The sequence below is a fragment of the Anguilla rostrata genome, chromosome 7 (assembly GCF_018555375.3).
Source record: "Anguilla rostrata isolate EN2019 chromosome 7, ASM1855537v3, whole genome shotgun sequence".
NCBI lineage: Eukaryota > Metazoa > Chordata > Actinopteri > Anguilliformes > Anguillidae > Anguilla > Anguilla rostrata.
The window spans coordinates 26815669-26923089 of record NC_057939.1 but is presented as its reverse complement, the minus strand read 5'-3'; the positions used below and the strand labels follow the sequence as shown (position 1 = coordinate 26923089).

Here is a 107421-nt window from a genome sequence, read left to right as displayed (position 1 = left end):
TAACTGAGACTATTACTGCAAAAATAGTTTTCGTTTGGGTTCCTTTTGCATTCTGTTCATTCTCCATCGCCGGTACAACTTGGCATGAAAAGTGCCATACAGATTTCATTTTCATCTGGAGACATGGCCAAAATATTAAAATAAACAAAATTGCCACAAAACACAAAATATAAATTCTCAACGTGTGGGAAACGCTGTATGATTTCATTAAACATGTTGGCTGGTAGTGGGGTCCAAACCTACACTGACCCAGAGTCACTAAGAAGCAGCATGGTGCTATTGGAAATCGTTTTGCATGTCCTGTATCGCTCTGTGCAGATAGAACCATGTGACACCCACCACTCAATAGGTGTGCAAATGTTAATGTACACTCAGTGGCCTCTTTTATTAGTTACGCCTGCTCGTTAGCGCAAATAGCCTGCTCCTCCAAAGAGCTAATTGTGTGGTGCCAGGCGTGGTGGTTCCAGCTTCCCTCCTGGGATTTTGATGCACTAAGGTCTATAGAGTTTATGAGAAATGGTGCGATTAAAAATAAACTTAAAAAAAACATCCAGTGCGCTGCAGTTCTGTGGGTGAAAACACCTTGTCAGAGAAGAATCGGAAGAGGGGCTGGAGCAGCAAAAGACCACGCCAGCTTCCACTCCTGTCTGCTAAGAACAGGAAGATGAGTCTACAGTGGGCACATGGTCCTCAAAACTGGACAATGGTAGATTTAAAAAAATGTTGCCTGGTCTGACGAGCCTCGATTTCTGCTGTTACATGCAAATGGTAGAGTCAGAATTTGGCACAAGTGGCATGGATCCATGGATCCATCCTGCCTTGTGTCAGTGTTGCAGGCTGATGGTGGTGGTGTAATCAGGTGGGGAATGTTTTCTTGGCACATTAGGCACCTTAATACCAACTGAACATCATTTGAATACCAACGCATGCCTAAGCATTGTTGCTGACTGTATGCATCCCTTCATGGCCTACCCTTCTTTAAATGGGTACTTCCAGCAGGATAATGTGCCGCATCACAAAGTATGCTTCATCTCAAGCTAGTCCCACAAACATGACAGTGACTTAGTTTACTTCAATGGCTTGCACAGTCATTAGATCTCAATAAAAAGTGCACCTTTGAGATTAGGTGGCATGGGAGGCTTGCAGCAAGAATGTGTGCCTGAAAAATCTGCAGGAACTGCATGAGGCTATCAAGTCATCATGGACCAATACTCTTAAGGAATGTTTCCAGCACCTTTCTGCGAAGAATTCTGCCAGTTCTGGAGGCTAATTGGGATCCTACCTAGTACCAGATGGTTGTACTTAGTAAAGTGGCTAATGTTTGTATATAGGCTACATACCATGTTACCATGGCTGGCATTTCATTTCCCACAGATCTCAGATTTTGTTTTTGCATTTTAAGAGCCTCAGATTTTGTTTTTGTGTTTCAAGAGCATTGTGAAAAATGTTTTCACTGTTCAGGCTTCAAAATTTTTTACTTGTATTTCTTGTTAGATGTCATTGCTTTAGCAGTTGGGTAAGTTATTTTGGCACTACAAGTGAATTAATTTTTTTTAAAAATTTTGAGATAATTTTTTTTGTAACAAAATTACATTGCAAGAGTTTGTGTTTTAAAACTATTTTGGCAAGAAATGAATTGGAAAATTGGGAGGAACAGCACTGCTGTTAACGGTCAACAGGGATATCTTGATGTTGCTAGTATTATTCAGGCTACACAAATACAGTGGGGTAAGCTCCTGAAATTACATACAAAAATGGATTACCAAAGTATCCATTTAATATTAGTTTTTATAGAGATGTTTTCTGTTCCTTTTTTTTTTGCTTTACTGCTCCATTTTGTGCTGTTTCTTTTCATCTCTTTAGTTTAATATCTTAGTACCTTTACGTTACAATGTCTTCTGAAAAATGCACACCTATTAAAATCTGTGCATTTAATCTACAGTGTTGAATTCATTATTATACTTGCACAGCCAATTTATAATTATGTACATTGGTCATCTTGGAACTTCAAATCAAGATTGAAGATTTAATAGTGGAACAGCTTTGTAGTTCAATTTTGTTTGATTTCCATTACTATTCAGTACTATTAGCCATATTTGTGTTAAATAAATGTATATATTTTTATCTAAGGCATCACCAAGATGAACATTCTAAGACAATTTTATCTACTTTTAGGGGTTATTTTAGTGGTGATTTTCACACAGATTTTCCCTGGGAAATTTCTTACAATTCTCACAATAATTTAAAGGTTAGTGAAACAATTTACAGATTTGTGAAGCCATTTGCAGGTTTGTGAATCAATTCTACACATTTGTGACTTTTGCTAAAAAATTATTATTAATAATAATAATAATAATAATAATAATCATCATCATCATCATCATCATCATCATCATCATCATCATCATCATAAATACCTCCACAGATTTCCTATTGAGTGAAAGATTCGTGTAGGTAGGCCTAGGAAACGTTTAAACCGGACCCTAGGAAGAAGCGTTTTATTTTTTAGCAGAACGAAAACGAGGTAGGTCTCCGCAGTGCGCAGAACAGACAGACAATGAGCGGCAAGCTTCGAAGCAGGATTAGGGCGCTCCTTGCCTAATCATTAGTGACTTCAACAACCGGTTTTCGTGTGGTAACAAAGCTATTTTAATCCAGATCTAGGCTCGGCGTTGCGTTAAAGTGTTGTGTTCTAATGGCGATATATTTGCATCATTATTATTTTAAAAATAATGTTGGACAAAACGGCATAAACATCTGAAGTTGATGTTTGTTGGTTCGCTGTTGCTAGGATTCTTTGTCCTCGCTCGTTAGAAGTGGCGCTGGGATGGTCTGTTGAAGCAACAGCCCACTCGCTGGTTGAAAGCGGAAACAAACTTTCGCATTGACTTTTGAGTGCACAATGCTGCACGGAGTGAGGCACTGACATATCACATTTCTTCGGAATAATTTTGTTTGTTTGCAACATGCCAGGTTTGAGAGAAGCTGGACTCGTGGGTGCTGCGATTGCTATCGCTGGCGGAGTTGTGTACGTAACGTGGAATTTTTTGTCTTCGAGGCAGAAACTCGAAGAGCCTGTTGAAAGAGAGACCGAGAAAGAACTCAGTAAAGAGACTCCGGTCGTACCAGAGGTAACCTTAATTTTGTCTGTTAATGTACTTTATTTGGTTTGCCAAGTCTATTTTGGGGGCACGCCTACCTTTATAAATGGCAATACCTGCTGCGCTTCCGTGCTGCTATCTGTGGCTAACTAATGCGATCACACTGTGTAGCTCCTTGCTAAACCGTGGCCGGCCATACTGTCTGCCATTTGACACAGCTTAAAGCTATATTTATATTTTTGGAGCAAACCTTATTCACATGTTTAGAAATATGCCTCGTTAATTGTAGTTTCGAGTGTAGTAGGCTAAATAGCTTACCCGCTGGAAACGTAAATAGTAGGTACTGGTTGGGTTCAATTTGAAAAATAAGAATAGGCTAATAGTTGAGTCGTAGGTTAAGTTTATATTGCAGAGACACTTCTGGTTCATTGCTTCTGCGCTTTTAAAATGTTATATTTTTAATTTGTAGATTTTATGCGTTTGTAAATAAACACGTAACTTGCTGGTTTAGGTCAGTGTTGCAGATAGCGGACGTTTAGCTGTTAAGTTGCAGCAGCATTCAGAATTCGCGCTGCGATGACTTGGGCTACATTTATAAACACAAAACCACTTGTTGCTGTGCCGATACATTTTGTCTGGTGACGGATCAGCTTTGCAGTATCTATTCACAAAAACACTTGTTACTATTCCGATACATTTTGTCTGTTGACTGATCAGCGCTGCAGTATATATTCAAAACGTAGCCTATTACTGTGTCAGAAATTCCCCGTTTGAAGCTTTTTTAGCTTCACTCACCCACAACCACTTTGGTGATGTGTCACAGGAACATCTGATTGGTATAAGCAAATGCAAACCCTGTAGCCGTAATTCAATGTATGTACATTATTTTCAGTATTTTACAATCATAATTGTTGAAAATGTGGGATAGTGTGTACATTTTATAAAACGAACTTGACAAGCAAGTAAACATATCCTTTCTGGTGTGTAAGTGTTCATCGGCTGTTTAAAACATTAATTTAAATGATGTCTTTCTTTTTCCATGTGACAATTTGTTTTGTATGTGATACTTTGATGTGGCACTTAAAAGTTTGAATGACCACAATGTGTCCAAATGGTAAGATGAAAAAACCCTGGGCCAAGTTACTTGAAATAATTTGGGAAACGTTGAGTAGCAGCATTGCTTTGAATACAGAATGTTTAATTTGTGTGAGCTAAGATAGCCAATATTTTTTCTTGTAACTTGGCCTAATTTTGATATTAGTACTTTTAGTCGCAAGCCTAGATTTTTTAAGTCCTAGTTTGTACATGAAAACTTGTTTTTTTCTTCTGGTATCATTTCTTTTTGTACTGTGTTTGTTATGAGTAACTGATAACAGTAATGCATGTAGGCTATGAGAGGCATGCATACATACATGCACGCACACATACGTTGTAGCCAGTCCCACATCTAGAGTGCTGTGATTGGGGAGGACGGGGGGCTGACAGACAGACAGATAGAGATAAAAAAAAATACGAACTAACCCTTTAAGGAACGCTTGTGGATTATGGTTATCCTTATGTGAGCTTTTACAGTATGATCAAAGTGGACCAATTTAAACTATAACAGGGTGGCACCATGAGAAACCGCAAAATTTGCAGTGGCCTAATTTGAACTATAACGGTGGCACCATGAGAAACCCAACACAGATCTCCTTGAAAAGCACTTATGCACTTACTCGTTTGACAGATGTCCGATGAGCCTTCATTTACAAAATTATCAGCAATCTCCTTCAGTTTCAGCTCCCGAGCTGGCAACTTGTTTACCCTTCTCCCCTGGTCCGTTTTCAGTTTTTTCTTCTGCAATCCACTTTTTGTGTTTATAAGACATAGCCTTAGTTGTAGCAAGGACTCCTCTTTGCTCTCTTCCTCAGCTGGCTGGCTGACCTTACAGTTTGACCGGCAAAACTACAGCTAACAGCTGTGCCAAATGGACACTTTACATTGGACAATAGCATGCACAGACATACTTCCCAGCAATCTTTGCATATCAGAAAATAACAGTAGTACCAAAGAAATTACCACATTATTTAATGGAATTAATTAAACAATGTGTTTTCTGCAGAATGGGTATGTAGGTTAAGTTTTACGTGATCACAGACTGTTGTATGAAGAAGGCATACTAACCGTGACCGAGATGAGTTTGCTTTTTGAACGATATATAAAACAGATGGCACCTGCATGCCTACCCAATTCTCTTATGGATGGTAAATAGTAAATGGACTGCATTTATATAGCGCTTTACAATTGATGCCTATCATTCCCCAGAGCAGTTAGGGGTTAGGTGCCTTGCTCAGGGACACTTCAACACGCCCAGGGCGGGGTTCGAACCGGCAACCCTCCGACTGCCAGACAACTGCTCTTACCTCCTGAGCTATGTCGCATGTTAAACGAGAGTCTCAAATACAATTAAAAGCTTGTGCGTGAGAGTGCTTTTTTCATGTAGACTACTGCTAGATATGAAAGTGTCATGTTTGGAATGGAATGGAAGTGTTTTTAATGTGGTGTTGTAGACACAACAGACATACTACTTGTTTTGTATGTTGGTAGAGAATATGGCTGGCTAACATTAATTTAGAAAGCTGCCGGTAACGTTAGCTACAGTAGCCTAGTAAAAAAAAGTCGTTAAACAGTAGCAATGCCACAGCATTGAGCTGTTGTCACTTTTTAATAAAACCAATAAATCTGCCGTCGTGAAATGCATATGGCTCCCCATTTGTGACTTTTGCTAAATATATGCATTGAACATTCTGATATAATTAAATGTCTGTATTGCATAAAGGAATTGTTATAAACACCTACTTAATTAAATGTCTGTGAATGGGTTTGCAATAAGAAGACGTCCTTTAATGCTGTCATTTGCTCGTGCTTTTAAAGAAGGTAGCCCAGTAAGCCCACGCCCAAATATAGATGGCATGCACATATCTAAAGGGGTGTAAATGTAGGTTGACATGTTTTGGCATGACTTACTAGGTTAGGTCACTTCAGCCCTAATTCAGCTCAGGTTTTACTTCCATTTGGTCTGCCTTCTAGCTGGCTAGAAAACTCCACGCAAATCAAACCGGTTAACCGAACTTCTAGATGGTATGACATAATACAGTCTATATGTTTGGTGAAAGACTGGCTAGATTTGGTTGAAATGTGATAGTTTTATGACCGGCTAGGACGTAGACAGGCTATATCAGGGTAAAACATGAGTGAATTAAATCAATGGTAAATACAGCTAACCTAGTGCATTTACGTCAAATCATTTTTCAAGCTATTTACATCCCTTCGGGCGTTTAGATTGCCTACCTTCTGTATTCGGTCTTGTGCTGACTGGTAGACAAACTATACTCATCCATAGACATGAAATGATACTATGTGGAGTTTGCATGTGAAATCATAGAGAATGGATTTCAGGAATATAAATGAGTTCCCACAAGCATTATAAAGTTGCAAAAGCAACAGTTTTAAAGTTACAGGCAATTATTAGCAAACAAATCAGCTTGCATAACAAATTAGAGAGTTGGCTGAGCCTTAGGTGGGATTCGATCCAGAGCGTCGACGGTCCACAGGCAAGCATGTTACCAGTGAGCCACCAGCGAAGTATTCGCAGCAGCAGCACACTTTTTTGGCTAAAAATACATATCTCTAATTGGCTAGTGTAGCTGAATGTCCAATGGGGAGATGTATTGTTTGTGGGCCTGGAGCATTTGTGATGATGTAATTAGGCAGGAAAAAGAAGAAGGAAAAAAGGCAAAATCCCATAAGTCTGGGGCTTTACTGTGTGGATGTGTGAAGTTGTTTGTGAATTCTGACTGTTGAAATGGGGTCAGAAGGTACAGAAATGAATGTTGTTAAGGGCTGAGAGTCTGTGGTCATTGTGGTTATTTTTGCAGAGAACCCTGAAAAGTTCTAAACTCTCGGTGCTCTATGGGTATGGGGCATGCCGCCCCACCAAGCCACAATTAGAGGAAAGCCGATAGATGCAGGGCTTGGTACTACATTAGGGTCCTCGTTGATTTTCAAATGGGGCATTTATGTGATGCTGATTTTTGTTATCTGAAGAGTTCAAATGTTGGTTACCACTCTATATCAGAATTATTGGAATACAGAATACTAAGATTGGACCCTCGTTTAGTAGTATGGTTGATTTTCATTCTTTAGGTGAGTGTAATCTCTCTGTTCAATCGGTGACATTCATTAATCAGTTAATTATTTCCGTGGCCATGTACAAACTTGAGTGAGGTGGCATCATGGCCTGTTTTGTTTGGGTACCAGTTCATGTGGGAGTGACAGGAAATGAGAAGGTGGATGCCTCTGGTACTTCCAAAGCCCGCAATGCCTGTTGAAATAGGGAGGGCGGAGGCAATGGCACTCATTCAGCAGGGCATCACACAACAGTGGCAGACTTTCTGGGACACAGAGAACAGAGGCCAACATCTGTATGGCACACAAAGGAGTGTGGGGTGTGCACTGCTTATGGGCAAAAGCCGAAGGGAGGAGGTGATGATAGCTTGCTTACGATTGTGTCATACATCTGTAAATCATAACCTGTGTCATGTTGGAAAGCATGCTACAGGCATCTGCAGTGGCAGGGTTCAGCTTGAGCGGGTCTCACCGTTCACCATCTGGCAAGTTTTTCTAGATGGGCGTGGGGGAGAGATATAGTGTATATCAGTGGTTCTCAAACTTGGTCTGACCCCTGTCGTGTGCATGCTGTTTTTTTCTCTGTGTGTTTTAAGTTCTTTATTCATTATTTTTCTTGAACTTGGTTTGACTCATTATTTTTGCCTTTGAATTCATTTCGTTTCTAGGCATCTTGGTTACTGTAATGCACTACTCTTTGGATTCCCCAAAAATATTTTGTTAAGATTCAGGCACAGTGAAATTTGGAACCAAGTATGAAAAAAAGTGTTCTACAACAAATGTACATGCTGCACCTTTAACGACTTCTTACCTTACAAACGGTGAAAATTCTCAATTAGCTATTCCAGTGCCATGTAAATTTCCAGAAAGCAAGCTACTCCCTGAAAAAGCTTCCAAAACTTGGTTACGGCTTCCTTCTAGCTGAAATAATCGCTGATATATTCCATTGTGTAACCAGCAACTTGCAGGAGGGATTTGCTGAATGCTCAAGCTACAGCTTTGTGTGTATGTACCATCTATTTTTTTATAAGGGCTTTGTTCATATACTGTTACTGTATGACCAAAAGTATCTGGGCCCCTCCTTGGTCTTGGGCTGTTTTTCATGGTTGGGCCTGGCCCCTTAGCTCCAGTGAAGGTCACAGATTTGATTCCTGGGTAGGACACTGCCATTGTACTCTTGAGCAAGGTACTTAACCTGCATTGCTTCAGTATGTATCCAGCTGGATGAATGGATGCAATGTAAATTTTATGTAAAAGTTGTGGAAGTCACTCTGGATAAGAGTGTCTGTTAAATGCCTGTAATGTAATGTAATGGTTTTGTCGAAACTGTGTGTAAGAACTTGACTAGCATGCACAGTCCTCCATCAAACTCTTTTGGGATCAATTGGAAAGCCAACTGTGAGCCAGGCCTAATTTCCCAATCTGTATTATTGATAATTCATTCTTTCTAAATTCCAATCTGTGAATTCCGATTTGTCAGAGCAGACTAAAAGTACCTCCCTCACACCTGCTGCTTTTTATGCTCCCTATCGCCTCCATGCCTGCCCTCGCATGAGTGGCCCTCACATTAGTGACACGTATAATTAAGCGTGACTCGGAACAGAGGCTGGAGTGATTAGGAGGTGAATTGGGACCGGGGGGGTAGTGTGCACTGGCCTGTAGGGCTGGTCTTGAAAGAAAGCAGTTGCCCCTGCGGGGAAAACCTGCACATGCTCGGATAGCGTCCTGTGTTCACAGCTGTCATTCTGAGACCTGCTGAGTAGCATCTGTGTTTTATTTCATTTCCAAAGTATTGTAAGCTTTCGTTCACCACACTGTCAGCGGCAGGTTAGCAAGTGGTCTGCTGATACCCCCGCTGTACTGGATCAAGCCATCGGAAAACAACCTGGCGATTGCTCAGGTTGATGGGAGAATGCACGATGCACTGTGGTAACCAGTAACCATGCCAGTCTGGGTGTTTCTCTTCTGTGAGCATCTGAAACTCTAAAATTAAACACTACCAATGCAAACAATCCAAACCAGTATTGGAAGTTTCTAAGTCTGAAAATTGCAGCCTTTTTACAAAAAATAGTGTGCGCGCTGCACTGGATTTAGCAGCATCTAATAACCATCTGTCTGGGATGAATAACCTATGTCAGAAATATCACTCAGAAGCAAAAACCCTTTCATATAAGATAGCTCAAAATGACTGTATTGCTCCTGTTGGAAAAAAGGTTGCATGTAACATGTGATATGATTCATTTTATTGCCCATCAGTGTCTAAAACAGAGTCACCGTAGGTTTCAGATTGATGGTGATAATGAAGTCATAGCATAAATACTGTGTAAGGTGTGAATTGAAACCACCTGACAATGCACCATATTGAAGGAATAGCAGTTGTTTGATCAGGCATCAGTCAATAAAGCCCTGTGGTCTGCCTTTAGAAGTAAAGGTCTCACACCCCTGCTGATGAAGATAGTGTGTCTTTGACCCCTTTAAAAGCCGAGCACATGCAACAGTGTTCCTGCATAGTATTTGAGCAGATTAGCATGCTGAGCTTTGGTGTGTTTTGAAAAAGACCAATCGGGACAGGAAATGCTTGATTATTTTTATTAGGGGTGGGGGGTGGGGGGGGGGGGTTGTTACACAGACTTCAGCGTAACTGTAAACGCACCATGTTGAAAATAGTATGGATAGACATGCTGTTCCAGTCATGGTGAGATAAGATGTACAGTATGAGAGGTTTTGCAGAATTAAGTGTTCTTTTCTCGTACCACACAGACAGTTCCCACTGTTGCTGAGGAGCCAGAGAGAAATGATGTGCAAACAGTAAGTTTCTATTTCCCTCTTTATCTCAGTTTCACCATGACTCTGTGCCTTGTATGTATATACGAAGGTCAATGAATCAATGCACTTGGATGCAATGGGAGTCGGTGACCCAATATGAGTGTCACATATATGCTAGTGGCATGAATACCTTTAAGAGATTTTTCCATATGTCCAGATAATCTCATTTAAAAATCACCAATATATATAATGCTCTCTAATGTAAACCACTCCAAGGATGTCTGTCTTTCACACCGGAGCCTGTGACATCACAGACTATATGTGGCTGCATCCCAGACATATTCCATAGTCTGTGACATCACACTTTATATGTGTCTGCATTCCAGAGCTTGATCTTGAACATTCTGTCTGCTGTTAAATCTGAAACATTCCGATTTGTTGCATCATACATCATTACTTTAGTTACTTATCCAGAGTGACTTACTGAAGTGGAGAACATCGGCGTTTGTCTGAGAAATGCAGAAGTGCAATATCAACAAGAAGGCACAGATGACCCACCAAGTGTAATGTTAACCTAACAAACCCACAGTTTGTATTGTACCGAAAGTAAATACCACCAGATAACCTGTCTTTGCACAGCTACACTCGGAACATTAGGATAGGTAATCCAAAGAAGGAAAGAGGATATCTAAAGGGTGCGAGAGGAGCCATGGTGCAATCTGAAGACGTGGGTGATCAGTCTACATTGGATATGCACATGTGAATGTTCATGAAGGAGTAAAGGACATTACTTGATATTTCTTTTTGAAGAGGGACCTGGCATAAACCCTCTGTAACAATCACACGGCAAGACAAATATGAAAGCAGCAAGATAAGAATTATTGCCGCTATAGATGCTTTCCCGTTTAGCACATCTCGTCATGAATATTCATGAACTGTAATTGAGCTCCGGAAACTCCTGCTACTGAGGAAGGAGGCTGTATTGCAGTAGATGCTAATAAGGCATGTGGCACACGACTGCAGAGTCTAACAGGGCCTGTGACATCACAGACTGTAGCGCCTAACATCACCTGTGGGTGGCAGTGTAGCATAATTGTTGGAGAAATTGGCCTGTAACTTGTGGGTTGTAGGTTCAGTTCTCAGGTCGGGTGCTGCTGTTGTTTTGAGACACTTCATTTTGTATGTACATGTAATCTGTACAGATTTCTCAGTATAAGAGATATTCCTAAAGCTTAAAAATAAATTGCCTATGGCATCTACTGTCCAGCCACAAGTCAAACTTGCTCCAAGGGGTATGGAAATTAAGAGATGCTGAAATCTTTGTTCCACTTTTCTCAACAGTGCGCATTTTAGTATTAGAATTTACAGTGTGTCCTTTCAAATGACTTTCCGATTTCTGTTCTCTTATCAAGCTGGTGTTTGGCCGATGTGTTCCTCTTCATCCCAGCTTAACAGTGCGTTTCTCTGTGTGGTAGGAGAAACCGTCCAGCAGGCAGGTTCTGGTTCTCGGGCTGGACGGTGCTGGGAAAACCAGCCTGCTGCACTGCCTGGCCACCGGCACCCTGGAGCAGAACATCACTCCCACCAAGGGCTTCAACGCCGTCTCCATCAATAAAGAGGATCTCAAGATCGAGTTCCTGGAAAGTAAGAGCAAGCCTTTCAATGTGTTAGCATAGTTACGTCACACAATTAATGCAGTACACACTGTATATATTTGATGTATATAGTGAGCTCCATAATGTTTTGGACAGAGACATTTTTACTTGATTGGGCTCTGTACACAGTTTAGATTTGTAATCAAGCCATTCTCATTTGTTTAAAGTGCAGATTCTCAGCTTTGGAGTCATGTTATGAAATACCTAAAAGAGCCTGCAGAGTTCTGGAAAAAAGTTTTGTAGACAGATGAGACCATTATTCAATGTTGTAGTTGTTCATTAAATCTGAGAATGCTCGCTTTATCCGTGTGTGAATTTATAAAAAAATTAAATTGTTACAGAGCCAAATCAAGACGCACACAGTAATCTTAACTCTTCCCTCTGTGGTAAAGTTGGAGGCAGTGAAGATGTAAGGGCCTATTGGAAGATGTACCTGAGCAAGGCGGAGGTGCTGGTTTTTGTGGTGGACTCATCAGACCCCGCCCGCTTCCCCCTGGCCAAAACGCACCTCCACGAGCTGATTGCCGAACACCCCCGCCTGTCTTTAGTGGTACTGGCCAACAAGCAGGTCAGTGAACTACATTTGGAGTTGGTTCATTCACGTAACATATTTAGATTTTTTTGGTGCGTGCACAATCCTATTTTATGTGGTCATGTCATGGTTGTCCAACTTTTTGTAGACTGAAGACAAGGTGCACACAGATAAATATGTATAATTTTTGTCATTTTTAAAAACGTACGTTTTAGGCTACACTACCCTTTATCAGGCAGAACGTTGTGATCTGGTGAAGGCAACATTGGTTGAAACATCATGTTCTTAATAATAACGGGAACATATACTGTATTTTGCAATGTCTGAGCCTCGCACCTTTCATTAAAACTAAAGATTTTTTTAGATGGCTTTGTGCTGGATAATACCTCAGTGAAAATGTTCCCATCCTAACTTATCTAACTTATTAAAACGAGTTGTGTATTTAAACTGTATTTCTTCCTGAGTAGCTGTACTTGGCTCCAACATTCTCCCGTTTGTGTTTTAAATGGACGCACAGGAGAGAGGGAGAGAGAGCTCTCTGGAGTGCACCTGCATTTATTTCACTGTCCCGTTGTGTTTGTTGTAAAAACGCTTTTTTTTTAGGATTTGGAAGGGGCGTGTGGCATCACAGACCTCCACGAGGCCCTGTCCCTGGGGGGCGTGGGGGACGAGCGGAAGCTGGTCCTCATCGGGACGCACGTGAGCAAGGACGATGCCGAGATCCCCTCCAGTGTCCAGGACGCACGGGACCTGATCGTTCAGATGGTGTCAGACGCTAATTAGGGGACCCTGTTTCCCCCCGACTGTACCCGTCACCTTCAGTGTGCATACTGTATGAGGGCCATTTAGGCCTGGGTAAAGTGTTTCGAACTCTTTACAATATTATTTGTGTACTCGTTTTCCACAACCCCTATATTTGGAGGACTTTGTCTCTTTGTCTTTTTCACATTAGCATCCACATCTAACCAGACAAAAAAATAATTTATTTGAAATAAACAGTCACGTTTAAATATTCAGTTTATGTCCGCCAACAGACAAATCAAGTGCTTGAATTAAAAAGGATGCTGCTTTTGAGAACACTTGCTGATCGCTGAGAATTTTCCAAATATTGGCGAAAGATTGATGTTGTCAGTAATGTTGAGGAATTAAATTGGTGTCACAAGGGTGAAAGTATTTCAGCTGAAGCATTTGAACTGGTACTGATTTCATTAGACAGATGCTGTTGACCAAAGACTACAGTACATGTGACTGTTTCAATCTCAGTAAGGAGTCCCGACCCTCGTCCTGGAGTGCCAGGTTTTCACCTTACTATCAGTCCTGTTTGGACCGAAGAAACCAGGTGAGGAGAGTTAATTGTGTACTCAACTGCTTTATTTGAGTACAGTGAAAACCAGCAGGCCCCGTGCCCCAGCAGGACCAGGTTTGCCGGTTTCAGGCCCTATACCGATTTCAGTACTGCAGTGGAATAATTCTAATATGGATCTTTTGGCTCTTTGTTAGCCTTGTTTTAGTGTTCACAAAATTGTTTCCAAATAGCAGTGTCATCACTTGGAAGTCACATATGCTTTCAGTTATTTATGTTTTGGCAAGACTGAAATGAAAAGATGTTTTTCTGTCTGTGTATGCTGAACATGCAATTGAGCCAGGTATCCATTTGACTCATTGAAACACTACCAGTTTAAGTTTGAATGGTTTGATAACAGACATTTTAGAATCTTCATCTTATTGTACAGATACACACTTAATCTAGGTTTTGATCATATCTGTTTGGAATTATTTTTATTTATACATATTTCCTATTGCATATTATATGCATTTATGTCAAGTATTACCCCTTACTTGATGTAAATGTAAAGCTTGGTACAAAATCCAGCCTAGGTACTTGGCTCCTTGCAATTGTGTTATACTTTATCACTCTCCTCTGTTGAAACTAATTAATAATTTTGTAATAAACAAAAAAAATGTTGAGTTCATACCAATAAAAACATGTAATAATTTACATATTGATGTATGTTTTAACATGGGAAAACAAAATGTTTGTTTTTTTTTCTTTCTTTTTTTTTCCTTTGCTACTGAGGATTGACAATTTAAAATGGAAATACATTTCTTCAGCAAATAAAAACTCAGTTTTTCCAACATGTGCATATTTGTCTTTGTGTCTGTGCAACAGTATTGATGAGCTTTGTTATTCATAACATTTTTCATTATGGTAAATGTAGAATAGAAATGGATCAAATATATTTAATATAATATAGAATATTTATTACCCATATAATATGTAGCCCTGTTTCCATTATTAGCAGCATCTGAGCCATTGCTAGTAGGTAAGTCTAAGGCTAGGCTTCAGCCAGTTTTTTCTCTGACTTTGGCTAAATTAAAAGCAGTATTTTTTTTTCTTAATTCACAATTTGGCAAGTTCATCGATCCCTAAAACTGAGTCATCAAACTGAGTTTGTGAAGAAAGAGTCACGCCTCCATGTACTTGTAAGGCAGATGTAAGGACAGATGTTGATTGAATACAGATCTACTTAGCTCACTGTTTTGCCATATGGTCTGAAATGCCAGGTTAGTGCGTACATGCATATGTTATACTTGGCCCCCAGGATTCGTATAGACCAAATGCAGGGCGTTGGGCAATCAACCCCCAGGCCATTTACAAGATTCCTCCATGTTTTAATAAAGCACTCAAAAAAAGAAAAAGGTCCATGATTAAGTCTGTAACTTCTTGTTCTGTGAATTGCAATATTAATTTAGTTATGTTTAAATAAATTCTTTCAAAACATGCTTTTCAAAATTAATGATCTAAGTTGTTTCTGTGAACAAGCACGGTTTTCAACCTGTGTTGTTTGACCTTTACGTTGTAAGTTTCACATATCAGACAGCAGTATTAGCAGATAATTATTTTTTTTAATTCTTAAGTATGGCTCAATATAAATGAGTTCCTGCTTTTTAATCAAAATTTCTTTTGACCTCTGGTGTCACATTTAATCTGATAGCTTGTACAGGAAGTCTGGGGGATGAAAGTGGAAGCACTTCCTATACAGACACACAACCGGGTCTGACAGTGTTCAGTCGTATTTCAGAGGTAACACTACAAAACTGGCAGAAATCCACGATGTATCAGCACATCATGCTACATTTATGTTAACACTTTTACCAGACAGTTGGCTGAAGTGATATAATCGTATTGGCTGGAACACTTCAGGTTAAGTATCTTGTTCAAGCATACAGCATTTCCCACCTGAAATTTAAACCTGCAATGCTGAAGAGTTTTAGAAGGAAAATACATTAAAGAAGGAAAGATTAATTACCTTCATTCTATTTTTTTTTTTTTTAAATGTTGGTGTCACTACACAGTTGAGTATGTTGACGTATCTGAAGCTGAATTGTGCGCCTTCTGTTCTCATTGGTCCACTTGCCTCTCACTCAGGTTTCAGCCACTCAGAGAGTCAGGGCATGTGATTAGTTGCTAGGTGCTCCAATGCCTTAGCAACACCAGTGTCTCTGTTGTCACCAAAGCAGAGAGGTTCTTTTTCTCCTGCGGTGGTATGGTATTTGCTGAAGTCTCTCCACTCTCATGGAAATACAATGGTCACTGAAAAAGCAGGTGAGTCCTCTTAATGGGAGGGATGTCATCCTTATTGCAATGATGATCCCAGTGAGGATGGCATTGCTTGTTGTGATAAACTTTTCCTTGCAGCAGATGAACATACTACAAATGAAAAGTGAAAAGTACCCATTTGTCTTCTTTCCGCAGGTTGTTGTTCCAGGCTGTGTCCATCTGCCAGGTGGGTATGAATACCTGAAGGATGAGCTTATTGTTTTAACAGCTTTATTGTGCCTTCCTTTAAAAAAAAAAAAAAATCTTTGTTTTCACATTCAGTCCAGCTGTAGTGCTCTGTTGTGTTGGGATGGAAGCTAGGCTTTAACATGAGCAGCATGTATACACACACACACAGTACACACACACACACACACACACTCAGTGTGTCTTTCAGTGTAAGACTATCACTGTACGCTGTAACAGTATCCAGTCCTATTGGCTTGCCGGGGTGTCAATGAAAGTGATTAAATCCTTTGTGTCTTTTCATACCCACAGAATCCTGCAACTGGCCCAGCATAAAGACTCCAAAACCGAGTGGGTCACCACACCTTGGTGAGCTGCCAATCATGGTTCTCTGATTTTTTTGACTATACTGTAGTGATGATAGATTTTTAATTTATTCAACATATTATTCAACATTGAATGTTCAGATGAGCTCAGATGTAATTTTTTTCCTTAACAGTTGACAGTTGAGTGTTGAATTATAATGGTAGTGTAATCTGTTGCATCACACACTATGAAACTTCTGAAGGAAAGAAAATGGCAAGATGTTTTTAGTATTCAATTACTTTTTGAATTTGACTGATTCGGTTTCAGTTCAGATGCTAAAGTAAAACTTGCTCACGATGCTGGTTTTGCAGGAAGCTAACATGGGGGAACCAGGATTCAATATGGCCGCTGTCACATGCTGCATTGAGTGCCGTGCCTACAGAGAGGACTCTGCACCTGGCAGAACACAAGAGACACTTCTCTGTGTGGGACGAACAGCCGAGGTAACCGCCTGGCCTCTCTCTGCTTCTGCTCAAAGTATCGCAGCGATACGATGTGGCAAAACTGGTCATTGCTTTGCCTAGCAAAATACTTAAAAACATCAGAGGTAGGGAGAAACATGAAAAGGTATTTATACTTTAAAGAATGCAAATGGAAACTGCTGTTTTCCACAGAATAGAGCTCAGCCTTGGTCCTCAGAGAACTGATTTTAATCCATCTCAATTGCAATCACGTGCAGCTGGCATTCTCAGCTTCAGACTATTAGCAGTGTATGGAATTATATAAGCAGGTTCAAAGTATAACAGAATGCGTTAAACAGAAGACATGTTCCCTTAAGACGTATGAAAACATTGTAATCATTAAACACTTTTACAGTAAGGTGGCCTTAATCTTCACTTTATGGCTGCGTCTTCAGATGCTGAATTTTCATACATATGTCCAGAGAGAAAATGATTTAGAATGTTGCATACTTCTCAGGATGGCTGTGGGACCGTCATTTATTTATTTATTTTTTGATTAATTATTTTTGCTGTGGAAAGAACAGCAAAAAAATGTCCTTTCTTTCAGTTCCTAGAATTCTATCACATACCCATAGTTCAGGAGTGGCCATATGGTAAAGTTTTCCCCACATTTTTAATATGAATAAAATAAGATTAGTCAGAAATGCTGATGTCCACATAGTTATTTGTAATCACTGGTCTGTTCTTTTTTTTTATACTGGCTGCTGTGAGAGCATGTGGCATTATTCTGAGTCATAACTCAATGAAAAGCCATAACCTAATTGCACAGTATTTCAGGAAGTCTGGCTAATGGAAGAGGAGAGGAAGCTGATTGAATGAGGCAGGAACAGAGCTGTGGAAATTTGAGCGCATCAGAAACGCGGTAGTAAGGCTGTAACCGCCCCTAGGAAAACTACCTCCTGCCGGTCCTGTGACGCAACAGAACCCCATTGTCCCGGAGAGAGGGGTGGACATGAGATATCTGGCAATCTCTAGATGGGCCCCTCGTGACTAGGCCAGAAAGTCACAAGTGAGACTGCAGGGCAGCTGAAGTCAGCTGTTTGAGGGCCGTGTAAGAGCTGTGGTTGAAGGAACCGAGGTGTGCTGTCTGAGTCTCCTTCACCGTGTCGACTGATTCAGTATGGTTGTGGTGGTCAATCCAAAATACCAAGGGGAGTAAAATAATCCCTACTGAAGAGACGGACCCAGCGTTCTGAGACAGATGAAAGGACCATTTAATTACTCAGCCGGCCGTGGAACATTAGCATGTTTAAAAATGTTCAACAGACACAAGGTGTGGTTCTCTTTTTTGTGGTTAACAAGGTGCGTTTGTATGAAAGCACCCTGGGGTGAGGTGTTGGCCCCCACCTGACTGGTCCTGACACGTTTGTTACAGGACCAAATCCACACATTAGAGGGCCATCTCTGCAGCCTTTTAATACAAACACATGCACACGCACACACACACACACACACACACACACACACACACATGGAGGCACGCACACACCCACAAACAAAAAAACATTATCTGTGTGTTCTCACAACAAATTTGTTATTTGGTCTGAGAACACATTTATTATAAATACTAAAAATTACTTCCTTAGTTCTTCCTGTTATTGACCAAAAGAAGCTGTGGGATTAAATAATCCCATCCATTCATTCTCTAAACCGCTTAATCCAGGTCAGGGTCACGGATTAAATAATATTCTTTATTATTAAAGAAAAGTGCTCTGTTAATTGGGGTGGCAGGTATGTTTATCCGCCAAGTTATGCCTTGGTGGGGCATGCCCCATACTGTACGATATAGCTTCGAGAGTTGAGAGTTCGAGAGTTGGACACTTTTCACGGTTTCCTACAGAAATAACCACAATGACCACAGATTCTCTACACCTTCTGGGCTCATGTAAACAGACAGAATTCACAAACAACTTAACATGTCCCCACAATAAAGCCCCACACTTGGGTTATTTTACATTTTGTCTTGCATTCCTTTTTTCCTGTCAGTTACATTGTCCCAAATGCTCTAGTTTCACAAGTCATTTTCCCCATTGGACATTTAGCTACATTCGCCAATAGCAACATCTGAGCTTGAAAAAAGCCAATTGCAGGACAGTCAATAGCAGGCAAAAGGATGTTGTAAAAACTCTGTGGTCACCATTTTGGTTTTGTGTAGAAGCTAGCTTGCCTGCTAAATAATAATAATTTAAAAAAAGGAAAATGGTGCTTTAACAGCTGTATAATCTTTGTGGGAAGCTAATTTATATTTACTCTATATGCATTCACCTCGGAACCAACATTACATCGGGGGAATATCCTCGGAACTACCGATGACTCCTAGAAACCGATGTCAGATAGATAACAGACATGCAAATTTATTACAAACTACCAGTAACTTTCTTCCATAAATTACCCAGACCTTAAATTGTCTGGTCAAGGACCACAAACTGGACATGTACAAATAATTTGAGAGCTAGACATTCCAGACGAAAGCTGTCTGGCAACTCTATTTGCTAATGACATTCGAGGAAACATTACTTCTCTACAAGCACCCAAAAGAAAAATGCTCACTTCAGGGGGTAATAATGGGAGAAAATACAATGTTTATGACGTTATCATTTTATTTGCCATCACCGATCATAAAAATCACCAACCTTAAAAATCACCAATCTAAGCTATTGTTTTAAGTTACGCAAACCCCAACTAACAACTATAGTCTACAGTTTAACTAATTAGAAGTAATTTTTGTTATTCAACACTTTGAGGTGACACAAAACTTTGAATAACCGCATTCTCTTCAGTTGGTAAGATGAAAGAACACAGTATCAAGTTACATTAATACTTTCGGAAACATTAGGGTAGCATTGCTTTGCATTTGGGTAGCATTGCTTTTAGCTTGTTTCATTTGTGTGAGCTAAGATAGTCAATATTGTTTGTTGTAACTTGGCCTTATTTTGATATCAATACGTTTAACGACAGACCTAGATTTTGCACATATTAATGAATGACTTATAGACTGGGATTTGCTTGCGTGAGTAACTTCATTTTTGTACTTTGAAAACATGTTTTTGTTGAGATGAAAAGAATACCAAACCAAATATATATCAGTGAAATACTCTGTGAAAATGTTGTTTTGAGAAAGAAATATGATTTCAGCTGAAAGGGGTCAAGCTCTGTGAATTTCTTGTTAATAAAATAAATAAATAGTGATGAAATTTTGCCTGCCAAAATAGATAGTTGCATTTAACCCAGAGAGTTGGGTAATCCCTTTCCATTCCCCAGTCGGAAAGCACAGGATGGGCTTTGCTTGACAAAGGGCTCATGGCCCTTCCCCGGGACGATCCAGTATGAGACCCTCGTCCGGTTGTCCGCTCCCAAATACAGATCCCGTAGACCCCGGGAGGTCAGGTAAGAGAGCACGGTTGCCCCAAAATAACTAGTGTACTACCTGTGTATTTTGTAATGTTGTTCCAATGACCTTTGGTATGTACTAATTGTGCCTCGCTTTGGATAACAGCGTCTGCCAAATAAGCATACTGTAATGAAAGAAAACACCTCTGTGGAGGGGTCTTATTGGCCAAAGTGGGCATAAGGGGCGGTTCCATAACATCTGTTTTTTCAGTAGTGGATTGTGAGGGTACAGAGGGGGTGCGGAGACAATAGGCTCTATTGTCCAAACCTGGAGGTCCTGGGACATTTTCAGACTGTAGAGGAAGTCTTTTTATAACCCTTACGACAGTTTTGTGTGTGTGTGTGTGTGGAGGGGGGGGGGGGGGGGGGGGGGCATAATTGGGTCCAGGACTTACAGTGAAACTTTCTGGAACAATGGGGGACACAGTCTCCAGCTGTATGCATGGACTGCGAACAATCACTTCTAGTGAACAATTAGTATTTCATTTTAGTTTACTTAAATGAGACTTTTTCAGATCTCTGTATCAAACAGCTCTGTGTTTTTTTATTTTGTGGGTTTTATTTATTTTTTTTAAACAAGAAAGCATGCAGCAGGGGGAGATAAGGTGGTAAGTTTTTGATGAGAAGTGCGACTGCAGCCAAGGCTGTGGCTGCGCAGCCCTTTCTGAACCTCTTCATCTCCATGGATACCGGTAGCAGGCGTACGTGTTTGCTTTGAACAATAATGCAAACAAGATAAAGAACGTGTAATGAGAACAGGCCGTTCTTCTCATCTGGGCTCGCCATTTGCGTACAGACAAGAGAGCATCCTAAACTGTGTCAGGTCTGGATATTAACACCGGAGTCTCTGCCTCTATTACATCCATGCAAAATAATGTTTCTCATAATATCTAAGACATTCATTACTTATATTGATATTTATGGGGAAATTTTTTTTATTTTTTATCGTTGGCTCCATAAGATCTTCTTCTTCCCTTTTGCTCTCACTGGTACGATGTACACGTACAGAGTACAGTAAGACTGCCAAGAAACAGATGCTAAATATCACAACATGGTCACAAATGTTTACATCAAAATCAGAGTATGACATGGTGGTATTCTCAGAGTTTGCAGATTCAATTTCTAGGCAGGGGTTGCGAGCTCAATTTCCTGTTGTAACCTTGGACAAAGATGCTTAACCTGAATTGCTTCAGTGATTGTCGAGCTGTGTAAACAGTGTGTACAAATGTAACCTGTAAGCAAGTGGCTCTGGATAAGGGTACCTAATCAATATTATCATCTTCAAATAGTATAAGTATGTTAATATCTATGTTAAACGTAGCATTGTTGGTGAAGGCTCCTGCATTGATATTTAAGGAGAAAAGGAAAGGGAGGGGTAGAGGAGCTGTTTGTGATGTTGGGTCTGGTCTGAACCGGTCCAGGCCTCCCCACACGCAACGGTGCGATCGCGAATGTCCCATCTGGCACTACGAAGTGAGCACACCGGCCCGCCTCCTCTCGCCCCGTCTCCTCCAGCTGGCCCGCCCCAAAGAGACCCACCCCAGCTTCAGAGGCAACCGGGAGGTGAGCACAGTCCCAAAAATCCTGAGCCACGCTGGGATAACGATGCTGAGTGTGCAGTGCAGACTAATGACAGGACCGTCATACTGGGGGAGGAACTGCTGGCACGGTGGTGTCAGGTTCAAATCCCGAGCGAGGGCCATTCTGCGTGGAGCTTGCATGTTCTTCCCCTGTGTCCATGTGGGTTTCCTCTGGGTCCTCCGGTTTTCTCCCACAGTCAAAAGACATGCAGGTTAGGCTAATTGGAGAGTCTAAATTGTTTTTGAGGTATGAGTGTGTGAATGAATGGTGTGTGTGCCCTGCGATGAACTGGTGACCTGTCCAGGATGTATTCCTGCCTCTCACCCAATGCATGCTGGGATAGGTTCCAGCCCCCCAGCAGCACTGATCAGGAATAAGCGGTTTAGAGAATGAATAAATTAATGGATGCTGGTGCTGCTGTGTTCACCTTGTTTGAGTGGATACTGCATATGGGGCCATGGTTATAGAAGTGGATCTAATGCTAGGTGGGGCTTTCTTGGGATATATTTAGTAAAAGATGGCCTTGAATCTACGAGCCCTTCATGTCCCGAAATTGATTTTGACAGAGATGTGACTTTGGCCTGCTGGTTTCCTGTGATGTGATGGTTAGTTTTTAATTTTTTTCCTTTTTATTTTTCTGCTCTCCATCTGTCTCTTGTTCACACTTTCTCTCTCTCTCTCCCTCACTCCCTCTCTCTTTCTCCCTCAGTCGGTGGAGACGGTCATCTCTGAGACTGCTAAGTTGGCTCATTCCACCCCCAGGCTTGACCTACTCTCCATGCCCAAGATGAGGGAGGAGAGTCACCTGTCCTTTCCTCTGAGACACCTGGAGGACCCCATTCGCCCTGTAAGAGTCTGACCACCTTACTCCAGTCCCCTGGCACTACCCTACCTGAAAACAACACACCACACATGACCTTCTATACATCACATTCTCCATCTGGCCTGGGTCAAATTCTATATACCACATTCTCCATCTGACCTGGTTTAAACAGTACACACCACATTCTCAGAACAGAGAATTCTGGACTCAGGATTTGACCTTGAATCTCATAGCCTACAGCAGCAGTGTAGCCTATGCTGATCAGACTTGTTTCTGAAAGCATTCTCTAGAACTGTATAATAATGACTTGGCCCATACTGACCTTTAGCTTTTGTACAAATTCAAATGGTGCTCTTGATCCCTGCTTATGCAAGCTCCTACAGAGCACTACACACCAAAGCCACCACACCCACATATTTATTTTTTTCCCAAAAGCTTGTTTTTATTCAGTTTCCTGTTTCCTGTAAAGCCTTTTAGATGACAGTGTATCTGTATAAAACATTTAACTCTGAAGTGAACTGAGCTGAACTGAACTGAGCTGAACTGAGCTGAACGGAACTGAGCTGAACTGAGCTGAACGGAACTGAAATGAATTGAACTGAACTGAACTGAACTGAATTGAACCGAATTGGACCTAAGATTAACTGATTTTAATTTAATTGAGCTCTCTGCGGGCCTCATCCCATGACACATCCTCTCTCACGTTTCACAGGTTTCCAAACATGCCAAAAGGGCCGTGGCGTCCCCTCGAGTCAAGAGCCTGGCGGTACCCAAAGCGGTCGTTAAGGATTACCTCCCAAACCGAGATCCAGTGTGGTCTCCTCCCAGAAGCCTGTGGACAGGAGGCTCAAAGAGGAGAGACAAGTCAGCTTAACCTGTAGCTGTTATAGCAGAATAAAACAGGGTACTGTGCAAAGCCCCTCATCCCCAAGAAGACTTACTTGGTTTCTTTTTTGTATGATTTTGAGGGGTATTACAGCAGTGAGTCCCTAACCCTGGTCCTGGAGAGCTTCAAGGTTTGCTGCTTTAGTTGTTACTCAGCACCTGATTCACCAATTCACGTGGTTAATGCACCTCACCTGGTTTGTTGGGCCTGACCTGGGTGTGAAATTCCTGGTGAGGAACCAGCAACACCAGGGGGGGTGACCGGGGAAGGACATGCAAACTCCACACATGCGGCCGGGGCTTGAAGCCAGCACCTGCTTCTTGTGAGACAACAACGCTAACCACTGCCTCTGTGTCGTCCAATATTCCCCAGCTGTTGAACTCTACTCCCTGTGTCTGTAATGCTGAGCATTGCGTGGGGGTTAGAGCTCAATGAGAGAACACAGCAGGAGGTCCTGCCTTTATATTTAACAACACTTTGTTCTGTTATTCTCTAATATCCACCATCACACCAATGGGATCTTTTCCCCCTGACTAAGGACAATTGTGAGAACATAATTGGTGTACTTATGTGTAAAATTAGTGAAATAATTTCTTGCTTTGTAAATAATTAGCTAAAACAAATTGCTAATGTTTAGTCAAACTTTAATGAATGTTGGAAAAGGTTCTGTAGAGGAGAAGGGTTGCCAATTGCAGAAATTCCTCATAAAATATGAATGTGTGCAGTGTTTTATCTGAGCCCTTCACAACAGTCCATAGGCCACTCTTAAACTTGCATGAAATGTTCCCATCCTGGAAACTGTGATGAGATCCATAACATTACTTACGAGGATCCTCCAAACATTACTTGCATTTCTCAACATTAGACTAAACATGAATGGTTGTTAATTGTTTATATTATAGTTATTAATGCTTTATTATGAATAAAATAAATAATTTTACATGTTACTGTGCTATGAACCTTAAACGGGCTTACTTGTCCAGTACAGAGAAAGATTAAAGGAACAGTTTCCTTTTTTAATCTATATATAATTTCAGTTTCAGTTTATGTTTTCAGTTAGTCCAGATAATTTATGTGTGCAAGAAATGGTATGATTTTAGATATTTACAGAGGTTTCTGACCACCAGACTTGAAATGGCTAATATAGGGCCTTTGGGGGGTGGTTGTGGTCTATTGAAGAGAATACAGTTCAAGTAACTCCAACACAGCTTGTCTACCAATCTTATGTTTCCGGAGGCAGTATATATGCACATAATAGCATTCACTCACAGTTACAAACATAACCATCAGTTTACAAACCGTGTCAGTTCCTGTTTCCTATAGCACTGTGATCTTAGGCTGCACATTCGTACAACAAAAAAAAAAAAATGTTTAAGCCAAACAAAAAACATATACATACACACACACACACACACACACATACACACATCCACACTTACATACATACACAAAAACTGAATTAATATTAAAAAGCTTAGAAAGTGAAATATCACTTTAAAAATGTTGCCTCGGCAGAGAGAAATTTTCTAACATTAGAATGTTGGAATCTCAGCTGTGTGCAAAAGCTTATAAACATTTACCAGAGAAAACATAAATCAAATTTATGTTTATGTACATACACACCTAGTACCAATGGTCCAACATTTTGACAGAGGTAGTGGAAAGGAATACAGAGGTGCAGGCTACCTCTGGGTTGACTCAAATTCCATTGTAGGTTTCACAGTCCGCACCAAATTTACACCAAACCGTCATGGCCCCCCTGAATTCTCTCAACTGGCCCTATAGCTTAAAGAAAAATAAACATCATGTTAAATCATGAATGTTTAACTTCTTAAGTTCCTTGGTATGGGGGATGGAATTTCAAAAATGTTTGACAAATTCTCAGGGCACAGACTAAACCAATGACAAAACACAGCTCTTATGAATTAAGGCACTGAGAGCTTTTACCAACTTTGTTCTGAAGGAAATGTATAGAATGGGTCTATCCTGCAGTTACAGACATGCAGTAAGTAACACAAAAGGAAAAAATTACAGAACTAATGAACACACAAGCAAGGACTGATGCGAAACAGAGGTACAGTTAATCACAACAAAGCTACAACACAGTACACAATGAATGGCTTTCGCAAAACATGGGATGGCCGACGGGTACTTAAAATTGGGCGTCGCCCTCTGATTGGAGGATGGTGGGTAGGGATGCAGCAGGATAATAATGATGATGGGTGGCAGAAATTGGGAAGAAAGAGAGAAAGAGAAAAGGCAAGAGAGAGAGAGAGAAACACACACAGCTACATGCACAGGGACGTAACAGTGACTGTCTATATGCCGTGAGATTCAATAAAGTGTGAGTGCTATGGGTTCTGTCGGGGGGATGTGGTGTTTGATAAAGTGCCTCCTGTGCTTCTCACCAGACTGATTTTTCTTTCCTGTTCTCTGTTTTTCCACAAAATGCTCATGTCAGCGTTGTCAGGCCCTGCTTGGATAGAAGTAAAATTTACAGCGCAAGAACCTTTGCAGCTTCAGCCCAGTGCTTTATGTAATCAAACCCACCTTTGTTTTTGCCACCTCTCACACTGATTGGGTTTCCTAGAAACATGCCCCGGGGCATATGGTGATGTTGAGCACATTCAGCTGTTCTGCACAGCACTACTACCACAACATAAATATATAACATTCACATTTATCAATCTTTTAATGGTGTTTATTTTGGAGTTGTGACCCCTGTAAATTCAGTCAGGTCCAGAACACAAAACACAAATGTGCCCATAGCATGACATAACCATGGTGTGAGTCATAGCATGACATAACCACGGTGTGAGACACAGCATGACATAACCATGGTGAGAGACATAGCATGACATAACCACGGTGTGAGACATATCATGACATAGCCACGGTGTGAGACATAGCAAGACATAACCACGGTGTGATTCATAGCAAGACATAACCATGGTGTGAGTCATTGCATGACATAACCATGGTGAGAGACATAGCATGACATAACCATGGTGTGAGACTTTAACATACGAGCACCACTTTTACACATGATCAGAGAATATTCCGCAGAACTCGTTATAAAACATCCTTATTAGCCTATGACATCATAAAATTCCCAGCGTTAATGTAGCTTTTAAAGTTTAAAAAGAGCCAAAGCTGGATCAAATGTACTCTGTCAGAGCTGATTTAACACTAAACACTTACCTGCACAGATGTCAGAAAAGATCAAAGAAACAGGTGTGAGTTTCCCAATTTAAGGGTAATTAAATAGATTTAATGAGCAACTTAATTGAATTATTACACTTCCATTTGTATCACTGATTTCTATGTCTTAGTACAACATTGTTACAATATCAATGTTGGAACTGAGGCTGATAACTCCAGTGTTATAATAAGCGTGATTTCACAATATCCCTCCAGGTCAGGAATTTCCTGTCTGTCCTTGGGCTGTGTCTCCAGTTTCCACCAGTCATTTGAGTGCTAAATTTAGACATCAAATGCTAATTAACTTTGAGTAATACAGATATTAAATGCCAGCTTAATTTTACCCGCCCCAACAGATAATGTGGCCTGTCCTCTAACACTAGTTAGGTCTTGTGAACCCAAAACATAGGTGGAGCTATCTTCTTATATAAAAGACTCACAATGGCTTTTGATTGATTACCAGTATATTAGTTATTGCACATGTGCTCCACCCATCATAGGGTTAATGCGTCCACATTTGCCCATCACTGTTGAACACTGTCAAATGGATTCAGAATAATATTCTGTGTGGCTTCATTAATTTAGCCTTTAAATGCATTTTCCTTGAAAAGTTGTTTTGTTCTTGAAATGTTTAATTTATGGCTATTTCACTTTGAAATGTTCTTTATTTATCTTATTTCTCATTTTGCACCAATTCAGTTTATGGTGATTGCGATTTTCTTTCATCCTCTCATTTCTTCACTTTCATTTCAGCTATTCTGTCGTTGACTTATGGTTTGCTCTCTATGAGCTGCTACGTTACCTTCAGGCTGCCTATATACCGAACCGGTTCTGTACCGGTTCTCTGCAGGCTGACTGTACTATTGATTTCGTTTTCAAAGCATGCACTCAAGAGTATATGTAGACCTTTTTTCCACCAAGCTTCCCCCCCTGCTTTTATTTTGCAGCATTCAAATTCCCATTCAAACATTCGGGTGATATTCAAATCAAAGTTGGTTCCAAGGTCATATCCATAACCATTGAGAGGAGATAAGATCTCTGTGACTGCGGACAAAGCTCTACGGTTAGGAAATATTCTAATTTCTTCAGGGATGCACTGTCATATTTGACACATGCCCATCAACCACTAGCAAACGTAACAGGCAGTAACCCTTTATACTGGCAGAGGGTGCTGGCTGTAAATACAACAGGACTGCTCAATCTGGCAACCCTTCATTCTGGCAGAGGATGCTGGTTTTAAAAATAATCCCTCAGGGAAAAACTGCTAAATTTGGAAACCCTTCCTACTGCTACAGGGCCCTGGTTTTACAGACACTTAGGAATATCAGGTCATGCAACTATGCCAACTCTCTGGTGGCTCCACACCCCCAGATGAGCCCGGGTCATGGCCTACCAAACATTAGCCGGGCTGAGGTTGGGATGGCTCCCTTGTCTGGCCGCCAGTGCCCTGCTGTCCTGGTGGAATTTCGGCAGGTTAGAGTGAAATCCCAGTGGTACAGGCAGAGAGGGAAGTGCCAAAACAGCCTCCCCGCTGGGGTGCTGGGCAGCTTTCCCGCTCAGTGCCGATCCCGGAGTGACAGATTCCACACGTTTCCGCAGAGCTCTCTTAGCAACACACACAATGCCACAGCCCATTCTAATTCCACATGCACACTGTTTGGCGTGTGTGTGTATGTGGTGTGTGTGTTTAGTCTCTCAGGGTGTGGATGTTTTTCTCACCAGGCTTAGTGTGGGAACCAACCACACACCACTCTTAGGACCTGTTTTTATGACGTCTGTGTGTGTTCGTGCATATCCAGGTGCTATCAGTAGTTACATGTTGCCACTGCAAATTAGTTTAAAAACAAGAACTACCTGTTTTGATATTATCAGTTGGAAATTCCATTCTGTGTGTGTGTGTGTGTGTGTGTGTGTGTGTGTGTGTGTGTGTGCTCGTGTGCTGCTTTTTGCATGCGCTCCAACCATCTGTAGCCCAGGTAAAAATAACATGCTGAAATCACTTCCTCTCGATCTCTCTATCGCTCTGTCTATCATCCGGGTGCCCAAACGGCAGCATTGCAGTAGTTTTGGGGAGACAGAGCTGCCCTCTAAATATGGAGTGCAGGGTGGCATGTGAGCTGTGTGTGAGGTGTGTGTGTGAGGCAGGTCAGGAGTCTGTGTGAGGCAGGTGAAGAGTCTGTGTGAGGCAAATGAGGTGTGTGTGTGAGGTGGGTGAGGTGTGTGTGAGCTATGTGTGTGAGACAAAGGGAGTGAGGGTAGTGTGTGGTAGTTTTGAGACAGGGAGGAGTGTGAGTGTGTGTGTGATGCAGGTGAGGTGTATGTGTGAGGTGTGTGTGTGAGGCAGATGAGGTGTGTGTGTGAGGTGTCTGTGTGAGGTGGGTGAGGTGTGTGTGAGCTGTGTGTGTGTGAGATTGGTGAACGGAGTGTAGCACAGTGGGTAAGGAACTAGACTTGTAACCGAAAGGTCGAGGTTGATCGGTAAGGACACTGCCGTTGTTGAGCAGTATTACTGCATTGCTTGTATATTCGCTGTATAATGGATACAATGTAAGCTATGTAAGTTGTGTGTCGCCTGATAAGAGCGTCGCTAAATGCTGTAATGTATGAATGTATAGATGTTTAGAGTGTGTGAGAAGCAGGTGAGGTGTGTGTGAGATGCGTGTGTGAGGCAGGTGAGGTGTCTGTGTGAGGCAGGTGAGGTGTGTGTGTGAGGTGTCTGTGTGAGGCAGGTGAGGAGTGTGTGTGAGGCAGATGAGGTGTGCATGTGTGTGTCAGGTGATGTGCTGTTTATTCCCACACCCAGACTTTGATTAAGGTTAAATTTCCTGAGCTGCTGAAGCAGAAACTCCAGTTTCCATTCCACATTTCTTTAAAAAACCACACTGGTAAGAGGAGACACCCTTTACATCTTTTATGGGGTCCTGAAAGCAAAGCCTTGTCCTGCTCCTGGCTCACTGATCAAATCTCCACACCCTGGCAACCCGCCAGCTTTGGTAATGCGATCACACAACGAGATGGCACCTGTTAAAATACACACACAAACACACAGACACACACACATATGCATGCACACACACGCATTCACACACAAATAATTCTGAAATTCTGAATATCAGGTATACAAGAAGTTTGAGTTATAATGATATATTTATTTTCTTATATATTTATTTATGTAAACATATTGGTTACATTGGTACAAAATGAGCCAAACCAGCTATAAAGTAATAAAATAAAAAAATAAAAAACAAGGAGACTTACAAACAGATCACATTCAGCGAATGAGCAAAGAGCTTAGATACAGGAAGGAGAGAACTACATGAAGTCAAGACTCCAGTCCTCCTTTCCTGCCTGTTATTGGGTCAGCAAGAAACGGCCACGGCAGACTGGCACTTTCACCCCATCTTAGTCCTTCACTGATCCCAGTTCAGCTGGCAGACCCTCGGCCTGTCTCCACTGGGCATTGCGTAGCCTGAACCATTTCTAGAACAGTGGTGGGGGGGGGGGGGTTCAGAGTCAGAGTCAGTCGAATGTCATGTGAGGAATTTGACAACAATTGGTTCATATTGAAAATTCTTACAACATCATAAATAGAGAAAAAAGGATTGTTGTTAGTAACTGGAAACCCAAGGTTTACAGTACTTGCAGACAACATTTTTTAAAACATTTATCTGACACTCTAATCCAGAGCAATTAACAGAGCTAACTTTTCATTTTACAGACAGGACAGCCAGATCTTTACTTACGCTGTTCAGGTTAAGTATATTGCTCAAAGAAACAATAGCAAGTATACTGCTCAAAGGTACAATGGCAGCGCCCCATCAGGGAACTAAACCCTCAACCTTTGAGTTACCAGCACAGTTCTCCAAATATTAAGACACACTGCCGACCAAAGAGCCTAACAAGCACAGACAATAATGACTTTATCAGCCGCAGCAACTCAGACAGTGAGAAGTCTGGCTGCATTGTGCATCTAAATCAGGTAGACAGCTTATTCCATACCAGGATTCACTCAAGGGAAGTTCTCTAAGAGAAGAAAATGAATCACTACCCTGAAGAATTCAACCACAGAAACCTTAAGGCTGTGTTTTACATTGTGGTTTGGAGGCAATAAAAAAAAAATAACAACAGAGGCATCCTGGGTAATGTTGTCATTGTTTAAAGGTATTAGGTTTCGAAGGGATACGCGGCAGCGGTGACATCATTCGGACCGTGTTGCTAAATTAGGGAAGGTGTGAAACTGCTTTAATAGCCATGACATCCCCTGCCTTTAGTGTTTGCAGAAATTGCACAAACATCCGGAGGGAAATTAGGGAAATGAAATGGGAAAAGTTTAGTGAGAAATGCACATTTGATTTTCACTTGGAGCTTTTCCCAGGAAAAGTCTGATGTTTTTTAAAGTGACAATAAACACGAGAAAGCATGCCTTTAAAAAAAAGAAGAGGGGAAACATGGCCCCTTCTCTATTCTTCCTGAAAAATGCTGACTCTTCAGCCTCGCTGACTGCACACACAGAATTTAGTAAGTACTTAAACCGCACTTTACTACAGATAACAGCAGGGTCTTGGGAACCAATCCAAATTAAAAGATTTGGCACAACCTGCACACTGCTCATGGGAGGCAGGTTTTTAAAAAGTGTAACACCAGTTTCACGCAACACTGCGAGCCTGAATTATGTTGTTAATTAATTACCTATTAATCAATTACTAATTATTTTATGTTCTAGAGGAAATCGTTCCCATTACGAAATCAAATTAAGTGGTTTGTAATGTACAGGTGAAATATGCAGTGCATTAATTTTGCTGTTAGGCAGAGATTACTTGAGATAATATGTTTCTGCAGGGCTAGAAACCTACATTTCTAAATTCTGCCTCACAGCTGTGGGTACTGGCTTCTGATTGGTGCGTGAGGAGTCACCGCTAACTGAACAGACACACTGGGTAACTGTGTCCTGAAGAAGGTAGCTAACATTAGACTTGTGTGACCTGTGACGAAGTCACTTGTTCCGATATGTTTATTGTCTGCAAATAAACTATTTATGTAGAAAAATAATTTTGGGTAGTGTTTACTAATGTTAAGTGTACTAAACTTGATTCAATTTAGACTGAAGTACATACAACTCAAGTAGTTAGTTATGTTTCACAAAATGTAAAAACTTACATGGTTTTAGGCACGGTGTTTTCATGCAATTTTCCAGTAAAATCAACTAATCCGGGATTACAGTGGAGGTAACAGTGGACTAACTCTGGAACACACTGAAAGAATCAATGCCACACCCTCGCATGAAGACATCCCATTGGTTGCAGCATGACGGCAGTCATTCATTTACTACTACTGTCGATAACAGCAGAGGGGGCAACTTCAGCAAGTTTGAACTGATGGATTTTATTTTACGCTAACACAAGCAGAAGTTAGTGTGCTGAGTGTGAGCACTCGGTCCGGTCAAAGAAACCGTGTGAAAAAACTGAATGAGCAGCAGAGAACTGAGATAACAAACTGCAGTCACCCTCTCTGCTCACACAGCGGCCATATTGTAGAAGGCTTTTTGTAAATGCTCAAACAGAGCAGGGACTACAGACTGAGGAGGGGGAGTGGCCTATCAATGTATGGTCTTTGCCCAACCATTTGACATTACACTAAACATTTTTGGCTAACTTACACTGGTATTTAGAAGATGGCCACATGTTTTTGTTATACGAAAAAACCAGTTATAATGGTGGATATTTACTGAAGCAAAGCAAGTTAAGTGCCTTGCTCAAAGATATGTAGCAGGGCCCCTCCATGGGTATCAAACCTGCAACCTCTTGAGTTACAAGCTCAGTTCTAAAATCATAATACCACAGTGCCGCCCAATTCTTAACCTTTGAACAAAAGGAGCCAAAAAAAGAAAGAAGGAAAGAAAGAAAATCTCAGTTGAGGATGAAGTTAGGCATTCTGACGGGGAGCCAAACACTCCTTGTCATACTGAGCCGTGTTGCCTGGTCAAGTTGGCTGCTTTCCTCCTCCTTTGTGACCTCATAATGGAAACTGACATGATCTGGCAAAACCAGTTTGCACTTGAATACTGAGAGGAGTAAAAAAAAAACACATTTGAAAAGCATGTGTCACTACTTGATTTGTGCATTAGTGCTTGACAACCTTTAGCAGAAACATGAGGATAATGCCAGGTAACAATCGACCCATGGGAGGCTCCCAGTAGGCTTTTGTTCACACGTTACACTCCCCGAATTCACCTATTCATAAACTGAAAATAAGGATGACGTACATTGAGAAACAGACACATCCTCGTGCTGCTAATAAATCCCTCAGGATTACCCATTCGCAACACCCATCCTGTTGTTTGATCTGTTTGATACTTCCATCATTGATGGACGTGTCTGAGTGATACAATTGCCAGAAACGATACTGAAACTTATATATTACATATGCTCACTGGAGCTGGAAATATGGTCAATTCTCTACATATTTGCTCTGTCTCGTTCTCTATCCTTTTTTTTCACATTTCCTTAACCAAATAGTGAGTGAGTGAGTGAAAACAATAGCCCTGTGTAAAATGTGGAATGTAAGAGGAGTTTCCTCTGAACTTCTGCATGATGTCATGTCAATACCGCCCCGCGCCCTCCCAATTTTATCCACAGAGCAGACCTACCCTCATTAAAGCCGCACATATTCCGGTATGAGGTCTTGCATCTGTTAGTCTTCTGATAAATCCAAAGCGTAGCTACTGAACGACTTCTCACTCTGGCAGACGCGATTAATGCTCGCACATGGCACAGTGCCAAGCATCCCCTGATCGTCAGGCAAAAATAACTCCTGCATTTTCATACGAAACGCTCTGTGCCTGTTGTATCCGTGGCTGAATAGAAAGGCGTAATTGAAACGTCTCGGGCAAGGGCCTCGACTCGAGTGCAACTTCGATGTTTTATCACCATACTCAAAGGCGCGGAGCTTTGAAAGACCACGCGATATGAGCGCTGTGAAAAGCGTTCTATTCTATCCGGCAATGATTTGGAACTTCGATACCAAGGGGGAAAACATAGTTACATAGAGTCACATAGCCTAAATTTTGTGTTTTACGCCGTGAAATAATAATTCTGGGGGTTGGAAGTGACTCTGAAGTCATGGTCTAGGTTTAAAATAGTTGTTTAGACCTAAATTCAATTTTAAAGTCACATTTCCTATTTTTATTCAGCCACACGAACTTTCACCACAACTTTAAACGGAAACCAAATTGACAGAGCGACGGGTGCAACGGAACGGCCAAGCCGACGGCCGTTCTAATTGTACGGACGGAGGGGGTGTGAGTAACACACGGACTTTCAATAGCTCTCTTGGCACGGAAGCGTTGTTGCCAAAAAAACAAGTACCCATTCTACACACCGCGGTAACCCCTCCACTCGCTTCTGGTGGGTTCCACTAGTAAACTCCTCACAATGCAGCCCATTAATTCCCCGCGACGTGGAGTGAAAGGTATTTTGTTCGTCGGCGCGTAAACACTATTTGGAAAGCAGGATGTGATTTTGCGCAAAGCCAACAAGTTAATTGAATAGTCAAACACACCTTCCTGAAAAATAACCCCTTAGAACTACCTCCAGCACTTGTGACTGTGGCACACCCGGAGCATCCAGATGCCCACCCAAAACATCGCATGGATTTTTGCTATATGAACGCACAACAGCAAAAAGAACCGCATGAGCAATGTTTACGAAACAGAATTACTGAAAACGCATGCAAGCTCTTTTTTCAAGTATCGTTGAACATACAGCTCATTATGTAGTATACAAAAGTCCTTGTTTCCAAAATACAATGATTCACCAGTACGATTATGCATTTCAGAAGCACAGGCGTCCGTTTTCTCAAAAGTAATATTAATATTAATAATAATAATAATAATAATAATAATAATGATGAAAATAGATTTTGAACATAGCTATGAACCAGACTCACCGCTGTCTCTGCCTCGGATAGTCCGCACTCTGCTGCTATCAACATGAGCGTCGCCTGGTCTGGATGCTTGCTAACTCTGGTGAAATGACCCTCCAGAATTTTGACCTGGTCCTCTTCTAAATGTATGCTTGCCATACCATCTCCATTTCTTCCAACTGAAGCCATTTCTTTTCCAACAAAAACAGCAAAAAAGTAGAAGTAGCCAAACAAGATTTGTTGCGGACGCTCCGAATGATTTTCACTCCCCGATCGTAGATCCCATGCAAAACGCCCTTGTTTAAGAAGTAAACAACAGCGGCAACTGGAAAACAAATAACAAGAACAATCATAAATCCCATAGTAATTACAAGTACTGGTAAAAGGCTGACTACGAACCCGTGTACAGTACTGTGCGCAAAATCTGTGTGATGGACTGGTCCAGACAACAGCAGCTCAGCAAGCATTTCTCACACCTCCCTTTCTTAAGTACACTCTGTCACTAAAACCTCTCTTAAAATTTGTACACATTTGTCGAATGCGCAGGCATAAAAGTGGGACACGTTCAGCAATAAAACTGCCTGCATACTACGTAGCGTCCATTTCAAATATATGGCAGAAAATGTAGCCTACCGATTCGCAGCTCCTCTAGGTGCGTTCGCGTCGTTCGAAGTACGGAGCTACAACAACTGTACGCTACAGTAGCTTTCCCTATCGCAATGTTTGCTTGGTGACGTCACGCAGGGGTAACGCTCTCCGCGTTCAGTCGCTGCACCTGTAATACGCTTTCAGAGTTTTTATGTCATTCCTGTCATGTTTGTGCGCCAAGAATTGAAACCGCTTGTCAGCAACATGGTAAATCTCTCATGGGAAATAGCTACCGCGCGTTAAAGGATGGGGTAGTGTGGCCGTAACTGAGGAAACCATTTCTGCACAGCCTACAAAACGACACAGCCGCTAGAGTCAAGATATATTGTAAGCTGCGAATTTCATTTTAAACATATATAACTAGATTCGAAGCGAATCAGTTATTAAAAGCACTTTCCTTTGTTAACGCGTATTCGCTGTGTATGCAATCACTTCTAGCAGACTTTCTGCGAAAATGGAACGGAAATGTACAAAAGGGTCAAATTAATTCTTCTCAGGAATGTTTAAACTGGCACGCACAACGGTCACAGTTATGGATATTATCTTTACTTTAGTCTATATTTAGAGAAGACTTATAATCACTGCAATCACTTGGAACTGCGATACTGAACAAGTTAAACCACATTTGATATTTAACAGTCCAAAGTGTCAACAACAGAGTCCAGGTACTTGATGTGATCAGACACGGACATGCACACGCGCAGACACACAGACATTTGCACGCCCACCCAGACAGGGGCACTACCAGGGATTGTGGGCCGCATGAAAAGATCTAACATTGGGTCCCGTCACTCCATGCCACTCCATCCCTCCACAATTACAGCACAATTAATTGATGGCCCTTGACATCATCTTAAGCCCCCCCACCCCCCACACCCCTTACTTGCACTTACAACACTGCCTGAACAAAGAATGTGTGGGGAGAATGTTTAAATTAACTGTGAAATAATACTGTAATGTCTTGACACACATGTGCATGGACACACATATAAAATATATTCTTGGCTACAGATCAAATACCTGAGCATATTTGTGATAGATAGATAGATAGATAGATAGATAGGACAGTGAGGACACAAAATGTTAACAAGTGCGTAGTGTAGAATAGATGCATACAAACTAAAAGCTGATCCCTAAATTAAAGCTTATTAAAACTATACTTAAAAGAGTAAAAGTCATAACCTACAATATGCACAAAATTAATATTAGTTTTAAAGAACTGAATTTTTAAATGTTTTTCTTTTCCTTCTTCTTTTTTATGACAACTTAAAAACAAACTGTCAGCACCGATGCATCCTGGTTGGGAAGTCCAAAGTGCAGCACAGGTGTCCACAACCCATGTTGAACATTCTATTTTGAGTGCTGCATTCTTGTTTTATGACCTTCCATTCAGTAAACTGACGTTAATATGTTTTACCATTCCCTATAGAGTTACATAAGAAAAAGGACAGCCAGTGTGTACAGTAATCCACTTGTAAACATGTTATACACTGTAATAGGAATACTGTAGAATTTACAGTAACTTGTTGGCAGCTTGTAAGTTGCTGTAATATATTTCACAGTATGTTTACGGTAATAACAATTGCAGTACTTAGATGGGTACTGTAATTGTATTTACAGAATGCATACTGAGACATATTAAAGAAACTTACAGTACAAGCTCATTGTTGCTAGAAAGTGACTTTAAATTTTACAATATTCCTATTACAGTGTAGAACATGTTTACAGTGCCTACACACAATACCCCATAATGACAAAGCAAAAACAGGTTTTTAGGAAGTTTAGCAAATTTCTTAAAAATAAAAAACGGAAATATCACATTTACATAAGTATTCAGACCCTTTGCTATGACACTCAAAATTGAGCTCAGGTGCATCCTGTTTCCATTGATCATACTTGAGATGTTTCTACAACTTGACTGGAGTCCACCTGTGGTAAATTCAATTTATTGGGCATGATTTGGAAAGGCACATACCTGTCTATATGAGATCCCACAGTTGACAGTGCACATCAGAGCAAAAACCAAGCCATGAAGTCAAAGGAATTGTCCATAGGCCTCCGAGACAGGATTGGGTTGAGTTACAGATTTGGGGAAGGGTACAAAAATCTTTGCAGCATTGAAGGTCCCGAAGAGCACAGTGGCCTTCATCATTCTTAAATGGAAGAAGTTTGGAACCACCAGGACTCTTCCTAGAGCTGGCCGCCTGGCCAAACTAAGCAATCGGGGGAGAAGGGCCTTGGTCAGGGAGGTGACCAAGAACCCGATGACCACTCTGACAGAGCTCCAGAGTTCCTCTGTGGAGATGGGAGAACCTTCCAGAAGGACAACTATCTCTGCAGCGTTCCATCAATAAGGCCTTTATGGTAATGGTATGGTATGGTAGAGTGGCCTGATGGAAGACACTCCTCGGTAAAAGGCACATTACAGCACACTTGGAGTTTGCCAAAAGGCACCAAAAAAACTCTCAGACCATGAGAAACAATATTCTCTGGCCTGATGAAACCAGGATTGAACTCTTTGGCCACAATGCCAAGCGTCACATACCATTGCTATGGTGAAGCATGGCGATGGCAGCATCATGCTGTGGGGATGTTTTTCAGCGGCAGGAACTGGGAGACTAGTCAGGATCGAGGGAAAGATGAACGGAGCAAAGTACAGAGAGATCCTTGATGAAAACCTGCACCAGAGCGCTCAGGACCTCAGACTGGGGCAAATGTTTACCTTCCCACAGGACAACGACACTAAGCACACAGCTAAGACAACACAGGAGGTAAGAGTCCCAGCAGGAAACCTCTCAGGAAAGCAGAAGGACCACACTGACCTCTCTCAGAGCATCATGGGATCCAGGAGAGTCCTGAAATCGCTCCCTGTCCCAGGCTGGCCCTGGTCTCACATCAGGCAGGGGAATTCTGGGATACAAAGTACAGTGGGACTGTCCTTTAGTGACCCCTCTGCTGTCAGAAATCCCCCCCCCCGAACTTTTCCATGAGCCATGCAACCACCGCCCCCCCCCCCCCCCCCCTCGCAGGGTAACTATGGCAATGAGCACAATTGAAAGTGTCACTCCTACATGATCACCATGACAGCTGCTACCATGGCAATGTCTTTACATCTGATTATGACCCCTTTATTCACACTGCTTCCCATTAGATCACATGACATTATATTGTCAGCATTTAGAAGAGAGAGTAGAGCAAGAGAGGCTGAGACACACCTGCGCATACAAAGCTGTTCTGGCCAAAGAAAGAAGGAGATATGTTTGTACAAACACAATGACTAATGTATACACAGGTAGCAGCATCAGAGTTGTAATCATGTGTCTACCAGAGAAATTTGCCAGTAGGCGATTGTGATCATGCATTGTGTGTGTGTGTGTGTGGGGGGGGGGGGGGGGGGGGGGCTGCATATTGAGATTGTGGATCGGGGGAACCTCCAATGCTTGGGAAACCAATCAAAAACAGCATGTGCCTAGGACACCCAGAACACAGTAGTGTTAGTAGTATAGACAGAGAGATGGACTCATGTGCATGGTCACTTTGACCACAAGAATGCAGGGGGGGGAGCCAGCGTTCCTCCCTCTCTTACCCCCGATACATTCAGGGGAATAGAGAGCCTCCCCCCGTTTCCGTGGCATCCGTTACACGCTGCCTTGAAGTAGCTACCCTGTTATTTAGGGAAACGGTTGGGGGGGCGGGGGGCCATCACATGGATCTTACATAAGCTCTGGCCAGTACTCCCCCATGGGAAAGGCCAAACATCTGGAAATTGAAATCGAATTCATACGACCCAGGAGAGGAAATGAGGCTCCGTGCAACCACAGCGTTATTGAATCGTGAGGCTAGAGACGGCGGCACTAGCGCATGCTGTCTCTCACCCCTTCTCACTCTCTCTCTTCCCCCCTCTCTCTCTCCTCTCATTTTCTCTCCCTCGCTCACTCCCTCTCCTCCTGCTCTCTCTCTCTTGCTCCCGCTCTGTCTCTCCCTCTCCTGAGCGTGATCTCCACACTGCATAAAGGAAGCATTGAAGAGCAGCTACGCCGGAGACGGTGGAGGCCCAGGATTTGAGGCGATTTGCTCAAATGACGGGAAGCAGCTTCCTGTATTAGCAACAAACGGCCAACCGCTGCAGAAGCTGGCTTTTTTCCCCTTTTTTTTAAAGAAGGCAGAAGGGAGGGTGGAGATGATGACTGCTTATACAGAGCTAGAGTTGCAGGATGTGTTATGTAATGGAGAGGTTTTATTGATCCCGTAGACCAAACAGGGACGAATGCCTACTGTGGTGCCCATTCACTGTCTGAACACAGCGCTCATTAACACAAGCACTACATAATCAAACTCAAAGGGAAACTTTTCCCCCACTAACAAAGGTCATACACGGTTGGCGACTGCTAGTGAAAATGAGAATAATCCTGCCCAATGCTGCAAGTTTTTATGGAATCCTTAGAGAATGTATAAGCATCATTAAAAACTGGCAGTGCATGTACATTACCCGTTCTAATACTCATTAACCTCCGTATGTGGTCAATGACCCTTAAAGTTGAAAATCTAGAAAACTAAAATTATTTTTTCAGTATGAACTTCTTTACTGCCTATTAGTAATCACTTCTAATGAAAGGTCATTATGTATGCAAACCCCTGTATGTTAATCACCGGGAACATTTCTTCCAAATGACAAACAGGAGTTAAGGTACAATAGCCTGTACTGAAATGATTATGAATCTGAGTCAGCAGTGCAGCAGAATGGTTAGGGGCTCATTTTTGAGAGGCTGCACATTCAAATCCAAAATGCCTTTGTACTGCCCTTGAACCTTTGGCGAACTGTGCATACAACACAAAAAGCTAGCATTGTAAGTCACTCTGGATATAAGCCTATACAGTTTTGAGACAAAGACATTTTTTCTTAATTTGGCTCTGTACTCCACAATTTTAGATTGATAAATTTATCAAACAATTCACATGTGGTTACAGGGCAGATTCTCAGCTTTTATTGTAGGGTTTTTTATATACATTTTGGTTTCACCATGTAGAAATTACAACATGTTTTGTACATAGTCCCCCCATTTCAGGGCACCAAAATGTTTGGGACAAATGGCTTCACAGGTGTTTCTGATTAGTCAGGTGTGTTCACTTGAAGAGAGCTTTGGGTATCTAGTTTTGATTCTATGCTTTTGATTGCCTTTGGAGTCTGTTATTGGCATTTGTCAATATGAGGACCAGCGTCTTGCCAGTGAAAGTCAAGGAAGCCATTATGAGTCTGAGAAATAAAAAAAGTCAGAGACATAGGCCAAACCATAGGCCTGCCAAAGTCAACTGTTTGGAACATCATTTAGAAGAAAGAAAGAACTGGGGAGCTCAGTAATCACAAAGGCCTGGTAGGCCAAGGAAGACCTCTATAGTAATTGATGACCAAAGAATTCTCAGCATCAGGAAGAAAAAAACCCAAACCCCTGTTTGACAGATCAGAAACAATCTTCAGGAGGCAAGTGTGGATTTGTGAGTGACTACTGTCCACAGAAGACTTCACAATCAGAACTACAGCGGCTACAATACAAGATGCAAAACACTAGTTAGCCACAAAAACCTGATGGCTTGATTAAAGTTGACTACTTTCATTTATAAAACATTAATATGACACAAACATTATGATGCCCTGAACTAGGGGGGCTATGTATAAAAAGTTCTGTAACTACATGGTGAAACCACAACGTATAAACAAATACCCTTTAAATAAAAACAGACAATGTGCACTTTAATCACATGTGAATTGTTTGATTACAAATCTAAAATTGTGGAGTGCAGAGCCAAATCAAGAAAACAAATATGTATTTCTTTATACTAAACATTACGGAGGGCACTGCACTAAGCAAATAAATTATACAGATAATGAAGTACATTCTGTTTAAAGTGTACTCAAAAACAGGCAATCTGTTGATTTATCTGGGCCTCTCCTGGACCAGGAAAGGAAGTAACATGAAATACTGGGCTTTCTGTAAAAGCGACTGCACCACGGAGGACATAATCATGCTTCTAAGAGCATCCTGCCAACTTACCTAAAGGAGCTGGGTACACATGGTTTCAATTCGGATGTGATGGATTCTGAATGAAGAATGCTCGTCAAAATAAACCCAGCCTTGTTTTATTTATTTATTTTTTTGCCCGTCCTTATGCCATGCCACATTGTTGTTGTTGAAGAACAAAAACCATTTTTTTATTTTTCAGAGATTTAGTTTTTAAAATGGGGTATTGAGAAATGAACTTAAGCCTGTGTGTCTAACAATAATAAAGAGTGTCGGAAGAAGAAGGAAAAGCCTTTGGTGATTTGTAAATAAGTGAAAATGGTCAAATCTGAACAGCCATGGTGTTCTTCCATAGCACAGCCGGTGTTAACCCCTCGACTACAAGCTGTCCCGTATCCTCCTGTTCAGAAATGTGACGTTCTGGCAATACATTTTTACGTTTAAGGTTCCCTTTCTTACAAGGAAACAGGAACATAGGACATGTTGTGTTTTTGAATGCTATACATAAGATAACAATCCAAAGGGACCACAGAACAATGTTTTGAAATGTATAAAAAAAGGAAGAAAAAATAATGCTTTCCCAATTCTTTCACAATCTTTGCTTCATGTCGCACAATATTGCATTGTTGGCTGACCAAAGGATCATGGGAATAGCTTTGTGGGAGGCAGCCGCAGCACCCAAAGTCTATAAAAAGACAGGGAATTTTCAGCATGAGGGAAGGCCTCTGTGAGACTCAGGATTTGGGGAACTGCCCCTCTGCAAATAAACGCTTGAAATTGGCCATGATACTTGGAGCTTTAACTTGTAAAAGAGGGGAGGTACGGTGGTGATAAAAGGTTGTTTTATGATTTCAAGATGGGAAAATGTGGTCATTCAACTGGGGGTGAAAAAAAAACAAACCGGAAAACTATGTCATTGTGTCCATGAGAACATCATGGAGCCGCTGTAGCATGGACAGTGTTGGTGAGGGAGGGGAGGGGGGTGGTGCTGCAAAATGGAATGTGTGTTTTAATACGCACAGTCAACAGTACTGTTTGTTTCCTGCTGTTGACCCAGGAAACAGCCCTGAAACACCTCAGTGGCTGGTAATTAAATGTCTGGTACTGGGAGAGAGGGGGGAAACAGGCGGCCTTGACCGCGCGAGCACTGGACAGCAGCCTTCTGTTGATTCTGTGCACGTTATGCGTGCGAGAATACGGCAGGGGTGGAACATCTGCGAACCATTTTAATGCTTTATTCCCTTTTTTTTTTTTTTGCTTCTTCAATTTTGGCTGTTACTGTAGCGCGCGGAGAACAACGCACCTCTTATTAAATGTGTTCCGCGTTAGCGTGGCGACGGAGCGCGATGCAAAAAGCCACGGTCGTAAGGAAAGGAAGGCCGCTTCCATGTGACATCGTTTAGTGAGAGGCGAGGGAAAATGTGCGCGTGACGCACGTCCTTGTGCAATATTACTGCGTGTTATTATTGTACCCGTGCTGGACATCAAACGCTTCATTTCATGTTACAGTTGTGACAAGATACAAACAACAGAGAACAGCGGAGGTTTTGTTGCGGCGCAAGATGAACCAGACTCACAGTGGCACGGCGATAATGTGTGCGTGTTATTTTAAACTCCGGCGAAAGTGCAGGAAAGCAAAGAAAGGGACTCGTGAACTACATCTCTGAATCGGAGCTGAAGTCTAGAGGCCCCTCGAAAAAAAGGGCATTTTCTTTCCTGCGAAGCAGCTGGCTTGAGGTTCTGAAACCCGAGCCTTCGGAGAACCAGCCAGAACCTGCGGATCCGGAGCAGACGGAGACGATGCGCAGCGCACTCCCGATTTCACAGCGTCTCCACGGGGAAAGGGATCCGCACATTTGCAACCGAAGCCAACGCCATTGGCCGAAGCGTTGGAAAGACTTACACCGGCACCCAGAACAAGTTTCTCAGGCAGAGAAACATTATTCAGAATAAAAGCTTTGTTTTGGAAGGATATTGTTTCTCATGCCATGCTTCTGCCTGCTCGACACGTAAATGATACACATGCAGTTTTCTTGAGCCCATGACACGTCTCAACTAGACACCTCTTACCAGGCTAATTAATTGTTATTTGTAAATAAATCGAACTGATCGGTGTCCACATCACTTCTCAATAACCTTTCCGTTTTCCTGGTTTCTCCAACTAAATTGTTAAACCGCACATTTTTACACCTCATGAGCATCACCTAGCATACAGGGCATGACTGAATAATGCTTTTCCAGTGGTTTCTTTCAAAATTGAATTTTGTTTTTCTTTTGAATAAGATTCACTTGTTTTTCTTCTGATTATTCAATATAGGATTGTGGAACTTCTCCATTAGACAGTTCCCTTAGATCTAAGGGATGAAAGCCCCATAAATAGGAGGGGCCTGTTGACATGTGAACCACCTTTGAACTGGAGCCAAGCTCAAAAATGGCTGTCCCCCTCCAACACATCTCTCACGCCCTGGCTAAATAAACCACTGTATAAACACACCACACAAACAGAGGGGACTGTTTGTCCAGCTACTGCTCAAAAAGCTGTTCATCTCACCACATGCTAAAGATTTAGAGCCTGGACTGTTTTCAAAAGCAAAACCAAAACACTGGAGAGATATGGTTGATAATTCAAAAGATATGACATGCTAATAACAAGCATTTTCAAAATAGCTTACAAAACCACAATATAAAGCTTCATTTATAATTATGCTGTAACTACTAAAAAAAAACAGTCCTCCTTTGGCATGAACGACAGTGATCATTCACTGTACAAATAACCAAGAAAGGAAATCAATGATGTGTAAATTCTGTTTATTTTAATTATTTGCAAAATGTAGCAGCTGTGAGGTTTGAAATAGTTGAGCTCTCAACAAATCTCAGAGGTTCTTGACAGTTGAAGAAAGCCCATCAGTAATCAGAAAAAGTGAGATCTGGCAGGAGTTTCTAATTAACTCAAATTAGAGAATCAATCCCCATCCACAATTGTATTTCCTTAGCAAATTATTCCAATTCTAGGCACATTTTTAGCAAACAACCGCTCAGTTAAATGGGCAAATAACACATTTGCAAAGCCGAAAGTAGGACACAGTGAAAACAGTGATGTAGCCTTCATTTCAAAATCATATCTAGGATGGGCAGCAGAACAGCAGTTACTCTGTCCAGAGACTGCTTTTTCCCCACAAGAATTTCAAAATTTTGGCCAGGTTCAATGCCAATGTCAATACTCTGTTGAATGTATCAGTCTCTACTTCCAGACTTCCAGGGGAAAATACCCACACCTTTGAATCTCTTTTTATGTATTAACAATTTTGCAATAGTGCAATTTGCTTGGCTCACAATCCCAACAGCAATATATAGTTTCATGCCTAATTATAACAGCATGAAAAGTCTATATTATTCCATTTTGAATACAAAAACTCAATCCTTTTACCTTTGATGGATCAAAACCACAAAAAAATAAAAAATATGATAAATAATATTAAGTGTTTTCTGATAAATTCCCCACCCACTCAAATCTAAAGCGAGGATTGGACAGCAGTTGTTGCTGCAAGTTGAGTGGCGGCGCCAGTGTCCCTGGGCTTCAAGTCCGGCGGCGAGGAGGTCAGTTAGCAGCGGGAGACCGCGAGCGCAGTGCCCATCGACCGCTCGTTTAAACCGCAGACGCTGCAGACGCAGACCGCTCGCCACAGGCACCACGTCTGCCGCTCCTGCTGACTGGGCCGGAGGCCCAGGAAAAAGCGCTCGCTCTCCCGTAACAAACCCAGAGTGCATCGGGAACTCCGCGCGCTCAGATTGCATCGTCTTGATGGTATCTGGAAGTCTGCTTTTGTTGACCCCGCCGCGGCACGCCGGATGGCTGATCATATGACAACGCTGGCCCAGAGGTCCCACCCCCACCACAGAAACAGGAAGATGATGCCAGGGTCCATAAGCATAAAATGTGCCAGAGGAAGACTGCAAGTCCAGGCTGTGCTTTTTATCTTATAATGCAAAAGTTAGAATATGGACAGCGCCCAATTCAAACTTCAGCTCTAAGATGCTTTATGGATAACGGGACCTGATCCAATATCAATATTTCTTTTTTAGCTTATTTGGATATGGACAGGGGAAACTTGATACTAGACGAGTTCTCCTGCAAGATGCTTTATCAATGAGCTGAAAACTCGCTCTGAAACGAGATCTGGATCTGCCAACGTACTGAAATTTGGGTAATGCACCTTGCCCAAGGGCAAAATGGTAGGGCCCCATCTGTGAATCAAACCTGCAACCTCCAAGTAACAAGCTCAGTTCCTTTCACCACGGTTCTACACTGCTCTCTTACTATCTTTCTTCCCTAAGTGGCTGTGAGACATGAGAAAAGCCCAGCACGTGGAACTGCTCCAAACTTTCTAATCTGCTGTTGCTGCTCTGCAGAAATGTCTTGCTCATCACATGAAATGCATCACCGGTTTCACATTTTCAAAACCACATTCATTTATTTGTTTGTGCCGCAAGCATTCCTCTTCACGACTGCTCTGCACGTGAGCTCAAACCTGGGGTCTGCGTAATCGCAGGGTCTCTCACTGCGACTGAGACTTTTTATTCAAACACACCGTCATGGATTACTTACCGTCACATAGGCAAGGGTCTGAAAGGGAAACTACACCCTGACTTCCATGTTAACAAATTTTACTGCCCTCCCACTGCAGGAACAGATGAAATTGCATGAAGAAGCCTTGCAGATTCAACTGAGTCAGTACTGTACGTAGAGTGGGCGTGGCTACCCCGATGATGCTTAAAGTATCAGTTGGGCGTAGTCTTCCTGGATGTGTTAGAATGTCATCATCCTGGCCGACTTGACATTTCCCCACCTCTGGGGGGCATTAAAGCCAATTGTTTGTCATTCCTCTGCCTCAATTCATTATTTATTGATCAGTTTTACTGGTGGACGGATCAATTTAAGGTCAGCTCAGATCAGAAAGCACAAGCTAAAAGCTAAAAAAGCTTCCTCATCATAAGCAGTTATTCAATGCTTCATCATGCCTGCTACCAGCTGCATATTTTTTTCATGACCATTTATTTACAGGCCTTGAAATGAACGGGACAGTGCCTTTGAACGTACTGACACTTGAAGATGTACAACTTTGGAGGAACAAAAATAAGATCAAGCAAAATATTGTTTTCTTTTATTTCATAAGCGGATGATAAATAATTTCACGTAAAAGATTTGCAAGAGAATTACAAAGAGAAGAACAGCAGCTGTTATTGCCCTAAAAAAAACATGTTTTTTTTTTTTTGTCCTTTTGTTTGTTTTGTTACAGGAATTACTGTTCATTTCAGACAGAGCCTCAGGCCGGACAGGCCCGAGATGGCGCCGCGACGCGCTCCGGCCCAGGGGCGTCCGGCCCGACCGGAACGAGAACCGGACCCACAGCGCTTCCATGATTAGTACAAAAAGAAACGACAAAAAAAAAAAAAAAAAAAAGAGAGAAGTCTGATACTGCTTTACAACATACATCACAAAAAAAAAAAACTGCCATCCCTGTTCCATCCACACTTGGGGACAACAAAAAAATGATTTTGGGGTGGGGTGGGGTGGGTGGGGTGGGTGGGGGCAGGGAGGGAGGCGGGGGAATTGGGTCTCTGACATATTTAAAAAAACAAACAAACAAAAAAAAAAAAAACAGATTATGCACAAATAAAAAAAAAAAAAAAAAAAACATGCAAGGCTGATCCTTCAATCTGTAACCGGATATTTACTTTCCGCCTCTCTCTTTTGCGTTGCATGAGAAGTCGCTCTCGCTTGCCTTCCTGCCTCTGGGAGAGATCAGGGACAGTGGCCGGCTCTGCGGCTCCGCAGGGCTCCGGGCGGGAGGAGAAGCAGCTGGACGAAGCGACCAGTTCCTTTCCTCCTCTTCCTTTCGGGTGTGGGGTGGGGCGGGGTTTGGCTGCGTTTACCACGGAGACGAGAAGAGGGAGCCAATCACGTGGAGTTTCCTTTGCTTTTTTGATTTTCATAACTCCTCCCATCATCTTATTTTTTCATAGTTTGTCACATAAGTGGCCCCGCCCTGGCAGGTGACCTCTGTGACCCCCCCGACCCCCACCCCCCAACAAATCACTGGGCCAGGAGGTGCCGTACCCCGCCCTTCACCTCATTCTCTCCATCTCTCGCTCTCTCTCCTCATACATCTCTCTATTTCTCTCTCTCTCTGGTCCTATCCTAAGTCAGGTGCTGCTCCCCTTGCAAAAAAAAGACGTGCCCCCTGCTGCACACATCGTGACTCTAGCATCTTCACAGTGACGACACTGGGCTGCCGTTACCTAGGCGACTGGCTATCTACTTGGACAGCTGCTGCTGGATGTGGAGCAGGAACTCGTAGTAAGAGAAAGCAGACTCGGTCCGGTCCTCCACCAAGTGCTGGAAAAAGCTGGTCTTCGCAGAGCAGTCGTCCCTAAGAACGGCCGTAGAAAACAAAGACTGAATAAATCACACATCCAACATCCAAAACAACCAAAACACAAGGCTTGGAGGGCACACCCTTTCTCCTAAAATCACCCTGTTTTCTAAATGTGTCACATGACCCAAGCTCATATCCTGTTCCCTTTCTTGCTGCACTTGTATTTGAAGGTTTTTTAGCACTATGACTAAAAGGGCCAAAACAAGGGGGTTTCATGCAGACGACTTCTGTCAATGAATAAGTTAATTGATTAGCCCCAATAATTTACATGATGTGACATTTCTGATAGTCATGCGCTATAGATGCAAACTGCACATGCATCCTTGATGAAAATGGATATAGGAGCCTACAAGCATCAGGTGTGCTGCCAAACTACAATAATTGTTTATACAGTAACAAAAATCAACAGACACACACACACACACACACACGCACCCAAACCCTCCAGGAACATTGTTGGGCACCCCTGTTCACTCCTAGAACAGCTTACTTATCCAGTCAGCCCAGTTAATTCCAAATCCAGATGAAGAGTCTACGGTACTTACTTCACAACGTAAAGCGTAGGGCTGAAAGGCCGAGACTCCAGAAGCCAGCTGAGGAATGCTCTGGTTCTTTCTGACGAGGGAGTGTCTAGGTCTGGAATCTGAGTCTGGTATGAGACATTTAAAAAAAAAAACAAGTAATTAGCAACCACTAAGAGAATAAAATAACATTACATGACTGCTGAAAATGTCAGCCCAACGTGTGAGCATTTGTGTACAAGTTGGCTTCGATAATTATAGCCTCAGGCGAGACAAAGCATATCACTGAAAGACAGGGAACAATAGAACAAAATCAAACTTAAATAAATCAAACTTAATGACTTGTTACTACAGAATGCGGTTATGTTGGAATGCCTCAACCATCACAGGCTACCGCCATAACTGAAAACAGCAGCACTGGGGAGAGATCTATCGAGTGCAGGACTGCAACACGTACAAACAGATCTCTGTATTTAGTACAGTACAGCAGCACAGCATCAGGAGCGGGCATCCAACACTGGCAGGGTCAATGATTACGGAAAGAGATTAGCCTCAATATTACAGACAAATGTGTCTATTTATGGATCATGATGCACACATCACAAATGGGTTTCACTACCCTCAAATGAATATCTATCAACTCGTGTCTTGTAAATCATCATTTACATGAATTACACCAATTTGTACAAATGCACACACATTTCTGATTACATATTTTCCCTTTTGAACAAATACCTCATACTCCTACCTCTGTACACATTCAGTGACGTAAATTTGTGAGTTTCCTCTCATATATTTTTTTTATTTTGAGACTTTCCTTTCGCTGTTCTGGCACCGCAATCCACGCACAAATAGCTGGCTGTATGATTAACCTCAAAGTGCCGTGAAAGCAATACCTGCGTTGACAGTAAGGAGTAGACTGGAGAACACACATGTACACTTAGTACAAAGGAAAAGGCAAAGTATACATCCAACAAAGAAGGCAATAGGAGTGCACTGTAGCACCATAACAGCATCATAACAGCATGGTCTAAGTGTACACTTCTACTCTACCCGTTTACTAAATGATACAAATGGCCGCGTGTGAAGAGGGTAAACGCATGGCCTCATACGACTACAGGAGTCAGCGGTAATGAAACCAGGATAGGACGGCTGTGACGTACCAGTCAGTAACAACCAATAGAATAACATTATTACCAATTGGTGGATACTCTGACAATACTTCCTAGGTCCTAGCGGGACAGACCAGGAAGTAGCCAGAAAGTATCAACCAATCACCACTGGTGTTGTACTACTCATTTTATGGGTCGTTCTCACTGAAACTGGCACTTGAGTCCTATTCATTTTTTATGGACAGGCAGCGCAGTGCATGAAGGAAGTGTCTGGCGAGTGGTGTGGTGCCGTCGCCGGTTCTATATTTGCATAGAATGACCTCCGTGCTTTTTATATGCAAATGAAGGTGTAAGCTCACTCCGGCTCACAAAACCCAGCTCAAACTTTCAGACCAGGTGCTGGAGATCAAATATGAAGATTCGGCAACTGCACAGCCTATTTCTCACCTCAGATGTTTTCAGAAGTGTATTTTATTGGACAGTTTATGTGGGGAAAAAAGAGAAGGTTTATCAACGATCCGCCATTTTGCACCATTTTGAAAGCAGAAAGCCAAAACAAGGTGCCGACAGTTTTCCGGAGTAGGCTGCATCACTCGTGCCGGTCCCTCAGCTATCCAATGAAACCCGCCTACACTATTTGCATAGTACCGCCCAATAAACGCAGAGCCTGGGGGTTTGGTGAGAACGCAGCATTACAGACACTCAGTGACTCCTTTATATTAATAAGATGTGCTCATGGCTGTTTCATCTCCACTTTATTATCCCAATTCAAAATCAGTAACTAAAACAAGTTCTACGGAAAATTTGCATCACGCACCAATATCAAGCCAATTTCACAGCTCTTAAAGCGACTAAATCAAGTATGTATTTGAAACACCTCCATGTCTTGTATGCAAATGCAATTAAAAACAAAATGTATGACTACCCAAAACATACTGTTTATGAAATAAATATGAAAGGTAGTACAATATGAAAGAAAACTTTTGTTGTGAAGATGCAGAAAACAAAAAGCACTGAAATAATTTTCTGAGCCAGTGTTGTAAGGATGTGCTGTGCTTACCATATTCTGCGGTACTGAAGCGTGGTTCTGGTAGCCCAGGACATCTCTGATGAACGGCTCACTGCAGCCTTTCCCAACCCACAGGTACATTACCTGAGAGAGAGGGAGGGAGGGAGAGAGACAGAAAAAGAAAGAAAGAGAACAGGAGAGAGAGAAAGAACACAGGTGATGAGCTTAAACACAGACTTTCACACCTTACGTCATTTTATAAAAATGTATTTTATATTGTTTATACAGTCCTAATGGTTCTGAATACAGCTGGATACTTACGGTAACAATTTAGGCAACTTAACCGTGCTCAGGGGCACAATGACAGAGGAACCTGCAACCTCTCGGCCCAGCGCCCGCAGCGCGAAGCACTCACGTTTCCGCAGTCCATGAGGAAGGCGCCCTCTCTCGTCAGCTTCTCGGCTGTGAGGTGGAGGAGGCTCGGCTGGGGGACCACGCCGTCGTTCATGTGCAGCGCCCCCTGTTGGAAAAACATGAGTAATAAGAATAAAATACAAATAATATAACAATAATAAAATACAACAACAAAAAAATAAAAACAGTTAAAAAAAGAAGTGACAAGAGACTTTGTGAAAAGACATCTTTAAAAAAAAACTGCCACCAAGGATGACAATTAAAAAAAAAAAAACACACATGGCACAAACTTACACACCTCCAGAATAAAATGCAAACAAAATTCTACACTGTCAGGTCTGACAAATTTGGGAACCGACTGGGGTAACATTTTTTCTTTTCACTTTGAATGGGACTAAGATGATGCCCCGCATTCCAGAGACAGCCAGACACGTGTTCATCAGAGTACAGTAACACATCTGTGTTTATTTGACCTCTTATGAAACGGTAGGTGCCTGTAACCCTAACGTGCTTTCATTCAGAACGAGCAGCTCACCTGGTCGGACAGGTTGTCTATCCTGTACAGGTCGGGGTGGATCAGGCGCATGACCTGCTGCAGCGGCTGGCTCTTGAACTCGCACATGGCGAAGACGCGGTCGTCCAGACGCGTGCTGGTACCTGTGCGCAGAGCTTTCTGTGGTGGGGGGGGGGGGGTTTAAGAGATGTTAGGACTTGCAGAGTCAAGCCCACTTAGGTCAGTAAGGTTAGGTTCAGGAACCTTCAATCCAATTACACTTTTAAAAGTGAACAATGTAAAAAATATTAATCTCTGTTTGTGCACATGAGTGCGTGCGTACGCACACGTGTGCAGATGTGTATGGGTGTTCATGCTTGTGTGAGTGTGTGTGTGCTTGTGTGAACTTGTAAGACTATCTTTGTTAGAACCAAATGTCCTCACAAGGATAGAAAGATGAGGAAAATTACACAACGTGGGGACCTTTTGCTGGTTCTCACAAGTTCAAGAGGCTGTTTTAGGGTTAGGACTTAGGGTCACAATTAGGTTAAGGTTAGGCGTGTAGTGGTTAGGGTTAGGGTTAGAGGTTACAGAATGAATGTAGTCAATGGGAAGCCTTCACGCGTGTTTGTGTGTATACGTGTGTGCCTGCGTGTGCATGTGTGCACGTGTGCACGCGTTTCTCACCTGTTTGAGCAGGGCCAGCACGTAGAGGGGAAAGAGGCGCAGGGACGCGGGGGCGACGAGGCCGGACTGCTGCACGGAGCAGCCGTCAGAGCGGTACGCCGCCAGGGAGTCCACCACCGCGTTCACCAGGGCGTCCCGGGCATCCGACAGGTTGGACGACACCGAGCGATCGATGGCTGCACGCACACACACACACACCGCGCGGACAGGTTAACAGCACAGAGACCGCTAAAAACTGGAGGCAGAAAGCCAACAGACACACACTAACAGAGCTACCAACTGGGCTTAAACCACTGACAAAGGTTAAGGCCAAAACGTTGGGTTTCACAACGCTGGCCTGTACCGTCACAGTGTTTTTGGAGTGCATCCTTTACAATAGCATGTAATTCTGTTAATTTTGATATCAGAATACAGACTACAGATATCAAAACTGATATCAGAATATAGAATACGGATATCAGAATTGATAAAAGAATGCAGAAAGGACGCTCGGTTTAGAATGAGACTTACCTAACGGAGGCAGAGGAAGCCCTGTGAATCTGACATCCCCAGAGCATCTACGGTTTTTCCCTGAGCTCTCAAACTTCCGCTCAACCACTAGCGTCACTGCCTGGCTCTCTCACTGGGGAGACCTGCACCAAACCGGACTGCATGGCCTCTACATCAATTATTCACTGGGCTGCCTCAAAATGATCTAACCAGGAACATCTGTGAGTTCAACTGAACCAAGCGAGACTAGTCATCTTTCAGTCCGTGTACATATCAGAACCGGGTTTAAATCAGCAAATTGACAAAGCGTGTACTAAAATGTTAGCCCTGTTTAAATATTAGTTAAGGCTAATTATCAGAGACATGTTCTGTCATGTTTCTCCCTGTCTTCACAGTTCTTCGCAGTGCTTTATGAATTAGCGAGGGGAACTGCACGACACTGCCCTTCTTAAAAGCACAACATCAGTGCAAACTGAGTGCCGCTCTCAGAGACCGCACCGTCAGTCCAACAACGGCCTGAAAGGTGATCAAGTGAGCGAATCCAAGCATCGGTTCTGAGGCTGTGAATGCGGTGTGACTCCGCCCGTGAGTTGTGACCCCGCCCACAGCGTATAGCCCCACCCACACACCGTAACCGCTCCCACGTGCTGCAACCCCACCCCGCTCACCCATGTTGGCCAGGAGGGCGGAGATCGCCTGAACGTCGGCACCAGCGAACACGTCGCTCAGCTGGTTCACCACAGGGAGACAGAGGGTGTGAACCCTGATCCTCCTTTTCCCTGGAGAGGGGGGGGAGGGGAGAAAGAGAGAAAGCGAGAAAAAAGAGAGAGAGCGAGAGACAGTGAGAGACAGTAAGAGATAAAAGGGGGCCAGAGACAGGAGAAAGTCAGGAAGAGACCTTTTCACCATACAATCCCTGTTTATTCCGTTCACATAACATCACACACCGATTTGGCCGCAGGACGGCACACCTGAGCCTTTGATCTATTCCCTCGATAAACTGCCCCCTACTGAACACCATGCGGACAGCAGCAGGCCTGACGCAGGTGTGTGCGGGTTTAAGCGTGATTGGGGTGGGGGGGGGGGGGTGCGGAGTTGGCCTGTCGCTGGCGTCTCACCTTTGCTGGAGGTGTAGAGCAGCGCGGCCTGGAAGCAGACCAGCGAGGTCTCCGCCAGGTTCTCCTCGATGGACATCTGCACGGCGAAGCCCGAGTCCGGGTTCACGTTGGCCAGCGACAGCAGGTCCGTGGAGCGCACAAAGAAGTTCCCGTGAAAGGTGTGGATGGAGAGCCCTGCGACGAAAAAACATGGCGGGAGGACTTAGCGACCGTCTGGATGACGCCAGACCCCTGCTCTAAAAGATGCCCTCGAGTTTTTACTTTGACCTGACTGACACACTGACGTGAGACAAAGACAATGCGAAGGACCACTGTCTGTTGCAGAACCCCACCTGCAATTAATTATGCTTGAGCACTTTTTTGCTGATGTGTAATTGTTGTTGTTGTTGTTTGTTGTTTGTGACACTTTGGGGTTGGTTGTGTTGCCTCCAGTGCTATCGCTACGTCCTGCTGTAATGGTCCCTTGGGTACAAATAAAGTTGTATCGTAAGTGTGCCTAATATTTTAGGATGTGCTTTGCTAACAAACTAACACTTCAGACGAATCATAATCTTGTGTAGAGGGGGATAAAATCGAACTTGACCACTGAGCTACAACGGAACACTGGCTAGAAGTTGATACAGCCAATGGGATCGCAGGAAGCCAGACTGACAGACAGTATCTGAAGAGAGAGCATGCCAGCGCACCTTTAGTGCAGCGTATCCTCATCACCGCCTCGAAGCCGATCTTCCTGGTCAGGTATCGCTGGAGATCCTTCTGGAACTTCACCACCTGGGGCTGGTTGTGGGCGTGGTGGAACCCAGGGAAGTAGAAGATGCTTCCGGCCGAGTATTTGGACATACAGCCTGGTGAGAGCGGGGAAGAAAACAGCAGCTACTGGAACCTGGAAGCCTTTACCAACTCCTGAGGGGCTGGGTGCAATTTTACGGGAAGTTTCCCAGAAAACAGCTGAACAGTTTCCCTGACTGAGCGCTGAATTTAATCCCACTGTCTGGCTAACTAACGGCTGCCACAGTTGTTCTAAAGTCGACCAATAAAATTCACCCATACAGAAAGACCACCTCCGGCATTATGATATCCAACATTAGTCAGTTACATTTATCACTACTTCAGTACCCTGGAGCAAGCCCATGCATGAGAATTATATCTTTTACATAAAAAATACAATGATGTTTTTCCATTTATATTATCTTTATTTATCATATTAAAAGCTTTCAAATTCGTAACAGAATCCTTTGGCTGAGGCCTTTCTCTAAAAGCACAGATTCGCAAGGAAGCCCATTAATCAGGGAAAAACGTTTACATATTTGCGCAACCAAACTCAGATAAGGAACTGATATGAAGGAGTGAGGGAGAGCCACAGTGTCTGCTGTTTTCTGTCGTTGCTCAGAGCTTAATGGCACTCTATGCAGGATTTTTACCTTGAGAATATGACTAAATAACCATGCTGACACATATCGATGATGCACCGGCAATCTCTGTCTTTACGCACTTTCTCCAAATTTGCAAATTTGTGCACCTTTATCTGTATTTGTTATCCTAAAATGCGTACAGGACGTTTCTGGGCGTTTTGCTCTTTTCTGTGTCGAGAGGGGTGGGTGTGGCTACAGAGCCTGTGGTTTGGGATCTCATTTTCGCAAAAGCAGCAACGACACAGCGAAACTCACTCAAGAACTAGAGTTAACCTAGGAATTTATTTTCCTTGGTGGCGTCAGCTGAAGTTCATCAAGGGGATGAAAAGCCATGTACGGTTGGCTTGTGTTCTGTGGGATCTGTAAGTAATGTTACTTACAGTGTATTTTCAAACTAAAGGTCCCAACGATAAAACAGCTATTATATTCAAAATAATGCAATTCACCTATACGTTAAACATTATAAAATTAAGCTATAATCAAATATATCGTCTTACTGTTGTGCACGATCGCTCATTTCAGGGTACTAATGTTACCTCCAGCTATCCAGCCAGCTACATTATGTGAGGTACGCAGGGTGAGTGGGTGGGGCAGAACACAGAGGAGGAGACTTTGATTGTAAATACAGGATCACAGCAAAGCAAAAAAATTCTGCATAGTATGCCTTTAACTGATTAAATAAAGCTGTTGATCACACAGTAGATTTGCCTCAGCCCCTCTCTTGGGTCTGAACCTGATGCTTATTTTTAATCTGAAAACAAAACCCTTGAATCCCGCGCCTCACCAGGACCAGGGCGGTGGACCCCTGCAGTCCCCGCGACTCTGTGGGGGACCCCTGCAGACCCCGCGACTCTGTGCGGGACCCCTGCAGACCCCGCGACTCTGTGGGGGACCCCTGCAGACCCCGCGTCTCTGTGGGAGACCCCTGATGTAATTAAGAGGACAGCCTGGCGCTCTTACCTAGCGAGGCCAGGTCTGAGTACTGGGAGCTGAGCAGGAACAGGTCCACAGCGATCTGCTGGCCGGAGCAGTCCAGCGCCAGCTTCTTATAGAAGTCCGTCGCCGGCCCCAAGTGCTGCACCCCCTTAAGACAGGAGAGTGACACAGTCAGATGCACAGCACGACCCACAATACAAGCATTCCAAAAAAAGTGATGACTGCTTGTATTGGTGCATTCCCACACACACACACACACACATACACATTCATAAAATCTGTCAAGTTTATATTAAAAAATACGTAATCTCCAAAAATAAAAAAGACACTTTGTTTAAAATTATAACAACAAATATTCTGATAAAAATTCAGCCAGCAAGGATAAATACAAGACAACAATGGTACTAATAAACTTAAGTAAAACAATAAGTGGGTTAATTCCTGAATGTATCCCATAATACAGTGCATTACGTGGACTCACAGCAAACAGAGTATTAGAGGAGTGTGGCTGCATGTGACGGGGCGTTGGGGCGGGGCCGGTACCTTGGTGCTGGATCTTTGGTTGGGGTCCTCCCGGGACTGCAGGAGCCCCGCCCCCAGGGTGGGCAGCTGGGTCTGGAAGACGGAGACGCGCCCGCCGGTGGGGGACATGAGCTTGTAGGCGGCCTGCAGGGCGGGGCCCAGGGCGCTGTGCGTCTCGCGGGTGTGGCTGAACATGGCGGGCAGGGCGTTCAGCAGGTCCTTCACCAGCTGTACGGGGCACAGAGCTGCAACTCAACTCCAACTCCACGCGAATGAACCCCAGCTCGAGCTTCACTTCAAGTCCAATTCCACGTAATTCAACTCTGACACAAACTTCAATTTCAACTCCACGTGATTCTACTTCCAATTCAAGCTTAAATTCAACTCCAACTCCAGTTTCAATTCAATTCAGATTCAACCCAATTCACTTAAAATCAGCTTAACTCAATTTGACTCAGATTCAACCCATTTACACTTAAATTCAATTCAACTCAACAAAGAAATAAATGCACAAGAAAAATAAACAGCGTTGAATGAGGCCCATTGAAACATTTGTTAAATGGTTCACCAAATAATTTGTCTGAAAGCTCTTACCTCTTTACTCTCCTTCAGGTTCACCAGCAGAGTGTCAGGGGTGGGGATGAAGACGTCTGGAAAGAAATTTTACAGCAGGAAGTGAGAGGGGAGGAGCCAGCAGAGCACGCACTGAACAGAATATTCATGAAAAACTGTCCTTCCATCTCCCATCATGTGACACAGGATAAGATGGCTCTGCATAACAGCAATCACACTCAAGATGGCCTCCGTCCCAATCGCTTATTCTCACTTCCTTTATTTAACCCGGGTAAGCCCTGCTGAGATGGGATCGGCCTTTTCAGGAGAACCCTGTCCACGAAGAAAGCACTTCCTTACCTCCACCTAAATGTGTGGAGCTACAATCAACTGTAAATCACTGACTTGTTTGATGGACACAGAGATGGACTGGGAAGACTGAAAGGGGGTGGAGCATATTGAAAGTGGGCGGAGCATGTTGAAAAAGGGGGGGGCGGGGACTGTACCGTCAATGTCAGACACCACCAGCATCTGAGGCTGCGACAGGCCCTCCTGCAGGTTGTAGAAGTGGATGGTGCTGTCGAACGTTACAAACCCCACTCGGGTGCGCGTATCCCCCGGCAACCTGTCCCAGGAAATAAAGAGAAGGTCCGAGGAGGCAGAAAGGTTTACTGCGTGTGCAGAGGAGCAGTCGGATTGGCTAGGAAACGGCTGCACACTGACAGAAACCACCTCTGACTTTTCATCACCCCATAACAACCGTGACCCCAAATTAAAAGAGGGAGAAAAATATATAAATTCACAGGATGAACACTGTCCAGAAAAAAGAACCCAAAAAGTTTACACAACTCACTGAAACTTTTTAAATAAATAGTGGAGGCGGTCCACAATTAACAAAGCCTCCTTTTTCAAAACATGCTCAAAATAACCCAAAAGGCCCAGACACACCGCAGGCGCTTTCAAACATAACAGCCGTCAGCTCAGAGAATGTTATTTTGTACGAAGATGAAACGAAACATTCAATGTGAGAGCGTGCAGGCAACGTTCTGTAATTTCCATGTGTGCTACTACATGCGGAGGCCGTGCTCTTGTCTGATTAAATCAAGTGCAGTAAAAACGCAGCAAGAAGTGCCAGAGTCAACAGTCTTATCAGCATAATGAACTAACTGTGCAATTAATCTGGAGTACATATTCAATTATCCAAACAAAAGATCTATAATTAAACAAACTGCAATTGCTTGTCGTGCCAGGCCATTTTGGAACGTGGATTCAATTCCGTATTAACCCCTTTAGGTGGAAGATTAAAAGTATGTTATTTGAATTTTGTTAACTGAACATTCCAATGCTGATGCAAAAATCGCTAGTGGTAACTGAAAGCAACAGTTCTAGAAAGCAGACTTAGAATAAAAAAATTAAAAAAATATTCAAAAAAACCGAATTGTCCGTATTTGCAGTTTGTGTCAGTGCTGATCCTGTAGAGTAGGGGGCCCTAAATCTTATCCAGAAAGGGCCAGAATGGGTGTAGGCTTTTGTTTCAACCAAGCAGTTACACACCCGAATCTACTAATCAACCACTAGAGTGCTTGCTATTGACCTTTATCAGTAGAATCAGGGGTGTTACTGCTTGGTTGAAACAAAAGCCTGCCCCCACACCGGCCCTTTCTGGATAAGATTAAGGGCGCCAGCTGCACAGCGTATTGATTCTCACTTGTCCAGGTTCTCCAGCAGGGATTGGCAGAAGACCTTCAGGTAGCCCGCCTCCACGGCATTGTGGGATACGTCCAGCACAAACAGATAGACGGCGGGCTGAGGAGGCCGCAGCTGAAGAAACAAATGCACATGCACATGCGAAGATTAATAAAATACAAATGCAACACCACCTAAATGTAATGGTAAGACAGCATTATATAGGCTTTTATCCAAGCGCTACAATGATGCCTCCATTCCAGAGCAGTTAGGGTTAGGTTCTGCTCAAGGACCATTCGACACGCCCAGGCGGTTTGAACGCAACCTCGACTGCCAGACAATCGGTCTTACCTCCTGAGCTATGTCGCCCCCTAAAGACTACCCAACAGCTTTATTGAGCCCAGCCAACCATCTTAGGCATACCATGACTGGTCAACACACATTAGAACAATGTAGACTGACTGTTACAGAGAGGGGCACAGCACGCATGACATGAAACACACTGGAATTCCTAAAGTGTGTTATTTCTGTGCCCCTGCCAAATGATTTTAAAAGGTTCTTACAGCACTGAATCAGCCTTATCGAGCACTGAAAGTGTCTCAGATTAGTGATGCTGATCTGAGGTCAGTTTTTCACTGTCCATAGCCAATATGAGCTTGAAGGTAAAACTGATCCTAGATCAGCACTCGCGCACGCTGAGACAGACCGTGAATAGGGGCCCTCTTACCATGTAGTCTGAGGATGCGATGAACTCCACGGTGGAGTTCTGCACCTCCGGCCGCTTGTGTGGCTCCCCGTACGATCGGGTCACGGGGTTGTACATGAACTCATCGGGCACTGCCAGGGATACGAAAAGAGCACGTTTACTCCATCAGAGAGATCATTTCACCTAAAACACTACCCATACTCCATCAGAGAAATCCTTCTACATGAAGCATACTCGCTCACTCCATCAGAGAAACCCTTTCACATAGCCTACAACACACTCCCCACACTCCATCAGAGAAACCCTTTCACATAGCCTACAACACACTCCCCACACTCCATCAGAGAAACCCTTTCACATAGCCTACAACACACTCCCCACACTCCATCAGAGAAACCCTTTCACATAGCCTACAACACACTCCCCACACTCCATCAGAGAAATCCTTTCACATACAACACACTCGCTCACTCCATCAGAGAAATCCTTTCACATACAACACACTCCCCTCACTCCATCAGAGAAATCCTTTCACATACAACACACTCCCCACACTCCATCAGAGAAACCCTTTCACATAGCCTACAACACACTCCCCACACTCCATCAGAGAAATCCTTTCACATACAACACACTCGCTCACTCCATCAGAGAAATCCTTTCACATACAACACACTCCCCTCACTCCATCAGAGAAATCCTTTCACATACAACACACTCCCCACACTCCATCAGAGAAACCCTTTCACATAGCCTACAACACACTCCCCACACTCCATCAGAGAAATCCTTTCACATACAACACACTCGCTCACTCCATCAGAGAAATCCTTTCACATACAACACACTCCCCTCACTCCATCAGAGAAATCCTTTCACATACAACACACTCCCCACACTCCATCAGAGAAATCCTTTCACATACAACACACACCCCTCACTCCATCAGAGAAATCCTTTCACATACAACACACTCCCTCACTCCATCAGAGAAATCCTTTCACATGAAACACACTCCCCATACTCCATCAGAGAAATCCTTCTACATGAAACATATTCGCTCACTCCATCAGAGAAACCCTTTCACATACAACACACTCACCACACTCCAGAGAAATCCTTTCACATACAACACACTCACTCACTCCATCAGAGAAACCTTTTCACATGAAACACACTCGCTCACTCAATCAGAGAAACCCTTTCACATACAACACACTCACCACACTCCAGAGAAATCCTTTCACATACAACACACTCACTCACTCCATCAGAGAAACCCTTTCACATGAAACACACTCGCTCACTCTATCAGAGAAATCCTTTTCCCTAAAACACTCCCCTCACTCCATCAGAGAAATCCTTTCACATACAACACACACCCCTCACTCCATCAGAGAAATCCTTTTCCCTAAAACACTCCCCTCACTCCATCAGAGAAATCCTTTTCCCTAAAACACTCCCCTCACTCCATCAGAGAAACCCTTTCACATGAAACACACTCGCTCACTCTATCAGAGAAATCCTTTTCCCTAAAACACTCCCCTCACTCCATCAGAGAAATCCTTTCACATACAACACACACCCCTCACTCCATCAGAGAAATCCTTTTCCCTAAAACACTCCCCTCACTCCATCAGAGAAATCCTTTTCCCTAAAACACTCCCCTCACTCCATCAGAGAAATCCTTTCACATACAACACACACCCCTCACTCCATCAGAGAAATCCTTTTCCCTAAAACACTCCCCTCACTCCATCAGAGAAATCCTTTTCCCTAAAACACTCCCCTCACTCCATCAGAGAAATCCTTTCACATACAACACACTCACTCACTCCATCAGAGACCTTTTCACATGAAACACACACGCTCACTCCATCAGACATCCTTTCACTTAAAACATTCACTCACTGACATCCCTCCAGAAAGAAAAAAAAAACCACACTCACTCCATCGTGGATGAACAAATAGATGGACAGAAAACAGACAGACGTACGGACTGAAGACTACGCGCTTACCGTCGTTGACTCGGTAACACAGGTTGCATTTCCATCTCCTCTGGTCCAGGAAGGACACGAACGGGTTGATGTAGGTCCGACAGGACCGGCAGCGTACGATGGTGTTGGACGTGATGACGGGCAGCTGCTGCAGGAGGGAACGTGAGGGGGGGTTGTTAACACCCAAACCAGCTTACGAAACCAGGTTATCAGTAATAACATCAGTCATTAATAGCACATGATGAGGGGCAGAATTGTGGATGAAGGTTTGAATGTAACCTCGTTTGGACACACTACTTGGCTCTGCTTAGGGGCAGAAGGGGCAGAAGGGGCAGAAAATCAAAAGCAAAACGTGAAAACATTTTTTTGCTACCATTAGGTCTCTGAAGGGGCATAACTGTTGTGAAGTGACCCTCCCTTATTTTGGGGGTGTAAGACTTACGGCAAGGTCCCTGAAGGGGTGTAGCTGCGGTAAAGTGACCCTTATTTTGGGGGTGTAAGACTTACGGTAAGGTCCCTGAAGGGGTGTAGCTGTGGTAAAGTGACCCTTATTTTGGGGGTGTAAGACTTACGGCAAGGTCCCTGAAGGGGTGTAGCTGCGGTAAAGTGACCCTTATTTTGGGGGTGTAAGACTTACGGTAAGGTCCCTGAAGGGGTGTAGCTGTGGTAAAGTGACCCTTATTTTGGGGGTGTAAGACTTACGGTAAGGCCCCTGAAGGGGTGTAGCTGTGGTAAAGTGACCCTTATTTTGGGGGGGTAAGACTTACGGTAAGGTCCCTGAAGGGGTGTAGTAGCAGGCCCAGGGGCAGTTTGGCTTTGTTGAGCAGGGCCTGGGTTTGAGGGATGTTGGTCAGGGTGCATCGGAATGTGCTGGAAAAGACACCGTGCGCTAAAGGTCACGCACACTGGCAGTCAATGCTAGATTACACACCCCCCGGGAAAGCCAACAAGGGCACGCAAACACGCACACACACACAGACAACTGTACACAAGTACATGCATACAACCACACGCGCACACACGCACCTCATGGGTACAACCACACGCACACACACACACACACACAAACACACACACACACATACAACTACAGACACACACAAACGTGAGCGCACACACACACACACACACACACCTGGCGCTGCAGTTGGCCTTTCTCAGCTCGGCGCTGAGGTTGGGCTCTGGGGGCTGTACGGGCTCCGGGGGCAGGATGTTCCTCTCCTGCAGGAGGTTCACAGGCCGCAGTGCCTCCACCTGAAGCTCCGGAACCCCACTCATGCCCCCCAGAGCAGCAGACAGCTGGGACATGGTGGGAAAGGGCTGTGGGGACGCACAGCAGTGGAGGGCGTCACCAGAAAATACGCAATACCGGAAACACAAGGCAGACCACTCAAGTTCCCCTTGAAGAACAGCGCTTCCCTTTCTTTTCCTTTTCAAAACAGAAGACATAATTACAGCAACCAGGACCAATGTTAGGGAACTGGGCTTATAGCTCCAAAGTTGCAGGTTCGATTCCTATGTGGGGCACAGCTGTTGTACCCTTGAGGTACTTAACCTGAGGTGGTTCAGTAAATACCCAGCTGTATATATGGATTGTATTAAAGAATGTAAGCTTTGTAAGTCACTCTAGATAAGAGTGTCTGCCAAATGGCATCAGTAATATAATGCAATGTAATAATCAGATTTCAGAATAGTGGTTTTCCCTTAAGACGTTCATACCTTAAAAATGGTGTAACCATAACACAATATTTATAAAATAAAACTATGAAAGTACAACAAAATGAAGATCAGTGTTTTAGTTCTTCGAGCAGCCTAGCAGAAGGACCTCCAGTGTTCACAAGGAAAACAGCGATGAGTCAGAGATAATGCATTACCTGTGAATAGGGCTGGTATCCAGGTGGGTTGTACCCACCATGGGAGGGGGAGGAGTCTGTTCTGGAGGCTGGTCCCTGCTGATAGCCTGGAGGCATGCTGGGATATCCAAATCCAAAGGGCGTGGCAGCTTTAGATGCGTCGGATGTGGGTGGAGCTGAGGAGTCTAAAGGCAGAGACAAACACAAATCATCATTACAATCTCATAAGACCCCTTATTAATCTTATAAGGACCCTACTGTATCTCAAGAGCAATTTATTAGTAAGGTGTGACCAAGGATAATGCTGTGGCAATAGGCCATTTTGTAATGCAAGATGGCACTGGAAACTTGTGTTACTCATTGGACGTTAACATTGCAGCTAAGAAGCAGAGCAGACAGATAAGACAGACATAAGAGTATCAGAGCCGAGTATCTGGTGACCATAATGCATCTTTGGTAGTACTGGGAGGGCAGGAAGTGAGAGTTACCTGGGTAACTGCCACCCTCTAGTGACTCATAGCTGTTGGGTACTGGGGACGCGCTGCTGGTGGAGGAGGAGCTGTCGGCACCTGAGGAGAACAGAACGGCCAATCAGACGCTCAGCTCAGAGCACAAAGGGAAGAGGGCGGCCAATCGGACGCTGTAAGGAGAGGGCGAGGAGAAGGGGGCAGCAAGGGGTGCTTCCAAGGGGCCGAAACACACTGCAGAAAAGGGAGAGGGAGAGAGAGAGAGCGAGAGAAAGCCACGCCCAGAAATCCGCCTCCAATCAAGGTTCCCGCCTCCTGCATTCTCTGAAGTTCTGGGCAATCCGGGGGGGGGGGGGGGGGGGGGGATAATATGACCCCAACCCCCTTCCCCCATGAAGAGCCATGACAAACACGGCCTTGCAGGTACATGTGGGGGTGGGGACCGGGGAGGGGCGGAGCTGGTTAACCCGCCCAAATTAGTGCACTTGTGCTGACTGGGAGTCCAGTGTGACCAAGCGCCCAGGCAGGGCAGGGATTTCCCCAGGATGAGCCGCGTTATCCTCTGCTAATTCTCCCGCATCTCCCTACGGATTACCTGTGCTGGACAGGGCGTGCGGAAAGAAACCCACCCCACAGCCCCCGGGGATTACCTGCACCTCTTGGACAGCACATACACACGGGGAGACGGAAGCAATAAGCCAACACAGTATTTCATCACATTCCATGAGGGGGCAAAGTCAAAGACGTAAAAACATGAAGCTACAATGAAGCGGGGAACATTGGTACCAAACGGCCTTGCCTACTTAGTGTCCATAACTGGAAACCAAGGAGGCAAAGGCTACTAGGGTAAGTGAGAGAAATGAACATAAAATAGTCGTAAAATGACTTCAGGAACAGGACGCTGGTTTCTGAGATGGAGGAATGAGAATGTAAGCGCAGCTGTTTGACACAGTGAAGATGAATTCACAGCTATGCGAGAGAGAGAGGAAGGCAAGAGCAGTTCCAGGCCAAGCCCATGTTCCAGTGACACACAGCGCTGTAATACCCGAGAAGGCTATATTTAAAAACCCTGCTCAGTAGCTGGGGGGGGGGGCACACCACCCTGGGCTCCAGCAGAGTGGAGCTTCAGAAACACAATAGCAGTTGGGACACGACTCCGAGCGGGTCACCAATGCAAAAGAAAACATACCTCCATGTAAAAACAGAAAAAGGATGATCACAATGACAGGACAAACTATCCTGGCAACCTACAGCTAATAACTCAACTAGCTAATCAAACAACTAGCATGGCTCTATTTCAGCTAACCAAGGAATTAGCTAAGCAAGCACAATTGCTGTCAGTGAGGCTAATCAAGGCAATTAACATAGCTACCCTTTGGCTAATCGAGCAATTCCACCAGCTAATCAAGATACCTGCAAGTCTATCCCTGCAAGCTAATCAAGCAAATAGTATGCCTATGCCAACACCTAATCAGTGAAACAGCACGCCTATCCCTGAAGCCGATTAAGCAGTTAGCATGGCCATCCTGTCAGCTAATCAAACATTCAGCAAGGCTATCCCTGCAGCTAATGATAATCAAGCAACAAGCCTGGTTGTACCATAACCAAATCAAAAAGCTAGCATGGTTATCCATGTAGCTAATGCTAATCAAGTAATGATGGTGGCTGTACTTGTGAATAACAGACACAAATCAGAAGAAAAGGAGACAGAAATACTTAGGAAGCCAATAGACATTCCAGGTTTCTGATTTTATGCCTCAGGATTAAAGAGAGCCCCAAAAATCAACTCAAGTAATAGCACGAGCAGAAGAATCTGAGAAATCACATTAATTTAGTTACAACAGTGCTGAAAGTCAGAGCCAAGCCAAAAAGCAAAAAAAAAAAAAAAACACATGGGTATGACGAGTGCATCGGGACAGACAGACACTCCAAGGTCACATGACAGGGGAGGAAGTACAGTTCATGAACAGGAAAGTCCCAGGAGCAGAAAGCTTCAACCATAGTAACATTGCAATGAGCTGCTAATTATTCTTCATTACACACCAATTGTTCTTAATTTGACTTAAAAAATATTTTTTTACATCTATTGAAGGACAAATTACTCTCTCAAAGCCATATTATGCCAAAAATAGCAATGTATGCCCCTAAAAATATCCCACATTTACATCCCAGAAACTTCAGTCGATCAGACCATCTCATTTTTTAATTTACTGTATGGTATGTACTATATGGCAAATAATTCCAGTTGAAAGAGGTTCCATTTTTTATTGATTCAATTACAAACTGACTGGTGAAATCAGCTGCTCAGTGTGGAATCCTGAAACCATGAGTGTAAAATGAATGGAGTTTACTGACAGCAAAATGGCAATGAGCCAAACCTCCATTGTGTTGAAATACCATACAATTATATTTAACCATACATTATGGTAGAACACATTTTCAACAACCTTAATTGATTAAAAGATGGCAAAAGCCAGCATACACAGTGGGTCCCCAGGACCAGGGTTCAGAAATACTGCCTTAACACATACCAGATGGTGGGGGCCATCCACACACTGGAACAGTGCCTCAACAGATACCAGACCATGGGGCCTATCCCCATACTGGAACAGTGATTTAAAGATACCAGATCATTGGGCCCATCCACACATTGGAACAGTGCATTAACAGGATGAGCCCTGAGGATGGTTATTAGCTGAGTTTTCCGTTTTACCTTGACCAAAGTGGCAGCCTTTCTGTGACTCACAATTCTCAGAAAAAAGCATAGGCAGGGCGAGTACGAGCACTGAATTCTGGGATATGAAGTCTGAGCTCACACAGGGAGAGTTGGATGCAGGGTTGCGGGGTTGCGCTAGGGCGAGGGAGGTATGAATGGATGGATGGGGGGATGGAGGGACGTGGGAGTAAAAGCTAAAGCAGACCTGCTTCCTCATCCTCCTCCTCCTCCTCGTCCTCATCATCGGAGCTCGATGACGAGGGGGCGGCTGCTGCAGACGCTGCAGAGCTAACTCCGCTATTAGCAACATATCCGCAGTGCATGCCTGTGGGGGTGGAGAAGCACAAACAACCGGTCAACTGCGCAGGAAGGACGAGGGTCGGGGTAAGGGGTCAGAGGTCGGGGGGGGGGGGGGGGGGGGGTCAGGGCAAAACCGCCTGCTGATTGTGCCCACCAAAACTCTGCATTGAGATCTGCCTCCAAACATAAACACACAAACACACGTTCTCCTTTACGGTCGATGCAATGTGAAATTGCACAGCTCTCCATTACATATACTCTGGCACTTCGCTTGTTTTTCTGTTGGTGTGATGATCGAACAGCAAAGCATGATTTCCACAGACCTGCTTATGTTCAGCTTAAACCTGACCAAGTAAAACACATGACATCAACACAACACTTTTCAAATCAGAACTACAGACAGAATGAAAGCCATTAGCAGGCTTGGGAAACAGACCTTTCATTTCAATATCAAGGAGTTCTACCTGGTTTGTGTTCCGATTACGTACCCACACGCCTGTTGACTCTACTCTGTTTTATTTGAATACGGTTAATGTCAGAATACACACCCACACACACAGTACTGTGCAAAAGTCAGAGGCCACCCTTTTGTTTATTCAATTTCCAGCCAAATCAGCCCTTCAGTGCAAATTATTTTTCTCCAGTGTCAGACAATAGCAGGAAACACATATTTAACAGAAAATTACAGGAAAGTCTCCACCACTGCATAGCCCATATCAAATCTATCAGCATTTGTCCACTTGCCCTTTTGTGCGCCCTACTACTGCTAACTCTTCCGTCCTTTCAATCAACAAACAACTTGCAACTATGTCCTCCCAACAAATGCTAATGTTACAAACGTGTCAATGATGATACGTTAGAACCCTTCGCCTTCAAAAGTAACAGTCAAACAAACAACTACTCAAAAGTACCTTAGCTGCTGTTCAGCTTTCTTTATCATGTGCATCTAAAACGGCTAAAGGAGATATTTCTGAGATTAGATAAGATAATTAAACCTCACAAGGAACGTGAAAGTCAAAGGAAAATATGTGCAAATACAGGAGTTTCAAAAACTGGAAGTCAAAAGTTTATTGCAAAATACAGAGAAAATGGGACTCCTAACAACTGTGAAAGAACTGGTAGACCACTAAAACCATCAAACACAATACTTGGCAATACTTAAATATTTTATCTTTGAGACATAAAGGGGAGGGAAAAAAAAACAAGCTCCACTCATGCTTCAGATCTGAAGAAATCCACAGATGTTTCTGTCAATCCTTCCACTGTGAGAAGACAACTCAAAGCAAATAAACAAAAAAGAAATTTTGCACTAGTACACCGAAACTGGACACCTAAAATGTGGAGTAAGGTTTTATGAACTGATGACTCGAAGTTTGAGATTTTTGGAAGTAAGAGAAGGCAGTATATACCCCACTGAAGCAATGAAAGACTCTACAAACATCAGTCAAGCATGTTGGCGGACCACTGCGAGTTTGGGATTGTATAACATCTGGAGTTGGTGATTTGATTTTGACATCATAAATTCAGATAAATACAGCAAATCTTGATATATCATGCAATACCTTCTGGAGAACATTTGATTGGGAGAAAATTCATCCTATAGCAAGGTAATGACCCCAAGCACACTGCTAAGAAGATCTAACTGCTGGTGATCTCAGAACAACTAAATCCCAGAGTTCAGAGCTCAACATCATTGAATGTGTTTGGGGGATTGCTTAGATCGAGAAAAGCAGAAATTGCAACCAGCTTCTAATTTAAATGGTGTTGCATGGAAGCATGGGAATATATCCCAGCAGATTTCTTTGAAAAACTGAAAGCAAGTCTCCCAAAAAGAATGTAAGCTGTAATTAAGACAAAGGGTGGACCAACTAAATATTGAAATATTTGATATTGTGCATTTAGATTTTTTTTGTGAAACATACGCTATATGGCCAAAAGTATCCGGACACCCCTTGGTCTGGGGCTGTTTTTCATGGTTTTGGCAGGGCGCCTTAGTACCACTGAAAGCAAATCTTAAAGCCACAGCATACAATCACATTCTAGACTATTCTGAGCTTCTCCAACAGTTTGGGGAAGGTCCTTTCCTAGTTCAGCATTACAATGCCCCCAGGCACACACCGAGGTCCACATGGTTGAAATGGTTGTCGAGAATGGTGTGTAAGAACCTGATTGGCCAGCACAGAGCCCTTACCTCAACCCTATCCAATACCTTTGGGATCAATTGGAAAGCCAACCGCGAGCCAGGCCTAATCGCCCAATCAGTGCCCAACCTCACTAATCCTGTTCTGGCTGAATGAAAGCAAGTTCCTGCAGCAATGCTTCAACATCTAGTACAAAGCCTTCCCAGAAGAGTGGAGGTTATTATAGTAGCATAGGGTGGTCCAACTCAATATCAATGCCCATACTTTTGGATGAGATGTTGGATGTCAGGTATCCCCATACCTTTGGCCATGTAGTGTAAGTTTGCCGCATTATTTTCTGACAATGAAAAATAAATAACTTGCACATTATGGCTGTTTTCACTAGGAAATAAATAAAAGAAAGGCTGGTCTCTGACTTAGGCACCGTACTGTACATTTTCATCTCCATGAAAGAGTCCCAAAATAGAGAGGGATATGGAGGGAGGAGAGAGAAAGAGAGAATGCACTGCCCCACCTGGGACTTACATTTGTGGTGTCCCAAAAGTTCTGCTGACATTTTCAGCTATGTGATGAACACCTTTAATAACATCCATAAAAGCTTGCTTTTAAAAACTAATAATCCCAGCACTGTAGCATTGACTACCACAATGAAAAGCAACAGAGGACATAAACATGACCAACACAAAATCACAGCAAACACAATTTTGAGAAGTTCAATTACCCGGGAGCAGTAACTATGGACACAGCAGGAATCAGGTAGAACAGCGATTGGACAGCGGGTCACAAGATAAGCGCACACAATATCCTGTCAACAGGCATTCACACGAATAATGGCAAGCACCGCACAAGCTAGTGCACACTTACCCTTCACCCTAACATGGCAAATACTGCACAAGGCGCAAGCTTGTGTACCCTAACAGTTCCCCCTAACATGGCAAAAACACATTTTAAAATACGAACAAATTTTTGGCTAGTGTACACTTCAAGGGCTGGACCAGAGAAAGTCTGTTTACTCATCAGTAGGGTTGCACGTTGGGTAACCCCATGAAATACAGCATAGTCTATAAAGGTAAACTTAGACAAGTAAAATATATATATATATATATATAAATAAACATAAATGGATAAACAAACAAGAATTTCAGATTTGTCAGATGTTCGCAGAAAGCATGGCCCATTGGGTCTAAATCAATTCAATCTCCATTTGGGTGAATCCAGTTTGCACACCCTTTCTGCAATGCTCTGCTGTGATGCACTGAAGCTCATGCCAGTGTTTTCAGCAGATGAGCACTCTTAGAGATAAGCCAGAGGACAGGCAGGGATGAAAACAGCACCCCAGTGTGTAGTACTTTGAGCCGCTACGAGCTGTACCAGAAACGGGTTAGTGTATGAAGTGGACAGCACCAATGGGTATGTGAAGCCGTAGCCTGCAGAGACAGGACATGCATTTTTTTTCTCCAGGTATTTTAATTTAAAATTGTCTGTATAATAAGCTTTAATCACCATTTTCATTAACTGACTGTTGGATTAAGTGTTCAAATCGCTAATGTTCCAGGGCCAGATTGCGCGTTTGATCAGCTCAGGGATCCTTAGTGCACTTCTTTGCAAATTGCAGTATCAGTAAACTTGCCTTATGTTCTGGCCCCACGATGGTGGAATGACCTCCCTGTGGAGGTCAGAACAGCTGAGACTGTGACCCATTTCAAACGACGACTGAAGACCCACCTCTTCAGGCTGCACCTCTCCCCATCCCTCCCTTCCCCCCTGTAAATGACTAAACTTAGGGTTGTAACTAGGCAGCTGTTTCATAGGTGACTTAGTTGATACGCCTGTCTTAACGACTAATTGTATTTTTATTTTTCCATAGATTGCGTTGTTGCCGTTCTCGTTGTTAGTGTTAATCAGTTTAACCATCAGGGTCCAAGTTGAACTATGCGGTTGTTCCCTGTACTTGGACCGGTACTTCTCTCTAGGGTTTTCGTCATACTTGTTCCTGGTTATGGTTATACACTTTGTTGTACGTCGCTCTGGATAAGAGCGTCTGCCAAATGCCTGTAATGTAATGTAATGTAAGTGTGCATAGTGTCTTGCTGGAATGTTTCCAGGTGTGTCTAATTGTGGGCGTATTTAAGATCAGCTGCGTGGATTAATATAGGTTGATATTTTGTGACTAAGTTTGGGCAGTATGCTAGTAAAGCTTTTGCCAATTATTTTTTAAAGGGTCCAAAAAATTTAGAAGTAAATGTCCTACAACTATGTAAAGCCTCAGTGCCTGCATTTCTGGCTTGTGTGTAAATAAACAGTTTTATATATTTTTGAGCACTGGTAATTAAAAAAAAAAAAACTTTTGGTTGCCCAAAAAATCTCCAGGCTTTGTGACAGGGCAGCTATATAAACCTGCATCCAGTAGGTCTCAGAATGGCTCGAATGGCTGTCTGCCTGGAGTGCCATTTCTGCCCTGAGGTGTGTTCCATCTCAGGGGCACCCAACCCCAATCAGGGAGAGCCATACGGTCTGCTGTGAGCCCCCAACCCCAATCATGGAGAGCCGCACGGTCTGCTGGGGTCTGCTGGGGTCCCCCCCCCCACAATTCAGACCCCAGAAACCAGGGGATGTGACATCTGTGTAATTAACTGCTTTACCTCAATCAAATGGTTGCCAAATGACAACAGAAATCAGCATGCACTGTGGTTCTCCAGGACCAAGGTTTAGCTCCTCAGCATTTGTAGTCTCTGGAAGTGGATCTATATTTGGCTGACAGCCTTAAAAAAGATGCGTCACTCAAATAAATGATTCAGGCATAACGAAAGGCATCTTTAGGATGAAACTTCAAACCGAGGTCCTGAATGAGTGGGGATATTTATGTTCTCATGGTGCTTATCGCCAAGATTAAGAGGTTCCCAGCATCCTGACAAAAAATCCCTTGTCTAACAGCCTTAATAATTCCCCTCCCTCACCATATCTGGTGAGGTTAGGTAAATATTCTGGCACAAAATGGCTCCCATGCATCACCCAGGTGGGCGCTACTCATTGGTAAAGTTTAAGGTGATTCTACCCCCATTAAGTTTCAAGCGGTTTCAGATCCTGAAAAGCATGATGTGTATGCAATCCATAATGAACAAGATGAGTTCAACAGACCACAGTAACCATATGCAAAAAGATGTGGGATTAGCTATGTGTGGTGAATCTTTCCTTTAAGGGTGATTCAGCTTGAGGACAAAATCCATTAAATAATTTTTTTTACAAATTTAATTAAGTAAAATAAAATACAGCTTCTTTCACTTTCAGCCAAGATCTGGTGTACGAGAATCAGGTGTGCATGTGCAGGGTGTCTTACCTTGATGGTGACGGGGTGAGGAATGGACAGAAGCAGAGGGGGTCCCAGAGGGGGGTCTGTCTCGGGCGAGGCCGCTGGCATCCTGCTGGACTGCCCCATATGAGTGGGTCACGTGAGGGGCGGAGCTTTGGTCGTAGTGCTGTAGAACCGGCGGTGAGACTGAAACAGAAGTGGAATCAGATCAGGACATCTTCACCCTTGCTCTGATTTTAAATCCCATGATGCACTCTAGCCCCCCCCCCCCCCCCCAAGCTGTTCCAACAGCTCTCTCTCTCCTGTTTTATTATTTTTTTAATCATCCACACATTCATTACTCAGATGATCTCACACTTCTATTAGGGTAATGCCAGTCATTTTGTTGAGCGCCTTTCTGGAAACTTCATCACAGATGGCCCCTGGCTCGTCTCTCAGGACATGAAATATCACATCTCATGAGTCATGACACACACAAGGCAACAGTGGAGGCCACCATTTACAGCTGTAATAACAAAAACCACTTAAGCAAATCAGGGCACTCATAAGGAAAGGATATTAGTCAATGGACAGGTTAAAAATTACCTGTGTTCATCTGCCCATTGACAGCAGCTGGCGGGGGAGGGGGCTGGGCCACTCCGTAGCCCGGGGGTGCACTGTTGCCATGGGAAACCTGCTGGACAGGGGCCAATGCGGGGGTTGTCATGACATTGGGATCGTGTCCTGGCCCCAGGGTCTGGGAGGAGCGCAACGTGCCATACTGGCTACTCCCTGGAGCCGAGGGGTAGGAGACGATTGGGTAGAGGGGGTTGCCGACGGCGCTGGTCGCAGTTGTCACGCCGACAGGCTGATGGGAGGGTCCCTGAGAGGTCGAGTACTGTCCATAATAGACGGGAGCGTACGGGGCCGACTGCTGGAATGAGGGCTGGTGCTGGGGGGCCGTGCCATAGGGCTGGGCAGGGGGAGGAGCCTGGGACCCATCATAGGGAGAGGGGGTGGGGCCTTGCTTGGAAACAGGCTGCTGCTGCTGCTGCTGCATGTTATGGTAGTAGCTGGGGTTGTACTGGTTGTTCACCACAGGGGTCTTGCTTGGGACTGGGGCACTGTGACCCTGGTAAGAGGCGTAGTCCTGGTGGGGGGTGCCATAGTAACCCGTCGTGGGATACAAGGACTGGTATGTCTGTCCTGGCCCTGGATAGAGAGACAGGGGGAGACACAATACTATAATCTGTGAAAAGGGATGTTTGATCACACATATTTAGAAGGCTCCCTTCTCAACAATTAAGATTGGTGATACTGCATTTTTTACGTGACAGATCTAACTAGCTATCCATACTTTCAACCACAACGATGGTAAAACATGGCACAGCTGACAGTTAAGGGGGGAAAAAACATCTCAGCTAGTTTCGTTTTGTGCCTTAGGTCATTTTATTAAGACAAGCTATTTATTGGCTTCCTCAAACCCATCATTATTCACAAACACAAAAACATCAGTCTACACAGCTATATGAAGCAGCTGATCTATCTCACCGCACAAATATGTGGATAGCTAGTTGCCTCTCAGTAGTCATTTGGAGCTCGTTTTGGCGATTGTGATCTGTCCAAAAATTACAATTACGCAGTTCAGGCTGAATACGAACTGCATTAGTCTAAAAGTAATCATGCTTACAGGGAACGAGCAAACACTAATACCGACTTTAACCACGTTAAAAACGCAATTAACTGTGCCTTTTATTCAAGGTTGTGCAGAAATGCGTCAACCAACGTAGGTAGTTGAAACCTGAATAAAGCTAAAGCTAGCTACTGTAGGTACCTGTACCATTAACTACTTCGCAAGATAGCATAATGCACTTAATGACGATGAGGATGGTGATGATAGCCGCTGGCTGGCTAATCCTGGCTGCTACATAGCTAGCACTAGCTAGCAATGCTGAATGCTTGGTGGTTAGCTAGCTAGACCTAACGTTACAAACATAAAATCGATTGGAAAATTAATAAGTGGGAATACGACTTGAATCCGAGTTGAAACAAGCTCACGAAGCATTTAAGAACAAAGTAGAGACAACTAACCAGGTCGCTAACGTAAGCTAGCTAATTGTAAGAGGGATTAAACCGTAGACACTGCAAGCTAGTTGGCACTAACGTTAGCCAAGACTGTTCAGCTCTATTTTCAGAGATCATAGTCTATATAAAATCTGAATGTTTTGAAACGCTTGCATCATTATTTTCGCTCAACTCATCGGGTTAACGTAGTATGCTCAAGAGATGAGCAGTGCAGCTACGTTAGCTGGCTAGTTAGCAAGCTAAAGGCCATCGCCTTATGCTGGCTAGCAAAAATATTACACCGGCAAATTAGCTACATTTAAAACAATAATGATGTACTAGCAATGATAACCATATAACACGTCGGATAAAATATTTTGGAAGGCACACGGGCAAGTCAACTATTTGTCAGAGAATCCAAAGGCTTGGTTGCCTTCCACCCCAACCGTGACACTGGGACCGATTTATGTAGTTCGCTAACCGGGCCTTTGGCTAAAGTCTAACGGCCTGCCTTACCGTTCTGGCAGGGGGGAGCAGTTCCTCCGTTCGGCGTTGCGTTCATACCGTAGCCGGTGGATGCGTTCAGATTTGTGAATCCCGGCGCAGACATTTCTCCGTTTAAGCCCTTATGTTTATGGAAAAAATAATATACATGCAGTTTTATATAAAACAAGAAGAGCTGTCACGAGGTGGGAGTTCCCATTAATCTGGCTAGCTAGCGGGCTAGCTGTGTGACTTCCTCCGGCTGTCCGGTCGCACTCGAGATACGTCGAGAGGGTGAGATTTCATTCAGAGGCGATTAACTGAAGCTAGTGGGCTGAGTAGCGGCGCCTCCTGTACCCGTGGAACACGGTATTAACTCTACTTAACCGAGGAAATCATTTCGATACGAAGTTCCTATGTACGCCTATCAATCACACTGTTCTCCTCCCCATTTCTTATTGAGCCGTTACCTGGCAAAAGTAAACGTGTTCATTGTGTGAGAAAACATGCGTGTCAATGCCTGCTGCACACTTTTATTTTTTGTACTAGCCTACTCTGCGTGGCTGCCGAACGTTTCTAATATGCAACACTCATTTCACGTCAAAACGTATTGCAGGTGAACTGCACTTAAATGTAATATGAATCTGGTAGCCAACTGTAGTAGCCTCCCAATTGATGTATGTATAAAACTCTGACATCAATGAGTACAGCTGTTCTCATAAATATTTTTATATTATACTTTTAAAGCGTTTTTCTTAAACGTGAGTAGGCTCACTGTGTTTGAATCACAGTGATTCAAATTTGAGGAAATTTTGTTAATATAGGATATTGCAGCCATTTCTGAATAGAGGGTGCATCGTCGGATAAAATCGATTTATTGAACAGAGAGAATTAATTTAATCGGACAGAAGAGCCGCGCAGTTCAGATGAATAAAAAACCAATATGATGGACAGTTACATTCGATAAAATGAACAAAGAGGCACAAATTAACAGTTTTAAAGTATCGTAGGTCTAATAAGTCAGAAAAAACGATCCTCTTAATTCCTAGGGACCTCTATGTACACAGCATGGCATGGGAGTACAGTTAATTTTTAAAAACGCTTTCATGGTTACGATTTTCCTTGGTTTCAGTGTCCAGGCATTACAAAGCAGGGTTGTCAGAGCGCATCTTGAGGAATTCGCGGCCGCGTGTTCGTGCACTCGCACTCTTCCTTGAGCGGCGCAGGGGGCCCGTCTCCCGGCGCCCCCTCTTTGCGCTGGCAGGTGGGGCAGCAGGCGGTACGGCCGTGCTGCCTGCAGGACGGGCAGGACAGCACGAGCTGGCAGCAGAGCCGGGTGGAGCACAGCTGATACTGGTCCCACGGTGCTCCGCAGTACCTGCAGTCTGTATGTTGACGGAGAAAGGGCAAGAGGCGTGGATAAACTATGTTTATTATTATTATTATTATTATTATTGTATACCAATAATAATAATATGAAAGTTATCATATACTTTGTGTAATTTCTAAATAAACAATATCCATTCAACCACAGAGGTAAATGTTTGCAAATAATTTTATTAATTTCACTTGAAAGTACAACTGTTATGTGCTGTTCTCACTTAGATTTAATCATATTTACTTTAATTTATCTAGGTGAAATTCCCATAGGCCTGACACACTTTGTGCAGATGGCTTTTTTATATCAGGACAACATAACTAACTAATCCCTTGAATGCAATGACAACAAATCACAGCCCACCCTAAAAAAAGAAACTAGAAACAAAACAAAACATTGAGCCAGAAATAAACTAATTAAGCACAGAGTGCAGTCTCTATGGCCATGGGACCATGGCAAAGCACCATGGGAGTAAAGTGTTCTCACTGACCTGAGATGATGTCACCGTTGAAGGAGATTGCATAGCGTTCATCAAACACGAACAGTTTCCCCCGGTAGAACCCATCTGGGTAGTGCTCCAGGTACTTGTGAATGCCACCTTTCAGCTGGTAAACCTCCTTACAAACGTCCTGGGAGGGCAGTGGATGGGAATGAGAATGTAACCCGCAGAGCACTCTGTGTTATATCGGGGTGGTGTGAAGACTGGGGGCACCTGGGGTTGTTCCTTACCTTTGACCTCAGGTAAGCAGACCCTCGTTCACAGCGTATGCCTCCAGTGCAGTACATCAGGACCTTCTTATCCCGAAAAAGCTCCAGGTTCTTATCCACATAGTCTGGGAAATAGCTGAATTTCCGGATGTCAGGGGCCAAACATTTACTGAACTGTCCCTGAAAGAATAACATAACATTTATTTAGACAGTTACAGCAAACTGTCCTGAAGCTACAGAGAACTACAGTGCATGAGCGTAATTATGCCCCCCTCCCACACCAGTGACAGCCATGGAATGAACAGACAGCAAGATTTTTTTTTTATTCTACTTGTCTGACTGAATAATGACTCAAGTCTGGGTTAGTGCAGCTTAGCACTTCCAGCACTTTCCACACAAAATGGCTGAAATGATAGCCCTTCAAGACCAATGTCGATATGTCCTATAATAACCACTGCACAAGGACAACACCACAGCAGGAGACTACATTGATTTTCATTAAGATTTTCAAGTTAAAACTCACGATTTTACTCTCGTAGAAGTTCCTGCAGTCAAGCAGTATGGTATCATTGCAGGAGTCACCTTTGGACAAAAGTATTTCCACTTCTTTGTGAAACTCCTCTGGCTCCAAGTGGACTCCTGAGAACTCAAACAGCAAAGCCACATCAGACATCATTTTTTATACAAACCCAATTTTTTTGACAACTACGTCTATACAAATATGAAGGCCATCAAGAAGCCAATCATAAAAATGCCTGGTGCATTTTCCTGAGGAAGAATACCCTAGCAACAGAACATGTCCATGTCAGGATTGAGATGCATTTACTTATTTGACAAAAGTGAGGAATCTGCCAAATCTGTTCCAAGGTCCATTCCCCACAAATCTGACAATCATTTCACAAGTACTGCAGACCAAAATTGCCCCAATTATCCACAAAAACAAATGAAGTCCCATGAACACCCAACCCAACCATTTTGAGCAATATGTGAATTCTAATACAGAATCATTTTCTAAAGGGCATACTTTATACAAAATATGGACAAGGAGCTTTTCTAAACGATTACCAAAAATTTCTCAAAAATAAAAAATCTTGAACTTTATTTTCAAAAATTCTTTGATTAATTTTTTGGCTGGACCGCAACAGCAGGGCCAGCCCTACAAACGCGAATGTCTGTGACTGAGTGACGAAGTTACACCATTGGTCGGCCGAGTTATGAAGTTACACCATTGGTCGGCCGGCCCAGCCATATACTAGGTTTTGACCTGGTCTTGTTTCTCCATTTAAGTTATTCCAAAGACTCTGAAGCAGCGTGGGAACGCTGTTGTGGGGATAAACTCTGCCGTGCACTCACCAGCCTGCCTGAAGGACACAGTGTCTGGATCCACCCCCATAGGCACTATTTCCTTGTACAGTCCTACCTTCAGATCAGTGAAAGAGTCAGCCCCACCTTCACTTCTCTGTAGAACAGGGGAAAAACAAGTAAACCGTGCTTATACTTTTTAAACATTAAAAAATAAACACCAACAACACCATTCACTTTGGGTACTGCAAGGAAACTATGCTTTCAACGCATTTTACAGTACCATTGGTTCTGGAAAAATATTCAGTTAACTTTTAACAGCAACATGTTAGCAAAGATTTTTAAAAAGCCATGCACGCACATGCACACAGGCACGCACGCGCATGCACGCACACTTCTGAGTGTACATTACCTTGAAGTCCTCCGGCACCATTGTCCTGAAGATTGGATGAGACAGCATTGCCTGGATGTACAAACTGGTGGCCACTTTGGTTCCTCCCACTGTTCCATTTATTCCCTCAACAGCCACTCGGACCTCCAAGGAAACCAGGATTCAGTTAGAATTGCTCATCAAGATCACAATACTACGAGCCGCATCACTCTGATACTCTCATGGGAGATAAGCCTGCCCAACACCCATGTGCTCTGCTCCTGAACCAATGGTTGGTTACTTCTGAGGAATCATCATATCTTGTAGGAGGGGTTCAAATAAGAAAAGGCGATTCAAGCCCACTCAACCCCTGACCTAAGACTTGCTACAACAGGGGTGTCAAACTAAATTCCCAAAGGGCCATAGCGTCTGCAGGTTTTTGTCATTGCCTTTCAATCAGCTGCCAATTAAGGCTTTGAGAAGAAGGTGAGTGGAAACCTTAGTCAATCAATGGCTTCACTCGTGCTGAAACACACCAAAAAACCATCAGACACTGCAGCCCTCCAGGACTGGAGTTTGACACCTGCGTGATAGAACCAATCAGACTGCAGGACTGCATCATCCCTTTAGAATCTCTGGGATGGAGGGCAGGATTAGGCTAGCCTGGCATGAAATGAGTGCACCATTCCAGTTGTCCTTCTTTGACAGGGCCACTGTTTTTAAACTCTTCCAGGTTCTCTGTAATTCCTGCTAAAGCCATAGGAATGCCCCCACAGATGTTTCTACTCACCACACTGATTTAATTTTAATTTCTATACAGATCACAAGCCTTTTCATTCAACTCTATTTTACACAAACTGTTCCAATATGTAAATCCCACCAAGGTAGACAGTTTTTTTCCCCCATATTGGTTCAGCCCTTAAGAGGTGAAATAGCAACAAGCCCCTTTATTTCTAGATATATAGTGATTAACACTGATGTAGAACCACATGACAATTTATCATGTGTGATGATTCAATGCAGTATTTATCAATTATGCACAACATCATGAGAATTCTTAATTTAACCCGAACTGAAGAGTAAAACGTCCATGGTATTTTAAGCTAGTGTACAGTAACTTGCCCCTTACTTCCTCCTGTCTGCTGCTGCTGCTGTACCCTGTGCGTCACTGTGTCAACTTTGGCTTGGGTGCAGCCATATTTCCCCATTGGGGCCAATGATGCAATGAATATGTGTTCCCCTACCTTGCCGGTGAGGTGTAGCTTTTGGCACAGCGCTTTCTGCCAGGTGCAGATGAGCTGGGGGTCTGGTAACTGAGTATAACAGTAAAACAGGAGGACCTCGCCTGGGCTCCTGATTGGTGCAAAAGTTAAACACATTCACTCTCTGTTTCACAGTAATGAAGATGCACTTTCACCATATAAATCCAGAAAAATCACAACCAGTCACATTGTTGTTACACTTCTGCAGGTGTTCTGCGTCATGATCTCTTTGCTCAGCAAACAGCCACATCCATTTGCTTTTAGTTCTCATATTAACCATTTATACAACTGACAACTGATCAAAGTCATGAAGATTATATACCTGGTCGAACAGTGCCCCACTTAGTCAGATTTTAGGGCTAAATAAAAATGGTAGAGGGATGTGGAACATAAAGAGTGTCATTTCAAATTCCTGTTACTGCTGGTCTTCTTTAGTAAGAAAGCGGCTTTGGCATCACCACTCTCACAGTTCTACTTCGTATACCTGAAATAAACTGAAATCATTCCGCTGGGCCCTTACTTTACAAGGTGTTCTTCGTCGACGTGTGCAGTGTCTGGTATCCATCTGGATACATCTCCCGGTTCCTGCTCTCTAGAGCTTTCCAGAGCTGGACTCTCGTCCTCAACACCGCTCAAGATCACCTTGAGGATGGCTTCGGTGTGCTTCAGAACCTCAGCATTGTGGGTACTGGAGATGTGCTTGTGCACGGAACCCGAGTCCTCGAAGACCTGCCCGCAGCAATGCCACGTGCAGGGGCAGTCAGTTTCGCTAAGTGCAGTGGTCTTCTTTGAAGCCACATATGTAGAAAATGCCTAGGGAAAAATCACACACAAACACTGATTAACATGGTGGTCTGCAACTCAACAATTAAGCAGAGGTGGAAAATCCAGGTTCAGAAAGCAAAAGTCCTCCCCAGTATTTTGTTCCAACCACCTGGATTTGCTAATTAGCACAATTCTACAGCCAGGTGGTAGAACTAATCAGTGAAATCAGCTGACTGAGTTCATTGGTGAAAGAAACACAAGGCAGGACTTGTACTTTCTGACCCCTGGACTTTCCACCTCTGCAATTAAGCATAATGATTCATTCATTTTTTAAATAATAATTTACCCATCTCTTTGCGTAGGTGTAATGTTTTCGTAAAGACGCAGAAAACGTAGGTTTGGTCTGCTTCACGGTGCACTGAGTAAGGTTTTCCACATCTAACTCACGAAACGCCGTAATGTTTTGTGATGCAACAGTGTCAGCTGACATGTTACGGGCAGGGTCAAACCAGGATGTTTTTATATCTGCGGATAAATAAAGTCATTCGTTAACATGTCAAACAGCTAGTTAAACTAGCAAGCTAAACCTTCTAGATTAACAAGCACATGCACAATGTATATTAGCCAGACGCTTTGCATGCAAACATGCTTGCTAGTTAGCAATTGTTTCATTTACACCTGAACGAAGAAAGCTGTCAAATGAACGTTAGTTAATATAGGACAGACTAAAATCACTACACTTCTGCGCATACAGATATGCAAGCTAACACGATCTATCGATGTTCATATTTTTATCAAAACCGTGCTAGAAGCTAGCTCGCTAATGTAGCCTGCAATTACGTGTTATTCGTTTCTTTATCCATTTTATTCATAATAAATCAGAAAACAGAAAATAAATCAGAGTTATAAAACGGTCCCGTGTACATTCTTGTGGTCGCATAGCATGTCAGGACTCATAAAACTATGTTCATTATTTAGAAAAGTTATTCCTGCACATGTTAGCAAAAACTGAACTGCCAGACCTGAAGACATCCAACCGGAGGACAAACAATGTTACACCCGCATGCTGGTTCCTGTTCGCACTGACCCGGTTCATCATTCATTTACAGCACAGTATCTGAATTAAACACTGAACTCAGATTCCCCACTCTGTCAGCCCCCCATCATGACGATAATTATTATTATTTTACGCAATAACTGCTCCTAAGCCATGCTCGTCGTGAACATGCTGTTGATTTGCAATCTACTTCTCATATGGCAGGGTTATTGAACCTACGGGCCACAATACTGTCCCCATGAACGTACACTTCGCCCTTTTAAGGCAGGTATTCCAATGTCAGCATACTTCGCACTCGTGGCAAAATTGTTAATGATAATAGCTCAGCATATTTTAAGAAGGAATCCATTTTTTAAAATCCACACTAAAGTACATTTTATTTAAATGCTGTTTATGAAATAGTGAAATATGAAATTTGGTCTTTGTGCACCATTAAAAATAATCTGGCACCCTTGAAAAAGCAGTTGAAGAGCTCCACTAAATGGAGCTTCTCTCTCCTTCTCTACCAGGATTCCACAGCAGAGCAACAATGATATTTTTCTCACATAAATAAACATGAAATTAAATTAAAACCCATTAAACAGGATTCACAACCTGAGGACTCCATACAATCCATTTTGAAGCTGTTCACTTTGAAATTAACCTAGTTTCCCATTGGATAAAAGTTAACAAAAACAAAACTGAAGAATTTTATAAAATTAATTACATTTAATACTCATTCATTTATCTGCCTTAATTTGGTAGGTTATTTATAAGAGCATTCCCTTGTAGTGTAGTATTTCAGTCACATTTTTACCCAGTGAAGGTGTCATCGTATGTCATAGTGACTTACAAAATAGGAGAAAAATAAATGCATTGACCTGATTAATATGAGCAAAAGTGGCAGACCTGGCTAACAGTTAGTAGCACAGAAATGTCTAAAAGGTCAAATTTATCAGGAAAGAAACCATTTTTGACTGAAATGTGGATCATCAAAGCTAACATGGGCCTGCTGGCAACACTACACAGTTGAAGTCGGAAGTTTACATACACTTAGGTTGAAGTCATTAAAACTCATTTTTACCCACTCCACAGATTTCATGTTAGCAAACTATAGTAGTGGCAAGTCAGTTAGGATATCTACTTTGTGCATGACACAAGTAATTTTTCCCACAATTGTTTACAGACAGATTATTTCACTTTTAATTCACTATATCACAATTCCAGTGGGTCAGAAGTTTACATACACTAAGTTGACTGTGCCTTTAAACAGCTTGGAAAATTCCAGAAAATGATGTCATGGCTTTAGAAACTTCTGATAGGCTAATTGACATTATTTGAGTCAATTGGAGGTGTACATGTGAATGTATTTTAAGGCCTACCTTCAAACTCAGTGCCTGTTAGCTTGACATCATGGGAAAATCCAAAGAAATCAGCCAAGACCTCAGAAAGAAAATTGTGGACCTCCACAAGTCTGGTTTATCCTTGGGAGCAATTTTAAAACGCCTGAAGGTACCACGTTCGTCTGTACAAACAATAGTACGCAAGTATAAACACCATGGGACCACGCAGCTGTCATACCGCTCAGGAAGGAGACGCGTTCTGTCTCCTAGAGATGAACGTGCTTTGGTGCGAAAAGTGAGAATCAATCCCAGAACAACAGCAAAGGACCTTGTGAAGATGCTGGAGGGAACAGGTACAAAAGTATCTATATCCACAGTAAAACGAGTCCTATATCGACATAACCTGAAAGGCTGCTCAGCAAGGAAGAAGCCACTACTCCAAAACCGCCATAAAATAGCCAGACTACAGTTTGCAATTGCACATGGGAACAAAGATCTCACTTTTTGGAGAAATGTCCTCTGGTCTGATGAAACAAAAATTGAACCGTTTGGCCATAATGATCATTTTTATGTTTGGAGCTAAACACCATCCGGAGAACACCATCCTAGCCGTGAAGCACAGGGGAGGCAACATCATGTTGTGGGGGTGCCTTGCTGCAGGAGGGACTGGTGCACTTCATAAAATAGATGGCGTCACGAGGAAGGAAAATTATGTGGATATATTGAAGACATCTCAAGACATCAACCAGGAAGTTAAAGCTTTGTCGCAAATGGCTCTTCCAAATAGAAAATGACCCAAAGCATACTTCCAAAGTTGTGGCAAAATGGCTTAAGGACAACAAAGTCAAGGTTTTGGTGTGGCCATCACAAAGTCCTGACCTCAATCCAATCGAAATTTGTGGGCAGAACTGAAAAAGTGTGTGCGAGTAAGTAGGCCTACACACCTGACTCAGTTACACCAGTTCTGTCAGGAGGAATGGGCCGAAATTCCAGAAACTTATTGTGAGAAGCTTGTGGAAGGCTACCAGAAACGTTTGACCCAAGTTAAACTATTTAAAGGCAATGCTACCAAATACTAACAGAGTATGTGTACACTTCTGACCCACTGGGAATGTGATGAAAGAAATACAAGCTGAAATAAATAATTCACTCTACTATTATTCTGACATTTCACATTCTTAAAATAAAGTTGTGATCCTAACTGACCTAGGACAGGTAATGTTTACTAGGATTAAATGTCAGGAATTGTGAAAAACTGAGTTTAAATGGATTTGGCTAAGGTGTATGTAAACTTTCGACTTCAACTGTATGTGCACAATTAATCCTGCACCAAAGGAATATGAGTTAAAGGTCAACCCAGGCATTGGAGGATATCTGTGGTTGGGCAGTACATCATGTAAAACTCCACGAGAGCTCAATGAAAATAGGTATGACGTGAATGCTGCTAAATACACCATCAACTAGGACAACTGGGGAGGAAATAATGGCTGTACCAGTGCTAATTATAAATAATTGTGAGATGCTTGGCGGTTCTCTGTGTAGTTCTGCTGGGTACAGCATGTTTCTCAGTGTTACTGAGGGAATGAATGTCTGTTGCTAGAGCCTCCATCCTTTTATCTGTAAACAGTAATTTGTGGTGACTCACTAATTAACTTCCCCTGTCATATTTAATGATAGTGATAATGAAGTGAAATTAATTAACTCAGCGTAGACACCCCACCAACACCCCACTATCACCCCCACCTTCCCCTTATGGCCATCGTTTCCAGGACAGGCCTCCGAAACAGATGTGGCCTTTATGATCAGAGCCAGAGCCAACAATGTGCCCAGACCAGCTCTGCGTGAGCTGGGTGTCTGTTCACTCATTAAAGACGTTTTAATAAAATGAGCTGTTTGCATTGGGATTAAGGGTATTTCAGAAATGCTTACGTCATGTCTGCTAAGATCATCACATATATGCATCAATATTAATACATGGAATAGTCTGCCATATTTTGATTCAACAATATTAACATATGTCAAGGCTAAATTTATATAATATATTGTGTGGAAAGAAATTAATCTGCACTGCACCTAAGTGGCCTGTGGCCTTATAAACATCTTGAACTAGTTGGAAATCAGTTGTATAAAAGTGAGTTGATTTAGTGGAGCCCACCGCTAGAACAGTGAAGCAAGAGAGCATGCCTTCCCTGACTGTACAGGAACGCATTCCTGAACCTGTTTTTCTTGAATAACACATTTGTCAAATTTAACAAACTCAGCAGGCAGCAGTAGGGTTCCCTTTCACTTGTCTCCCACATATCAGCATTTCTTTCATCATGATTATTAAAGGGGCCTTCATTAAAGAAGCATTTTTTGATAGTACTTGGAGATGTGTACTATTAAAAACTTGGTTACTTAAAATAAAATATATAATATGCTTGCCAAGAGTCATCATCAAAACATTCGGCAATGTTCCCAGTTTCTTCTGCCACACACACACACACGAGTACTCACACACACACACACACACACACAAAACCTCTCATGTAACATACTTTTTCACTATGAATTGTTCACAAGTCTTATTCATAGTAAGGAAATGGCGTTTGCATAAAAATGAAATAAGTATCAATTGTGTATTGGCAAAATATTATGTAATAGATTTCAGGTTGTTGATGAAACCAGTGCAATCAGAACGGAACAAGATGTACCACCGATTGCTTGTCCTTAAGCATTGCTTAAATGGAGTTGACCAGCAGAGAGAGCTAAAGAGCATTATTTGAATTTATTCTTGTCCAGAATTGATGCAAATTCCCAGTTTCTGTGCTGGCCTGGGAACAAGGCTTCACGCTGCCACTGGTGCATCCACGAGAACCCACCTGAAATTCAGTACTCTGTAAGCTAGATCCCTCAGGAAATTTCTTCCAAACAGGGAGTTTTTACTTGCCACTGGGAGTTTAAACATGCAGTCCCCCTGTGTGACTATTCAGCGTGAAAAGACCGTGGTGATCTATTTGGTTCAAATTTACCACATGTTGGGTTCCCAACTAATTGACCCACATGTTTACACACAGTCCTAATATTTCCTTATATTTATTCTTTTGTCAGAAATTATATCAGATTATTGCCTAAATCACTTCGGATGCTTTATTGTTTCATTGACAAAACCAAAATTCCTCTGGGGTTTATATTTTGTATTTTTTCCAGCACAAATATTTGTAATCATAGTAGCTCATACAAAAATCTTACACCATTTAAATTGTACCATGAAAATTCCCCTCCAGTGTATATATGTGATTTGTCTCAAAGTTGCATTGAAAAAAGTACACACGTATTGAAAAAACACTTTTATTAAAGAGCTTGGAACCGGCCAGAGATACATACATCCATGTCATGAAAATTATAAAACAAAACAAGCTTAAGAACACAATAAAACACTTTCATATGCAAGCAAGTGATGACAATATGGGGGAAACAACTACAACTGTATGCAATTAATTGAGTTTATACTTTTACATTTTTGGTTTTGTGCAACAAAAATGTGCAAATTTCCAATCCATTTTCCAAATGAACAATTTTGGAACAGATGTTTAGGCTTTACATCTCAATAGCTCAGAATGTAAAATGGCAAAGGAAAAAGGCTGGGAATTCACACCAAGTGTTTCACATGCAATTAAGAAAAGTATGGATCATATTTTGAGTAGCAAGTTAATGGTTCACTCAGAAGATTAAAAACTGGTACACAATTAATCAAATTTGATAAAATTACAAGTATAAAACTGCTAATTGTTTATATTTAAATGATTTGCCATTTATTTTTTAGAAAACACAGCATTAAAAATACATGCATTTATTTACATTAAACAAATTTTAAAATAGTTTTCATTTCAAGCACTGAGATACCTGTAAAAGTAATCGAACAAATATAAATGTAATAAAAATCAGTGAAAAATCAGTGTTTTAGTCCAATAAAAACACAACTAGTAGCTCATGAAGTACCATATTTAAAAAAGTTACAGTGCACATGCAGTGGGCTTGTTTAAGAGGTAGATGAACACACCCATGCTTGGAAATAATGCTGCAGATTCCAAAGGGTTTTGGATTAGCAGGGGAGTACACTAATCCAGGCCACAGAATGGTCGAGGTGCTATTACACGTGACTGTTAAGAAGCCAGTATACTCAAAAAGACCAAGTTAATGATCCTGTGTTGTGCAAACCAACTTGGAAAAATCTTCACGCCAAGTTTGTGCAGCCCCCAAAGGCTTCAAGTGACATAAAACGAAGAACATGGAGTTTATATTGAGAATGCTGACAGCGACATGTTCGTCGATGACTCTTCCTTAAAAATTTTGTCGTTTGGAATTCACTGCCTACCTACCATCACACCAACAGGGCACCAAGAACCTGGGACCCTGAACTGGTGTAAAATGAATCAGTGACCTGGTGCAGTCAAATAACAATGAGCAGCACAGCAGTTCTTAGAAGATACGTTCACTTTCCTGAGGTCAGTAGAGAGACACGTGTCCAATGAGGTAAAGTTTCCCCCTGTACATTCTACTACGTCTCTCTGGTGCTTTGCGATCTCCCCGGCTCCGTTTCTGTGGTGATGATGGCATCTGCCTCGGCCCGAAGCCTTCGGTATTCAGTGTGGAAGAAGAGGACGAAACAGCAGGTTCCCACACTCCACAAACCAGCCATCACCAGCACAGGCACTGCAGAGAAACCACACAGCTGTACATCAACACCCTCATGACCAGTACTGGCAAGGCAGAGAAATCACAGCTGTGCATCAACACCCTCATGACCAGCACAGGCAAGGCAGAGAAATCACAGCTGTACATCAACACCCTCATGACCAGCACTGGCAAGGCAGAGAAATCACAGCTGTGCATCAGCACCCTCATGACCAGTACTGGCACTGCAGAGACCACACAGCTGTACATCAACACTTTTGTTACTCTATATTTATTACATTATTTATTATATTACAATAAATATAGAGTAAAAATGATGATGATGATCACCATCATGCTACGAATAATCGTCATCATAATAAATACATAGAGATCCAATCATATGCAGAAATGGCCAATTCCAGAATGTTCTTAAAGGACATTTATGCTTAGGCTTTAAATGTATTTATTATTATATCCATTAGTATTCTAAGTTAAAAAGAAGAAACAAAATCACTGTATATAACAGCAAGGGGCTCGCGTGTCACAGAACTATAAAGCTGTGTTATATACATATCCAGTGTGACTGCAGCTGAATTTGGGAATCACTTTTTTTTTTTAAATTTTAAACAGAGGCTGCAAAATATCTGTAAGAAAGCTGTTTTGGGCAGTCTGGGTAAGGATACAAGCGGGACTCCACATCTGGTGGTGCGGTGTGGTGCGCACCCAACCACAAATCACAAATGACAGGCCCTGGTTCGGTCAGCGGTTTTTGGTCTGTGGGGGGAACCATCGGGCCCGCTAACAAGTCTCAAAACCACAAAGCTACAGCCTTCCTGACTGGCTGTGACATAAATGCCGCTGGTAGGACAAGGACAGCCTTACCTCTCCAACTCAAGCCCTGGCTTCCTCCAGTTCCACATGTGGAGAAAGGGGAGTCTGCTATTGGCTTGGTCAGCGCCTGGAGAATCACCATGTAGATGATGGATTGGATCTGCCTATAAGAATCCAAACAATCAGTGCCTTTGCTTATTAAACAGTCAGAGAAAGATTTGGTGTCCATGCAGACCAGGGTAAAATGCTTTATTTTAAATGCTTTAACCCTGTAGACACCATTGAAAATCTTGCAGATAACGGACCAATTTTATGAACGTGCAGAACAAGAATACAGTACATAAGACATGAACCACTGTTTGGGTACCCATTACTTTACATTACATTACATTACAGGCATTTAGCAAACGCTCTTATACAGAGCGACTTTTAAAAATTAATTTATTTTTTTTAACATAGCATACCCCTAGTCAAGAACAGAGATATCAAACACTGGTTCTGGAGGGACACAGAGTCTGTTGGTTATTTTGTGTTTTCTTTTCAATCAGTGGGCAATTTAGGCCTTGGTAACAAGGTGTGTGACCACTTTAGCCAAGCAATGACTGAAATGCCACACTTAAATGCTGAAACCCAAACCCAAAGCAGGCCAAACGGTAAGGACCAGAGGCCCGTTACCATAGCAGCCTGTCACCATAGTAGCACGTACCCTGAGATGAAGAGGAGGCCGGAGGAAGACGCCTCTCCCACAGGATAAGAACTCTCCACTGACAGTTCCATGGCAACAGGGTATAATGAAAACCCGAAAAATCCGAAGAGCGAGCACAAGACAGCCACGGCGGCTTTCTGGTCACGCAGCTGGGACACCTGGAAGAACATTTCAACATGTTTTAATGCCATTTAATGCACATTCCCATCACCCCACACGGACAGCAGAAGGAATTTCACCAAGTACATCACAGAGTCAACCAGCTAACTTTCAGATACATTTGGGGAGGAAAATGCAGCGACATACTTTGTGAAATAATCTCAGTGAAACTTGGAGTCAATTAAATTCATTGTTAGAGCTAGGGTTAGGGCTAGTGCGGTCCTTGTGTGGTGTGTCATGGTGAAAGCTTGCTACATCATTGGAGAAGGCCAAGTGCATCATGGGGAAGGCTTGGTGCATCATGGGAAAGACGTATTGCATCATGGGAAAGGCCTGGTGCATTATGAGAAAGGCCTGGTGCATCACGAGGAAGGCCTGGTGCATCATGGGGAAGGCCTAGTGCATTATGGGAAAGGCCTGACACAGATGGGAGCTCACCACTGCAAAGCCGATGCAGGCTAGCGCACAGAGGGACATGCCTAGCTTGGTGGCCTCAATGAACTTCTTGCTGCGGTCGACATAGAACCCCAGGAAGGCGGCGCCAACCACCCCAAACAGGATGAAGAGCGCTCCACAAATCCCCGCAAACTCCTAGAATGGGATAGAAATTGGGTGTTGGGTATTCTACAGCAGGGATGAGAAGGCTAGGAACTTACCCCCAAGTCCCCCCCCCCCCCAGGCCCCCAACATGCTGGTTTCCATTACAACCATAATTCCATCCCCTGAACTGTATTTTCTTTGAACCACACTGTTAGAAACACATACGCATGCCATGAAGAAGAAATTCAGCATTCATATTGCATGACTTTTTATCAGTCAGATCAACCAACACTTTCCTGTCATGTGCTATTAGGCAAATGGCTTAGACAGAGGTTTTATTTTTTAATTTATTAAATAATTGACTTTGAGTATGTATGGATGTGTGACTGTGTTTGTGCATTGTTGGTTTTTTAATCAATATCAATTTCTGACTGGAAGACATATGTCATTCTATGAACGTGCACACATACGTACATGCATGTGTGTGCGCATGTATGTGTGTGCGTGCTTGTATGTGGCCGTGTGTGTATCTACGAGTGTATTTGTGCGTTTTGGAGTAGTCAGAGGAGTTCCTTACATCACTGTATCCTTTAACACAAAGGATCTGGTCCAGCACGGTTGAGAAGCAAGTGAACACAGCTATTCCAGATCCCATGCACAGCAGGAGAATCATATATGCCCTGTTCATCAACAGCTAGAGAGAGAGAGAGAGAGAGAGAGAGAGAGAGAGAGACATATGTAACACATGCATGCACACACACACACACACACACACAAAACCATTTTTAATGCAATCAAGATGCAACAAACAGGAATTAAATCTGGACATAAGGTGATGGTGTAATTTCGGTTCAGGTGTTTGCTCAGGTGGAGGCTAGATTATTCCAGACTCCTCAATACTCACCAGCTTAATACCCTGCAGAAACGGCTCTGAGTTTGAGCTCTCCGCGCTGGCAGAGGGAGGAGATGGAGGACGCTCCGATCCGTGTTAGTACAGCCAGGAGCAATCCAGCTTCAGTTCAGGTGGGAAAAAGTGTGGGGATTTAGAAGTCCATTGAAAGTATTTGTCTAAACACCAAGCCACCCCTCCCATCAGAGGATGTCAGGTCTGCCACGATTATGGGAGAAGATGATGCCACAGGTCCAATTGGTTAGTGGAAAAAGAAGGAAATCTTCTTTGCTACAGTTGGTAAAAACCAAAAATGCATTTCTTTGCTCAGTCACTCAACCAATCAATCAGTAGTAATCATGAATCCTGTGTTCCAACGTTGGATGGGCCACGGTCTAGACGAAGCATTGTTCAGTGGGAGAGCCTAATCTTCTTGGCTGGAGTCCAAAGGATGCACTTAGCCTAGTCAGCTAGTAAGATCAAGTCAGTCTGAGATCAAACATCCATGGTCCACTTGGTGGCCATGGCTGACTCTAGTACTTACCCTCTAACCCCACCCAGCCCTAACCAACACCCCCTCTGATTCTGTGACCCCCACCAACAGATCCCTGACTTACACATAGAGGCAATCATGTTGGCGGTGGCCCTCTGATGCTGAGGGAACCAGAGCGCAGCCAGCTTGGTGGGGGAGAAGATGATGAGGGTCTGCGCCAGGGCGCACAACGTCTGGCCTCCCATCAGCAGGGGGAAGTAGCGCACAGACTGCGGCAGGCTGTTCAAGATGCTGAGGAAACGCAGGCCACTCCCCACCATGTTCAGCCAGGACCCCAGGATGAGCTGCAAGCCCAGACACAAAGAGAACCAGTCATACATACTATAGAACAACCAACTAGTCAGTAGCCATACTGCCATAGATACTACAGTCAAACCAGATTGCAGTATCTATGGTAGTATGGCTACGTGCTGTCTAACCAGATGGCTTAGCAGCTAACCAGATGGCTTAGCAGCCAGTCAAACCAGATACTCACGTAGTCTGCAGCCATACTATCATAGATACTATAGTCTGACCAGATGGCCAGCAGCCATACTACCACAGATACTATGGTTTAACCAGATGGAAAAAAGCTATAGTATTGTAGATACGATAGTCTAACAGCATTCAAGAAGTATGGCACACACCTCATCACATTTTAATGCAGGAGAAGTTCACAAAGTCTGGTTTTGTCGGTGGAAACAATTTAGTTTGATTTAGTTCTAATTAGATTTGCCTTATGAAAATGAATAACAGAACATGGTACTGAAGGTTTTGTCCTCAGGCATGTCTCTTTATGAATTTTCATAAACCATAATATAGCACACTGGAAATGTCCTTTGCCAGCTAGAAACCTTTAAACAGGAAATACAGAGAATTGTGGTGGAATTAACCTGGTTACTACAGAGCAGAGGTTCCCAACCCTGGTCCTGGAGAGCTACAGGGCTGATTTGTTGTTGCACTAAATTCATCAATAAAAGTAGCTAGTCATACTCACATGGTTCCTTTGAAGTACATTTCTTTTTAATATTAAGGTGAAAATAGGACCCTGCAGCTCTCCAGGACCAACACCCCCCCAGAGAATCTCTGGAAGGCCCTTTGAGGCCCTGAGATCATATCACTTCCTCCTGACATGGGACCCACTTCCTGTATTGCAGCACATTTCCTGCATTGCACAGGGTTGCTGGGGGAGATGTGCCAAGACATCATTCTAAGGGTTTATAGTTTATCATTAACCACCGTCAATCAAAGCCTCGGTCGGCAGGGGCTAAAACGTGGCACCGTCACTGAGAACGCCAGCATTTCCCCTTTTTATCAGAGCAGTCATTCAACATGTGCTTGTATCCACAGCGACCCCTAGATTTACATAAAAAATGGCTGGGCAATGAGCAAATAAATGAGAATAAACAGTGGTCAAAAAGAATAAATAAAATGGATGTATTTTTTAACGTTTACAGAAGTTACTCACAGTTTGATTTCTGTATGCAATCATGAAATCTTGACTGTAGTTGTACCAGAACAGAACACGACATCAACATTCATGATTCACTTTTTTAAAATTTTATTTGCATATTTCCTACAACACAAGAAAGCACATTTTTTCTAAAGTAATAACAGAATTGCTCAGAATTTGACAACCAAACGATCAACCAGCATTACAGGGAGGTGCGCTCATTATGACGACTGTACGATGTGAAAAGCAGGAAAACACGGCGGGGGAGGGAGAGTAATTTTATACAGTTCAGGATCATCACACTGATGGACAGTGCCCTCGCTCTCATGCTGAGGAGCAGGCAGGCTTAATTACAGCATGCTAACTGTCTGTCAGTCAGTGATGGTGGGATCTCCGCTGCATGGTTATTCTGTGTGGCAGACAGCCAGGCAGGCACCCACCCAAAGCCAGGCAGTACAGACTGACAGCACCCACAGCCAAGCCGTATACAGATTGACAGCATCCAATGCCAGGCAGTGCACACTGACTGACAGCATCCAAAGCCAGGCAGTGCACACTGACTGACTGCACCCAATGCCAGGCAGTGCACACTGACTGACAGCATCCACAACCAGGCGGTACACACTGAATGACAGCATCCAAAGCCAGGCAGTACAAAGTGATGGACAGCACCCACAACCAGGCAGTACACACTGACAGCACCCACAGCCAGGCAATACACACTGACAGCATCCAAAGCCAGGCAGTACACACTGACTGATAGCACAAGCTTTCTAATGAATTTGAGCACAGCGGACTTCACAGGCTGTGACCGGGATCTGCAGCCTGATCCTGGAGAGCCGCAAGGCCTGCTGGGTTTTGTTGTTTCTCACCAGTTAACGGACGAGTTAAAGCTGCTGACTGCATGGTAACTTTGCCTCGCCTCGTTTCTTGTGTCTGAGTTGGTTTCTCATTTTTAAGCGAGGGCTGCAGAAGTCTATGGTATGTGCTTCACCCCAGGTTGCAACAGCTGGTGTTTTAGAACCCGCAATCACCACAGTAATCCCTACCACTCACCCCCATCCCAGAATGAGATTTTTTTCTGATTAACTAGAGAAAATGATTTTTTTCAGACCCAGATGTCTGTCTCAAACGGAGGCAGAGAACGAAGGCCCACCATAAGCCCACGCCTCGAGGGAGGTTTCATGCCCTTTTGACAGCTGACAGCAGACAGAGAAACGTTCAGCAATAAAGCCAACTGCTAAGGGCAGAGATAATTAGGGTATGGAAAAATTCGATATTTCTTGCACTGTAAAATAATAATAATAATTATTATTATTTTAAAAACGGTCAAATGATTGGCAGCGACAACTTCCAAACAAAAATCGTAAAATTAACATAAAATACAAATGAAGTGAAAAATAATAAAATTGCAGCAAATTTACATTAAAAGTTATACAGACAATCACCTTTCATTTACAGATGTTTCCTGATTTATTAAGCCCAAATACCTTCAATAAACTGTGATTGTCTGTATAATTTTTAATGTAAATTTGCTGTAATATTATTATTTTTTTCCCCACTTTCTTTGAACTAGGGTATTTTACCTGAATTTTACATTTTTCTTTGTTTTTGGTAGCCATTGCTTTTTTAACAATTAAAAAAAACCCTCAAATACCTTCAATAAACTGTGATTGAAAGTAATCACACATTCTAAAGATTTTGTGTTGTATGAGCTACTTTTGTTCAGTTCACCTATCTATAAAACCAGCATCAGAGTTGACTGAGCTATGAATTTTGGGTGATCCCATTGTCCTGGCACCGGATCACCCAATCACGCAACTCATTATGCAGGATAATGATGACTGCCTACTGAACACAGGGCCCAAGCGAGTCTTCACCGAGATCAGGAGGACCAACTGGATTCTCCGCAGCCGACAACCAATCAAGAAGCATCAGTGGCAGTATCTGGAATGCTGGAAGTTGCAAGTCGCACTCCTGTGGTCTCGAAGATGGCCGACCCGCATTCCGCATGACATAGACTCAACCAACCACCTTTCTCGTCTACCAGGGTAGACTGCTTTGGCCTGTACACAGTTAGGCTAGGAAGGCAACACAAAAAGCGATGGGGCATAGTGTTTAAATGCCTTACCACCAGGCGCGTCCACCTCAACCTGCTCCCTAGTATGGATACCGACTCCTTCTTGTAAGCCCTTCGTCACTTCATAGCAAGACGAGGCAAGACCTATGAGATCCTGTGTGACAGAGGCACGAACTTCTGCGGAGGTGAAAGGGAACTGTGGGAAGCCTTCACGGCCCTCGAACCAACCCTCCAGGAACAGCTGGAAAAGCAATGCATTGCTTTCAAGTTCAATCCCCCTCTCACCCCCCACTTTGGTGGAGTCTAGGAGCGGGGGATTAAATCTGTCTCCATGTCTCCATGTCTTCCTCAAGGACTCAGAAGAGATGTTGTCAACCGTCCTCATTGAAGTAGAGGGGATCCTGAATTCCAAGCCCCTGGGGTATGAGTCATCTGACTCAGCTGACCCAGATCTCATCACACCAAATCTGTTGTTGATGGGGCGGCGAGGCTCCTTCCTTCCGCAGGCCCTCTATGGTTCCCGTGATCTTCTGGGACGTCGCCGCTGGAAGCACAGCCAAGTGCTCGCTGACCATTTCTGGGGTCGGTTCACCCACAGGAACCTCCCCAGTCTACAGCTTCGCCAGTAGTGGCGGAACAACACTCCTGACCTCGCCGTGGGCGAGTCGTTGTGATCATCGACTCACAGCTTCCGAGAGCCCTCTGGCCCACCGGACATGTTACACGCATTTTCCCCAGCGATGACTGCAAGGTACGGAGCGCTGAGGTGCACATCAAAGGTAGCATCTACAAGTGTGCAGTAGCCAAGCTGATTGAGCTCCCCAAGATGCCTTGAGACAGAAGCCCCCAGTAGCACAGCAGGGACTTTTAGGTTATTGCATATTTGGGACTACACGAATCTGGGGGGCAGCTGTGTAAAATCCCCTGCTGCGCATGCACTGCGTGATTTATCCCTCCACTGACTTACTGTCTCACTGCACATGGACCAAATTTGTTCATTCATAGCTAGCGAAGTTGCGAGAGCAGACCGTCCTTGCTCGCACAATTTGTTTTGTTATGGTGTATGTCAGTGAAATAACACCAATTAAATTATTGAAAGGAAGTCTGGAGTTGGCTGCATTTGTACTGACCGACAAATTAGGTCAGTTTGGGTACCACCAGTTATCACCACGCAAATCATCTACCACAACCATTGTTCATAGAAACATAGGCTACTCGTTTCTAGCCTATTACAAAGTTCTCAAATTTTGTAGCCTGAGCCAAAGACTCAGTCTGTGAACAACACCTTTTCCATCTCTTCCATGCTCAGTCGGCTGTCATGCTTTCTAAAATAAACAGCAAGGTTTAGAGATAGCCACCAACGTGATGATAAAAGCAGCCATTTTCTTATTTTAGTTTATTATTTCTCTTATTGTTTCACCCCTAGCTATATTAGCTATGGAAATTAATGGTAAATAGTCAGTTGCATAGTAGAACTACTCTGTGTCAACTTGCAGAAATGGCCTACCATACTTATTTATTCTTTATTTATTTATTCTGTGCACACAAGTTTTGTTTACAGTGGTGTGTGGCTCACAAGTTCAGGTTTGCAAGTTTTCAGGTTGTAAAAAATAAAATGAGAAGATCATTACTGAGCCGTTTTCATAGTCCTACTACACAAAGAAGATCAGTTTAAAAAAAAAAAAACTGGTGCATGCATAAGTACGACAGCCTATTTTTATGGCAGCATATTTATTTATAAATTGATTTTTATTTGCAAATATAACAAAAGGCATTGTAAAGTCACACCTACAGAACAAATATCCATCATTGCACCTCATAGTAACATAAATCACACCAAGTATAAACTCAAAGCATGTACAAAGAGAGGAGAAAAGGAAAAATGTGCATCATTTTAGGATTTGAACCCATGCCTCCTCCCCCAGCCCCCCATACTCACTGAGATCCGGAGTCCCAGGGTGTCCAACATCCACGTGGTGACAAAACAAAAGGGAACAGCCACCACCATGTAGACCAGGGACAGCCAGTTGACCTGGTCCAGGGAGGCCCCTAGATACCTGGCTGTCAGATTTGCCACTGGAGCAAAACTCAGCCATATCTGGGGGAGGGAAAAGAAGGGGGGGGGTTAATCTCACACAGGAGGGGGGGTGGGGGGATTAATCTCACACAGGAGGGGGGGTGGGGGGGGATTATCTCACATAGGACGGGCTAATCTTACACAAAAGTTGAATGAGTTAATCTCACCCGTAGGAACCTGGGTTCTCTGTCAACGTAAAAATGAAGGGAAATACATTTAATTTAAATCACAACAGCAAAGATCACTCTGCTGATATAGGCCAGGCATCTAGCTAATACAGTTGAAAACAGACCAAGACTACCAGGTATCTAATCTGAAGGTGTTTTTAGTCATAAAACTTGATTAAAGCACATGCCCCAAAGTTAAATATAAAAACGATTTCTTGGTCATATGTGTAGACTTGCAGGGTGACGGGGCAGAGCACACCCCATACGGCAGACCGCATACCCCACCCAGCACACCCCATGATTTTTAGCACATGCACACTGGAAAATCTGCACATGGCCTTGATATGAGCTGTGTCCTTTGTCCCTCCCCCGATGTTGAAACAGAAACTACACCTATGGCATATTCCAAACAGTGACCCAGAGTCACAAAGCCCTGCCTCACAGCACTCAGCACTTTTCTGCAAGGCGGAGGGGAGGAAATGACAGCCAGTCCTCATGTGATACTGTAATTTGCGCTCATGTCACCACATAATGACCACAAACACTGCTCAGCTGTGCTAGAGGGAAGAACCTAGAGAAGTATGTGATGTCATAGAAGAACAGCAGGGTCAGGGTGGGTCTGGGCACGCTCAGTGTCCATCTGACACCATTTAGTATTCTGCAGTACCACTGGTCTGGGAAACCACCCACTAGTACTTCCTGTGTTTATTCCAGGGGAAACAAAGGCAAATTGTTTGCCTGCTTTAGCAAGATGCCCTTAATCTATACAATTTACATCAGCTTACAACTTCCATACATATTAGCAATTTACACAGCAAACAGTTTTAACACATTTTCAATTTACTTAGTTTGCAACATTAAAAAAATATTATCAGTTTATACAAGTTAATATTTACTAATGCAATTGGCAATCGCAGCCCCTATCTTAAAAACCTTACACACTGCACTACAGCCAGTGATTTCCCAAAATAAAATCACGCTTTTATCAAAGGTCATTATGACCACAACACCACTTTCTTCAAAAGATTAGTCCAACAATAAACTGTCACACTTGTTGGACATTGAAAGCTTCAGTTCTGAGAACAGATGGAGACCCTCTAATGACATTTTCACTGACTATAATTATGTTAAGCATCATCCACAGACCACTTCTTCAGTCATCCTGAGATTGATTATGACATCACAAAGCCCCATTACATCCTGAGATTCATTATGACATCACAAAGCCTTATTACAGTAACACAATCAGCCTGTTAAACCTCATAATATGAATATGAGATAGATGTAACATGCGCAGATGTGAGCTGGGATTTTTTTCAATTGCATTCTTTCCAAATGCTTCTGTTTTTCTGCAAATCTTGAAATGTTTCTTCTAGCAAATTATCTGGTTTCACGAGAATACATGCATGTTGTTTTCACGTGATAATGCATGCATGTGGGAAAAACACAAATTACCCCGTTACAAAGCTACACCGGGCCTGAGAAGGAAGTACAAAGGTCCCAGGGAAAAACCAAACCAACTTACGGTTGAAAGAAAAACCAAACAAACAAAAAATGTGCATGCATATATAGTCACTACAGACCACAATCTACATTTGGGCCTGGTGCCTGATGATTTAATGAATGAAAACAGCCTGATTGTATGAACAAACAATGGCTGCTTTTTGGACCCAAAAGTCAGCCCAGGCCTTGCATTTTTTCCCTTTCTTTCTGTTGTAAAGCATGCGACTTAAACGGCCAGCTGTTCCACACCAAAGCTGGCAGCACTCGACACTAAATGTTAACCGACTTCACGCAGCAGGTTCAGTAAGTGGCATGCGTGGAGTAGGGTCTACCTGTACGTTTTCTAGCTGTGTTACATAACAGACAGTCACAGGGACTTGCACGAATCACATGAGCTGTGCAGACTCTTCTCCCTGGGGAAAATGTCCAGAGAAACTTGCGTGAGCATGTTTGTGTGCGTGTGTATGTTTGCGTGTGCTTGTGTGTATGAGCATGTGTGTGTGTGTGTGTGTATATGTGTGTCAGTACTCTGTAACTAGGGAAATAAGAACAAAAACACACATGATTAAGAGAGCAGGGCCCTGTTTCATGTACGTCACTTAAACAGTCCAGGATAATTTGATGCGTATCTTATCAAATTATCTCATTAATTAAATTTGGGTTTACATCGTTTCACAAATAAGAATTACAATTTGATTTGTTATTCTAGGACTGAATCATCTCAGATAACTGTGTGCACCCGCTCAAGCAGTATTTTGTAATACTCATAATGTAACCTATTTTTATTTAATTTTTTTGAGGTTATAGATCACAACATTTTCACAACACTGGAGAGGGAATATTGTTTCACCTCTAAAGATCAAGAACTCATCAAAAGAATGCAATCCTAACCGGCAAATAAAACACAGCCAGAGCACCCAAACTGAGTGAGGAAGCCTGGCATAATTGCACACAAATTAAGAAGGCCTATGCTTATATAAAGACTTTAATTCACTTGGTTTCTGAAAATGTCACCACACTGAAGCATGAATCACACTGAAGCATCTTATTTTTCAGCGCATATGACAGCAAAAGGCACTGGTGGCAGGACTAAGTTAAATATAAAAATATATTTCAAAGATAGCTTCGTTATTGATATTCTACATTTTTAACTAAGTTATGTACAAGGTAGTGGTTAACCTCATAAGACATTTGGAAATGCAATTAAAACATTTATTTATCATTGATGATGTAAATATTACCATTGTGAAACTACATGTACTGCAAAGTACATCTTTACATGCACAGAAACCTTTCTTACGCCAAAAGTATGTGGACACCCCTTCTGCATAAAATCAAGCATACGGTCATGCAATGACCATAGACTAATATTGGCAGTAGAATGGGTCATACTGAAGAGCTCCATGACTTCAACACGGCACTGTCTTAGGATGCCACATTTCCAACAAGTCAGTTAGTCAAATTGCTGCCCTGCTAGAGCTGCTCCAGTCAACTGCAAGTGCTGTTCTTCTGAAGTGGAAATATTTAGAAACAACAACAGCTCAGTCGTGAAGCGGTGAAATGTTTTTCCTTGGCCGAGCAGCCACACACAACCCTAAGATCACCACGCGTAATGTCAAGCGCTGGCTGGAGTGGTGTAAAGCACACCACCATTGAAAACTGTGGAGCAGTGGAAATGTGTTCTCTAGAGTGATGAATCACATTTCATTATCTGGCAGTCTGACAGACAAATCTGGGTTTGGTGAATGCCAGGAGAAAGCTACCTGCCCAAATGCATAGTGTCAACTGTAAAGTTTGGTGGAGGAGGAATAATGGTCTGGGTCTGGGGCTGTTTTTCATGGTTTGGCCTAGTCCCCTTAGCTCCAGTGAAGGGAAATCTTAATGCTACAGCATACAATGACAATGACAACCACACCAAACACCTTTGGCATTAACTGGAATGCCGACTGTGTCTTTGGGTAGCGTAGCTAGCTTCAGAAAATCGCAATTGGGCTTAAGTGGCGAGTTCACACCATACTTTAGCTGATAATACTCCTCAGCCCAGTTGTCTTGAAATGGTTGCCAAGTCAGTAAGATCCACATTCAGCTGCAAGCACCAATGTATCATTTTCTGTTAAGTTTAACAATGTATGCAAAGAGATGCATTTAAATAGACATTCGCTAATTATAAAAACAAGATGTTGGTTTATTTATAACCAAATTAATACTGTTTTTCAATCATATAGTCATTGAAATGGTCATTTCATATTACACAGACCTCTCTTTCTCTGTCGTTGCCTGACCTCTCTCTCTCCTCCCCCTCTCCTGCAACACCTCCCGATCTCGTTCGCGATTCACTTCCAGCTGAACAGCATGTATCACAGTAAAATGTCCAGTGTTATTTTAACTTCCAACAGTGTTCATTCAACTCTTAACGGATAACATTTCGTCCCACTCTGGAATGATGGACCAAATGTTATACATTACGTTACATTACATTTTTTTGGCAGACGCAGAATAAATATATCTGCCAAAAACTGAAGTAACACTCGACATTTTACTGTGTAGTCCAGTTTTAACAAATTCTAAATCTGCCGACCCTACCGCACGCATGAGTCACCAAAGGAAACACATGACAAACATATAACTCATACACGCCCTAATTTAACCATGTTGGTAAGTTGTTCTCCAGCTTTCAAGTTCACTTTACTACCTTAGATCGGTGAAAAGAGATCGGTGAATAGAGTGGCTACTTACCACTGCGTTTGAACAATTCAGCATGCAGACTACTGACAGAATGAACCACCTCCTCTTGTACACTTTGAAACCCCCCAAAAGGTTTTTCGTTTCTTGGCTGGGATCGGCATTGTTACCAACTTCTTCGGGGCCGAGATCCCAATTAATTTCCATTACTTGAGCCTCGCCGAGTCCACCAACATTTGCGAAAAGGGGGAAAACAATGCGGGGGTTTCTTTTATTTGTAAAAACTATTAAAATAAATAATAAATATAATCTTGTTCCATTACGTCTATCCAGTACCTAGTGTAATTTTAAGAAGTTTACTCCAATTCCATTGGCAAAGTAAAAGGCTTTCTGATTTCCATATGGCTCGACCGGCTTCGCAATGCAGGGCAGGAAGCAAAGCGAACTCTCAGTCCTCGCGTATTAAACTGAATGGAGCGCGGAGGTTGCTCTTGTCGTGTGACTATGGCAAAAAAACCTCTTTGTCTCGCCAAGCGGGATTCATTTCAAAGTCATAGTGCCTGTCGTGTTCAGTGTTCGCTGGGAGAGTCTAGAACAGGACTTCACTATTAATATCGGTCATGGGATCCAACGCTGTTTTTTATAAAGCCAGTCTCTTGATCAATGGTTGGAAACAGGATTTAAAAGTCGCACAGGCATCTCCCTATAATTTAACACAATGCATGTTTGATTAGATGATTGAGTCAATGAACAGTTATCGTTAGTCGATATTGTAATCACACAAGAAAGGTAACCTCTGTCTTAAGAAATCATTTGCCTATAGCACATTACAAAAATGAAAGCGTTAGTTGATCTGACGGATTAAAAGTCATATGATGCAAACAATTGGACATTTATTCTTCATTGTTGTCATAGCTACAGCCTATTTCTGAAACAATGTGGTTTAACTGATTAAATAACCCCTCAGGATTAGAACAGTCAAATGAATAATGATTCACAGCCCATTCAATTTTCTGGGGTTGCAGTTGGAGTGGTTGGAGAAAAACACAGGCTGGTCTACACGAATTGCTTCCATGCTGAATAAAGTGGCCATAACCTTTGTGGGAAATAAATATTGATGTACTCAAAAAACACAAGCCCATTGCATTGGGAAAGATATGTAGTTAGAGAGCACAGGCCCAGTGTATATGGGAAAGGAATGTATTAATGAGCACCAGCTGTCTCCTCCCTGACGTATCATCCGGCTAGCAAAAGAGGAAGGATGCAGGTGGACCAAGGTCGACCTTAGCCATAAGATTAACAACCGGCAGCAGGGAAGCGCGTCATATTAAAATAGGTGCGATTATAACAAACACGTAATACACACATAATTTCTGCCCTGCTAATTAAGCTGTATACAAGCATATGTGTGGAACTAACGGAAGCTTCTGCCTTTTCCGGAAAATGTGTTGTCAGAATATGTGATTAATGATAGAAGGGGGAGGGAGATTCAAGTGGGAGACGAAGACTATCATTTTTTTTTAAAATAAGGAAGGAAGGGGCTGATAAATAATGGTGTCCGACAATTGGGAAATAATGGTGTCTGAAAAATGAGAAACAATGATGTGTGGGAAAAGAGTAAAGTAAAATGATGTAAGCATGAGGGACAGTCCAAGCTTGAGCTCCACAACAGGAGGAGCTAAGATAGGATAAAAGGGAGTGTTCGGCACCAGAGGAGTAAGTCTTGTATGTCTTGTATGTCTCGTATGTCTGTGTGTGTGTGTCTTGTCTGTGTGTGTGTGTGTGTGCGTCTTATGTGTTTTCTGTGAAGTGTCTTGTGGAATGCTTTGAGACAGTTTGTATTGATATGTGCAGATCAGCCCGGGTTCTTGCATGTTATCTTGGAATTACCTGCAATAAATCCAGTTGCATCAGACTCTGTGAAGTGTATATTTTGAAGAAGTATTCAACAGTGTGAGGAGAACACCCAGCTCGTCTGGCCCAGGCTGGGTCCTGTTTTTCCCCACACCTTTGTGTGTTTTTCACTGCCACCTCTCACAGTTAAAAAAAAAAAAAAAAACATTTAATTGAAAAATGTTGCAATATTGTGATAAAGCAGCCAGTTTAGGCCTTGGTTTAGACTGGATTGACCTTTTTGCCAATCATTGACAATCAATGAACCGTCTGCTGAAACACAAGAGCAGTTACTGTGGCCCTTCAGGACCAGTGGCCTGTGGTCCTAGGCACTGAATCACCACCTCCATATTTTATTTAGGTACTTTTTTAAAAATTGGTTTTACCCAAAGAGAATAATAATTCGATTTTAAATATGATGCTCATAAACAGTAAAATGTTCAGTTTTAACTCAACTTGTTAATTCAACTCGTAACAGATAACATTTGGCCCCACTCTGGAGTTTGCATGCATCTATGACTTAATACAACAAAATAAACGTTTTAAAATGTATGTAATGCTAGCTTCCCTGGCTAGATTGGCCGAGTGGCACAGATTGCCATGTCAGCAGAGCCTGCCAGGGGCTACTGTCTCCATTTAACTAATGTGGGCAGTAGTCATTGATTATCCTGTATCCTGCAGTGCGGTGTGGTTTAATGGTTAGGGATTCAGGGTGGTAACACTCTGGATAAGTCATTTTGATTGTGTATTTGACATTGATTGAGTGCAACATTTGTTTAACAGTAACAATTGGCCAGTCTACATATTTAGCCTGAATATAGGCTACTTAAAGTAATAATCTCGAAGATTTTCATTAAAATAAATGTCTGTTAAGTCACTATCTATAGCCAAATTAGGTAAAACAATGGTGATTAAGCATATTATTATATTAATTTATATTATTATTATTATTATTATTATTATTATTATCATTATTTATGATTAAAGAACTGGGTGTCTGTGGCGACATTCCCGGCAAAAAATCACAAGCGGCGCATAGTTAGTGACGCGTTTTCCATCACCCATCAGTGGTTGGTCCGCCAGAGAGGGTAGGCGGTGCTAACGCAACAGGCACGCTCTTCAACTCACTTGTGTGTGAGCGGCGTACTGTTTTTTCCGGTGTCTGCCAGCATTACAATAACAGAGAGGGGGTTGGGGGGGACGGTTATGGAACACTAAAAAGTTTTTGTGTAACATGAGAGGTTATATTATTTGTTTATGTAGACTTCGTATTACATTTGATGATAATGTAACGTTACTAAATTACATAGCTATTTGCACAGCTAACGCTAGCTACTGGACCATGTCAAGAAAGGCAACATTAGTTTAGACGACGTTGCGCACAGTATCCATCTCTCATATCAGGTAACGTTGCGTTAGCTAGCTAGCGAATGTAAATAACACAATCTACTGTCAGCTAACAATTATAAAAAAACGTTAGCTAACGCTACCGACTGGTACCGACCTCGCAAACTGTCTCTCGAATGCAATGCTACCTTGTGCAACGTTGCAGTGTAGCTAACTAAAGGCCAGTTCAGATCAATGATTCGCAACGAGACTGGGTGCAACTTGCAAAATTCCAAGACGTATGATTGTAAACGTTTTAAAACTGCACTTGGCGATTTGACAAGGTGGGTCTTTTGAGACCCCAGGCAATGGCTTCAGACGCTCTGCAACTAACCAGTTCACACCGCTGCAATTTTCTCTGTAACATTCTGAAACCGTTTTGTCTTGTTACGAATCATTGATCTGAACTGGCCTTAACATTACCGTTATTTACGTTGTCATCAAGTTCATAATGATCGGAATAAAGCCGGGGTATAATACGCTTCCTCATATGTTCCTTCAGCCTTGATGGCCTTTTTTGATGAAACAAAACAAAGGTGGAGCAGCTTAAAACAATCATTTCAGTAAATTTACTGTGCAAAATGATAACAAGGGTGTAATTTTAGTTTAAATATTGGGGGAATGTCCCCCTGTTAGAATTATTTTAGTAACAACTGTGAAATGATAATTTCTGGTGAATTCTAAATCTGGGAAAATACCAGATTACTGATCAGTAAGGCTGGGTGTTAGTCACGGAAAAGTTGTTTAAAATCATGGAAAACTGACACAAGCAGAAGAAAGCACGGAATTATTTAACTTCAGTTTATTAAATTAATGAATAGATCTCATGGGCAGCAGTGGGAAAAGATTTAAATAACACGCACATCTGTAGCAACAATAGCAAATGCTTGAAGTTTCAAAAAGTCAACATCCAATTGCCCGGCTGCTATGAACAGAGTGAAGTACATTGATAGTACATTGCTCCATGCTTTGTAAAAAGTTGTGTAAGTCGCTCTGGATAAGAGCGTCTGCTAAATGCCTATAATGTAATGTAATGTAATGATAGGCTGGTGAATTTACTCACTGCCATAATTCACTGCCGTCACGCCATCTGCACTTTGAAAAAGCTCGCTCAAGTTATCTGCACCGAGAATGTTACTGCACATTCTACGTTACTCTTCACAGTAACTTGATTGTGATGCAAATATACAGCAAATAAAGTTACTTGCACTTTCAGTACCCCAAATAAATAAATATATATCCCAGCGTACATTGGGCGAGAGGCAGGAATACACCATGGACAGGTCACTATCTATCGCAGGGCACACACACCGTTCACTCACACATTCATACCTACGAGCAATTTAGAGTAATAAATAAATAAATAAAAATTTCTTGAGTGAAAACAGTCTTTTCTGATGTTGAACACTTAAGGCTTTTTATTGCTTTTAGTTGCTTTCTGATCAGATGGAGTGACATTAGAACAGGGTACATAATCAAATGTAATGCCCAAGATTACAGTGTGTTTGTATTGCCAATGATATCACTGCATGCAGCGTGTCACAGCGTGGGACTAGAGCTGTGCATACACATATGCTGTGCATTTTTTGGGTAATCGGTAAGTAAATGTAATTTGTACAGTAAGCCTGACGCACCAAATCACCTTGTGTTTCATTGTGGTATAGGTGCCATTTCACACACTGATACACAACCTTTACACATTAGGGCTGTTTTTACCCTTTAAATTAGTTCAGTTTAACATTTGCAACCATGTACTTTGGGCTGTAGTTACCCATGGGAAGAGATCCCAGAGTTCAATGAAGACATTTTGGATGTTCTGTGAGTATTGGTATACCCCATAGGGTACAGGTGTAGATTACCCAAAGGACGAAGAACAAATTAATCAACCATTTACAAACATTTTTATCTTTCAATCTTATCTTAATAAACAAAAAACAAAAATTATGATCTTATTATGAGTTAATCTTTCCTGTGTTTCCTGATGATTTGAACAAACACAGTCAAATTAACAATGGAGTTTTTTTTTTTTTTTGGTGAAGATTATGATCAGTATATGTCTGCCCGTCTGAATTTCCACTCTAGGGCATGACTACACAGTCTTTCTGAGTGTAATGGTGGTAGAAAAGTGTAATGGTGGTGCTTTGAACTGCAGCCCTCACAAGCTGCTTCACATAAGAGATATGATTAGCCTGCTCAGGATTCGAATTATCCTCTGGCTTTTTGGTGGGGCCTGTGAAATCGCGAGTGGAGTAGAGTGGAGGACTTTTTTGAGGGACCTCAGCTCTCTTTCTGCGGGGCGGAGCGCCCCCTGCTCCCCCATAATTGAAACCTGGAGCATCCCAAGCGAAAGACCAAGGTCACCAGCCAAGGCAACCAATCACATTCTTAAAAATCACTAAGTAGACCAAACTGCTCTTTATCATTTCTCCACCCATCCATTTTCTAACCCAATTATTCCTGGTCAGGGTCACGAGGGGCTGGTACCTATCCCAGCATGCATTAAGCAAGAGGCAGGAATGGCACCACCAAATAGCCTAACCTGCATGTTTTTGGACTGTGGGTGACAGTGTAGTATAATGGCTAAGGAGTGGTCTTGTAACCTAAAAGTTGCAGGTTCGATTCCCCGGTAGGACACTGCTGTTGTACCCTTGAGCAAGGTACTTAACCTGCATTGCTCCAGTATATATCCAGCTGTATAATTAGATATAATGTAAGTCACTCTGGATAAGAGCATCAGCTAAATGTCTGTAATGTAATGTAAGACCCACTTATTCTTGAGCAAATGAATTTGCTGTCACCCAATCCCTGCTTAAAATATAGCCAAACACAATGTCAGCCTTGGCTCCTCTTGCCTTGAACTCCTTCTCTATAGAATGCTGCATGAGACACTAGTTTCACTCGATAACTACTTGCCTGACTCAACAGAATATTCAACAGATAAACATCCCTGCACTTTTCACTGTTATTTTCTAGTTTCAACAGTGTTCATTTTGAC

General features: G+C 42.9%; 6 protein-coding genes across 12 annotated transcripts; 2 read left to right on the top strand and 4 right to left on the bottom strand.

The window, feature by feature from the left end:
- Nucleotides 1–2544: 2544 nt before the first annotated feature.
- Nucleotides 2545–14359, top strand: arl9 (ADP-ribosylation factor-like 9). Its single transcript, XM_064343983.1, has 5 exons — nt 2545–3131; nt 10029–10076; nt 11510–11678; nt 12082–12257; nt 12825–14359. Exons 1-5 carry the CDS (start codon nt 2967–2969, stop codon nt 13002–13004), a joined length of 738 nt encoding a protein of 245 aa, XP_064200053.1. The 5' UTR covers nt 2545–2966; the 3' UTR covers nt 13005–14359.
- A 1370-nt stretch (nt 14360–15729) lies between these two features.
- LOC135259498 (sperm microtubule associated protein 2-like) lies at nt 15730–24462 on the top strand. Its single transcript, XM_064343982.1, has 8 exons — nt 15730–15828; nt 15979–16009; nt 16321–16377; nt 16686–16817; nt 20097–20222; nt 21647–21788; nt 22516–22653; nt 23342–24462. Exons 1-8 carry the CDS (start codon nt 15810–15812, stop codon nt 23501–23503), a joined length of 807 nt encoding a protein of 268 aa, XP_064200052.1. The 5' UTR covers nt 15730–15809; the 3' UTR covers nt 23504–24462.
- A 5382-nt stretch (nt 24463–29844) lies between these two features.
- hopx (HOP homeobox) lies at nt 29845–35427 on the bottom strand. The gene is made up of 3 exons (XM_064343980.1): nt 35270–35427; nt 34661–34961; nt 29845–30196 (listed from the first exon to the last, which is right to left on the bottom strand). Exons 2-3 carry the CDS (start codon nt 34823–34825, stop codon nt 30119–30121), a joined length of 243 nt encoding a protein of 80 aa, XP_064200050.1. The 5' UTR covers nt 34826–34961; nt 35270–35427; the 3' UTR covers nt 29845–30118.
- Nucleotides 35428–46436: 11009 nt separating this feature from the next.
- Nucleotides 46437–75419, bottom strand: sec24b (SEC24 homolog B, COPII coat complex component). Of its 2 annotated transcripts, XM_064343971.1 has the most exons (24): nt 74739–75419; nt 72765–73370; nt 72207–72365; nt 66634–66753; nt 63734–63814; nt 63267–63430; nt 62528–62712; nt 62160–62262; nt 61414–61540; nt 59417–59526; nt 58712–58824; nt 57510–57628; nt 57046–57101; nt 56473–56679; nt 55954–56077; nt 54268–54426; nt 53582–53755; nt 53132–53242; nt 51975–52150; nt 51330–51467; nt 50796–50900; nt 50432–50524; nt 48284–48387; nt 46437–47732 (listed from the first exon to the last, which is right to left on the bottom strand). In XM_064343971.1, the coding sequence occupies exons 1-24, from the start codon at nt 74830–74832 to the stop codon at nt 47618–47620; spliced, it is 3543 nt and encodes a 1180-aa protein (XP_064200041.1). In that variant the 5' UTR covers nt 74833–75419; the 3' UTR covers nt 46437–47617. The 2 variants fall into 2 exon arrangements, with proteins under 2 accessions (XP_064200041.1, XP_064200043.1); XM_064343973.1 differs by lacking the exon at nt 66634–66753 and having other exon boundaries at nt 74739–75349.
- A 145-nt stretch (nt 75420–75564) lies between these two features.
- Nucleotides 75565–81658, bottom strand: LOC135259496 (thiosulfate sulfurtransferase/rhodanese-like domain-containing protein 2). 6 transcript variants are annotated; one of them, XM_064343977.1, is made up of 10 exons: nt 81513–81658; nt 80837–81015; nt 80246–80538; nt 79708–79816; nt 78506–78628; nt 78145–78250; nt 77315–77430; nt 76813–76971; nt 76574–76712; nt 75565–76090 (listed from the first exon to the last, which is right to left on the bottom strand). In XM_064343977.1, the coding sequence occupies exons 1-10, from the start codon at nt 81520–81522 to the stop codon at nt 75864–75866; spliced, it is 1461 nt and encodes a 486-aa protein (XP_064200047.1). In that variant the 5' UTR covers nt 81523–81658; the 3' UTR covers nt 75565–75863. The 6 variants fall into 6 exon arrangements, with proteins under 6 accessions (XP_064200047.1, XP_064200046.1, XP_064200044.1 ...); XM_064343976.1 differs by having other exon boundaries at nt 81578–81608; XM_064343974.1 differs by having other exon boundaries at nt 81550–81601.
- A 4527-nt stretch (nt 81659–86185) lies between these two features.
- Nucleotides 86186–101738, bottom strand: LOC135258578 (solute carrier family 49 member A3-like). Its single transcript, XM_064342046.1, has 9 exons — nt 101202–101738; nt 96658–96816; nt 91206–91490; nt 90669–90740; nt 90342–90458; nt 89663–89815; nt 89066–89223; nt 88411–88523; nt 86186–87564 (listed from the first exon to the last, which is right to left on the bottom strand). Exons 1-9 carry the CDS (start codon nt 101352–101354, stop codon nt 87410–87412), a joined length of 1365 nt encoding a protein of 454 aa, XP_064198116.1. The 5' UTR covers nt 101355–101738; the 3' UTR covers nt 86186–87409.
- Nucleotides 101739–107421: the final 5683 nt, after the last annotated feature.

Excerpts from the sequence above, each read along its gene's own strand:
- arl9 (XM_064343983.1), top strand. The coding sequence starts at position 2,967 with ATGCCAGGTTTGAGAGAAGCTGGACTCGTGGGTGCTGCGATTGCTATC. Across the intron at positions 10,077-11,509 it reads AGAGAAATGATGTGCAAACA|GAGAAACCGTCCAGCAGGCA; the intron begins GTAAGTTTCTAT and ends TCTGTGTGGTAG. Across the intron at positions 12,258-12,824 it reads TGGTACTGGCCAACAAGCAG|GATTTGGAAGGGGCGTGTGG; the intron begins GTCAGTGAACTA and ends CTTTTTTTTTAG.
- LOC135259498 (XM_064343982.1), top strand. Across the intron at positions 16,378-16,685 it reads GAGTGGGTCACCACACCTTG|GAAGCTAACATGGGGGAACC; the intron begins GTGAGCTGCCAA and ends CTGGTTTTGCAG. Across the intron at positions 20,223-21,646 it reads CGTAGACCCCGGGAGGTCAG|GCCTCCCCACACGCAACGGT; the intron begins GTAAGAGAGCAC and ends GAACCGGTCCAG.
- hopx (XM_064343980.1), bottom strand. The coding sequence starts at position 34,825 with ATGGCTTCAGTTGGAAGAAATGGAGATGGTATGGCAAGCATACATTTA. Across the intron at positions 30,197-34,660 it reads TATCCGAGGCAGAGACAGCG|AAATGGTTCAGGCTACGCAA; the intron begins GTGAGTCTGGTT and ends CCACTGTTCTAG.
- sec24b (XM_064343971.1), bottom strand. The coding sequence starts at position 74,832 with ATGTCTGCGCCGGGATTCACAAATCTGAACGCATCCACCGGCTACGGT. Across the intron at positions 62,263-62,527 it reads AAGGCCAACTGCAGCGCCAG|CACATTCCGATGCACCCTGA; the intron begins GTGTGTGTGTGT and ends TGTCTTTTCCAG. Across the intron at positions 53,756-54,267 it reads GAGGATACGCTGCACTAAAG|GGCTCTCCATCCACACCTTT; the intron begins GTGCGCTGGCAT and ends TTTTCGTCGCAG.
- LOC135259496 (XM_064343974.1), bottom strand. The coding sequence starts at position 81,589 with ATGATGAACCGGGTCAGTGCGAACAGGAACCAGCATGCGG. Across the intron at positions 80,539-80,836 it reads ACACCTACGCAAAGAGATGG|GCATTTTCTACATATGTGGC; the intron begins GTAAATTATTAT and ends ATTTTTCCCTAG. Across the intron at positions 77,431-78,144 it reads TGTGTCCTTCAGGCAGGCTG|GAGTCCACTTGGAGCCAGAG; the intron begins GTGAGTGCACGG and ends TTGAGTTCTCAG.
- LOC135258578 (XM_064342046.1), bottom strand. The coding sequence starts at position 101,354 with ATGGAAATTAATTGGGATCTCGGCCCCGAAGAAGTTGGTAACAATGCC. Across the intron at positions 91,491-96,657 it reads CCCTGGGACTCCGGATCTCA|CTCATCCTGGGGTCCTGGCT; the intron begins GTGAGTATGGGG and ends CTGGGCTTGCAG. Across the intron at positions 90,741-91,205 it reads GTTGGTTAGGGCTGGGTGGG|CGTCCTCCATCTCCTCCCTC; the intron begins GTTAGAGGGTAA and ends CACGGATCGGAG.